Source organism: Chiroxiphia lanceolata, chromosome 13, assembly GCF_009829145.1.
Source record: "Chiroxiphia lanceolata isolate bChiLan1 chromosome 13, bChiLan1.pri, whole genome shotgun sequence".
NCBI lineage: Eukaryota > Metazoa > Chordata > Aves > Passeriformes > Pipridae > Chiroxiphia > Chiroxiphia lanceolata.
In genome coordinates this window covers 20,489,920-20,634,098 of record NC_045649.1, presented here as the reverse complement: position 1 = coordinate 20,634,098, position 144,179 = coordinate 20,489,920, and the positions used below count along the sequence as shown (strand labels likewise).

At 40.8% G+C, this 144,179-nt stretch overlaps 1 protein-coding gene and 1 long non-coding RNA gene across 4 annotated transcripts; both read right to left on the bottom strand.

The window, feature by feature from the left end:
- Nucleotides 1-30,632: 30,632 nt before the first annotated feature.
- LOC116793433 lies at nt 30,633-33,906 on the bottom strand. The gene is made up of 3 exons (XR_004359481.1): nt 33,563-33,906; nt 32,394-32,534; nt 30,633-30,840 (listed from the first exon to the last, which is right to left on the bottom strand). It is a non-coding gene; the product is annotated as an uncharacterized LOC116793433 (long non-coding RNA).
- A 924-nt stretch (nt 33,907-34,830) lies between these two features.
- On the bottom strand, nt 34,831-122,998 carry CDH11 (cadherin 11). 3 transcript variants are annotated; one of them, XM_032701194.1, is made up of 13 exons: nt 122,802-122,998; nt 78,132-78,260; nt 56,405-56,798; nt 54,215-54,509; nt 53,307-53,426; nt 52,808-52,975; nt 49,579-49,766; nt 47,913-48,166; nt 46,611-46,747; nt 46,294-46,415; nt 45,260-45,377; nt 39,087-39,338; nt 34,831-37,750 (listed from the first exon to the last, which is right to left on the bottom strand). In XM_032701194.1, exons 3-13 carry the CDS (start codon nt 56,630-56,632, stop codon nt 37,254-37,256), a joined length of 2,379 nt encoding a protein of 792 aa, XP_032557085.1. In that variant the 5' UTR covers nt 56,633-56,798; nt 78,132-78,260; nt 122,802-122,998; the 3' UTR covers nt 34,831-37,253. The 3 variants fall into 3 exon arrangements, with proteins under 3 accessions (XP_032557085.1, XP_032557088.1, XP_032557086.1); XM_032701197.1 differs by lacking the exon at nt 122,802-122,998 and adding an exon at nt 122,655-122,672; XM_032701195.1 differs by lacking the exon at nt 122,802-122,998 and adding an exon at nt 110,816-111,087.
- Nucleotides 122,999-144,179: the final 21,181 nt, after the last annotated feature.

Here is a 144,179-nt window from a genome sequence, read left to right as displayed (position 1 = left end):
ATGGTCTCTTATTCAGGCCAATTTTTTTTTGTGACAAAAATAGACTATATATGAACTAAAGGAGGCATTTTAATTCTGGAAGTTGAAGTAGTTACATCAAAAAAAGATTTATAAGTACAGTTCCATTTAATTTCATAATATAAAATGATGCTGAAATAAATATTGGCCTTGATCTCAGCTGCTGTCCAGCAACAAGAGAAACACATTCAGATTTCTCTTTTCTAAAATATGGCTTTTCAAAAATGATCACAAAAAAATGAAGAATGGAGAAACTGGGCAGACAATAAAGTGTAAGTGGGAAACAAATGTTAACATTCTACTTATCAAGCTCTTACAAGGAGAAGGAAGCTTGTAGAATGGTAATTAACACCCACTCATCACATTCTTCTGGAAGATTAAAGAACAGGTCCTAGCCCCAGTACTTACCTTTGCAAATATAATCTCATCAATTAATTTAATTCAGAAGAGAATGAGGTTTTTATTTTAGCTTACTTAGCAAGGTTTTTTCCTCATTAGGCTCTTTTTCTCTTTTACCACACAAGAATCCATATCTCACTTAGAGGTGAAAATTCTTTGAATTTCAACACACTCAGTTAAGTCTCAACAAAAATAGAGGAGATATGGCAGATGTAGGAATTATGAGAGCAGGGTTTGTGACGTGGGATAAAGCTGAATTTGGCTCCTGCAGAAATGTGTTAGTGGCATATAAAAAATCCAACCATGAAAGTAGCAGAGCTTTTCATTTCTGGCCCCAAATGCCACCTCTCTACATTGCTCACAGTGCTACTGTAGATCAAGAGCTGTTTGCATCCAGAGACCACAACTTCATCTTTCCCTTCTGATGGAAATAGCCTGCAAGTTTTTTTTATTCAGAACACTAAAATTATGGATTGAGTTAGTTTTTTTAAAATGCACAAGTTACCTAATAACGAGCGCTTGGCTGCCTGATTTACAGGAAATTACTTGCACCACCAGCTGATCAATATATAAGTGTTATCTGTGTGTGTATAAAAAAGATGATGTGTGTTTTAGACTTCAAGAATATAAAATTTTACCCAAAGCAAAGCTTTTTTTTTTTTCTTTTTAATTTTTGTTTTCCAAGCATATTCCTTTAAGAGACTTCAGGTTTGGTGATTTCTTCTCTGCTCTGGGACTTTACAACATAACCGGTTTTATTAGCAGGGGAATCACTTTCCTTCAATACACAGTTCACTTACATCTGGCAGCATCACTCCCTGCAAACAATGAGTATTTTCTTGGTGTTATGCAAATATTTTCATAAACTATCTTGCTAAGACTTTAGCAGATATTGTGGTTTCATTTTGAATATTTTATGAAATAGCCAAAATATACCTGTCTGATAGTGAAAGCACTTAGTAAATCTACTTTTCCCTGGAATTGCTGGTTCTTGGTCAGGAGGTATTAGTTGAACACCAGTAGAAGCAGATATAACAAAGCAATGAAGGTGATCATTAATGCTATTATATACCTTGGATGGAGCAAAAGTGAAACTCTCTATTTCCACACCATTATGAGCCTGGAGAAGTATAAAAATGCAGTTTGCAATCTTCCTTCAGAAAAATGATTGCTGCTCTCAAACTCTTGAACAGTTTTAACAAACGATCACTGGCTGGCTACCACTGTTGGACTGTGCCTTCTGAAAAACTGCACTATTTAAATACATAAACACAGACTCTTAATGAAACCATTTTCTATATCCCTTCCCTGTCCTGGTAGAAACATGTAGTTGAATATGACTGGAAAATTGAACTGGTACCAAGGTTCTCTAATCTCTCTCTTCTGCTGAATTTATAGATATGCTCCTGCTGATTTATTATTGAAATTTCTTTTCCTAAAAGCAGTGATATCAGGGTGCTGGAATGACACATGAAATGTAGTCCAAGGTAAATTAAACTCCTTAAGCACAGCAGTTATCATCTGATTATAACTAAGTACATTAGACAGCTCAGGATCCTTGCAAACACTCAATATACTAAGATGATCAGTCATCAACACAGTTCTCCTCGTCTTGCTGCTGATATGAATCACTTTTATAAGAAAATGAGCTCTTGATTCGTATCTAGGAAGGGAGATTCAAAGAAAAAAAGAACTAAGGGAATCATCAGTGCAGTTATAGCTAAACACCCATTTCTGGATTTCTCCTCTGACTGGGTGGTTGCTGCACTAACAGGCATTAATGAGGCATTAATGTGACCTTTGTGAATTTGAATGTGTGACACAGCTATTGTAAAACATAGTAGGGAAATATGGAGTCTGCAGGTTGGAAATTACATAACTGCAGCTGCACACACATACAAGTATTTTTTGTACTTGTCAGGAGGAATGAAAATCTTGTTCACAATCAAGTGGTAAAACAGCAGGATGTATCCTATCTTAAAAGAGTAAAAGCACATGGTTATGTCCATAGGCATTGGAACTCCATTCTAAGTGAGCATCTGGTGCCTAAAGACAGTAGAGAAACTCCCTAAAATCTTACCAGTTCCTGTCCCTTCCAATTTGTCCATTAATACAGCTATTTTGATTTTGTTTCCAAATACAAATCCCAGCAAAGAGAAAGCAAAAAAATATTCCAATAACAACACACATCTTCAGAAACTCCAGAAGCTGTAGTTTGAAGGGATCTAATGCCACTCAAATAGGTTTCATACTTATTGAATTTTCCAGAAGACAGGAGAGCAGACTGGGAATTTCTAGCTTGTTGTTGAAGTTTCAAGGTTTATACCATTTGTTACAATAAAGTTGTAGATACTCTGGAATATAAGAAAAGATTGAGTCATCAGAGTTACTCTCTTTGCTCCATGGCAAAACAGAGCAACCATCATCAATGTTTAAAATAATGTTTTGAGCTGGAAAATTTGGAATGGAGGAGGAGAGATCTGAAGGGCATAAAATCGAACTTGGAGTCTGAAAAAGGATACTTAACATTATGTAAAGACAGTATAAAATATAAGTATACTTAAGCATATACATATACATATGGTATAAAGTATTGTACTGCTGATACCTTGGCAGCAACAGAGAAAGGAAGAAATTGTCATTCAGTATATAAACATCCTTTTCAGATTTGTATTCTGGAATGACAATTCTAAGAAAGAAACAAGACTCCACCTCTCAGAAAATACCAGTTATAGGTGAAACACGTACAGAGAGGGGAGGACCAAAGGCCTGTTGGTATCAGTCTTGTTTGCATGGCCAGTGCCATATTGTTGTATTACTTGCCTGAAAATTCAAGGTTGTTGGAAGGCACTTACTGTATGTGCTGCAGGGACCTCTCTTAATCTTCTGTGTTTTCTTAGGGGTTAAGTACAGGCTGGGGGCACAGGACGAAAAAGATTTCCGTTCTTCCACAGCACATTTTTGCAGTCTCAGTAAATTTGTTTGGGCTCTATTCAAGGTTACTAAAGCAGCACAATTATCACAGCACATGAAGTGTGCCCGATGTGCCAAACTGACCCAGCACTTGCATTTTTGTTCAACATTAACCACACCAACAGCACCTTCCCTATTGATAAATAACCATTTTGAAGCAAAACCAAAACTAAACCACTCACAAATGAACATTAAGTTTGATGTTGGCTGTTTCTTGTCAGAGATCACAGAATCCCAGAATGGTTTGGGTTGGAAGGGACCTTAAAGATCATCCCATTCCGCCCCCTGCCATGGGCAGGGACACCTTCCACTAGCCCAGGTTGCTCCAAGCCCCGTCCAACCTGGTCTTGGACACTTCCAGGGATGGGGCAGCCACAGCTTCTCTGGACAACCTGGGCCAGGGCCTCACCACCCCCACAGGAAGGAATCTCTTGCTAATATCTAAATCTACATCTGCCTTCCTTCAGCTGTGATTAGTCACCTTGTGTTGGGCATTGAGGTGGTGTCCTGCCATAATTTGTCACGCAGCAAAAAACCACTCTCTCAGTGTGGTTGAATAATGTTTCTGTCCTGGGATGGATCTGTGTGGTAGATGGCTTTCTGAAAGGTACAAGGTGACGTTTTTAAATTAATTATTTGCACTGTGATTTGCGTCTGTTTAATTTTAAGCTCTAGGTTTGCTCTGGTTTTGCCGTTTAAAATGAAGTTCTACAGAAAGTGTATTCCTTTTATTGAGTTAATTATTGGCTTAGAGTATGGGCAGGAGTGTCGGCTGTGAAGCAGCAAAGTCTGTGCATTGTGTGTCAGGAACAGAATTCCAGTTTTACAAAAACTTTTCTTTCCTTACTGATAGTTCATCACAGATGAGCTGAACTGATATTACACTTTGATATTGCAAAAATATACATTACCTTCCTTCAGCTTCTGAGAAAAAAAGCTTCAGTTACAGACCCATCAGAAAACCTCAAAAAGTAAGTCAGGTTTGCATGACATAGGAGTATGTTTACAAGTCTGTTATCAATAACTTAAGCTTGACTTGTCAGAATAGAAGATGGATATATAAGCTGTTGTGCATTTTCCTTATATATTTGCTAATCCACTGCCAGGCTGCCAAACGGATTTAAAAGATATTTCCATTTCTGAAGTAAAGTTGCCTCAAACTTTCAAGGTCCAAGGATTTTGTGGATGTATCAGTGTTAACCTATGTTGAACAACGCACTGATAGGGAGACTAGAATGTTCGTTGTTTTTCCATGGCTGCAGTGGGTTCCATTGTTGTTTTCCTGCTGGCTGGAAGCACCTGGGAACAGACAAAAGTGAATCTGTAGCAGCCAGAGCTCTCTCCATACTGTTTAATCTGTCTGACACTGGAGACTGCTTCCAGAAAAAGTTATCTGCAGGCTGATTTGAATTCTGCATCTTTTTTGAGTGAATGACACCAAAATCACTTTGTTAAGGAAACTTCAAGGGTTGTGTCATAGCTGTTCTGTACATAGGAATTATGAACCAAGGGTAAATAAATGTCTGTCAAAGCCACGGGCAGAGCATATGGTGCTCAATCAGCTGTGCAGGTTGGATGGCGGTTAAAGGAATGGGGGGGGGGAATTTCAGGAGGCGTGTTTTCAGGTATTATTTTCAAGGAATAAAGAGTATGTGAATGAAATTCCAGCTCCCAAATGTGTATTGACATCTGATCCAAAGGGACTGCACAGTTGGAAACTGCCACAACTCTATTTGAATTTCTGCAGTGTCCACTACTATCCCCAGCAAACCTATTCCTGCTTTCAAGTCAATAAGAATTGATTTCAGCTCTTTTTTTTCACCTCTTACATTATTACAGGAGAGAGAAATCATTCCAAGCTCAGCAGATGCCACCCTCCTTGCTAGTGAGGACATGGGGGTGTGGTACATTTTCTGTATCTCCTCCTTACTCACATCTTCGATGCAGCATCACTGCCCTGGGAGGGTGGGGAGGCCCTGGCCCAGGTTGCCCAGACAAGCTGTGACTGCCCTATCCCTGGAAGTGTCCAAGGCCAGGCTGGACGGGGCTTGGAACAACCTGGGCTAGTGGGAGGTGCCCCTGCCCATGGCAGGGGGTGGCATTGGATGAGCTTTAATGTCCCTTCCAACCCAAACCATTCTGGGATTCTATGGTTGTATATTAATTAGGTAAGGAAGGGAAAAGCAGACAAAGGCCACCATCTGACTTATGCACTTGAGCCAGTAATGACTGAGCAGAGGGAGCTTAGAGAGACTCCTGAGCAGTAGCTACAAAGGCAATCTCAGCTTCTTTTGGTTTCTTACCCTCCAATAGTGCTCTGTGCATTTCCAGCCTATAGAAAACACTCTGGTTTACCATCAAACACACAAACAACACACACTGCAAGCTCTCTCTTTTTCTTTTTTTTTTTCTTTTTTTCTTTTTTCCTTTTTCTTTTTTAAATTCTTTTTCCCCAAAGTGACTATTCTGCTTTTACCTCACAAGGCTCCCAAGTAATCCATGATGGGATGAGCAGTTGTTCCTTACTGAAAAGCAGCTACCCTTTATACCAGTATCTCAGGGGCATAAGGATAAGAGAAGCAAGATGTGAAGGAGGCAGTGTAGTGCTGAGGGCAGAGCCAGGTGCACTCTCCTCCTCACAGCTGCTTTTCCCAGGGAGCAGCTCTGTGTCCGTGCCAGGCAGATCCCCGGTAACTTACAGATCTCTCCCAGGTTTGACCTTTCCTTGGAGTGGTTGCAAAGATGAACATTAATTGCCCAAATGACTTCAAGCTCAGACTATCAGATGAATTTAAGCAGCCAAACAGATTTTCATCAATATTCCCAGTCTTTAGAGTGCAACAGAGTAGATTTGCAATGTGACCCTGAACTTATTCTGGCAGAGACGAGCACACTCCCTTCGGAAGGGAGGACCCTTCAGCCACACTTTCTGTCCCAGGGTAAGGATGCACACGCTGATATAGCCTAACCTTGGTAAGGGTGTAAACAGCTCTCAGATATCATTCTCCATGGGACAGGGAAAGACCATAATGCTGTTTGCTTATCTTTTTGAATGGAGATAAAATTTCAAGCCAAAGGGTTTCCAGTCCAGGTGGGGGACTGTCACTTTGAAGGAAAGTCTTTTTCATGTCTGAATTTTCTTGAGGAGGATCACAAATCCAACTGGGAACGATTCAAGGCCTGGAGGGATGTTTATGGGGCCTGAAAAGACTATTATTCCATGGACTGACTTGTTATTCCCCAGTTTATTACCAGTTTTATACCATATTATAATGTACCCCCATGTTATTCCCTATGGTTTGTATTGTTCAGGGATTGTTCAGACTTGCCCTCAGTTATTTCCCCTCAAAAGTTGTTTTCTCCCCTGTTCTCCCCTGGTTTTCCTGCTCATCTCTCACTGACTGGCTGAGAGTTGCCGCAGTGCAGAGTGAGCTCCCATTGGTCCCTTCCCTTGGACACCCCTAAGTCACACCCATCTTTCCCCTGTCTCCCAATCCTGTTTCATCCTGAGTTGCCAATCCCATGCTCCGCCCCAGTTACGGAACCTCCCCTTGCTCATACCTTATATGAGTCCCTGTTTTCCCCCAGTAAAGTGACATTGCACCCTTGACCTTCAACCGAGTCCGAACCCTTTTGTGTGGTGCCGCATCCCTATCCCTTTTACCCTCGGGCCGTGGCATTTACTCAGTAAATCAATATGTAAAAGAGAAGCATAAAACTAAGATAAAAGCCTTACTATTGTATAATTAGAATTGGAATTATTGTAGAATTAGAATTATTATATAATTGGAATCATAGATTGGCATGGGTTGGAAGAGACATTTAAGGTCATCCCATTCCACCCTCAGCCATGGGCAGGGACACTTTCCACTAGCCTGGGTTGCTCCAAACCACGTCCAACCTGGCCTTGGACACTTCCAGGGATGGGGCAGTCACAGCTTGTCTGGGCAACCTGTACCAGGGCCTCCCCCTCCTCACAGGGAACAATTTCTTCCCAATATCCCATCTAACCCTCCTCTCTGTCAATGGGAACCCATTCCCCTCTGTCCTGTCACAGCGTGCTCTTGTAAAAAATCCCCTCTCCATCTTTCTTGTGTGCCTGCTTAACCCTTAGGCTATCAGAGGAGTCTACTTTCAAGAAGGTAATGATGAAGCAGGAGGTGTAAGAAGATACCAAATGGTTGGCTGACTATTGCAAATCAAATCACATGAACAAAAAAATGCACAGTCGGTCTCCTTGTACCTGCCACAGACCAACATACCTCAATAAATCTCTCCTGCTTAGCAAGGCACCAGAAAAAACATGCAGGGAAGCATGGTTGGTAGAAGGATTTTCTTTCTTTTGCCCCATATTTTTAAACATTTACATTTCCCTTGCATTTGAATTGCTTTATGTTTGTTTGGACTCTGCAAAGTTGACACCATTTCTATTGAGAATGAGGGAAGTTTTCCAGATTGTTTAATGTTCCTTAGGTGGATTTCTCCAAGATGTAACACAGTTATCAGTGCTCTCAAGTGAGCCTTCAGCAGATCTGAATCATTTAAGGGTTCACCCTCATCTACTTAAAAATCAGTGTTTGAATATCTATCAGTATGCAAAACATTCATTTGCTACTAGAGTTAGAGCTCCTTATTATACCAGGAAGAATTTAAGTTTTAATTAGCATTTCCTCTGGTGTACTAAACCCACTGAGACTACTACACTTACTAAAATTTAATTAACTTGACAAAAGATCCTAATTGTTTTCATGCCACTAGTCCTTAGTGGTACTAAAAATAATACTCTTCAAATTAAGTGTCTGCAACCCATCTTCCTTTTGGTTGTCCTATATACATAAAACTGGTTGGCCTACATAGCTGGTAGGAAGCCTTGCCCACCGTGGAATCCAGACTGTTTGCTCAAAGATAGAGATTTTTATGGCAACACATAACTTATTATTCAAAAGAGCTCAGCTACCGTTAATTCTTTCCACCATCTTATTAAGTTTTGCAAATGAGTTTATTGATTTATCTCAGTACACAGACTAACCAACGAGATGTAGTATTCATTTAAATCTATACAGTAACCTAATATTGGCAAGAAGAAAGAAAGATGAATGTATCAATAGTCTAACTACGATAAACAATATATTTCTATATCGAGGAGCCAAGGAGAAATTTGGAATTAAAATGAAAATACTTTCTGTTCAGGACTCTTCTCATACTGTTAGCTCTTGCACAAATAGAGCTGTCACATCATTCCAAGGCTTTCTTCACTTTGAGACACTCATCTGAAAAGAAAGGTGTGGAAAGTGTTAGAGCACAGACAGCCTAAAGAGTACTGGGGACAGCTTTGAAACAGAAGTTTATGTGCAGAACACAAGTTCTGGAGTCCAATGAATCCTTTGGCTCTGGGTGTCTCAAATGGAGAGTTTAAGGAGAAGGGCTCAAGGGAAAATACCCAAGCTCTTTTGCCAAGAGAAGGATTTCATCATCTTACATTACCGGGTTCAGATATGTTTGTCTAATTATTATCTTCAAAATTTAAAGAACTACTCATTTTATCATCTTAGGAAATCAAATCAATCACTTGTTATTCCTCTACTGAGCTTTGTTGGGACTGAATATCCCTAATGAGTTTAGAAATTTCTGCTCATACAGGTCGGTTTTGGCAACACAATCCTTTACGTGGATGTGGGGTTTTTTGAAGAAACTGTGGTTTTGGTAAGGCTTAAACTCCATCCCCTACTGAAATACCACAGTTCAGGCTGAGGCTTTACTGTCGAGAATGTAAGAGCATATTAACTGTATGCATTGTTACATTCTTACAGCCCTGGGAGGAAAAAACCTGTAAATCTCTGCTTACAGAACATTCAGCTCCTCTTTCTGTCCAAACATCTGGGTGCTTTATCACATTTGAATACTAAGAAGATTATCTTGGCTGTTAAACACCTCTTTTCTGCTTTCCTTGCCAAGTTCCTCCTTTGTTTTCTTCCCTCTCAATTTGAACCACAAGGTGCTCTCCAGGCCTCAGCCCCCATCAAGATTTATTGATGTGAGCTCAGGACACTGTTCTAGTTCAATTATTAGAATCTTCTGAATATACAGAAACAAGATATTTTAATGAACAGCTCTATAAAGTTCACATTCACAACTGTTGCCCTAATAAGTAGAACCTTTATGACAAGCCTTACACTCAAAATGACCGTATGTCTGTGTATGTTTATTGTACACAAATATTTAAAATTACACTCTCATTAACCTTTGTCTGCATGTATAAAATAGTGAACTCTGAAGAGCTGTGAAAGGTTGAAGTTTAGCACGTGAAAATCAGAAGTCAATATCATGAGATTACAGGAAAAGTAGGCCACAAAATATTCACTAGAAAAGACTTTATGTATTTGAGTGAAATTGCGTTCATGTTTGTAGAAAGATGTTCATCTTTGTCCCCATCAATAACATATTTAGAACACTAAAAATCTAAAGTAAACTTTCTTCCTCTTCCCATCTCTACCCTATATCTTATTTTTTTCATGTGGCTAATGAATCATTGGTAACATTAGATAAAACACAGGAGTTTTATCTCCTGGGTTTAACAACTGTGAGTAGCATCTGTTATGACCCATCCCAGGAAAAGGGGAGGGGGGTGTATCAATAATTCCCTTGGGGTGGATTACAGTGAAAAGACACTGAATAATCGGTGTCTGAAAACATATACTGGCAAGGTTTATTTTAACAATTCTGTATCAACAGCTATGCTAGCATTTTGGGTGTTGTCATATAACAATGTGACATAGAGATAACCTTTGGGGGGGGGGGAGAATGCATAAGAGAGAGAAAGGAAAGACAGGATAAGGCTAGGGGAGAGTAAGGGAAAGAAAAGCTGAGAGTGGACAGATGTATATAGTCACCGCCCACAGGGTCCAGTGATGAAACTTGGTAGTTGCAGCTTCCATGTCTGTCAGTTGAAGTGGTGGCCTTGATCTGCTGGGGGTGAAGGAGAAGGAAAAAAACCCAAAACCCCAGTCACTAGTCAGCTTATATACCCTCAGTATGCTTTTACACCTTCCCTGAGGCAGGGAGTTGTTTTCTTCTTGCCTTTTCAGGGCTTCACTCCTTCAGCACTGGAGGGAGGGAGGGACCCGATTGCTCATCAGAGGTATAATGCAAGTCAAAAGCCTGCAAGAGTCTCCTAGAATTCATAAATCATTAACCATTTCAGTCTCTGACAGCATCTTGGAATACTCTGGTGTTCTCATCACTTATCAGAATGCATTGACTTTTAAAAAGGCTGTTTTCAGCAGTTTTTCATGACCTGACCTACTTTTCACCTCAAGTATTTAAATACATTATATCTATAATGAAAGAGAAGGTATTTTATAAAACAATTAATTATGATACAGTTTTCTGATCCAGCATTTTCACACACCTTTGGAGTTTTACATTAGACCATAACTATTTATGCATTTAGAAAATTGAAGCATAATTGAAAATTATTATGTGTAAAAGCAGTTCTGATTAACCTAATATAGAGGAATGGTAAAGACTCAAGAAAGAAAATAAAGTATTTCAAGCCTCTGAAGTTATAAGTGTCTTTAAACCAAATATAAGCTATCAATAACACAGTGATTAGCGGGAGTGTTGAGAACATTTGCAAAATTGTGTCATTATATTTCATAAAGAAGACTGATAATTCCATCTGGATTTAGTCTTGCTCTAGTCTAAAGTCTTTCTTTTATTATGTAGCTACATATTTTTTCAATTGTGTATTTTTAATATTTTATTTTAAAATTACTTGTCAATTGTAAAGGAAAAATAGGACCTCAAAGCAACTAGTAGCAGATTCAGAATAGTAGTTTTGAAAGAAATCCTTTGAAAAGAGAATATATGCTCAGTTCTAAATGACTCTGAATGTTCTTAAGTACACTACAGTTTCTACTTTTCTGTAGCAAATTTAAGGCTTGACTCCGTCTGACTCAAGCAAGAGAATAGTTTAACATGGAGCAATTTATCAGCATTTCATTTCTTTTTGTCTGTCAATAGCTGATGGAAGGATATGTCTAGTACGGTTCCTGTAAATAAGTGGAGAAGAGTGATAAAAAATAGAAATCTGAGATTTGGGTTGGGATTGGATTTCAGAGAGGTAAAAATAAGTATTTTTGGGATGAAACTCTGATATTTGTCCCTGAAAAAAACAATATAAAATGCTTTTAACCAATTTTAAATGTCAGTATCGTGAATATTCAGCTCCTGTTGCTTACAACAAAAGCATTTTCAAAAAGAAAAAAACAAAACCTGAAGAAGGTAAAGCCTTAGCAAGTGTTAACATCTCTCTCTTGAAATCAGTTATGCTGATTTATATCTCTTAAGGCCTAAACCACAGAAATCATACATTTTTGGAAAGAAAACCAGTTTTTACTTTAATTATCAAATCCCTTTGCAATTCTACAGTGACAGATTTGTCTGGGAATGAACCAAAGCATCTGGCTAGAAGAACATCAGAGCCGTGAGGAAGGAATAGTTGTTTCATTAAGTTTTACCAGCCATAACCATTATATATAAGACTGAAAAAGAAGTTAATATTTTGGTAGGAAAAATCCCAAACTGATGGAAAAAACATCTGCTCCATTTAGAAACTAATGGAAAATATCAGAGCAATAAAAAGAAATAGTGCAATTAAAAGAAAGGGTATTAGGAAATGTAGTTTGTGGAACATGTTTATCAACTTTGAACATCTATTGAAGATTTTGGAGGCACTTCTCTCCAGTCAACAGAAATTCAAATAATGCTACAGTATATGCAAACTAACTGTGATTTTTAAAACAGATTTCAAGAAAGTTGACATTAATTCATAGCAAATATCACAGTGCTACAGTAACGGATCTGAGTGCTGCTCTCCGCTGGTTTTCCCGGGGGGATCCTGGTCTCGCAGTCCCCTTGAGCAGGGGATAGAAAAACCAAACCTCCCGGGATGTCCTATGGCAGAAAGAGGGTTTATTCTTCAAAACGCATGGTTTATATGGGTTCGGGGGGAGGGCAGGGAGGAGAGCTGTGACTGGGTCGAGGTACGGGGGGAGGGGAGTGGTTCTGGAGCCCACTGACCAATGGGAGATATGGGGTGATTGTGTCCAACAGCCGACGAGGATTTGGGGAAAGGCGGGTACAGCAAAATCTGCCGATCAGGGGAAGGGGAGTCAACATGACTGTGAGTGGGGGGGCCACGTGGACCAGGGAAAATACATAACTCAGAGGGAAACCGTTACAATAAAAACACAAGGAGTCGTTTTTTCTGCTTTGATCGATTCCAGGAAGCTGCCACTGTGGTGAGTCTGCTTCTAAAGCTGTTCCTTCCAGCTTTCATAATCCTGTCGTTCTCCCACACTACAGGACTTTTCTTCTTGGATTTTTCAGTCAGTAGAAGAGACAGACTTACTTATGAGGGAAAGTGCACATTGTTCTTTTTCAAGAAAATATCCTCATGCTCTCTGTACCTAAAAATAATTACTACTCATTTGGCTATATATAATAGCAACAACTATGAAGCCATGATATTTTCTGACTGTGTCGGCCAAAATCATAGGATTCTCTTCAAAAGTTTGCAGAATTCAGTAAGTTTTGTGTGCACACAAAGTCAGGTTGTAGTTAGAACATGATATAGGGTTGAAGACAACTCATTCCAGTCTTGATTGCATTACTCTCTATTCAAGTATAACTCCCTAGAGTTCATGTAGCAAAGGTTGCAGAGCTGTTATGCAAACACGAACTGAGGAAAATCCATTTAGAAACAGATCTGAGCGTTAACCCCAAGTCATCTATAGTTTGATTAGAAGGCAAACTAATAGCAGAGTTAAAGTTGGATTTCATCTCCCCTGTCTTCTTCTGGAGGTTGAAAGGCTTAAAACTGGGATCATTCAATGATCTAAGCCCAGCCTTGCTCTAAACTCCATCACAGGAGCACATCACTTGCCTCTCTGGACTGAATAATCCAGTTTCTGATTTAGGATGCAGAGTGAATATCACAACTCTGAACTAAAAGCTTCATATAGAGCTTGATGTTCTTTTTAAACATGTGGACCTAAATCCAGATCATCTTAATTCCCACTGGTTTAAGCCTACTTGACTTGATCCAAGTTGCTCACCAATGACAAGGCTGATGTTTCTGACTAAAATCCTGACACTGGCTGGTTTGAAGCAGGACTTGACAATCAGCTTCAGAGATTATTGAAATACTGTTAATCTAAGCTCTAATTGGGTTTTATAGGGAATCTAACCATGTAGAACCCCAGAATTTTCTATCAGACATACTTAAGGCACACGTCTGAATTTATGACTATTGTAATAAATATATAAGTATTTTTATAATAATAATAATATTGTATAAGAATATTTTAACCTGCAGGGAAAATTTTAGATGGATTTTTTCTAGAGTAATATGACATCAGATATCCTATTCAAACCTTTAATTGCACTAGATAAGCATATTTGTTACTTAGTTGGCAGCGTATTCTTTTATTTGTAAGACCTAGATTTCAGAATTGATGCCTGTCTTAGTTAGAACAGCTGGGACCGATTTATCACTGGATGGGTGTAGCCCAAAACTGTGTATTCTATAGCCTTCCATGCCATTTCCCAGAAACTGTTATCAGTAGAGGCCTGCGAAATAGGAAGATGTTCCTGTCCTCATACCCTTTTATGGAATTCCCTGCTCTGAGGGAAGGACTGAGCATCCTCATACCCTTTTATGGAATTCCCCGCTCTGAGGGAAGGACTGAGCATTCCTGCCTGACCTGGAGAACATATAAACTTGGAGTTTCGGAACCTTTTCACCACTCGTGGGATCCAGAGGTGGACTGCAGTCCATTGCTCTCAACCAGACTGCAGATCACTGCTCTCAGCCAGACTGCAGCTCACCGCTCTCGACTGGACTGCAACCACCACTTTTCAACCAGACTGCCATCACCACTCTTGACCAGACTGCAACAGCACTCTCACCAACAGGTTTTTCCCTCTCCTTTTACTTTGGACTCAGGGAGGCCCAAACACCACTCTGTTCATGCCCCAGGGTGCTGGGTTATATATTTGGGTTTTGTGGGTTAAAACCAATTGTTTGTCTGTATAATTGTACTTATTGTGTTATTTTATTAAATTGTTATTCTGACTTATAATCTCTCTTTTGAGTTGAGTTCATTTCCCCTGCTGGTTTACCTTTAAACCAGCACAATGCCTGATCATCCCAAATCAAAAAGTCTCGAACTAAAACTTTTGGCTTGATCTTTGTTTTGAAAATTGTTTGTAGTAGGAAATAGCAAAAAAAAAGAAAAACACCTATATATAGATCTATCTGCTTTAGCTAAATGCTGAGATCAGGAGGCCTTCACATGACTCGATTTCATAGATCAATAAGCATTATTGATCTATAAATGAATTTTTTAACAGAACTTATTTGCAGAGCTGGAGTAGCAGGATGGATGAGCCCAAATGTTGTGGCCTGACCTTGTCACCTGATATGTGATCTTTGGACCTCAGTATTCCTAAGTCAGTCAAAGTCCTGCATTCCCTCTTGACTCCATTTTGCTCTACTTTTACCCACTCTGAAAATCAACTCCTTTATTGATCTGACTGATCCCTCAACCCACGAGAGTTGTCCAGTTCCTGAAATTTGGCTTCCAGGGAGATGGTGGGTCAGAATTCTCTAGTTCCAGACCCAGGCCCATAAAACGGTTACACATGATGCTTAACTCAAATCCCAGTTTTAAATACTTTGCTGAAAGACTGAACATGGAACCTAACCATGTTCACGTGAAGATAAATCTGGGCCTGGTCTCCTCTTTGTAGCATTGTTAAGTTTATCACGCTGTCTATCTGCCTGTATCAAAACCAGACTTCCCTGGTGGAATGCTGATATTAAAAAATGAGCTCACCAAAGCCAGGAAGAACAGAGAGAATGCTCTGCTTTACTTGTCCCATTAAGCTGATCCTACTATTTGCCATTCTTTAAAAGACAGGGATCTCACAAAGAGCTGTCGTTGATGCCAGATGGGCAGATCCTTCTCTGCAGATAAGTGGGTGCTGGAAGCCTTCTACCAAAGCAATGTCTGAAATGCTGGAGAAGGAGAGCTCCACGTGGACTGGGAATTAGACACAGCAGGGCCATTGGAGCTAGAGAACTCACTTAGAACTGAGAAATTACTTGTGGGTTATGCAGAAAGCCTGTTCAAATTCCTTTTAGAAGAAGATCAAACATTGTGGAGGGAAACGCAATTTGAACAAAAATAGAAGGGACTGCGCTGTGCTCAAAGCAACAATGCTCCCAGCTGAGGGGGCCTTAGTTTATGACTAAGTTGTACATCATGTTTTCAGAAATCCCAGAGATCCCAGATACCAGCAGACCTCAGTTCAGGTGCTCATGTTTTGTTTCCTGGGTTCACTTTTTGAAGTTTAATCTCAGATCAAGAAAGGTGTGGATAAGAAAATTAATGGTACCTATGGAAACAATTAATTCATACACGATATTTCAGGTCTAAATTCATAATTGTAGGTGAAATCAGCCTTTCTGAACAGCTGCCAGGAACACTTATGTAGGGCACAGACTTTATGCTGACCTGCACAGAAGAAAATTCTTATATTCAATAGTGGTTTTTTGTTTGATTTATGTAGATCATGTAGCCAAATACTTTGTATTTTTAGCTGACATGAAAAGACTTTCTCAATACAATGTGGTTTAGAAAAATCCATTCAGTCAGGAAAAAAGGTTGTGATGACCCATTAAGGAAACATTCCTTAAACCCCAGCATTTTAATTTAAAAATGTCTTGTTTCTTCAGTTTTTTTATCCTAAACAAGCCGTGGACATTTTTGAACTATGCAACTAATCCTGAGAACACTCACTCATGCAAATTGTTGCTTTGAATGGGAATAAAAGATTATTCTGTCAGGTTTCATATCTAGGATATGTAAGACTTCACATTTTAGATTATAGAAATGTCACTAATCATCCAGGGGAATGAAACACACTTTAACCTTGCACAAGTACTTCTCTGCTGTCATTAAGGTAAATAGAATGAATAATAATAGCAGTGTTTGGCCTGTTTAGGATGAAAGGCCGTGTCTGTACCAAAATACAGTTCATGACACTGAAATCAGCCTACTTGGCTAAAAAGTGTATTAACATCCTCAATACTGTGAGGAAGTCATGGGATTTTTTAAAAAGGTATGAGGCTGAATCTTCCTCCAGTGTGTTTGACATTTCTGTGAGTATAGGATGCCTTTTGAAGGAAAGGAGCAGGATTGATTGGCTAATAGGGGTTTCTCCATTTCTTCTTCCTTTGTATCTATGGATCTTCCAGTCACAAGCTCTCAGACATGGTGGGTGCATACATTTATTGTGGGAAGAGGAGGAAAGCATGAGATCATAGCCCTGGATAATATGGTCTTAGTAAATTATTCATTGTTGTGAATATAAATAGAAATATATATAGGATCTGCCTTAAGTGGTACTTCTGCAGTGTGAAACACGATAGGCTGTTTCTTTGTTTCTAGTGGTTAAAGAGGCAAAAAACCTGAGACAGCTTCTGTCTTTCTGTGATTTTTGTCTTTCACATTTTTAACTTCACGACTGTGTGCTTTATATAAAATAATGAAGGAATAGGGAAGAAATGAAAAAAGAACGAACACAGCAGTTACAGCAGGACAGAGCCCCTTTGCCAACACACTGCCTAAAGCTTCTTACATGCTTTGACATTGCTCCTCTTGTATAGATTTAAAATATATATTTCAAAACTTTCCTGTGCTTCTAACCCATAAATATTTAATTCTCAGTATTATCATCAGTCAGATCAGATGATCTATGGAAGGTATGGGTAGTAAAACCTTCTTGTGCAGTTTGTCCAGCCCTCCAAAAGCACTCCAGTTTCACGGAGACTTTCTAAGGAGCTGATGGCAGAGTCTCCCTGGCACATTGATTAATGGCTCCCTGGGACACTCTGGCACCTCTGCCTGGATCCGAGATAAGAGCCAGTGGCAGTCTGCCCGAGAGCAGTGCTTTATTCGGGCAGACAGAGAGGAGCAGCAGGGAGGAATTCCTGCAGGAATGAGAGATAGGCAGCAGCTTTCTCTGGGGCAGGATAATGGGCTGCAAAGGGGAGGAACAGAGGGAAGGAGCATTTTGTAGTACTCAGGTAGAAACAAGAGACAAGACAGAAGATGTTAAAGGGTCAGAATAAAAGCAAGAATAAGAATCCACAGAGAAATGAAGCTTTAAGTGTGTCAGGTTTGGTTGTGTGTTGGTTGTGTTTTTGTTTTTTTTTTTTAGTATAGGTTTTATTTATCATCCATAACAGAGGGCTTTTGCCCTGAGGGTTTGCTTTATTCATTCTTTTATGCCACTGAAGTATATGAAACCTCTGCCAGTAGGTTGAGGGAGGGGGTTCTCCCCCTCTGCTCTGTTCTCCTGACACCCCACCTGGAGCACTGGGCTCAGTTCTGGTGCTCCAACATAAGAAGGACACGGAACTGTTGGAACAAGTCCAGAGGAGGCCACCAAGTTGATAAAGGGACTGGAGCACCTTCCCTATGGAGACAGGCTGGGAGAGCTGGGGCTGTTCAGCCTGGAGAGGAGAAGGTTGTGTGGAGACCTCACAGCACCTTCCAGAGTCTGAAGGGGCTGCAGGGAAGCTGGAGAGGGACTGTTCATCAGGGACAGGGAATGGCTTCAACTGGCAGAGGGGAAATTTAGGTGAGATATGCAGCAGAAATTATTCCCTGTGAGGGTGGGGAGGCCCTGGCCCAGGTTGCCCAGAGAAGCTGTAGCTGCCCCTGGATCCCTGGAAGTGTCCCAGGCCAGATTGAATGGGGCCTGGAGCAACCCGGGCTAGTGGAAGGTGTCCCTGCCCACGGCAGGGAGTGGAATGGGATGAACTTTAAAGTTCTTCCAACTCAAATCATTCTATGGTTCTGTAATTTTCCATGCTGAACCAAGTGCACTTCTCTATTCAGTAGTATCACCAATACATTTAACGGTCCAGTCCCTATTTAGTTAAAATAATGCTCACATTATAGTGGCATAAGGAAAATCCCGATAGATTAGTTAGAGTAGTTTGGTCTGCAAATGTGTGCTATTTGTGATAATTGGCACAAAGCATCTCTTGTAACAAGGCAGTTTCCATGAACCACGAACATTTCTTTCATGTAAAACAGTAAGGAACGCAGGAATTTCCAATGATCAGTATCCATTTATCCCAGCGCTGTGCCTTTGGAAGAGTCCAGAATCACGTTTCACAAAATTGCAAAATTGCATTTTAGGTTAAGTTGCTACTTCTCCCCAGCCTGTGCTGGCATTCGTGGGACAGAGCAAGTCGGTTTTTCACAGCCTGTTTCTACTTGAAGTCATTGGAATATTTTCTTGAGTAAAATGTCATCTCACAGGTTGCCTTCCTGACCAAGCAGAGCTTTGTTATTTACAGATCTAACTATTGGTAAATGTCGTGCATGGAAATAAAGAGGCTTTAAACTTTGCAAATGTCGCTTCAAAGAAAGGCACGAGACAGCCTTGGGAGAATTCCACAAACAGGGTTTGATTCAGAGAAACTGGGAATCATTGGAGGGAAAAAATAAATTGGCTTTAATGAACTTTGACTTAGTATTCAAAGTAGGAAATTTTGACACCTCTGGGAGTACTTCGCATTAGCTCAAATGAGCCAGGAGCACAAATCCTTGGAATGGGAATTATTTCAAAATGATCCCAGGCTAACATCACTGACTGGGTTTAACTGCATCCTTTTCAGTGGGAAAGGTAAGGTCCATCAGTGCATGACAATATGAACCTGTGCTTGGTGTGGAGCCTGAAAAGGGGGAACACCTACAGCACCTCCCAGATGTGGGAGGGCAAAGCCTAGAAACAGTGGTTGGAAGCTCCTAATCCCACAGGTGCTCTGTTACACAGGAATCTGTATTAACTGGTGGCCTTGGAGAGAGAGAGCTGCAGGAAAAAGGTGAAATGTCAGGTATAGCCTGCTTGGCATGGAGGAATGGAAATAAGTGAAAATCACCTTCAAGAACTCGAGAAAAAATGTTTCCTTGGGCCTGAAAGGAGGATTTAGAAAGCTCCTCAAGAAGCTTTTATTGGAAGAGTCATTTGGAGAGATGTTTTGAGACTACAAGGATACACCATTCACTTACATCAGCTGCATTACTCCTAAGAGATCCACAGTGCAGCACTCACTTCCAAAATGCATAGGAGAGCAGGAAAACTTAGAAAACAACCTGGTTTCATATGGAATTGGTCTTTCCACAACAGGTGAGGATAAGTTAATGTCTGATTAGAGACAAGAGACAAAGAGACAAATCTGTACTGCTGCAAATTAAAAACATTGCATCGAAAGAAAATTATTTTTAACATATTGGTGTTAAATTAAGGCCAAAGGGTACTGTGAACAATGGTCTTATTTGCTACTGGGCATGACTGCCAGCAACAACAATTTGTGCCGTGCTCACTCTGTTTTCTGCAATAGTTCTGAGATGCATCACCCTAATCCAAAAGCATGAGATTAAAAAAAAAAAGGCATTTAAAAAATATTTTTATTAGACAAATGGGCATCTAGTGGCATTTTGGTGCCTATAGCTATTTAAAAAAATTTCAACTAGATGGCCTACATTAATGAAGGAGCTTAAGAATTAAGGTTTGTAATTCCTTAAGGAAGGAAGGGCACCTTCTTCCCCAGGTCTGTGAGATGTTGGCCATGCCTTTCTCACAAACGTAGGTATTTAATGTCAAGGTTGCTACAACTGAAAAGCAAATCTGTGAGGGGAGTTTTACCAGTTTAAAAATCTTTAAAGTACCGTCTCACTAGGGAAGAGGTTTGGAAATAATGGGATAAGCTAATTATTTATAATTAGGTCAGACTGGGTAGGCTGACTGCCATAATTAACAATTCCTAATGACTAGCCTCAGGGATTTTACTTGAATATACCGGGTGAAATCTGGTCAAATGGATATCTATCCTGCTCTCCTGGAGTGAGAGCATTCCCAGCTCCCAGCTGAGGCAGACAGTGAGCAGGGGAGCATGGGGGGCTGAGAGCAGATGTAGGTTAGTGTGCTGGAAGGCTGAGCAGCCTGGGATAACAGGAGGGAAGTGTACGTGAGCTGGGGAAACACTCCCAGGAGCAGGGAGGGAGCTGGGTGAAGCTTGCAAGGGGTTAGAGATCTGTGCACCAAAGCAATTGGCAGAGTTGCTTAATTGAAAAGGAATCTCTAGGAAATAGAGTAGGAGGATTCCTGAGGCTCCCACAGCTCAGGGTAGGCTCACAGACTGAGGTAACTGGAGGTGCAGACTGAACACAGAAATATTTCACACAGTCAGGATGAGTCAGAAACGTTTCCCTTCCTACAGGTCCTTGCAGGGCGAGCTCAGCCGAGCTCCCATGGGATCCCACACTGAGCCTGTGCTTGTGCCTGTGTCTGGCTATGACATCCTCCTCCAGCACAGCACTGTCCTGCATGTCCTTCCTCACTTCAGGAACATTCCCTTCCTCCAGCCTGGCTGCTTCAATCTTCTCTGAGACACATATAAAACGATGAATAATAGTCAAGTGGATTCAAGAAATGATTAACAGCAAAGAGGATAGAAAAGAACCAGAGATTGAGCTACTTCAAGCCCACTTAAGAAGAGTGCCATACACACCTTGAAAGACAGTGTGAGCAAGAGTCCTGTCATGGCCCTTGTGCAGCTTTCCAAACTCAAAAATGATTCAGAATTTCAGGTATAGCCAAGCCTTGGCCTTCCCAAACAGGATCACAGCAGCAGACCTCACCTGTTCCACAGGGACACACTCCTTCACGTGCTTTGTTGACCAAATGTATTTGCCTGAGGAGGAGAGAGAAGACATTAAAATGACTGGCACAAATCATCTAATACATAATAGGAGACAAAACAATTGATTCATAATATCACCTATAGCTCAAAAAGTGCTTTTCCATCCCCACTGACCTCAGGCTCAGACGTTTTTAAAAAGATCTCCTGGTCTTTCACAGGTGAGGGCAAATAAATGCACCCAATTCCATTTCTCTGATTTAAGCAATGTTGTTGCCTCTCTGCTGCCTCTTTGGAAATGTGTCTGTGTGTGGGGTTTTTAATTCAGAGTTAAAGTGGCTGTCTGAGGAAACCAAATGGTTTAAGGATCTACAAGACCCACAGCTATCAAGGTGCACAACCAAAACACAGTTTACTAGAACTGTGTGACAAATGCAGACACGACACTGATGGGCATTTGCAAATCACATATTTCTTTCATTGAAATATTCATGCCCCCAAAAAAGACAAACACAATCCCTTACAAAAATCAAAACATTTAGTTTTGATAGATTTTAAACATATCTCCCTGTTGCCATTTGCATAAGTTTTCATTTGGAAGTTTATTTCAAATTCAGATAAACTTTCTCTCTGAACTAAACAAAAGTGTTCTTGAAATGCTGAAATCCAAAATGAAGTGCTCATTGTAGATCAAAGTAAATGCTTTCATCCTCCAGTAAGTTTCAAATACGTTCCTGTCCGTACACCAAACTTGAAAAACAATGTTCTGAAAAATTAACATTTTTTTCAATTAAAGAAAAGTGAAGAAAAACTTAATCTGGAGGTAGCAACGGCAGCCTCTGGATCAAACACAGCCAGACACTCATGGTGCCACAATTCTGTTTGAGCATCTATCGCTGGAATGACAGTGAAAAATGACCTTTGTATTGCACATTTTGGTAACTAACTGCAGTCAGGCACTTGGAGGGTTACCCTCCCCAGGTTACCATTACTGTCTCACCGCACATTTTTGCAAGTCTCAATTAGCCTCCCACCTGAGTTAAACATTCCTGTTCCTGCTGCCTTCTTGCAGGAGAGGACTACTGGGGGGCAGAGTTTTAATTGCAGCCCTGGAAAGGGCGTTACCCCAGACCCGGTGAACAATTACAGAACATTTTAAAGAGGAGCATTGAAAGCCTGCAATTCCCAGGTACTGCTGTCAGCCTGGAATTCCCACGCTGATGCCAAGGGGGGATGTAGCTGCCGCTGGAGGAACTGTGAACTAAATGAATGAATTATATTGAAACTGGTACTAAAAGAAAAGACTTGTAACCAACACAGGACTGTTCATTATAAAAAAAAAAAAAGAAAAAAGTAACAAAACCAAACCAAACCAAGCCAAAAAAAACCAAACCAAACCAAAACAAAAACCCGAAAAAACCTTCCTCCACATTTTAAACTAACGATGACTTTTAGGTATAGTGTAATTATAGCACCAGTGGGAACCCATCTGTCAGCCAACTTTCAAATGTAAAGGTTGTGCCTACAAAATGAAACCATATATTCCCATTAATTGAAGCAGTTGATTTCCAGTTTCACAATATTAGTTTTAATGGTGAGACTTTTAGAAAGTCTATGGATTTCTTTTTGCTATTGATCTGTGGGGGAAGGTGGCACATTTTAAACTGATCAGAGTTGGGAAGAGGGTGACATTGGTGCCAGCAAGGTTGTGGATATAAGTGACTCTCACAACTGCCCGGAAACTGGCATTAGAATAACCTTGGAGGAACGGTCTGTCAGCACAGCCTGCACAGCCAGAGCAGAAAGGATTAGCAAGAGAAATTTTGATGAGGATATTTACTACTAATGACTGCCTTCAAAATTGCCTTTTATCTACAGCTTTTCAAAGTGTTTGCCATTCATTAAGCCTTATAAAACCTTTGTAAAATTGGTAGAAGATATAGAAATGCAGATACCTTTGTGCCAAAACACACAGTAATAATTTGACAGAAAAGGGCAGCAGTACACACCAAACATTATTTAAAATAGGAATTGCACAATGTTGCAGTGATGCTATCTCTCTGTTAATTAGAGTTGGACCAGAACAGGGGAACAGTCCTGCTCTTAATAAAAATGGTGTGGAATAATCTGTAAATAGTACTCAGGGTTTCTGTTTTGTGTTGTAGCAGTAAGACAGATGTATGTTATGCAGTGATATTAAAAAAAATGTTAAGAATATGAATGGCACCTGTTCTTTTATTGTAATGAAATCTGCTTCCCAAACTGCTAACCCCCAAGAGATGAAAGAAGTGAGTCAGAGAGACCTACTAAACTGATGAGCTGAAAACCCTGAGATTTATAAAATAATAAATGTAGGGTCTTTTTTCTTCTTTCTTTTTTTTTTTTTTTTTAAGATCTTTTGAACCTTTACAGTCGTATTTCCATTCCTCTGTGGACTCAAGGAACAGGAAGGAAGGAAAGGAAGGAAAGGAAGGAAGGAAGGAAGGAAGGGAGGAAGGGAGGAAGGGAAGGAAGGAAGGAAGGGAAGGAAGGAAGGGAAGGAAGGGAGGGAGGGAGGGAGGAAGGGAGGGAGGGAGGGAGGAAGGAAGGGAGGGAGGGAGGGAGGAAGGAAGGAAGGAAGGGAGGAAGGGAGGAAGGAAGGGAGGAAGGGAGGAAGAAAGGAAGGAAGGAAAATTGGTATTTGGATGCTCTTTTATGACTGTCATGATAAACAAAGCTTTAGATGTGGGGTTTTTTGTAAGTCCTTCCTTCCCTCCTTCCTTCCTTTCCTCCCTATTCCCTCCCTCCCTCCCTCCCTTCCTCCCTTCCCTTTTCTTTCTCTGCATACTAATTCAAATAATGCATTAATTCTCAGTGTTGCTGTTTAAATTTCTGGTTCTTCGAAGCCCCCCAAAATTCAGCAGTTGCTATAGGAGCAATGTTTAAGGTATATCAATGCCATTAGTATGTCCTATAAAAACACAAGGAATTTAATAGCATTTAAGTGAAGGCTGCCAAAAGAACCAGTAATCTGTGGGAACTCTGAAGGTACCTGCATGTGTCAGTGTGAGTCAATGTACTTAAAAAAAAAAAAATAGGAGCACATTTCAATTTGGAAATGACTTGTGGGACAAGCTTCACTGTATCTGTGAAGATTTTTAAAGGGAAAAACATGAGAGATAATGCCCAGGATGACTTGGAGATCCAACCATGCCCTGCTCAAAGGGCTGCAGGGCTGTTTAGCATCAGTGAATGGTGGAAGCTCCTTGCAGGGATCAGGAGATGTGGTGAGAATGAAGGGTCGTTTTCACAGTGAGCAAAACATGTATCCACTTTGGGTGGCTGCCAGGAAATTTCGTTATTAAGCTTGTTTTCCTACTGCTTTATCATTTCAGCTCATTAGAGCAGCCAGAATTGAACTCAATTTATAAATAAATAAATATTTCTGCCAGTTCAGTGATGCAGAAGAAAGCTGGATGAGCACCAGAGATGGTACACTGAGAGTGTGGAGGAGGGTCAAAGAAGGCTCTCTGTGGCTCGCCCCATAACATTCCTAATGGTTTGGAGAGGGAATGTATGGAAATCCCCACTAAATTAGTGTAAAGGCCTGACCATGCCAATAATGGTTATAATACAGTTGTTGTAAAAATAAATGAAAGCTTTCTAGGTAAGTCAACTTGGAGAAGTCAGGTTTTTGATTTCTTAGGGCTGTAAAGCTGCAAAATTTTTGGGAACTTTGTTGGGAAATGGAATTGGGAGAAAATTGTTGGGGAAAAAAGGAATCACTTGTTGAGTGAGAAGCAGCACCCACATTCCTGAGTGGAGTTCAGTTTGCAGTCATGCTGATAAAAATATTCCCATTCTTGGTTAATCTACTCTTTAACATCCTGGCTCTGCCCATTGAAATTCACTTCAGGATTTTTTTTTCCACCCAGTTTGTTTCACTGTATTTTCAATTATTTACATAGAAACCAAACAAATGGGCAAACAAAAAATTGCTTAGTTTCACAAGAAAATGAAAACCTTCAAAAAGGTTCATGGAGCACAGATGCTTTTACAAGGAGAATGTTGGGAAACGCTTTGGTAAAAAAGGACACAAGATTTAGGGTTCTTTTGAAGCCTGCATGAGACACCAGCAGAGTTTTGAAGTCTTTTGAATGCTTCTTTTATATACCATTGGCACACAGCTCAGTTTAAAAACTCAGCTAATTTTTAATCAGATATATGAAAAAGCATAGAATAAGCATGTGGATTTCTTTTCAAAGGCTTGTTGGCTATCAGAGTACTGCTGGAAAAAGGCAGCTCCATTTCAGTACTTAATGTGCCTTAATAACTGCATGACCACAAACCATTAGGTTCTTCATCTGATAAGTGATTAATTTCTAGGGAACATATGTTAAGAGAATAAAATATTTCCCCAGACCTCCTCCCCAAAAGGTTCTCACAAAGCAATGTCAATGTTTCATATTTACTGACAGAAAAAGAAAAAACAGAGATGAAATGTCAGAAGGAGAAGGTTTTAAAAATTATTCCAGCAAAACTAGATCCAGTGTTTCAGTCAACACAGGGAAAACAAGTATTTTCCTAATTTCTGGAAAATTCTGTAAAGTAATACAGTGGTTATGAGGAAAAAATATTGCAACTAAGTCATTTGCGAGCATGAAATGCATCATTGCTGTTCCCTGACTTCTGAAGCTGAGTAATGCAGGTTCATAAAATGACTAAAGCTTGTTAAGAATAGAAAAAATTATTTAATCTCCTTTAAAATCAACAGAAATGTCATTATGTGGACCCCTCCCACATCCTGTTTTAACCATCTCTCCAGGCAGCTCAGCGCTCAAGCTCCTTGGTGGGGTGGGGGAGGAGGGGCTGATGCTGAGCCTGGGGAGGACAAGGACAGGATGGGAAGATTTTCTGCCCAGACTCTGTAGAGAATTTAGCTGCCAAGTAATAACAGGTCTTCGCTGCCCATCTGCAAACTGAGATTTATTCCCCTCCTCCTCCTCCTCAAGTCTTCGACATCTGCATTGGCATGGGTTTTCTTAGGGAGAGCTCAGTGATGACATGGTTACTTTTCCTCCTACCAGTTCCCACAGCCGAGCTCCACGTCTTAGCAATGCTGAAATTTCACAACAAAAGCAATTGTCAGGATTCTTTCAATCTTAGCTCGAACAATTTCACTGAAACTTCTCACTTACTTCATTCCTCCAAAAACTTGATACATTTTTTTTTCTAACTAAACCAGGAAAAAAAATTAGTCTAAATAGTTTATCTTGGACAATTTATGAATGTTTATGTGAGTGTCCATCCAGGGTGGATCTTCAACGTGAAGTTCCAGTGCTGTCTCTAGTTTTATTGTTTAAAGACAGTTCAACAGGGTTTTCAAGAGTGTCTTATGTCTATGCAAATGTTTGAAAAATTATGTACAACTAAATCTGTCTTTAAAACTCCCTCTTTATTGTGTAAGCTTTCGACTTAAATATCAGTCATCTGAAGCCATCTATTTCACCTGTCTCATTAGAGGATTATATGTAACAGCTATAAGAATATAAGGGTTATATAAAATTGTATCCACTATTTATGTATTATTGTATCCAACACATATGTCCTTTCCATATGGGATGTTCTCACTGTACAGAACATGTTCGGTTCCAAGTATAATTCAACAGAAGCATTCAACCTTTGATTTTAAAACTGTTATATCTCCACTTCAACAGCCCACGTTGAAAGGAAATTCCAGATTGTAGGGGGGAAATGGCTGCCAATCTGAATAAGGAGGAACATCGTCAGATGGCAGGGAAGTATTTGTACTAGTTGTATTAACAGAAGCAATGACCTTTACACACTCCAAAACAAGCCATATGGGCCCTCGATCACAGCAACCGTTTGTCAAGAAAAACTCTTGAATCATTTCAAGTGGTGTTCAAACACAGCCATGAGAAGCCTGAATACAAAAAGCTCCTCCAAAATACGTCTCTGAAAGAGGGAAGATGCACCAAATTTTCAGGTAACTGCTATTTCAACCTTCAAATACTAGAGTAAAAAATTTTTTTGCATAAATTTTGGCCTATCCATTGTTGGGGATGGAAAACAGATGGACTGCAGTTTAGCTTTGCAGCAAGACTCCAAATTCAATTCTCTGGCTTGTTCTTAGCAGAGTTAATGAAAGTTGAATAATATGCACTGGTAGCCCCTAAAACCCTCTGTGGTTTTCTTTCTCTTTTCCTTGGCAGAGTGAGACCATTCTGCATTAAATTTGCATATGGGCACCTTTCTCCCTAGAGTAACTCCAGTGATTCATCTGACCATATTTCTGGGGAATATGCGCCCTAAACTTTAGGAACTTTGCCTTCATGGGTAATCTCCATACTCCTTACAGCTTCTGCAAGTGAACCAGAAGGACCTGCAGAAGTGAGCAATGATTTAGTATTTACCTTATTTATTCATTAAACCGGTGAGAGTGATATTATGCTCCTCTGTGACAACGCTGATCTTTAACTGAAACAAATTAAACCCATACCATAAATTTTCCTAATGGAGAGTAATACACTGAGTTGTGGATGCTTGTGGCAAGGATATTAATGGAGTACTCAGGGTGACAAACAGAACATGTTTTAAATGGAATCTAAAAGAGATCAGGAAAGAAAATATCATCTTTCAGGGAGAACAACAACAAAAACCCCAGAGAAAAATCAAACCTGTAACCTTTTCTGGGTGTAGCATGGGTAGAGTAAAAAGAGCACACAATTCTGTTTGGAGAACCTCAAGGAGAGGAGGAGCTCTTGTGTCAGAAATCAGGGCTAATGAAGCCTGCAAACATTTCAGTCTTCTGAGTTTAAATGGTGAGGCGAATTCAACCTGAATTTCTGAGAGAGGGGAAACTCTTTGCCAGACAAATAGCTCTGAATTTGGCCTATTAAGAGCAAGAGTCTTTTACCTAGTGAACACTCTGCTTCCCGGTCATTCCACTGTGAGCAGGGAAGCTTCCACGATTTGGAGGATATATCATGTTTTATAGTAATGCTCTGACGTGACAGACTCACTGCTCAGACAGCACTGAGGTACTGAACCTACAGGGGAGCCCTGGAGCACAGCAGGGTTGGAAAAGAACCCATCAGAGAACAGATAAAGTTTTCTAGGAATCTGTCACTCTTCTTAAAGATGAATGGGCTCGTGGGAAAAAGGGGTTTTAGAGCTGCAAGATTAATATTTGAAGTCAGTGGGTGTCTAGATGCTTTCAAATGTTACACCCTCCACAGACCTGCAGGGCCTGTGAATGGAGCTGTTCCCACCTACCAGGACACAGAGCAGTCCTTTCTTCTACCATTGAAAAAGTCTTCTCCCCATATTGACCTGCCTGTCTTGGATGTGCTTTGGTGTTGGTCTCCACCATGGCAATGCAATCAGGGTGGTGGCTGAGGTGAGCACTGAGGGCTGAGTCCCTCTTACACCCTCTCACACACAGATTATCTTGTTTGTCTTGTAGGCTTCTATTTTTCTCCCTAAAGGACATTGTACCAATCAGATAAAAAGCAATTTACCTGAATCTTTTCTCCTCCTACTCTTCCCTGAAACAGTTTTCAAGACAAATAGTAGTCAGCTCAGGGAGATCAGGATGGTTGAAGGTGAGCTCCTCCCCTTCCCCTGCTGCCTGGCCTTATACAGAGGCACCCTTCCTAGAAATGCTTCTGTCCCACCATTTCCCGACTCCCCAAAATGAAAAATGTTTTCTGGACAGAGGGGTGGTGGGTTTTGGTGGTGTGGTCACAGCACACTGTTCTCCTGGCAGGTGCAGCTCTGCAGTTGGCACTGACGCTGCTCCCAGTGCAGCCCGGGGGTCCTGTCCGCCAGGCAGGGAGCCCTCAATCCCTCAGCCACCAGTGACTATTCTAGTTTGTGACTCCCAGGAATATCTCATAAATTTTGCAGCCAAAACAAACTGGGAGCAAAGAAGATAAAGTCTGTGGCTTACAGGAAATGTCCCAGCCTGGGCTCGTCAAGCCAGGTTATTACGGTGATCTCCACAGCTCCAAACAAACAGAGCATCTGCATGTTCCTGAACCTTGGCTCACCTCTGGTACGTGTGATGGGAAGGGGCTGTGTCTGCAGTGCATCACTGGCATATGGCTTCCTGCACTGCACTGGAAGGATTAGTTTGGGTTCTCAACTTTATAGGTGCAGAGGGAGTCTAGTGCTCTTTTATTAGCATGACCGCATACTGACCTCCGTGCTAAAAAAAGCAGGGACTTTCATTTCATCTCATAATCCACCAAGGGCAAATAAACAGTCAGAAATTCTAGTCTTTCTTTTTCCCCAACTCTCATTAAAACTGTGATCTCCGTTATTGTCATGCAGACACTTTGCACTAGTTTTTTATTGCAGTCAAGTACAGATGCCCTTTTTATTTTGAAGTAGAGTTAATAGCAAAGCTTTTTTGCTAAAGTTTCTGATTATCTACTATGGCTGAGAGCACTTTACCAGCAATAGTCTCCTCTGAATATTCAGGGTTATGCACAGCTTTTAATTCTTTAAAGAGTTTGGCGATAAATAGCTTGTGTGTCCCATGATCTCATTTGAAAAGCAGCCAACAGATCTCTGAATGTACTCGTCCACTTCTCCCACCACCAAGATGCTGGTGCAGCATCAGGAAGGTGAAGGTGGTAATGCAAAAGCCATGTCAGTATTAGGGGGCTTTATAATGCACCCCCAGGCACAGCACAAAGCCCGTGTGCACGTTCTCAGTGTTGCCCTGGCCGTGTGTTCTGTAGGGTTTCTGCTGAACTTGCTGCTCTGCATTTGGAGCAACTTCAGTCTTGCGGGCGGGATGGCACAGGGAGAAGGGGGTAGCAAGACAGAAAAACAAATTCTCTTTTTTGATCTACATACTGGAAGTGTTCAAGGTAGGTTGGATGGAGCTCTGAGCAATCCGGTCTAGTGGAAGGTGTCCCTGCTCATGGCAGAGTGTGGAACTGGATGATCTTTAACTGTCCCTTCCAACCCAAGTCATCTTATGATTCTATGATGTAGTGGCTGATGTTGCTGGTGATTCAGTGTCTCTTAATACAATGAATTTATGCTGTTTTCGTCTTTCTTTTTAAAATTATTGCAAAGCAAATCCTTTGTCTTTATTTATTTTTCTATTTTTTTTCATCCTTACTACAGTTGCACATTGTTACTTACGTGAATGGAACAGTCTGTTCTTTTTGAGTGGCCATGACAAGAAAATACGTCTTTTTAGCAATTCTAAGTGAGGCACTGAGGTGTTATTGGGGGAACTTTTCTCCATGAGAGGAATCATACCTGACACCATGCACTTCAGAGCACTCTGCAGTGCAGTGGCAGGGTGTGTAGGCACACAGAGTGTTCCTGTTCCTTCACTGAATGATGTTTAAACACAGTGTGACGTAGCAGCTTCCAGGAGCATGGGAGCACTTGGATTCCAGCAGTGTTACCTCATTAGACTCACTATTATGAGTGCTGCCATTTATTCACAGTAGTAAACATTGTGCTGAATAGTGTACACAGGATCTAGGCTTTAGAAAACAATACAATTATGAGAACTGAACAATCTTGAGAGATTGTGTTTAGTGAAAAGCGTTTGCTGAAGCTTTGCATGAAGCTGCAGAAATGGTCAGTTCATGGTGTTGTCAGAAACCTTCCCGAATCTTTTTTCCCGAGATAAAATTCTGAAAGAAATTAAATGTCTGAGATTACATATGATTCATTAGAGAACAAACTTGCAGAACTCAGGGCAGTCAGCCATTCTGTCTGACCTCCTCTGAGGCTGTTAGGAGGGTGATAGATGGCTGGGTGATGACAGCTTTTGAAGTGTAGATTTCTGCTGAATCAATGGACAAGGTATGTCAAATTTCTACTCATTTCCAAGAGCTTCTGTCAGCCCCCACAAACAGCTGCTCTTTCATTCACTATTGTACTATGCTGGAGCTACAGAACATGAGAGAAAATCTTGTTCTGTTAGTTTTTATAGTTTACCGCATCCAACTTTCCATTTTAGAAAGCAAAGAATGCAAACAACAGTCTTGCTTCAATGTCTGGGTAATGTACAGCAGCCCCATAATCAATAATAGAAAATGTTACTGAAAGACCCAATAGACCTCAAAGAGATAATGTGAATTGGCCATTAACAGTAAGTCATTATAGAACTTATTAAGTGAAGCCTTGGGACTGTCATAGAGCCTAAAGGTTGACATAAATTTTTCATACACATTGAACTTTGCTAAATGTGCTTGCATTTGATTAATGATGACTTTCTTCAGTGCTCTAATAAGAAGAAGGAAAATATGAGCTGGGGCTGCAGCAGGGAGAAAAGGCTCCTGGGAGGAAGGGCAGCGTTGGCAGCAGGGGAACAATGGGGTTTTCTAGAGATGCCCTGCCAAGCATGAGGGAGTTTTTCACTCCCTGAAAAATTGCTCCTTACCACTCAGGGAGAAGGCACTGAGCACAGCATGTGGACAGGGAAAGACAGTTTTGTAGTTGTGGAAGCGAAAACATCGTAGCTTCTAAACACCAACAGAAAATTCCGCCCCAGGTCCCCTTAAACCCTCCAAATATCACAAAGAACAACCAAAAAATCCACCCTCACCCCCCTTCAGCCTCCATGTATCAGAAAGAACAATACAGAAGCGCTTCGTACTTAACAAGGGACAGGAGTGGGGTGTCTGCAAGCCCTGCTGGGGATGGAGCTGGAGGAAATTTGCCTTGGCAGTCAACGCAGTGAGTCACAGACTCATGGAATGATTTAGGTTGGAAAAGAAGGCAACAACAGCAAAGCAAAACCTCCACTTGCAAAAGGCCTGAGGAGCAGCATATGGATTTGTTCAATTAAAATAAACATGTTTTTCCCTTGTTTGAAATAAAAAAAAAAAAAGGGAAAGCAATCAGTAACCTCAGTCCAAAGTCTAAGCCTCTTTCACTAACCACCAAAAATGCAAGGCATGTCTTTGAGTTAGCTAAGGGATAGCTTTAAAAAAACTACAGAGTAAGGGTTTTTTCCTCTTTCTAGTTTTTAAAGCTGCTGAAGTTCAAACTTTTAAGCTTTAGTTTTGATTTATTTTGAAAAAGCATCCCTGTAATCAAGAGTCTGACAAACAACTCCAGACAAGAGGACTCAAAATCTTCTCCTAGACTTAGATAGCTGAGTAATTAGGTATTGATCCTGATTTTACAAACATAGAAGGAAAAAGAAATGCGGGCAAGAGATGTGTCTATTCCTTCTCACCTCCTGGCAGGATGGGGTAGTAGACAATTATCCCCATCACCACTTATAAATTTGTCCCTCCAAAGCAGATTTCCCCCCCAGCCATGGATGGTGTTTCAACTGTTGATGTTCTTGATGCAGTTATGAGCTACTGCAAACGGACTAAACAAGCATGAAAAAGAAAAGAAAAAATCTGTCAGGTTTTGAGTTTGGCAGTTAGAGAACTCACAAGGACTTTGAAAATCTCAGATTCAATTCACTGCCTGGGTTAATATTTAATTATTTATAGAACACAAATTGGCTTCACCCGAAAGTCTGAAAGACTCTTGAGAAGGACCTTTCTCTGACCCAGAAAGAAGTCTGAGTGCCACACACAGTCCACGCAAATCTCTCCCCCTTTGTGTTCTGTGTTTTCTTTCCACGGCGAAACACGAAACACTCCATGTACTCTGCAGAAACCACCACGTGGAGAAGCAGTTGCCCCTGTCATGTAAAACCCTCCACCTCCAGGAGTTTGGAGGTCTGGCACCTCAGCAAAGTCCACTGCGGGTACACACACATGAAGTCACTGTGTCATACACAGCAAAGCTCTGCCTGGAGTGATGGCACAGCTTCTGCCCCTCCTCTGCTGTGCCGATTCTGGGGACCTAATTTTGGAAGTGGGGTTTGTAGTTAATTAAGGGAGGGAGTGAAAAACCACAGAGCTCAAGTTGGTGAGCAGGCAAGGCCCAGGACTTTGTGCAGAAACAATTTTTCAAATGACTATGAATCCATAAATTGGAGTTGGCTAAAATTGTTTGTGTGATTGTTTGTAGTGAGCCCAGCTCAGTTAGATTGGAAAGATGTAAATTTGAAATTATCAAATGCAGAGGTCAGTGATATTAAATAATGGAAACTTTGTGCACGAACATGCTGAACATGGGTCAAACTGGTTGAGCCCCAATCTCAGCCCAAATGAATAAAAACAATAGCAGAGGTCCAGAGACCTGCAGCTAATTCACTTTGAGAAGTTCACTTATTCCCTTTCCCAAGCCATTCCTTTTTCTTCTCTCTCTTTTTGCTTTAATTTTATTTTTAAATATAGAGTGTGACTCTGGTGCCAATTGTTCAACTTTACAGTAGCTCAGCATTTAGATCAGTGACCAATGGGGAAACCTACACAGGGCCTACGTAGATTTTTGTTTACTGACCCTTTCAATAAAATCATGTCATTCCGAGAATGCTGCTGGATGGGGAAGACATAAAAGAATTGCAGGTGTTTGGGTTCCAGAAAGCTAAGGCTGCCTCTTTGTGAGCCTTATTTAAATTCCTATCCTTCACATTCTCTCTGAATTTATCAGATGCAACATGGTAAAATTCAGCATTTTGTCTTGTCAGTCAGTCAACAATATGGAGCCAAGAAAACATGCAAGCTCTTTAGAAGCTTTCCTCAGCTCTGGTGTAGCAGCCTCTGTGGCAGGAGCTCACACAAGATCACATCAATGTTGGTGGAGAGCTTGCAGGCTTGTACCCCTTGACATGGTATCTAGGACTGCTTGACATCATGGCAAGAACAGGACAGAGGCCAATGCAAGAATTCCCAAACAAACCCTCCCCTTCCCTATCAGTGTAAGCTGGAGAGTTCCCTTAGCAACTGGCCCTGTATTTGCATTCCTAATCGATTCTTGCCAGTGTGGGCTGGTGCTCAAATGAGGGCTGGTGCTCAAACACGCTGCGGGTACTCGAGAGGCAGCAGCTCCTCAGCCCCGCTAGGGTGCTAGTCCTGGTGATACCCAGACAGGCAGGAAGCTGAGGATTTTTGCTCACACATGCACTCAGCTCACAAGAAAATCACTCCTGTTAACATCCCACTGACGGTATTTGGAGGGGTTTTTTTGTATCCCCCTAAATGATGCCTCAGGCAGCACTTCTAAGAGGGAAAAATGGCCAAAACACCACCTGCACTTGCTGCTGTCCCTTGCCTTACCTGGCTCAGCCGTGGTGATCCTCCTTTAATTAGGGTTTTCTTCAAGTTGTAATTAGTCTTCCAGTTCCTTCCATGGGTGTGAGGCTCAGTCCTTCCCTGAACTCAGTCGGGAAGACAAAGAGACTGCGCTAAAGCAACTTGTGTGATCAAAGTCCTTCCCAGGTGGCTCAGATCCTGGGAACGCTGCGACAAACTCCTCTTGTGTGTCGGGACCAACCCGGGACTGCTGGGCTGGGCTGAGTTTATGCTCTCAGATTATAAACCTGAGACTCCCCGACTGCTGGGGAGAAGTTTAACACAAATAAACGTCCTGTTCTTGTGCCAAAACACGCCGTGGGTTTGAGGTGCTGCAGATGACACACAATGAGGGTAATTCCCAGCATTTCAGAGGTGGTGTTGGCTGAGATTAGCAAGCCTAATTTAATAAAACACTTTGTAATTGCATGTTCACTGGGAAGGAGGAAAAATAATCAAATGAAAAAGGACAAAACCAGCAGGGAAAGAAAATTTATTTCCAAGCATCTACGAGAGCACTACAAACAGTAGAGACTAAAACTCAAAGCATTTAAAACTATTTAAAAAAATGTAGTTGACAATGTCCTTCTTAAAAATTAAACATAAAAATGTAAAAAATGCAGTTATTAATTCTAAAACTTGCTCAAAAGTGAAATAAACCCAGATAGCATCAATGAGGATGGAGTCCTACAAATTACTTATTTTTTACTTTATTTCAATTTATTAATTTGTAAATCGATACTAATTTTTTTTTTAATGCTTATTTAAATTTATAATGGAGAAATGTGCAAATCTAGCAAAATATTCTTTGGATTATAAACAGAGAAAAAACAACAACCAAAGAAATTTGAATCAAGTTAATAATAAACTATAGAATTATATAGAATGCATACACCTATAAAAAAGTGAAATATTACAATAAACATTGTAGAGCAAATCTGCTGATTTAGCAAACCCTGCCTTAGAAAACATGGGGATATAATGGGTCAAGTGAATATGTTATGGATATAGAGCTGAAACACCAGTCATAATTTCAAGGAGTTAAATTTTAATCTAACTACATAAATGGGGGTCTTCAGAAAAGTGATACACCAACAAATCAGATTTCCTCTCAGATCAAGCAGTTTGGTACCTGACTGCAAATGAAGGACAGGGTGTGTAATATGAAGAGTAGGAAAATGTATATAAGTTCTATTTATTGCCTCTTCCCATATTGCAGCTGCTGATCTCTGACCCTAAACAGCCAACTGTATTAAATTCAGCAAAAGCACAGCATTACACAGATGCAGAAAATGTTGATGCACAGAACATATTCCAATCCCTTGCTCCTTCTGAACTAATAAAAAAAAAAAGTTATAAATCACTTTTTCGATTAAAAACATCCATTACGAAGCTCAATTCCCAAAGCTCTCTGTGTTTCTGCACTTCTGTGGTCACAAGGTAAATGTGTTTCTATCCGCAGATGCTAGTGATAAAAAAAAAAAAAAAAAAAAAAGGAAAAAAATTAAAAGAAAAAAAGTAAGCGCTGGAATCTTAATTACTACTCAGGTAAGGTAATTGTCAGGTAGAACAGTCTTTAGGGAACTGACAGCTAAAGTGGGTCAAGTTTAAGTCTCTAGAACCCGCAGAAGCTTAGCACAGATAGGGGAGCTCACAGACCTGGAGTACACTGTAAGTACAGAGCACTCCTATCCACCTACAAAGTCACTTCTGAGACCTCTGGAATTCCTAAGATATAAGATAAAGGCATATTACATGGGGAATATTGAAAAGTATTACACTTAATTTAATCCAGAAAACACAGTAGTCTTCTATGACTATTCTTACTGTGTTCTGGGAGCAGCCACAAGCTGGAGATAGAGAGGGTACAAAATGTTCACCAGACATTACATTTTTTTAATCTAAAAAACATTTGTAAAATGTACTTGATTTTTAAATAATCACTTAACAAGGCAACAAACCAGCTACAAACACATAATAAATAAGGCTATTAAAAGGTCACAATTGTAGTAAATTAGTCAGAACTATAAATGGGACATTAGAAACACTATGTTTTTCCTTATATGCTTAATAACCAGAACAAGAATTAAAAAAGAATCAGTTTATTTCAAAGTCGGCTTCTTATATTGAAGCACATATTAAAGCAACAGTACAATGTTCATAAAATATAAGTGTGATGCCGTAACATTTCTTACATGTCAGAATACTGATATTTGTATGTATACTAAAATAAGAATTTTAAAATTGTACAAATAGATACATTAAAAATGACATAGAAATAGGGCTCCTCCCACTGCAACAAGACAAGAGTTTTTATATCTGGCACGTATTAGTTCAAGATGAAAGTATAAGCAAAAAGATTTACAAGAATCAGCAGTAACAAGTTTGATGCTCAAGAGACATAATAATTGTACATTGTACTGTACATACATCATATGGGTTTAAGCTGGCTGAATATTATATATTTCAAGTTTAAAAATGCACTACCATATAGAGTGTCCGTAGTTTAAGGCGAAATTACAGCTCAGAACTGTTATCTTTTCTAATCGTGGAAGCTTCTTTGATGTAAAAGATTTAGGTGTTCATAATACATAAAAGATTTCCCTTGTTTGTAGGTTCACTTTTAGCATTTTCCTTCATTTAAATATTTTGTATTTCTTAAGTGGGTTTTTTCCTTTAGTGAAGCTGGTAGCCAACTTCTAGATTTGCCTTTTGTAGGAAAAGGTACTTCACAGTATTTACCACTTTTATGTCCTTTTCTATCAAAGGAATCCTCTTTGTCAAACTTAAATGTTTAAATGAGATTTTTCTTGATTTTTAAAAAAATACCTGCTAACATTTCTTCTGGATTCTTCAGAACATCGGACACAGTTCTTAAGGCCAAATCTTAAACTTTATTGTTAAGAATCATCATCGAAAGTGTCTTTGGAGCCATATAAGTCTGCAAGTTTCTTAAATCGAGGTCCCCAGTTTTGTAGATAGTCGTAGTCCAAATCAGAATCTGTCGTCGCTGACTCTAAGGAGCTGAGTGACCCAGCCACTGAGCCTCTGCCCTCGTAGCCATAGATCTGGATGGAGTCATAGGGAGGAGCAGTGGGGTCGTTGTCAGCCTCCTGTATCCTCGTGTTGATGAAATCATCAACGTCCACGCTGTTGGGAGCCGGCCGGAGGCCCGGCCTGGGCATGTACTGGTACTCGGGTTTGATGTCCTTGCGAGGGATGAACCCATTGATGCCATCGGGGTTCTGCAGCGTGGCAATATCAAAGGCTTCCGTGTCCTCCTCACCTCCACCCTCATCATCATAGGTGATAATGTTCTCCCGCACGTCTTCTTCTTCAAAAACGATCAGAGGTTCTTTTTTCTGCCTTTTCAGTGTTACAAACAACACTACAATGACTAGAGAAAAAAAAGCAGGAAGTTAGCCAGGACTCTCAAACAGCAGCTCCTTTATCAATAGATTGTTGCCCTCACTGAATCCTCGGCTTTTGTTCATCATGGATGGTTGCCTACATCTGCATTTTTAGTATACCTTGCTAGGTAACAGCAGAGATGTTTATACACAGAATGAACATACTGATCTGAGGCTTCCTGTTTGGGCCGTGTGCCACTGCTCTTACTAATTGCTCATTACTGCAAGACTAATTCTAGGAAAGCATTTGTGGGCCCCTAGCGCTGCAGGAACACTGTGACACTGCCTTTGAGCAGCCCAATCACATGAATATCTGCGAGAAAGCAAGAATGAATCTTTATTTTCTCCTGCATGCCCAAATCTCAACTCCACAAGTCATTTCCATTAAAATGGAATTTTCTTAAGCAACACCTCCAAACACACATTGTTGTTCTCACTTCAAATTTCTATAAAATAACTTTAAAATATGTAAGAAAAGAAAGACTATAAATTACTATGGGCAAATTAAAAAAAATTATATAAATATTTTCAAATCATCAGGAAACACTTCACAGCACTAAAACACTTCACACACTAAAATCCAGTCTTCTGAGCCACTCATCTATCTTCAACACAAGAGGGTGTAAGGGGAATAGCTGGTAGGAGCCATTAATCCTGGTTGACCTCAATAAGGAACTTGTCATCTAGGGAAGATCACAAAACCTAAAACTCTATGTCATGACCTCCTTTAAACAGTGTCCCTGATTAACTGATATTAGGTCACAAAAGGACATTCTCCAAGCACACCAAGACAAATTCACTGGTGTTTGCTATTGCAGTTATTATAGAATCATAGACTGGGTTGTTGGAAGAAACTTGAAAGCTCATCTTGTTCCACCCCCCTGCCATGGGCAGGGACACCTTCCACTAGCCCAGGTTGCTCCAAGCCCCGTCCAAACTGGCCTTGGACACTGCTAGGGATGGGGCAGCCACAGCTTCTCTGGGTAACCTGTGCCAGGGCCTCCCCACCCTCACAGCCAAGAATTCCTTCCCAACATCAAATCTAAACTTGCTCTCTCTCAGTTTGAAGTCGTTCCCTCTTGTCCTGTCACTCCAGGCCCTTGTAAATAGTCTCTCTCCATCTTTCTTGCAGGCTCCCTTCAGGCTCTGGAATGCTGTGATTAGCTTGCCCCCTAAGCCTCCTCACAGGCAGGCAGATTGGTACCCCCTGTAAAAATAACAGCTAAGAAATTAAGATCCATTTAACCACCCTGGCACTGAAGGCAAGGTTAACTTTTTAACACAAACAGCAGGGCAGAGCCCTGAGGCCAGCCCTGGTTTTACCTAACAAGATGACGATGCAGGCCAGGATGGCGATGAGGGCGCCAGTGCTGAGCCCCGCGTTGAGCACGAAGGCCTCGGCGTTGCAGGAGAGGAGGGAGCCACTGCTGTCACAGCCACACACCCGGATGGTCAGCGTGTTGGTGCTGCTCAGGGGGGGCAGCCCCCCGTCGCTGATCACTATGGGGAGAAGGTATAAATCCTGCTTTTGGCGACTGAATCCCTCACGCCTGACGAGAACGCTCGCTGTGTTATCTGTTTAAAGAAGAGAGAGTCATCGTTACTTTTTCCACAAAGTCATCCTCTTAGTCAATATTAATAAAAATTATATCTTGCAACAGTGGCTCTCAATTTTCAAGTGCTTTAGTATTATTTCTACAATAAACCAATACAAAGTGTCATCTTCCTAGTGATCCAAGACTAATTACACTATTATGTTTAATTCACACAGTACCACACAGTTTTAATTCTTGTACAATGATGAGGGCAACACAAGGAACACAGATAATCTCTGTTAGCACCTCATGAGAGCACCCCACTAACTCTCTGATAAACTCTATATTTCTTCAACTATCAGAATGACTGGGCCTTCCTGTTGCTGTTTGAGCCAGTTTTAATATCTTTCCAGAATTAAAGCCTTCACTGGAGTGGAAAAAACCAAATGTCCCTGATGTGTTGTTCTTGGAGTCACACCTACAGGCATGGTCGACAGAAATCTGTACCCAAATGGACTGTGTTAATGAGACTCCCACAAAAGCAAAAGCCAGCATTTGCTGTGTATTGGGAGATTTGAGCCTCAGTGTTGACCTCTTTCATAAGCAGTATTTTATCAGAACCTGTTTATCACCCAAACTCCCCAAACCAGAAGTCAGATCATACATACTGTATGTCTGGGCACATTCCGAATTATGTGGAGATGAGGAAGAGTTAAATCACAGAATTGAAGAATATCCTGAGTTGGAAGGGACCCACCAGCATCACTGAGTCCAACTCCTGGCAGTATTTCTCTAATGCCATTCCTGCTCTTGCTGAGAGATGTCCTGTCATTAGTCTCCTGGTGCAGTGGACAGAAACCAAGCTACCATCTCAGCACGAGTCAAAGGTAAAAGCCTTTGAGAGGGAAGTATGTGAGATGACAGCCCGGGCTGAGGTAGCCAGTGCTTTCCACTCCCAGCCATGCTGGATAGAGCCTGGGAAACACAAAGGGGGCTTCTTTATTGTGCTCCTTGTTTCTCAACTCAGACTGAACCAAAGTTTATAACAATTGTAAACATCTTGAAGCAAATAAAACAACCATGGTTTTCAGACCTTCAAAAACTAGTTTAGGATGAGGATTTACTTCACACAAGGTTTTTGGGTTTGCCATGCTCTTCATTTTTTACTATACAAGGAAAAGAAAAAAAAAAAAGCCAGTCCTTTTATCTAGTAAGGGAGGGCTATTCACCTCTGATGGCACCCACTTTACTGCTGCCTCAGGGTACTGCAGAAGATTAATCGTTTTCCTGCTGAAGAGTCAGCATAAATTCCAGGATTTAATAATGCAAATCATAAAACCTCTCCTAATGATCTAATCACTGCTATTTCCATGGAAGCTTGTGAATAAATTATACTCAAAGAGAAGTATTCTTGTCTTACATTAACCAACCTTACAGGTAGTGCCCCTGAGGTAGGGCAAGGTCTGAAAATGTCCCCAAATTTGGTGGACACAGGTCAATTTTTGGGAGAGGGATGTTTGCACTGCTTATCTGACTCTCCCACTAGTAACTTCTGCAGATCACACCAGAAAGGATGAGTATTTTTAAGTAGGATCCGCTTGCTTCATACCAAATTAATTCATCCCCCATATCTACCCCTCTGTTGCCAGACCCACCACTCCTGATGCCCTGGGTGGGCACCTGAGCATGACACAATTGTGGTGGTTTTGGTGTTGAAGACTCACAAAAATAATACTGGGTAGAAAACAGCTTGTGAAGTTCTCTTTTACATGATGGTCACACTTGCTAAGGAAAGAGAAGCTGATAAAGATCTGATTGATTGTCACTTGTGGCTTTTGAAGGTGCCCTTTGTTTCCTCCAGAGGCCTTCTAATCTCCTAAATGTTTACATGCAACATGTAAACTTTGTAGCACAACTTTTTAAAGCACCTTAATTATATCAGGAGCCTTATGTTAGGACTCTAAATTTATGGTCCTGTAAGAATTATGTATAAATAGAAATATAACAGCTAATATCTATTAATCTATCAACTAATTTGAACTAATATATATTGATACAGAATAAAACTATTCTCCAGAGTCTTCTAAAATGCGATTACTAATTCATTTCCTCAGTATAAGAACCAAGATCTGTTCTATTAAATGAAAAATCACAATAGGACAGATTATTCTTGTGGCAAAAAATGTGAACATTAATAGTGGACTGAACTACAGCTGCCTTGAGGCTGCAAAGGCAAAGTGGAAAGAAACACAGGCAGTACCATATATTAGCATATCTAGTCTGTTGGTTACGCATTTTTTATTATATATTTCATTTTTTTCTTGCATTTTGGCAGCTTAAATAATATTCTCAGTTAGAAATAAGAAAAAGATGGCAAATTATTCAGTTACTGTACAGACTGGGTACATTACATTGCATAAAGATTAGACTGATTGCATCACACAAAAGCTGAATTTGATCTAATAGGTGCTTTATCTATTTAACGTGATTTCTAATTTAACATAAATTTTTAAAAAGAAAAATGCAATCAACAGTCCTAGCTAAAGTTTAAAAAGGACTACTGTACATGAAGCCTAAAAAGTAATTTTTTAATCTTTTTTTTTTTTACTGTTTATGTTCACTTCTCACATTTAGAAGTAGTTTTTTCCATAAGAGGAAAAAACCTTCTTTTACCTAGATAAAAGATAACATATAATCTTAGCTAATATTCTCATCCTCGCTTTTTGATTATTTTCAAGTCCCAGGAGTCTAACTATAATCCAGGTAAAATGGCATTTTTTAAGCCAATAGAAGTTAAACGTCAATTCCATCTTAAAACTATTACTTAGCACGTATGGGAGTGACTTGACTGACAGTCCTAATGAACACGGTGGGGGTCAGCACAAGGCAGAGGGAAGAAAACAGCCAGCTCATCACCATTCTCAGATGTACACAAGCTCTCATTTTCCCAGCTGTTATTGCCTGAAATATCCAGTATCCAAAGGTGCTGTAAGTGAAGATTACCTGTACTGTCTATAAAATCTTCACAATTAGAAGTTATAATTGAATTACTCCACGCTGATCTTTACACTTATCTCCTGACCTTTGGTTTTCGTCTTTTTCTCTGGTGACCTTATTGATGGTTTTCCAATTGTTCCTCTACATACAGGTAAATGTAGCTCAGCTCTGGGGGGTTTGTTAACATCTATATTGTGTAAGGAGGATTCTAGATGAATGGAGGTGGTTGCAGTGTGAACATTATTACCTGTATCAGAGTGTGAATGCTGATTCAGCAATAAAATAAACAATTTCAGAGGTCTGGCTGCCTAAAACCATTCCCAGGCAGCAGTAATTCCTGTGGATAATCCACAGCAAAATCCTATAAATATATTGTTCATGTGTTTCAAAATGTTTTGATTAAAAGAAATTGCAAGCCAGAGAATACATTCATATTTCAAAAGTGGATTTTATGTCCCTTATTTTAGTGGGCTCACAAATTTAATTCCAAGCTCTGTAAAGCCCTGTCTTGAGGTGGTCACAACCTCCCAGCAGTGCCAGCTGCCACACGAGGTGAGTGAGCCCAACCAAAGGGCAGCTCAGCTTAGGGCCCAGTAGGATTAAAAGCAGGAAATGAATTTCCTAAAAACCTGTGTCTGTGCTGGGAAGTGTCACGAGCCTTCACTGCTCTTTTGAAGCTCTGACTTCAATGGGAACAAAACTGAATGGAGCGAACACGGCGCTGTTTATTTGTGGGATATATGATGAGGAAACAGTGCAAAAGTAATTCAGTGTTTTATCCCAGCGTGTGCCGAGCCATTATCTCGTGTTTTCTATGGCAGACAGTCTCAGCTGAGGACTTGGGAACACAGTAGGCTGTTAATAGGATATAGAACGTGATTATGTTTTTTGGATTACTGCGATGTGTGATTACTTTCAGGAGCTGGTAAAAAGAAACTCTATTAAATGATAATTATAGGACTGTATTCACTATAAAGTTCAGTAATAGGCCCAAACACTGGAGTTTTCATTAACTGTTCTCCACAGTTAATAAAGCCATTCTTCTTTGAAACTACCAACTCCCTCTGAAAGCAGTGGCATGGTATATAGAATACTCAGATTTACAGCTGAAAAAAATCAACTTCGAATGATCACGTAAATTATTTGACTTGCAAATGGTAACACAATCTCCCTGAGAAGTTTTTTTTTTATGTGGAAGTACATAAAATTTTAACTTTTTTGCTCTTTACCATAACTTACTTACAAGAAACTCCACAGAAGTAGTAAAATTAACAACACCATTGCACTGAGGATTGTACAAAATAAAGGAAAGAAAGGATTGGAATGGATGAATTTCATTATACTATTCGTTTCCCAAAACCAAAATTATATGGGAAGATTCAGTCCTTAAATACCATCTTGGTTTGTCAGGTACAGACACTACATTAAACTGAAATGATAATTTCAACTACAAAACATTTATATCTGGGTTAATTTTGTCAGTAATGAATTTGCTGCATATGGAAATGAAGGATTAATGTAATTGGCTAGAGTCAGGAGCCATAATACCACTTGCCTGCGGCTATATCAGAGCACCTCTACTCTGATCTACACTTATAAAATCTAATCTATTTTCAGTTTGATGTGGTGACCATAAAATATATTTTAAAGCGAAACTTGACCTCAGGGTCTCAAGTAAAGAACATTCTTATTTACTTCTCTCTAAAAATACATCCATGAATTTTTCAGAACTTTTGCTTTACTGCTTTAAAGAGAATAAATATCCTTACCCTGGCTCCTTTATGAATTGCTTATGTATGTACGAGTGTCAAGCACCAGGCAACAGGATTGCTTTGATCAGTCAGGAATAACAGAAATGTTGTTTGGGAACTCTGATAATAATTACCCTCCCTTCAGATGTAGATAGAGATATAAACTGTGCCACAACATAAGAGTTTGTACTGAAATCATGTATGTGGATTGTGCTGCCTTTTGTACTTCTGGCACTCTTGGATTTGTTATTTAAACCAGCTCAACGGAGTTTTTCTTTTCAGAAAACACTTAAGTTTCCTTCAGACATTAAAGCTTGCTAATCAAAAACAATTCCTTAGAAGCTGAAACAATTTTTGCCCTGTGCAGGGAAATTAGAAATGAACATTGAATGAGAGTATCATATTGATTATCATTAAATAAATAGAATAAATATGTATAATGGCTGAACCTGTGTTTTTTTTTGTTTCCACCCGCCTCTGACTCCCTCAGCCTTGGCAAGGCAGGGTCAGTGATGCTTTATGTCAGATGATCAGTTAAGTTTTGACACTCACCTATGCCTGAAGTCTTTGCCTACAGATTTCTTCCATCTTGCAATCAATCTGAGTGCAAGGCTCTGCTCTACTTCATGAACAGCGAAATGGTCAGGGGGTCAGGACACCCATATCGTGAGATACACCCAATCCAGGTGTCTTCCACAACAGGAATCCCCACCTGGATTTCCTGCACAAGGCAGTGATTTGATTCCATTGGGAATCTAGTCCATGTCCCTTGGGATCCATGATTTACAAAAATTGGCAAGCAGAGTAAGGTGAACAAATACAGACCTAACAATTTCTACTGTCTCAGCTAATTTCAGTTTAGCAAGTCAGGTTTCTCTAAATGAAGGAGATCTGCCAATTACATTTAGAGAATGTTTAGCAGTGGTTTTTACCCTCTTCCCGGCAGATAAAATGGAAGCAGATTTTTCATGTAAGGTATTATTATGCAATTTAAAATATGCATTCAAGAAAAGAAAAATGAGTTAACAGGCATTATGCTGTTCCAAGAACATCCTTGCGTTTCAGCTGTGGTTTTTTGCCTTCCTCCCCTAAATCTCTGGGAAGCAGACACTGACAGAGTTAATAACAACGCTGTTGCATGACATTAGGTTGGCCATTGGTTTTGCTTTGTCATTTCTTTAGGCTCTAGTATAGAGGGGATCTTCACACAAACCTCTGTTGTCTCTGAGTGTAAAATTTGGATTATGAATAATTTCAGGTGGTAAACTGAAGATAAATCTTGGTCCATTGGCGGAGTCATCCTTGTCATCAGCACTAATTGTAATAAATTGCTGCAAAAGAAAAGCACTCTATAAACAAACAGCTTCTTCTCTGGGTACATCACATACCAACAGCATTCCAAGACAGCTCTTGAATATAAGGAACTGTGAAATAGCAGACCCCCCTCAGATACAAATGTACGTGATTATAAACAGAGAGCAGATGCCAAACTACAACAGGCAATCTTTATTTGCTACTAAATCTAACCAACACAGAACTATGGCTGTAAAAATATACACCTTCTGCATTCTTATATACAAATATGTGCTAATGATAACACAACAGACTAAATAAAATCCTGCAGAAAACTCAGCAGCTGAGAGTTCTTTTCAGACTGCCACAAGAACTGCAGGGGCACAGTCCATGTGTAGAGCCGTGTTCCTGTACAATACTAACCCCTCTTCCTCACAAATTGCCAGGAATAAATCTGTCAATTGAGTTCCACAAGCACTGCACTGGGATTCTCTGAATATTTCTGTAACATCCAAACCAGGCTCACAACTGGGAAAGCTGCAGCAAACCAGCTTTGCTGCTGCTGGTGGATTCTCACACCCAACACCAATCATAACTAATGCACAAAGCAGTGTGTGACTATTGAGAGCAGCTCACAAACAAAAACACAGGGCAGTGCCTTTCTGTGTGCTCCAGGCATTTTGGCCAAAATTTCAAAATGAGTGTTCATTTACTGCCACTCGTTGGAGCTGACAGAACAAAACTGGGCTGACACGCTGCAGAAAGAACCGTGTGGGCAGGGAGGGCAATGGGCAGAGAAAGGTGGTGGGTGGGGAAAGGGTGGGCAGAGGGAAGGAGGAGAGCAGCGGGAAGGAGATGGGTAGGGATGGATGTGGATAGGGATGGAGGTGGGTAGAGGGAAGAAGGGGGGCAGAGAAGGAGGAGAGCAGAGGGAAGGAGGAGAGCAGCCCATACCTGATTGCTCCGGGCATTCTCACACACAAAGGCCTCATAGGCTGCTGCAAATTTGGGGGCATTGTCATTGACATCAACCACCTTAATGGACACAGGGACTTTGGCTTCCTGGTGTTGCTTGTCTATGGGAGAAAGCAAAACCAAAATGAGAAGCAGGAAAACCCCTCAAAACAAACAAAATCCCACCTGCATCGAGGGAAAAATGCAATAGATGGAGGTATTTCTACTGGGATTTACTGCAGCTTATCAAACTGAGACACCTGGAAGGGTACAGAATTTATACCATTGATCATAAACTACCTCAGTGCAATACTTACGGACTTCAACTGCAAACACAGAGATATTATGCCAAGCAATTTCTTCCCTATCCAAAGCTTTTATTGTCTTGATATTGCCATCTTCTGCATTGATAACAAAATATCTTTCAAGATCAGTGTGACGATCAATTGAATATCTAAAGAAGATTGAAAATCAGCAATTAGAGAAAAGAAGGGCTTACCAGTTTTGCACGTCAAGATTTCTTCTACATAATTATTATTTCTGAATAACTGCAAGTAGTACACTTATTGTTGCCCTCAATATCATTGTCAAAGGGATGATACATGTTCTTTAAAAAGGAGCATCACCTGGTTGGTTTCTACATTTAGAAAAATAATACACCAGAATGTTTGTAATAAGTGAAAATTGCTGGATTTGAAGTCTCTGTATTAAAGCCCTAAAATATTCTTTATTTTTTTCTCTTACAAAACATGCTAAAAATATCTACTGAGATATTTGTGTTTTCTTCTGTTTCATATTAATCATGGCCATCTTTTAAGTCTTCTGATCTTTTCTTTACTCAGAATATTAATTGATCATACCAATTTATTAAATATTGTCCCCTATCTGCACATTCGTACAGCTTCAGACAGCTCTGACTTTCATATCTTCACATTGTAATTCTTTGAAATGTTAAGTATACCCACTGAAGAGAGCTTTATAATTTAATTTACACTGAGAACATGACAAATGAAAATAAACTAATAAAAACTGTTATAAGAATTCTTCCCTGTAAGGGTGGGGAGGCCCTGGCACAGGTTGCCCAGAGAAGCTGTGGCTGCTCCATCCCTGGAAGTGTCCAAGGCCAGGTTGGAGGGGGCTTGGAGCACCCTGGGCTAGCGGAAGGTGTCCCTGCCCATGGCAGGGGGTGGAACGAGATGAGCTTTAAGGTCCCTTCCAACCCAAACCATTCCATGATTCCAAGACAATCCAACATAACTGCAGAAAGTAGGTGTCTGTATGTGCTTGCCTTTAGCAATTAACAACACAACACAGTCTCTAATCTACTGCTCAGATTTCTATGTTTTCAGGAAAAAACACATTGCAATACCAGCACAGGGTATTTGTGGAAATTATAATTTAGAATAGAGTTAACAAAGATGCCTTAAAGTATAATTCAATTAGACACAGCTGTGGTACGATACAGGCTTTGAGAAACTGCAACAAGGCATAAATCCAATGCTGGAGAGTTAAAGTTATTAATATTCTGGGTGTACGTAGCTCTCTCGCACTGCCTTAATAACCTGCATAACAATTTGAAAAGCTAATGCTTGGCAGCAAACAGCAAGAATGCAGTGTACCTTATAGCACTGTTGGCAGCATCAGGGTCTTTGGCATGTACTTTTCCCACCACAGTACCAGATGCTGCATTTTCTTGTACTTCAAAAATGTAACCTGGCTTCATAAACACGGGGGGCTCGTCAGCATCTTCCACTGCTATTTTCACTGTCACAGTGTCCTTGAACGGCCCATTGCTGATGAACTTGGGGTCAATGTGGACGTTGGCTGCCTCCACCTTTAGGCTGTAGGACTTTTTGGTTTCATAATCTAAAATCTGCGAGAAACAAGAAGACAATGCATTCCATAATTAGGAAATCCAGAGTGTAAAAGCAGCAAGCAGTGCCCTTGTATTCAATACATAAAACTAATGTGAGCATCTGTCAACAAGCTTGGACTGAAATGTGTGTATTTAAAAACAGAAAGACTCAAACGGAAGGAGCTACATCCTATGTATGGAGCAGCATAGGAAGGCACTCAAAGTATCACAGCAGAGTCCTTGCCTTGCTCTTTGCTTGCTGTATCACCGAGGAAATCATCTGTACTGGGAAAATTAACCTGTTATTTGTGAAGCCTTTCAGGTGGCACAAAAGGGCAAGGGACAGGGAAGGGGCTCCCACAAGAGGCCAGGTTTCCTCTATCCCCAGCTGGCAGGATTCTATATGGGCGTGGTTTGAATTGCTACTGGGTGTCCCATGAGATAGGACACAGAGAAGTTAAACTATTTAAGTAGTGGGGAAAATATGGAGATAAGTCCTTTTGGGAGCCTGAGCAAAGTCACAGCACATCTGCACTTTCATTGGCATAAGAGTTGCAGTGCTGGTGGCCTCGAATTCATCCTGTAGGTGCCAACCACAATTCCCAAAGTCTGCTAACACCATAAACTGAGTGGTGCCCCACCATGCACAGCTTGTGTGTTTTGTATTTTAAAACACACAAAAAATCCACTTCCACCTCTAGAACAGATACAGGAATTGAACCAGGGCACCGTTTTGAGTAAAGGAGACCTCTGGGTGTCTTTCTGGGGGACTGCCTCAGTGGGCAGGGCAGGGCAGGGCTAACTATGAAGTTAAGTTGCCCCGGCCTTCTCCTCTAAGTTCTGACTATCTCCAAGAGAGATAAACAGCTTTGAAGATACAAAGGGCAAAATAATAATGCCTAAATAATGAATAAATTATGATTTATAATTTGGAATTCTAAATTAATTTAATAACACTTTCAAAGCTCACACTGATGGGTTGTACATGAAATCCCCTCTGCTGCTTTTTGCATAGCCTGTGACTCCTTCAGAACACTGTTGTGGACAATGCACAGCTGAAGAATCCAAACTATTGGGCATGAGGCTGTTCAGACTGAACATAAAGCAACAGTGAATGTCTGCTACTTATCAGCACTGGGCAAAACTTTATTAACAATGAAGCTGATGGCATCATATTTTACTGTGACTTTTTATTATGAATTCATTTAGTTTGTGCAATTAATCCACTGTACAGTATTTATGTAACTCTTCTTGGTTATTTTCTTCCATTCCAATTCAGCTAATAGGGAAATGTAATATTAAAAGTTAATCACACCTTTAGAAATTAAGTGAATTTTCATTTACTAATATTTTAGCTTAGGTGGTAATCCATTATTACCAAATATTCTGTCAGCAACAAAGAACACTGCTTATTAGTGGGTATTACCCACCTTCTTAAGCTTTACTACCCCTTCCTGAGTCTCATAGTCCGTTGTAATTTCAAACATGTCCATGCCATCTCCATCGATGATGCTGTAGGCTACCAAGCCATTTTCCCCAATGTCAGGATCTTTGGCCTTCACTCTTCCTACTTCCTCTCCTGGGATAGCTGCTTCTGACACTGACATCTGGTACACACCTGGGCGAGGGAAAACAGGCATTTCCTGAAGTGTGCACTCTGCTCTCCAGCTGTACTGAACTCATTGAACTTGTAAGTTCCAAATAAACACAGTAATTTTTTTACATTTTCAACCCCCCTGAAGGAACGTTTGTTTTATGTTATGTGTTGTTATGTTTATGTTATGTGTTGTTATGTTTATGTTATGTTATGTTTTTTATGTTTGTTATGTTATGTTTGTTATGTTATGTTTGTTATGTTATGTTCAAAAGAGCTCTGAGGAGCAAGTCATCTGTGAAATCTTAAAGCACACGGTTAATCTCCTCCCTGATGTTTTACACTCCATCTCTGTCCCTCTCTGTTCAGGGGGGGTTAAAAGGACATTCAGAATGCAGAAATTGTGACATCAAGGTTATCATTTATATCAGAAATGTTGTTAGAGAAATGGAAGGAGAACTCTCTTTCATATGCTCATGGTCTGACCTTCAACTCTGTTGAGTCCAGAAGCATTTCTGCCCATTCATCCAGGAGCCATAAATTATATTCAATGAGTTGGATAAGATCTCTCTGCTGTGCTGGCTAAAGAATAAATCTGCTGCTTTCTATGTCTTTACTTTGTAATGTGAATGTACAGTAACAATGATTATTAAAATTCAGCACCACAGAAAATATGTACCAAATTTGTATGGAGTTCCAAATCAAAACAAAAATGGCTTTCCTATGTCTCCAGTAGGAAAACCACTCCCAAACATCCCACAGATGTATTGCCTTACAGAGGTTTCCCTGGGTATTCAGAGACACCAGAGGAGAGCAACACTGTTCCTGGGTAAATCTCTCTCCAACAGTTGCCCTTTAAGCAGCATTTCCAGGACCTGGAAACCCCCTCCAGAGCTCAGATAACATGACCTGATCCTAAGTGTACAAATCTCTGTCAGCATTTTCAGCCACCTCATCAGCATTAATAACTTGGGGAGGGGAAAAAAAAAGAAAAATCATGAGAAAATAAAATAATCTAATTTATTCCCCTCCATAATTGCTCTTTTTTTTGCTACGTGAGCACCCTTGGAACATCAGGAGACTTATACCAGGCAGGGACTTGGCTCATTACCCGTAAAAAAAATTGGCACATGTCATTGAAATAGGTCATTAACTCCAGTCACAAAGAACCCAAAATTTAAGTACGTAACTCATTAATGGTTTGAGCAATGAGCATAAAAAAAAAAACAACCCCAGAAAAAGGGAAATAAGAATAAAAAAATCAATTGTTTGTTTGTACAGACAGGTAAAATCCTGGTTTTGTCTTAAAAAAACATTCCCAATTCAGGTTTTACTTTGGGGAAGAATGATTAAGTAGAATAACTATTATTTCTGATAATTTTAAATATTCTTCCAAAAGATTCAGTAAAGTGGCTTGAATTTGTAGAAAAAAATCCATAATTTGATGGAGTTAACAAAAGGCCATACACTGGGGTCCCAGATCCTGATCTGGAGTGAAAAGGCACATTGTAAGGTATATGAAACCTGACATTTTTAGGATTCAATACATTTCTTCGAGAATGGTAAATAATTCTGGCACAGGTTTTTCATTTAGGAACCAACTATATCACTTCAGCTCTTGTATGAAAGTCCAGGAAGCTGAAACATTGGAGGAAGAGAAGTTGCAGAGATGATCATGTCCAGAACATATCAGGGTCATAACTGTTGCTCAGAGGAGAATCAGTATGGGCTGGGATGGTGCTTACACTGCACTCCAAAAAAAACCTACAGCCATGCAGTGATAAAATGGAGAACAGATGTGTGAGTCCATTAATGTGCTTCCTCCCAGCTGTGAAGACTGAATCTGTTAATGTCAGCCCTGGTTAATTTTATGTGTGAAAAGTAAATAGCACAGGTATAAAAAAATTGCTTAATTTGACCACCAGAATTGAACTTCAACAATTTAAAAATGTAATAGTGGCAAATTTAGTTTGCTTTGCCATGGTAAATAGAAGTCTTGAGGAATAGCCAGTCTTTTATCCTTGAGGACATTCACTATTCACCAAGTGTTTATAGAAGTAAAGGATGATGCATCCATACTTAAAATGCAAAGCTATGTGAAATAAAAAAAATGCCACTCATTCACCTCCAGGCTTGTCAAAGACCTGAAAGGGCCCAACCAGGAGCTGTTAACAGATTGTGCAACATTGTCATCAAGGGGCAAGAAAGGCAAGATCCTCCAGGCCTGTGAAATACAGGGGCAAGAAGCTAAAGTGGATCTGCTTTCCTTTGCCCATCTTCATCAAATCCAAAGAGGATTCGTTTGCTGAAAATGACCCTCCAAACTCTGCTGGCAAAGAGTTGAGAACTTGGAGCGGTGAAAGGCACGACACGGGGCCACTGCAGACTCCTTTCAGACACTGTAAGTCTCAGAGGAGAGCTTTGTGCAAACACACAGGGTGACTGCTGCATCCTGCACCCCCAGACAGGAGAATCTGTTCCTGCACAACACCTGCAGGGGCTTTTGTTTTAACTTCCTCCTGTTTCTCTGCAATGATTCCCTGAAGTTCCTGTGGTCTGAACAGAGAAGTAAACACCACTTGCTTTTTAAAAATGTCTTTTACATCCATGCTGTAAATATGAAAATGGGAAAGGAAGTAAACCAGCTTATCCCAGCACTGCTGAGGGGCAGGTACATGTTCCAGTGTTTTGGATTGATTTGGTTTAATGCACAAGAGAGACCTCAAGAAACGGGGCTTCTTCCTTCATTAACAGAGAAGTCCACATTATGTCTCCCTGCTAATATAATAGTTATATGACATGGTCCAGTAGTTCAAAAAATTAAGTTTAGGGTTAGGAATTTTCATAATCTAATCCTGATCTTAAAAATGTCTCACTTTGCAACACAAAGCAAATAATGCAGACACTAAAGCTCCATGTTACTAGCAAAAAATGTGTAACTAATGCTTCTTTATTCATATGTGCTGCAATAACCCAGCAGTTACTGCTTTTTCAAGCTTTGTATATGTCTGATACTACACAAACGTGGGTACTATAGAAAATGGGAACAAGGATCTTGTTCTTACTTTGTGGGAACTTTGGTGGGTTGTCATTGACATCTGTAAGTGTAATTGTCACTTTGGTTGTCCCTGAGAGGCCTCCCATGTGTCCTCCCATGTCTTTCGCCTGTATTACAACATGATATTCTTCCTTGGCTTCTCTGTCCATATTGGGAAGGGCAGTTCGGATAATTCCTGGAAATACAGAGAAAGTGTGGCACATACAAAGTTTCACAGGTTCACATTATGAAAAACTGAATGCTGCATAAAACACAGTAATATTTGCAGTGATGGTGCACATTTTGTTTTCCCTACACTGTGTATTTTGCTGTGTAAGGAAAGTAGCCCAAATATTTGACACAGGACAACCCCAGAGAATAACAGTTCAGCACAGAAACAGGCATTTCTGTCACACCATATCATACCCCAAAGAAACAGTAAATATACCCAGCTGTACTGCCTCAGTCAATACATTTAGTTCATTTTGAGGCATTCTGGTTATGAGGTCCAATAAACTGCTCAATACCTGTTTGAGCTTCCACCGAGAAATACGGCTGACCTTCCAGAATGCTGTAAACCAGTTTGGCACTGTTCCCATAGGTAGGATCATCAGCATCTGAAGCTGTTACCTGAATAACTGATGTACCTAAAAAGGGAAAGCAAACACAGGAGGAATCCAGTCAGAAGCAAACCTGTCTGTAAGAACCGTGCAGAGATGCTTTCAGTCATTCAGCATAACTATAGCTGAACTTTTTTATTTCCACATTTGGGAAATGAAAAAGAAAATTTCTTGACAGTCTCTGTATGACAAAATAGACTCATACAATCCAGAAAGATTTGTCACCAGCTGTGATGTGGATTAGTGTTCTAAACGGTGAAGATATAAAAGTCAGCAGTCACTCTGTACAATTATGGTTTTTTTCTTCAGTGGTTTTAAGCCTTATATTGCTTTTGTCATTAGAGAGCCAAACAATAGAGTTTTCTTTTTTCATTTTTCTCAGTAAGTTTTCAGAGAAATCATTCCTGTGGAAATCTCTGAGACAAACACAAGCTCAAAGAGGAGATGAAAATGGAATAGAGAGTGTGGCAGTAACTCCTTAGCTTTATTACACAGCTCTGCCAGAGGAACGATCTTGATGTTTACCCCAGAGGATTCACACTCCATAAATTCCAGGGGGCTCTCATGCTCCTTCCTAGGAGGAGATAGTCCTGTTCTAGGAACCATCCAAAGACACTTCAAGTCTGACAGCTGGGAGCTGTGCAGGCTTTGATTTGGTCAGCAAATTAGAGACATTGACTGAGTCACTGGCTGAGTATGAAGTAAATTTTACTTCCCAAAATTCTTGACAATAAGAATTAAATAAAGTCAAGACATGCTGACAAAGCAACACCTTCTCTAAGGCCAGGAGCTGCAGTGCATTTCTGAGTACTCACCTACATTTGATCTCTCTGGCACATTGGCATGGTAGTTTTCATGAAGAAACTCAGGTGGGTTGTCATTTATATCTTGCACTTTGACAATGAATTCCGAGGGTGGTTCCAAAGGTCTGTTGGTGTTCCTGTCCACAGCCTGTGCCGTGAGGGTGTACTGAGCTCTCTCCTCCCGGTCCAGTGTCTTTGTTGCATGGATGTTCCCTGATTTGTCATCAATAACAAAAATGATTCCTGCTCCTTCACCTGAGAGAATGTATTTAATGTTTCCATCTCCAGAATCAATATCTGAATGAAGCTACAAAATGAGAAACAGACATACCTTAACAAGGTACCACATTTCATGGATGAGCTTATGAAACAAAAACGTTCAGGAAAATACTATAATTTCAGAGTTTTAAAAAACCTTGTCTTACACCAGGCAATAATCCACACTCGGGCACATGGTGTGACCTCATCTACCCTGCACTCAGGGCAGCTGCCAGCCCAGACCTGCATCCTGCCACACACAGGCTGCTGCTGAGACCCAAGCCTTCAGATTTAAGATTTAAAGAAGAGAATACACAAGAAGATAACTATGGCAGGTTCTTTATTCAAACCCAGTTGGAAGGAAGAGTCATTTTTGAAAACATTTTTGTGCACTTCATACAAATCGTATTCTACTGGGTTGCATGTAAAAAGCTGTTAAGTGATAAATGGGATGCAACCAGTGAGCTCAGCAGTGTGCCCAGGTGGGCAAAGGAATCCTGGCTTGTATCAAGAATAGTGTGACCAAGGAAGTGATTGTCCCCTGTGCTGGCACTGCTGAGGCCCCTCGAGTGCTGTGCCCAGTTCTGAGCCCTCACAGCAAGAGAGACATTGAGGGGCTGGAGCACGTCCAGGGAAGGGAACGGAGCTGGGAAGGGGCTGGAGCAGCAGGAGCAGCTGAGGGAGCTGGGGGGGCTCAACCTGGAGAAACAAAGGCTCAGGGGGGACCTTCTGGCTCTGCAACTCCCTGACAGGAGGGGGGAGCCAGGGGGGGGTCGGGCTCTGCTCCCAGGGAACAAGGGACAGGAGGAGAGGGAACGGCCTCCAGCTGTGCCAGGGGAGGGTCAGGTTGGACATGAGGAGGAATTTCTTGCTGGAAAGGGTGGTCAGGCACTGGCAGGGGCTGCCCAGGGAGGTTTGGAGTGCCCAGCCCTGGAGGTGTCCCAGGAAGGCCTGGCCGTGGCACTGAGTGCTCTGGGCTGGGGGACAAGGGGGGCATCGCGCACGAGGGAGATCCATGGGCTGGGAGGGCTTTTCCAACATTAATGATTCTCTGAGTCTATGATTGCCAACTGGAGTGATTGCCAACTAATTACACCCTCTTTAATACAAAAGAAGAAACAAATGCTTACTAAACACTCTAACTTCTGCAACCAATGCACACTTCACTTTGATGGATGAGGGAAACACTGAGCCAAATTACAGATTTATTGATTTTATATTGACATCCACAAATTACTAACACTAACCACCTCTTAAACCGGGCTGTCAGAATGGTATTTCCTGACATTGGTCCTGTTTCCCCACTCTTTTTGTGCTGGTGTTAAGTCAACAGAGTTCTGCTGACTGTTTAAAAACCAGCAAATATACCTGTTTATTTATCTATTTGTATTCTGCTAGTGTTAGACAGTAGCAGAATAAAAAACTAGTCCAGGATGTGTGTACATACACATGTACACACAGATATCTCTCACTCTATACACACCCCTTCATATATTTGATTTTACTGATAAATTGAAAACGAAATGGTGAGAAGATACCTATTGAGCAGGACACTTTTACTGAGCTGCTGGGTTGGACATTACATTTTTAGTTACTACTTTCAAAGTCCCAAGATTGATAACAGATATTCTTGGGACATATTGTTGCTCAAGTACTTCTGTGGTTTCTTGGTGGTTTGCCGAGTAACAGCTTTCACACCTTCGTGCAAGGACTGCTGAGGTCAATGGAAATATTTGTATTGCCTTAGGTGATATTTTGCTTAACATCTACACTGAGCTCCAAGAAAGTGATTCTAGGTGAATAAGTAGCTGTTGAAGAAGCAGTTAAAACAACACAAAGGTAAGAGCAAGAAGAAACAACGGCAAGAAAAAACTCAACAACACACAAAATAACAATATAAATTAATAATATTAATTGATGACAGAGAAGGAAATTCTTTCTTACCCTTCCCACTAGCACAGGATCTGGTCCTGTGTACTCTTCTATAACAAAGAACTGATTCCACACCCAGCCTCTCTTGGAGCGGTGCAGGACTTGTCCCTCCTTGCCTTTCTCGCGATGCCCGTGGAGCGATGGCCGGGACTGGTTCAGTGGCCCCGTGCTCAGGGCGTGGCTGTAGCACAACATGCCCAGGCAGAGCAGAGCAGCCTGTAAACAACTGTCCTCCTTCATTTTTGGTTATTTTGTAGGCACAGAAGTATCCAAGAATCTACCCCTTCCACCTTGGAACTCAAAAAGTTTGAGGCTGCTGAAGTTTCACACAGACTGTTGTGCACATAGGATACCACCACACATTAAACACATCACTTTAATGCTCTGCAGCTTCCCAACTTAATTCCTGAAAGAAAGCAAAATGGAGAAGATTGTCACTTCTTTATAGAAGTCTCTGAGGATGCAGTAATTTTTTTATTAAGTGAAATAAAACTAGGACTTCCTTGATAAATGTCAAGATAAGAAGACTAAAATAAATCAATAATTATGAAATACAGACTAATGAGCATATTTGGTGCTTTGTTACATGGAACTACCACCTTGTAGAATCTCCTGACTGGCTGGTTTGGACAGTCACTGGCTGGAAGTTGAAAGATAGGGAATTATATTCTTTCATTATCCTTTCAAATGGATTTAGCCCAAAATGCAAGGTAACTATAGAAATACCTAATTTATGTCTAATCCCCTTTTGGATCTTAGATATAAGCCTTAGATATAAGCTGCTAAGCCACAGGTCTGCATTTAAGGGAGAGACCAAGACTTATCAAGGATGCAATATTTCTACACGTTCAACACATTTCCACACTGAACACAACACCCATGTTTTTCTAGGCAGGAGGAGTGGCTGACAGAGCTCCAAGGACCTACAGTTTGGATTTAGACCCTTGAAACACCTCTGAGGTTTAAGTCATCAGAGAAGCAGCATTGATTGCTCAAATCAGTCTACTGGCTTTGGGCTGGTGAGAGTAAGTGCCACAAACCAATAAAAACTTGATCAGATATTTTTGATAATGTAACAATTGATTTAGTTATTTATTTCTAGTACTACATTGGTGTCTTCCTTTCTAATACTTCTTAAAACACTGGGTCAGAATTAATATTTGAAGGAGAAATTGCATAATACAGTGAAACCTGAACTAAACCTTCAGCAGCTCCCAATCCATCACAAAGGCCAATTTGACTTATCCCTGGGGTTTCCAATATATTCTTCTTGAATCTTTATAGAACAACCAATTTTACAAGCTCCCTATGATGTTTCTTTCAGCTTTCAGTGTAATTCACTTTGCTCTTCTGCAAAATACTAACAAAACATTTGATGTTATATTCATACAGGCTCATGTATAAACATGTGCTACCATCGGCTTTAAAAAAGAACGATTTTTTAATGAGAAATAAGATCTTACACTTGGTATTTGCAGCAGGGAAAATGTGAATAGAGGGAAAAGCTTGAACCTACACCCCAATCTATAACTCCAGCAACAGAAAAACACCTCACTGGTACCAAACCCACTCATGTGGGGGACGTCTGTCTCACCTCCTGAGCAGTCGTGCCCTCCTGTCCACATCCCTTTACACAGGTACATAAAAATACATTGGCAAAAAGGGGGTCAGAAGTAAAAGATTAAATATCTGAATTTATTTGCTCAAAAAAGATAAGTTTTTAATTTTATGTCATTGAAAACTGAAATAACCACAATTACAAGTCCACAGTGGCTCCAACATAATGAATTCGATGAAATTCACCCAGAGAGGTGTGAACACACTCAGGCTTTCATAAGCATATTTACTAAGTGTATTAGTTGTATCCATTTAATTTTTTATTATTGTTATATGATGGTGCATTACAGATTACTCATACCAGCATGGAAGACATGAAAAAGAAAACAACCTCTATTATTTTGCCCAGGAAAATGTTTTTATTTTCACATGATATATGTGTGTGAAATTTGGAGCATTAGGTCTGTGGGTTTTATTTTGTATCTCCATTTTGTTGAGAGGTAAAAACAATTTAAGACTTAAAGGGCCTGAGAAACTGAGATTTCACCTACTTTGGAGGTGGCTTAAAGATGAAGTCTTTCAACACTAGATTATAGTGGTTTTCAATGATAATGGTTAATTCTGAGAGGAAAGGACACTCCTTTTTCCACCCAGATTTGCACAGAAAAAATGAAATTGAAGCCCTAGGTATGCAGCATTTACTTACCAAGGTTCCCCAGCACTGAACTTTAGTAAACATAGTACATCTTTATAAACACAACCCATCAAATTCTCTGCTCACCCCACAGGTGTAGACTGAGTTACTCTGTCCAGTGCATGAACACCTCTTGTTTTACATCCTTGTGGAAATGTTATCTCCAGCACCTGAGGTAAACCTCCTTTGGCCTCTTCGTCTACAGGAATTTATTGATGTAACCAAATCCTGCACCTTAAGGGCAGGTCAGTCTGCTTCATAATTGCATCCAGCTAATCAGTGATGCTGCTGTTTCAAAGTTTGCTCTGGAGTGTCCTTCTAGTGAAACAGTCCTTAGGGTCAGGCCTAGTCCAGGTGATTACCCTGGACAGGGACACTGCTACAGGGATCTGTACTACAAGGATCACTCGTGCAGCAGATAGAGGGGCTTGGGCTCCTGGAATGCTAAAAGGAGGCTACATGCTCCAGACAGAACTGGAATAGGAACATATTCCTGGACAGCTGTGCATTTTTAAACCTGATATGAAAAACCCCTGTAAGTAAACTGCTTATGTTAATAGACTTTGGATGCATTTGAAAATTAAACTCACTGACAATCATTCACCATTAACATCATATAATGATCTCAACTGCAAAAAGAAGTAAACAAATATCCCCACTACTCCAAAAGTTCTCAATACTTTTATGTAAACCAGTAAACACTTTGTAAAGCTGCTTACCAATAATGGAAAAGTCAAGCTGATACATATGTGTTTAATATCAGCTATTCAAGTGCGAAGTGCTGGAAACAAACTGGTAATCCCAGATCCATGCCTAATTTATTAATAAGGATTAAAGCAAAAATTATTTGCTATCTTTTATTTTATCCTCTGCATGTACATGTATAGGAACATATCTTCAAGCTAAAGAAAACTGTTATCGCTCATCCACTACTTCACAGAATCACAGACTGGTTTGGGTTGGAAGTGACCTTAAAGCCCATCCAGTGCCACCCCCTGCCATGGGCAGGGACACCTTCCACCAGCCCAGGTTGCTCCAAGCCTCGTCCAACCTGGCCTTGGACACTTCCAGGGATCCAGGGGCAGCCACAGCTTCTCTGGGCAACCTGGGCCAGGGCCTCACCACCCCCAAAGGGAACAATTCCTTCCCAATATCCCATCTAACCCTGCCCTCTGTCAGTGGGAAGCCATTCCTCCTGTCCTGTCACTCCGGCCCTTGTCAATAGTCTCTCTCCATCTTTCTTGCAGGCCCCTTCAGGCCCTGCAAGGCCACAATCAGGTCACCCCAAAGCTTCTCTTCTCCAGGCTGAACAATCCCAACTCTCCCAGCCTTTCCTCCCAGCAGAGCTGCTCCATCCCTCTGCTCATCTTGATGCCTCCTCTGGACTCTCTGCAGCAGCTCCACGTCCTTGCTGTGCTGTTCCCCAGGGCTGGAGCAGCTCTGGGGAACAGAGCCCCCTGCCCTGCTGCCTATGCTGGGGGATCAGCCCAGGGCACGGGGGGTTCTGACTCCCAGCACACATGTCCAGGGCACGTCCAACTCGGGCTAAAAAAAACCCCTAAGCCTGTTTATAGTAATTGCTTCTGTTTTGAGTTATTAAGTCAAAGGACTCTATTCTAGTAGCAATGCCGAGCTGGTTCTTTAGCAAGTGACCTACAGGAAGTCAGGCTGCAATTCAAGCTGGAGCTGCAGGCAATAAGGTCTCCCTGGCCTCCTCATGCCCTTCCTGAAGGTCCTGCTCTGCTCACTCACACCGTGTTGCCCCAGCAGGGAGCCCTCTGAGAGCCCTCTGACTCCCACAGCAGAAAAGCTGAGAGAATAAATCCACAGGGTTCCACTGAAGTCTATGAAATTACTCAAATTCAAAACAGTTGCAGTTTGTCCTTTTATAAATTGCATTTTATTCTAAAAGTCAAGGTGCACAAGATACTCTCAGGTTAGAGCTAAAATTTATAAAGTGAGTCCTTTTCTCTTGTGGAAAAATACCTCGTAATCCTGCAAGCATGGAATAGAGATGTGAGGATGGCAATTGCTGCAGCTGCCTGGGCTGCTCCTTGAGTCAGTGTCCCAAAATTCTGTGTGCAGTACTTTTAATCAGGCACTGCACAGATAGTGACCTATCAGATTCATTTGCTGTGAATGTTTGTAATATTTTATTTAAAAAATCACAGCATTTATATGTCCTCAAAATTACTGTTATTTCTGCTCATAGATTATATTCCTCAGCTACAGCAAACAAATCTCAATGAACAGTTGACCCAACTACAACATTGTGCTGGTTTGGTCTGGGATAGAGTTAATTTTCTTCCTGGTAGCTGGTCCAGTGCTGTGTTTTGGATTTAGGAAGAGAATAATGTTGATAACACACTGATGTTTTAGTTGTTCCTGAGTAATGTTTATACTGAGTCAAGGACCTTTCAGCTTCTCATGTCCTCCCTCCAGGAGGCTGGAGGGGAGGCACAAGAAGCTGGGAGTGGACACAGCTGGACAACTGACCTAAACTGGCCAAAAGGACCTTCCAAATCATTACAACATCAGGTTCAGCACATAAACTGGGAACCACTGCTCAGGAACTGGCTGGGCACATGTCTGTGACTGGTGAAAAATTGCATTGTACATCAATTGTTTTGTACAGTCTAATTCTTTTGTCCTTATTATCATTCTTTTCTTCCTTTTCTGTCCCTATAAAGCGTCTTTATCTCAAGTGATGAGTTTTCTCACTTTTACTCTTCCCAGACTCTCCCCCATCCCAGGGGAGGAGCAGGGGAGTGAGTAAGTGCCTGTGTGGTGCTGAGTTGCTGGCTGGGGTTAATCCACAGAAGACATCCATTTGGAATCGCACAACATGTAATTTTGAAAATCCATGTTTTCCTAAGAAATCTGTAAAAAAGCTGCTTCCCATTTCCTTAAGCATAGTGGATGCCAGATTTCACAGAATCATAGAATAAGCTGAGTTGGATGGAACTCATTAGGACCATGGAGTCGAACTCCTGGCCCTGCACAGACACCCCAACAATCCCACTGTGTCCCTGAGGACGTTGTCCAAACCCTCCTGGAGCTCTGGCAGCCTTGGGGCTGTGCCCACTGCCCTGGGGAGCCTGGTCAGTGCCCAACCAGCCTCTGGGGGAAGAACCTTTTGCTGAGATCCAACCTGAGCCTGCCCTGACACAGCTCTGGCCATTCCCTGGCTGCTGTCCCTGGTCCCCCCAGAGCAGAGCTCAGTCCCTGCCCCTCCTCTACCCCTCATGAGAAGCTACAAACTATCCTTGCACTAAGATAGACTGTTGTCAAAAGGAAGAATTCCATTAACATATTTTGATTGCTTACAAACAAGTGTTGGCAGTTTTGGTATTGAATAATAGCTTTATTGAGGATAAAGAGAGAACAAGAGTTAACAGGATACAGTCACATCAGCAGGGCACAGGAGAGCAATGAAATTCCCAGATGCTGCCCATGTAAGTTGATCAATTGAGCTATGCAGGACTGAGAAATGTCCAAAAAAATCTAGTCCACACTCTGAAAAACAACATACACCATGGGGTGCATACAGAAATGCTTGCATGGAAATAAAATATGTCCCTAAATCCTTGGGAGAACATGCTGTCTGCACATTTCTAGATACATAAACAGTATGTCTATGCTGTGTACTTGCAGTTATTACTTAGTCCTAAAGTTTCAATTTTAACATAAGAAAAGTCTGTTCTTCTACTCTCAGAAAATAATATCCATCAATATTCCTACTGGAAATACACTATTCATGTAAGAATTCAATTAAGAACACATCTATCATAAACCTGAAAAATAATATATCCAAGTCCGCACGGAAAACATACTCTAAAAAGTCAGTCTGCTCTACACAGCTTCACACTAATGTGAATGACTGCTCAGAGATGACTAACAGCAAAAACTAAAGAGCCAGCAAAGATTATTTTAATGACAAGACCAGTGGTGGAAGTGAAGACTGGCCAATTTTAAATTCCTTTCATTATATTTATAGCAAAAATAATCCCAAACATTCCTGATGATTTCCTGCATGCTATTAAATGACGATATGCCAAGTTATAATAGACTAAACAATTTTTCTGATTCGTCTAGGCTGTAACTTCTGGATGATACATTAAAATAGCAATTGTTCTCAGGAATACACTTGGCAGAAAGCAACCAAGACCACAGTGTAGCAATATAATAATGGATGATTATGTTCTGAAATGTGTTGCACAAGTATCAAGTAAATATAGCAAACTCCCAGTCCAAATGTGATTTTAGCTGCAATTAGAATTAACTGAGAAGATGAATGATTAATTTTACAGTAATTTTATCATCAGACAAGGAAATGAATAGTTTTTTAATGACAGAATAAATATTGGATCGTATTAGTTCTGGAGTTGAGAGTGTCTGAGTTTGGGCAATCAGGGTCATGAAAACGAGCAGTTCCCATGGAAAGAAGGTAGGAATCAGATTTCCAGAACAAATAATCAGACGAGTCCCACTGAGCCCTTACTGGTAAATCTTTAGGGTATATCATGAATTTACCTGCTTTGGGAGTTTTTACTAAAACAGAATCGAGTTATGTGGAAGAGCTTTGTGCACAACAATTCCATCACTTGTGTGCACTGATGAATGTGTGAGCAGTTCAGCCTGGCATGTATCTTCATACTCTTGTACATTGCTGCATTCAAACACCTGATGCCTACCTATTGTCAAGAAATTTTGTGCACGTTAATACAAAAATATTTTTGAAGGATATTAGTTCTTGGTGCAGAAAGCTATTCAGCCCTAACCACCCAGTTTCACACATCTTGGTAACCCAACAGTTGGGTTTGATTTGATTTTTCTTTGTTTAACAAAACATTGTTCTTTTCCTTGACTCACTTCAAGAAAATTATGCATAAAAAAGTAAACAAATAGCCTGTTCCCTTTTGTTTGTGAAACAAAATAAAACACTAGGGATCAGTACCTTGCGCCTTTAATTTAATTCTCCTGGTTACTTTTTGATTTTAAAATGTTCTGCATTATCAGACCAATCTTTGAATAGTTTTTAGCTTAGACTTCACATGGAAATAAGGCCTCTCCTTTTATTTACATGAAATAATGTTATGCGACATATCAAGTCCTACATAGGTAGTTTGCATGACACATGTAGCAAAGTCCTGAAAAATGCCAAACTTTGAGATTCTAGGTACTCTAAAGACTCGAATTAGGATTATCTTGTTTTTCCACTGGAACTAGACTAAGACTGATTTGTCCTGGATAGAGCTACCCCTATGATATGCAGAATTACCAAAGGTGCAACACTGGTGTGTCATCATTTGCAAGGTCTACATTAAATGGAATGAGCTGAACTGGAGGGTGAGACAATATGAGCTTTTTAACTTTCAGTGACCCCAGAAGGAAAGGGCTTTAAACGTGTTTCCAGTCAGGAAATCAGCCTGTTAAGAGATGGATTTTTGCTTCCTCACATGAACCCTTTACCCCAGGACACGGAGTTTTGTTCATACACCAGCAGAGTTCCCTCTCCAAGTGCCAGGACATGGCCCTTACTCATCACATACAAAATAGGAAATTAAAAGCTGCAGGACTCCACATCCAGCACACTGACTTTAGGACTAATCCCAGAGACTGGTCGTGGATATGTGTCTGCTGGGAATCAAGCAGCAGGAGCACAGAGTGACGGGACAACTGACAGAGTAGCTTTAGATTGGATATGGGGAAGGTTGCCCAGAGAAGCTGTGGCTGCCCCATCTCTGGAAGTGTCCAAGGCCAGGTTGGACAGGGTTTGGAGCAACCTGGACTAGTGGAAGGTGTCCCTGCCCATGGCCAGGGTGCCACTGGATGGGCTTTAAGGTCCCTTCCCACCCAAATCATTCTGTTTTATGATTAAAGGTCAATTTGCATTAGTCTCATGCAAAATGTTTTGCTTAAATGACAATTTCTGACACAAGAAAAGATTTTCCTGCTGTATATATAACTGGTAAATCTCATTTTTCCCAATGTGTGATTCTAGAACAGACCACCAGCAACTAACTCCCTGTGGGCCCTTCTGTACCACTGAATTCCTCTTCTTGCTGAAACATATTCCAGGTCTCACTGGAGCCAACAGCAAATAACCCTCATCTGAATGCAAATTGATATGAAGCCTTCTGTGTCATTCACAAAATATAATTAGTCTTATGAGACAAAAGTATTTAGACCGGGAAAAGATATTTTTCATATTTAAAGATACTTGGGGAAAAAAATTCTCTTAGTTATTCCTCTGAAGAAGAAGAACCTCACACTCCTCCAGTTCATGTTTTCATGTTCTGCTGTTCTGCACAGGAGCATGATGCAATGGAAGGGATTAGAGCCTGAAGTTACAGTTCTGCAGAGTTAACTATATATATAACTTTATATAGAACTTTATATATGGTGTGCAAAAAACCAAGACTCCAGAGGTATCCTACTACAGAGGGATTCTAGGTCATGGCAAGATTTGTATGTACTAAATAGAGAAAAAAAATCTTTACAGAACTGCTGATTTCCATCTTTACAATAGAAGTTGCTTTAAAAATGCTAAGTAAGTTTTGTAGAATCCTATTCTGAGTCTGTAGAATCCTATGAAAGGAAATCTTAATCCTTTGCAATTTTAAATTATGTTTTATAGCACTGTATTGGATTACTGAGATGTTTAAAGCCAATAATCCCCAGCTGCTTCAAAGAACAGTTTTTGAAATGTAGCCATGTTTTCCTGGAGCAGCTCTGGGACTCAGTATTACGAAACCATAGACAAACCCAGAAAATGATGTCTCTTTGAAAACAGAAGTCATTGTGTGGGGAAGAGGAAGAAAAATAACCTCCTGAATGGTATGATGTGAAGTGTCTGTGAGTATCCAGCTCTGAATTCATCATGGAAGGAAAGCTCTTCCACCAAGCCTTGATTTACTTTGTACCAATTCAAGGAGAGTAAGGTTGCCACTGGTGTACCTCATGCAAAGCAGGAGGGAGCCGGAAGACGACTTAGTGTATCATGAAGTGAATGACACAGAAATAAGCCTGAAAGAGTGATATTAAATGGCTTGGGAAGTGAAAAATGGCTGTAAACAGAGTTTTACATTTATTTGCTGACCTAGGGAGATCCACTTAAGATAAATGTGACAGAGGCTGACTGGTTTTAAGCATAAACTCTACAGCAAAACAATCAGCGTAAGACACGTAGTCTTATTAAGCAACATGGTGATTGATAGAGTCATTTCAAGTAATGACTAAGCTCTTGGTAGAGTTTATTTTAAATAGTAATTGTGTTCTTGTGCATCTCAGACAAACTGGAATTCTCCGAATTTCCTGTGTGGTCCAAGGCCAATACAGCTCCAGCCTAGTCCATCCTTGTTTCAGTTCAGTTCCATGGAAGTAGCTATAAATGACCCCCTGAGAAGGAAATAAATGATAACTAAAGTGAACTTAATTCCAGCTACTAATGCTGTACATTAGCTGTACATGCTAAGCCAACCCTGAATATTTTTTTCCCTAAGAATGTATAAGTATGAATGTCTAAATAACACTTGTGCTGTGACTGATGGGCCTTTTGGTTTATGCCAGAAATGAGAAAGTCAAGATTAAAGAGTGAAAACCCGTCAAAAACTAACGACTGCAGGCAGGTCTATTCAGCTACCAAATCAAGTCAGAAAGAACTGCAACAAGCAATTCACTTCTGTAGTGATCTCTAATCTCTTGCTGAAGGGCTGACAGACTCCACACAATCAGAAATCCGAAGTCAGTCTGTGGTACTGCACTCACAGCCTCCTTTCTCGAGGCAGCTTCAGCACTGCTGCTGAAATGCCAGACTGTTAAAGCATCCTGTGAGGGCTTTCTATGACCAGCATGTTCCTCTATGAAACTTTCTACTTCGGATAAAATTCTCCAAGACTCCTCCATCCCCTGCTGCCCTTCAATTTGGTCTCCCTCAATTAGGAAAGTTCCTGATAAAAGGCTTCCCCTATGGAAGGACATGGAAACCACCCCAGCAGCACCTTAAGTCTAGCAACCATTTTGACTCTCTGTTTAGAGTCTCAAATTACATTCTCTGGAACATTTATCTTTATAAAACCTGATAAGTTAGTGAATTACTACAAGTCCCTCAAGTCCCTTTTACAAATACATTTGCTAAAGAGAGAAAGGTGAGAGCTAAATTGCTCATCAAAGAGCCTTCTCCTTTTCTCAGCTTTCTTGGAGCTGCAGAAGGAAGAGCTCAGATCTTTCAGTCGTGCACATGAAGGTTCTCTTTTTGCTAGTTTGCTAAACTATTCTACTTTAGTGCAAATTTCTTCCATAAAGCCACTTTGAGAATTCTGAATGAAAAAGTGAATCAATAATTAATTTTTGCCGAGGTAGAGATTGTAAAGAGACCTATTTTGGCTTGATAGCATGAGATAACAACACCAGGAATATTCTAACACATTCCTGAAACAGCCTCAATAGCACCAATAACAGAGACCATCACTGTTTAAATACCTATGGGGAGGCTCTACCTGAAAAGACTAAATGTGTGGATTTATATTATTATTTGCAAACCATTAAATCATAAGATTATCATTCAAACAATAATTGCATAAGTATCTTCTGAGATATCTTGTTGTAATTAGTCATCAGAGAATATTTCCATTTAATCTAAAAAACAAATACACAAATGCAAAGAAAACACCACCTCCATTCCCACAACTTTCCCTTCGGCTTTCTGACCTGCTCTGAGCACAAATCAGAGGAATTATCTGTATTTTCAGTGTTTGAAAGCTATAAGGACTAAGACATAATTCCCAACATTATGTTACAAAACTAAAAATGCAGCAAGAGGTGTTAAAGTGATACAATTAGATGCTAAGCATATAAATAGCACAAAGACAGGCTCGTGTCAGCTTGCAATTAAAATTTGTTTTTCATTCAAATGATACATTTTTAAAAAGGGCAAATTATTCAGGACATCTTTCATAGTTAGAACTTGCTTTGAGTTAAAGCTGTTCATCACATATTTCTAGCTGATCACACGAACACTAACACATCCCAGAGACTATAGCTTGGCACTATTTCTGACCTATAATCACAGGAGATTGCAACAAAACATTTCATTTCTATTCTTCTGACAGAGTCATTAACAACAACAGTTTTAAGGCAGTGCCTTGCTACAGTTGGAAGGTTGTTTGTTATCAGGTTATCATCCAGAAGAGGCAAAATTTAAATACCTTGAACAAGTTCTTACATAAAAATTTCAGAAACTGATGTTCCACAGTGAGCTGGCCATGGAAAATTGGCCAAAAATGGGCATTTTAAAATTAAATTAGTGTTATTTGTAGGTGAAGCTATGAATCAACTATAATCAGCTGAGTCTGGAGGATACAAATACCTTTTGCCACCATTTCTTTGACACCAAGGGCAAGTCTTGACCTTAAGAGTGCAATAATCAGGTCTTGTGAGATACATTTGCATCCAACCAGAGTTCACCAACCATAGATCACCAACCAGAGCTCTTCATTTCGGATCCCCAATGCCTTTTTTAGCCAACAGGGCAATTATGAAAGTACTCGAGTGTGAATGAATGTGTGTCCAGTCAGGTACAGCTTTAACTTCCAAACCAATAACAGTTTTCTCCCTAATGAAGACCAGAGAAGTGTTACTTGAAAATGAGTTTGTGAAAAAGAAAGAAGAAAACAACCCAACATTTGGTAGAAAGGCTGCACTGAGAACAGTTACATTTTTTTGATTGAATGACCTTAAAATGAGACAAGTAGAGGGGAAAGAATTTATATTCATAGCAGAAAAATAGATCCAAACCCCCATAATAACCCCCCATATATGTACATACACACACACACATATACATATATAAGACTGAAAGTGCCATTCAAAAGAACAGGATTAGGCATTTTTTCCCCACATTAAATATGCCCTTGCATTCATCATATTTTTCTACCAAAATGTTCTTTTCAAAATGTTGCCAGGGTGATATCACTATTTCAATCCAACCAATTTTCTTTGAAGTCTCCCATAACAGTAATTAAATAAATTGCTCTTGGAGTAATTATGTTTTTTTCTGGAAAAGGAACTATTAGGTTAAAGAGAGATGAGAGAGTCTGTCACCAAACATAATCTTTCTAAATACATTGGTACCTGTTACATTTATTGGAAGAAGGATGGAATACTTAAAAACTTTGGACCTTTTTAGCTTTTTAAAAGGAAATGTCAACTTCACAGCTGAAATAAGAAACAAACTGAAATGACTGCTGACAGTCTTGGGAGTGCATAGAGAAGGAAAATGGAGGCTGTGTCAATAAAAAGCTTTTAAAGACCATGTATTAAGCCCAAGAGAGCCGGTGTGAGCTAGAAGCCCAAATTACAGTGTTAGAAGCAAGTAGCTGGTGGACAAGAGGAAGGTGACTGAAAGCCCAAGACTAATGATCAAGTGTATTGTACAAAATGGAGCTCTCCATAAATACATCATGTTTGCAAGAGCACGAGACTGTGGAGACTGGGTTACTGGAGCTGAGAAGGGTCTGTGCATGGCAATGCATCAAATCAAATGCCTCCCATCTCTGGTCGTGCATTTTATCACCCCTGACAGAGGGAAACAAGGCTTTCACAGTTCCAAGTCATTTCCAAATCTGTAACTTTATGTTTCGTCTGTACTTTCCCTCTTGTTTCCAAGTCAGGATAAAATTGTTAGTTGCAGTGTGTTGAGTGTCCTATGAGTTTTGTTCAGGTTTTTTTCCCAGATTTTATTTTAACCTTGCTAAGGATTCCCCTGTTATTTGTGGAAATTTGACATACACCTGAGAAGCAAACTGCAGCACCCAATGGTTTAACCTTCAGAACAGGCTGAGCAGATCCTCTGCCCTGTTCTTTGGTGCAGCTTGCTATCTCAGACTTCCCAGGATTCAAGTACTGACATTTGTTCACATCACGAGGAATCTGGAGTTGTTCATTTAAAAGCATTTTCATTCAGCAGGCCTGTATCTTTGTGTATGATGCTGAACACTCCCATCCTCCTTTTCCTCTAAATCTCTTTAGTAAATACGAAAAGGCTGCATAAGGGTAACCCATACGGATTAGTATCTGAATTTCTTTATGGAGCCTTCACATCCAAGGGTAGTGATGTAGCTAACCCTCTCTTTTCTCACCACTTTGAAGACTGAAAGACAGGGGTTTCAACTGCAAAACTTGCAGGAGGACAATAAAAAACAGCTTCCTGGAATTCCAGTGGTCAGAGAGAATAAAGCACCAGACGAGCACCAGCTGGAGAAACTGGATCTGGGGATTCATCCAAGAACAGGGAACATCTTTCTGAACAGACAGACGTATTTCTTGTTCCAATGTAATGGTTGACAGGGTAAACATTGCTATAAAAAACTTAACATGATCTTTATTTTCTAAAGCTCTTTGTGCAAATTTTGTGAACCCCTTCTGGTTCAAGCTTCAGTAAGTGAGCTTAGAATCAGACCCAAGAAATGGTAAATATATATTATAAGCAGGAAGAATCATTATGAAGGACACACACAGCCACTTATAGTGTGTTTGGAAACATAGCTTTAACTGAACTCAACTATAATACGTGACAGAAATGATTATGTAAGAATAAGATTACTAAAATGAATGTTTACTAAATACCTATTTCATAATGGGGTTTAAATAAATAGTGTAAAAAATAATTTTCCATGTATTAACATGAACTTGTTAATATTTCAGAGCCTTGTAAGCCCAGGTGTTCCCATTGGCTGTGACATGCCAGGGGCCATGTGTGAGGCTGTCAGCACAGGCAGCAGGACCCATTTGGACCTTTAGACATCATCAGGACTTGTTTTGGCCTGCCTGGGCCTTGGTTTTGCTTAACTCATTTAGCTGTAACAGGTTCTCTAAGGACCAGGCAGCTTTTGGTTTAGCTCAGGATGAGTGTGTGCTGTCACACAGTTGGTTTGTGCACATGTTGGAAACGGACAGATAAAAACAACAACCCACTTTTCCTTGTAGAACAAACTATCCATGACCCCCAAATAAAATGCAGCAGAGACAGGCATGGGATAATATGAGGAGATTTGAAAGTCCAGGTACAAGATGATAGTGGAGGCCCCCAGGCTGTAAACTGCTCACCAGGGGTCAGCTGCTGGCCACGGAACAGATACAACCTTGGGAGTTGCACAGAGCCAGTCTTGGATAACACAGGGCATTATTCAATGTACAGAAAATAGACCTTTCACAGCAAACCAGGAAGTAATGTGGAGCTACAGAGCAAGCAAGGGTATGGAGCATGTTAGCAAACAAAAATCACTCTGGGTGGAGGAAGAAGGATCCATCCCTGTAGTGCTCTGGAACACAAGGACCTTCCATCCCCATCCCCACCTCAAGATATCTGCCTGAGAGGCAGCTGATGGTGAGTATGACACCAGAGAAAGGGAAGGTTGTGGGCATCACTGTTAACTGTACATAACTTGTATAAAAGCTCAACATAGTTGAACTAACAATTCTTTGATTAACTGTTAAGACTTCAGGTTAAAAGTACATTCTTAGCTTTTAACTTCTGTTCCTTCGGTCTAAATGATCTTGACAAGCTGTAGCATAATAAACTGATGGAGGATTCAAGAAATCTGGTCTGAAAGCTCAGTGTAACACAGGCAAAGCAGTTCAGCTGCACTAAAGATAATACGTCAGCCATGTGTGAGCTCTGTTTAAAGGACACAGATCTTGCTGAAAGGAGAGAACGGCACGTGGGGAGCAGAAGGATCCTGGATAATGACTGGGCCAACAGAGCACCAGCTTCTGCTTAGGAGAGTAGTTTTGACAATTATCAAAAAAGCCATTGCCATTCTCTTCTTTGCTGGGAAGTTTTCCCACTTAAAGAGTTAATTGATCTTTTTATTTGTTAAATATAAAGCAAATCAAATCTCTACAGACCTACAAGGAGAAAAGCAGCCATTCCATTTCTTGAATACACAGCCATTGTGTTATTCTGTTGATCCTGTGAGCAGCAGAGCAGCAGCAACCAGTGGGCCACTGGATTTCCTGTGAGACAGCACAACACGGTCTTTGTTGAGCTGTCCCTGGAGTGAGTCATTGTGACTCACTGAAAGGCTGTTCCCTGTGCTGAGGCTGTTCTCTCCTGGGCCTGAGACCCTGCAGAGAGGGAGAGAGGACACAAGTGGTACCTTTGGACCCGTAAGCACAACACAGCAGTGAAGTCTGCAGTCAGTCCCCAGCCTTGGAGTGAACAGCTCATTAGTGAGGGTTCAATGTTTGTGTGAGCATATTCCCTGGAAAAATGCAAAGAAATACCCTCCCTCCAACACGCTGCAGCTCACACATGTCGCCTGCAGTGTGAGCATGAAAACAGCTTGGGAGGTCAAGGAGAGTCTTTTGGTTGGTTGGTTATTTTTGCTTCAGTGCAGCCTCGGTTCACAAAATATAGTTCAGAGCATGAAACCAAGCCAAGAGAGCCAGGAGGCCTCTCTGAGTGGCCAGACTTTAGAGATTACATAATCTGCTTTCCTATTTTGGAGGGAGAAAAGGGAGAGTTGGAGGCCAAATGTCCAAGTTCTCTTGTAAAAGTAGGTATAAACCTGTAAAAGTACAGGGGATCAGACACCAGAACCAGGAATTTTCAGTATTTTAGGCTGCTGTTTCTGAAAGAAGATTGTGTTCATAAACAGAACCAGAAAATACCCTACAGGGTCAGTCCTGCATTTGATTCCAAAAGTTATATTGGCTCAGACTTCCCCTTTTCTGGCCTCTCCTGTTATCCCATTGAATTCATTAGAAGGTTGTGGCTACTGGCCAAAAGAAACAGTTAATGTGAGGCAGGAAATCTGCAGTATATGAGAAAACTGTGGTTTAAACATGTTTCAAAATGGCTTTTTGTAGTTTCTTTGCTAACTCATGCTTTCTTCTTCCCAACACCCCCCACGACAAGTGTTATCCCATGCAGGAATGTCCTGGGAAGATGTCCTAAGGTGTTCTCATTGGCCCCTTTTAACCCCTTCCTAGTGGCTGTTAACCCCTTCCTGCGACCTGTAATTGGTTACTCTGTGAATCCTCCTAAGCCTATAAATGTAACCCCCCCAACAATAAACACTCTCTTGCCTCCTCTCTGTGCCCTGTGTGCTCTCTCTGTGGCTGCCATGGGACTACGTGGGGAGGGGAGAGTACCTCTCCCCTCCAGGCTCAGGACCTGAAGAAACCCCCGGCGCTGGAGTTCCCCCCCATCCACGTCGGAAATGGTTCGTCAGATGGAAATGGAACTAGAACTGGGCCGCCCCATGCCATGGGGGGAAAGAGATCCAGATTAATGCACCCCAGAGCCCATATGCTTTGAAAGATCTTCTGAGACAGGAATTTATAGTATTGATATAATAAAATTCAGATTTTGACAGTAAAGTATAAGTCTGTGTGCTTGCCACACATACCAGAATTATACAGGAAATTTGAACCATGAAACCCTGAGGAAATTCAGAAAAATATGCAGCAACATCTAGAAAGATGCCATTAGGACTTGGTTACACCTTTAAGAACAGCCTTAAGCAAGAGATAAATCACAAATGGCGTTACACAGGTAGCAGAAGCAGACCTAAAAGAACTGCCATTGAATCACAAATACTTTGGCTTTGGCACACTCAGTATAGCAAACTTAGCCTGGTCTAGAGCAGTTCCTACCTTAGATAAGAAAAGATAGGATTTAGTCCTGACTCCATCCTCGCTTTGCCCCTCCATGCCTCTGCCCTGCCCTGAGAAGGTTAGTTTCTGCTTTGATGTAGCTGTTTAGTCATTCTATTCTATTCTATTCTATTCTATTCTATTCTATTCTATTCTATTCTATTCTATTCTATTCTATTTATTCAATGATTATCCAACATGTGCTTTATATCTCAAAGAGTACATATTAATCTTCTGCAGGAATTACAAGTATTGCTTTTATAGACAAGAAACTGCACAGCTTTTCTCCTGTAAAGGGACAGAGGTAGTGACTTCACTCAAAACCTTGAAACAAACCTTCATTTATGAGACAAGGGAACCATTTTTATTCCACTACATGAATTCATTGGGCTGCCACAGGCCAGTCATAATCTGTTATTGTTTCCCTACGACCTTGGACAATTAATTTTTCTTTTTAATGAACTGTCCAGTCTAGTTTAGCTATGTGAACTATGATGGAGCTGCAATAGAAATGGTTTATGTCATTCCTTTGTCAAAAGGCTTTCCCCTAGAGTGGTAGAATGTAATTGAAAAGCCATTTTAAAATACAGTAACTGAGCATTTGCAAATGCAGGTTGTCAGGAAGAGAGGGGAGAAAACCATTGCATTATATTAGATTTTAGCAATCACAACTTGTGTGACTTTATTAGTGTTTATACAGACGAGTAGAGTCTATAAATTGCATATGTAGCATGGTTATATCTCCAAGTATTCCTGAAAGACACTGAAGCAATTTGCAAGAAGTTTTTCTTCAGCTGTGACTAAGAGTGCACGAATTGGCTTGGTTAAATACCTCAAAAGAATTAAATACACTAAATTTTGATTTATTTAATAGCATACAGAATATGTTCATTTTTGAAACAGCAAACTAACAATTGAGTAGAATTCAAGACGGTTTTTGTTGCATATGAAACTTGAATGGCTGAGTACACAGCAATCAATTTTTGTATGTAATATAAATGTGCAAGACACATTATTTAGTTTCTCTTGCGTTTATTTTTTCTAGCCCTGGATGTGTGCATTTTTTTCTTGGAAACCCTATGGTGAATGTGTTAAACGTTCTATTATTACTATCATCATCATCATCATTATTGAAGCCCAAAGTGAGCAACTATACAGAGGATTTATAGTTTAGGTTGGCAAGTTTTCTTAATAATTTCTCATCAAAATTGTTTCTGGAAGACTTTGATTTAGCTTTTGGTTCACACTTCTCACCTTTAAAGTAATTATGGATATTTTGTTAGAAATTAATTTTATCGCAACACAGATCTCACAAGTATTTGAGGTTATTTTGACTCACAAGTGATTGGAGTTCTGGTGAGTTTTTTAGTCAATGTATCAACCTCTTAATGCTCCAGAGCAGAGTACACCCAGCCCAAACAGGGCTGGGATTTCCCAGAGAGCTGGGAAAATGCAGAGGTGAGTGTTTGATGACTCAGTGGTTTCAGCATTTGAGCTGGAACAAACCTTTTGCCACCAAGACCTGAATTTCAGTTCAGGTACAAGTTAATTACTTCCAAAAACAAATTACGCATTTCAACAAAGTCAAGACTCTTTCAAGGCAATAGTACTTCATGGAAATAATATTCTATTAAAAGCAGATAGGAAAATCTAAAATGTCCATGTTAGGAGGTATTGAGACCAGAAGAGACAGGATTGTGAACATATTTCCCACTTGATGTCTTTGAAGTCTTTGTAATTTCTAACAAAATAATCATTCTTTGGTATCTATTTGACCAGGATATCTGTTTTATAATTATTCTAACAATATTTCCAAAGGTTTTAGCTCAAGCAAGTCTTGAAGAGCACCAAAGAGCAAAAGTAATAAATTCAGACTGCATCTTGTTACACAGACTGTGTGAAATGAGACTGTCTTACTCTTAACAGTTCACTCTCAGGCCCTTTTTAAAGAACCACTTCAGGATTCGATTTACTTTGGAGTGTCATCTTACTAAAATCAAAGCTTTTGCCCTCATATATGAGCCTATTTCATTGAGATTACTAATATCCATCCTAAAAAACATGTAATAAGCTGATCCTGCAGGTACGTGAGGTGTCTGCTGTCTGCTCGGTGCTGTAGTTCTGCGAGTGGAAATCAACCTTCTTTCCACGTGGTATTTGTGCAGAAACAAAACTATACAGCAATTTCCTTCCAAGATCTGCACTGTATGCCAGGAATACCATGGTTTTCCTACCATAGTCTTTCTATTAAAAACAAATAATAAAAAGATGTTAGACAAGAAAGAGGTAAAGTATACATAAGACAACACTGATTTTTATGGCCGGTAAGTGAACTTCAGTTTTTCTTCCTATATGGTGAACTCATCACAGCCTTCCAGTACCTCAAGGGGCTACAGGGAAGCTGGAGAGGGACTGTTCATCAGGAATTGCAGTGACAGGACAAAGGGGAACAGCTTCACACTGACAGAGAGAAATTCAAGGGAGATATATGAAAGGAATTCCTCCCTGGGAGGGTGGGGAGGCCTTGGCCCGGGTTGCCCAGAGAAGCTGTGGCTGCCCCATCCCTGGAAGTGTCCAAGGCCAGGTTGGAGGGGGCTTGGAGTCACCTGGGCTAGTGGAAGGTGTCCCTGCCCATGGCAGGGGGTGGAATGAGTTGAGCTTAAGATCCCTTCCAACCCAAACCATTTCATGTTTCTATAAGACTGTTCTGTTTTGGGTCCTGCAGACCCTTCATTCATAAAGAATGCTTTCAGAATAACATAACTGAAGGGAAATGTATCTGGTGTTGCCTACTACCAGTCTCTCTTGAACTTCTGTATAAAAAATCCAAACAGTAGAGGAAGGAAACCTCTAGTCAGGATATTCCCACTTCTTGAGGCTACTGGCCTGTGTTCCAGCTCCCAGAGAGCTCAGCAGGGCCTTGTTGTCTGTCCTGCTGCTCCTTGTCCCAGAACAATAGCTAAACATGAATATTTTACCTTCTCAACTGTTTGATTATCCAGCTACTGTAACAGGAAATTTGCATTCCTGAACAGGCACAGCTGGGAGTAATTTAAGAAAGATCCTTCAAAAGAAGGGAAGAGAATTTAGGAAGCTGCACAGGTTTACATGATAACCAACAAAAGCAGCTCTTGTTCCTCCTCTTTTGCAGGGAGACACTTCACACCCCAAGCAGAGGGAACATCCCACAGTTACTCTGCAGGAAGCTTTCTTTCAGAAATTATTTACTTTAACCCTGATATGTAAAAAAGTCTATGAGAAAAGACACAATAGGTTTGCAGATAAGGCATGAAAAAAACTGGAGTAGGGACCCAGATTGTTGAATTCACTTATCTCATACGCTAGTGACAGGGACGGTCCTTCATGTTTTCCTTTAAGCTTATCTCTCACAGTTCTTTAATTTGTAAAAATTTAGTTTAGTTGGAAGTGTAGCTCCAAAGCAGAGCAGAAAGAGACCTGAACTAAACCATGAACTGAGACATTAGAAAATGCCAAAAGAGGGAAACTGAAACAGTGGTGAGAAAATGCATGTAACTGTGCATGGAGCAGAGACCAGAGAACTTGAATGCAGAACTCATTTCAGGTATTTTTGCTGTCTTCCTGATACCCATAAATGAATTTGAAACCTAGTCAGGAAGCCTTCAAACCACACCCTCTTTAGAATCTTTCTATTGAAAAGCTGTATCCAAACAAGAGCTGAGCACTGTTTGCAAAACGTGGCCTTTGCGTTCAGACAGGCTCAGAATCTCCCAAACTGAGCTCTTCCTCGGGAGCCCAGGGGCTGCATGAACCTGGCTGCTGTTGATGTCACTGTCACGTTCAGCCTCATTGCTGCTCTTTAACGAGTCAGAGGGTGCCGCAAACACAAACCTATAGAGCCGCTCACAGGGTGTTTAAGTGCACAGCCCGCTAGGCTGCTGGAAACAAGATTGTTGTCATTCAAGGGCATGTCCACAGAAATGCAGTGTCTGTCAAGCAGGACTTGAGTGTATTGAATCCAAAACCTGAGTTAGCTACAGAGAGACTTTTAACAACCTGGCTTTGCACTTCTTATCCTCGACAATTCAGAGGGGATCATGCCTTTGATTCTGTAAAAATAGTACTGTTTCTACATTTACTATCTATTTCACTTAATCTGTTTCTGTGTTAATTTAAAAAAAGAAAACCATGGGCACTTCTGTAAGTGGGCATTTCTCACCTCTGTGGAATCACAGTAATAGCAGGACTGAAAGTCACAGAGGATTTGAAAAATTAAAGGTATCAGAGCAGCAGATAGAACTATTGTTAAGTCTAGAGTTTCCTGTACTGCTCTATTTCCACACTTTCCACCTTCTCTGAAGCTTTCACCCACTACATTCTTTTCCTAACCCAAGTCTGAGCAGTTGTATTCAGGTCAGTGGTATTGCACAACATATCAGAGAAATAAACCAAATATGGAATTAATCTTGCTAGAATAAGAAAAGTATGAATCTTTTTGACTGATAAATTCTAGCTGTAAACCTAAATATTAGAAAAATTCTGACATTTCTGTTCTTCAGTGCTTTAAACAAGAAATTAAACCAACATGATCCCAAAAACGCACTTTCTCAAACTGTACTTTCCAGGCACAGCATGGTCAGTGTCCTGCAGCATCAGCTCTCCTGAGTGACACAGAGAGCACTGGAGAAACCCTCTGAGGTACGAGAAACCTGCCTGGTAGCACACCCTGAGCAAGGTTCAGCGTTCCCTCCCCTGTACAAATATTGCAGCCACCACAGGAATGAGACAGCCATGGATATCTGACCTCACTCAAAGATGGAGGACTTAAAAGATGGATGCAGGACTTACCTTCACCCACTGGAAACTTGTTGCCAGTTGATGTAGCATATTCCACACATTTGAAATCCACCCAATGAGACTGGGAGCCGCTGCAGGTGTCAGGTCTCTGCTGCCACGGACCCACTACTTCAGCTCTGGCTGCAGACAAGGAGAAAGTCCATTAGAAATCCAATGCAGTGGTGGTACCACAATAAAAGGAAACTAAAGTCTACTCTATAAACTATCATAGCAGCCTAAAAAGAGCCTAAAGACAAGCAACTAAATGCTTCTTATAATTTCAAGGAGAAAATTAGTAAATAGGCTTCACCTTAGAGTCACAGAATGGTTTGGGTTGAAAGGGACCTTAAAGCAAATCCTGCCCTGCCACGGTCAGGAACACCTTCTACTACAGGTTGCTTCAAGCCCTGTCCAACCTAGCCTTGGACATTTAACAAAATATTGCCAGAATATTCCCATAACTAAAATGCTTGAGGTCGTATCAAAATTCTTTCACATCTTTTTTGTTATCTCCTGAAAAAAAACCCCAAAAAACTGAGTTCTAGGGAAAAAGTTTGTTCTGGGAACATTATCCAACACAAGACACACTGTAGTGAAAAAAAGTAACAGCTGCAGATGCCATCAACCAACAAAATGTGCTTTGAACATTTCTAAGCGCTCTGAAGGCATATTAGAAAATTAATGTTTTTACCATTATGATGGAGAAGGGAGTCAATTATTGTAGGAAGTAGAACTGTACTACAGTAGGAAAAAAAACCCTAGGCTAAAGCATTTTAAGCAAGGAAACAAGCAAGAGATGGCTCTGCCTGTAAGAAGTTCATCTATATTTGTTTTGGTGGTTAAAATTCTTTCCTAAAAGGGTTAAGGATTTGAGCCAGGCTGTAAAAAGGGTGCAGAAACAAAAGGAAACCTGCTGAGTCATTTCTTAGGAGGTGAGGTAAGTCTTTTCTCATATTTAAAGAGTAAGTTAAGAATGCTCAGTTCACAGAGCAGTCTTTCATCACCCCATGTGTTTCTGAGAACATGTTCCTCTACAAGTAAAATATAAATAAAATATATTTAATGTGACTGAATGCCATGGAAATACTCAGTGTGATCTGTTGTTAAGTTCTGGTGTAGACACTGTATTTATGATACCCATTTGAGACCTTGATAGATTCTTAAACGGCACTAAATGAATTCTAGGACTAAGATTCATTCTCACCAAGGAAGCCAGGATGGATTTCCCAGTACTTTCAGATTTAATAACTGAAAATTTCTAGGACAAATTATTGAAAAATAGCCTCTGCAACTTGAGTTGATACACCCAAGTCAGTAATTTTCTTCAGTGTTTAACTGTTGTCTGGTCTATACCGATCCTCCATTTTATACCCACTTTTCACCCCTGTTAAAGCAATCAAGTTTTAATTGCAAAAAACCAGTTCAGCAGCACAGGCCAAATTTCAAAGTTCCCAGCAAAAGTGTAGAGAAACAAAATAGGCAGGCATTGGTTGAGTAGGTAATATTCAATATTGCAAAAACATATTTCACACTTATTCCACCAAGGAAAGAAATAAAATCACGTGGCTTCTCTGACCACTCGTGGCTGCAGATATGCTGGCTTACTGTTTTAAAAATTTGGGCTAATGTTCCATAAAAAACCACATTCCTAGAAAGTGAATTTTGCTCTATGAAATAATCATTTGTGTGATGGCTGAGTCACTTGGTTTATAAAAATACTCCACACATGCAATACATTATGCAATTTGCTATGAAGTACCTATGGCATTTTAAACTATGCTCATTTTGCAAGCAAGTTTGTTTGTTTTTTTCCAAAAAGAACCCTTTTTAGCTAATTCACAATTCAGATGAAGTAATGAAAAGAAAGACTAAAACTGAATAAACTCTCTCATTTTGATAATTTGTTCAGTGTCTTTATAGACAACAACATCTTTATGGATGGCTTTGCAGCTCAAGATTCCTTTATGCTCAAGGCATTTGAAGTTGCTTGGATAAGTATTTCTAAAATATCTCTTACATATCCCTATGGTCTAATTTTATGAGCTCTGGTTTTGCTCTTAAAAGCAGCAAATGGTTCATAAAAAATCCTGCCAGTCCTCAACCTGTCCTGCTACGCTGTGAAGCTTTTCCCTGTGCAAACACCTGACCACCAGTGAAGTGACCATGTAAATCACACAATGGGTTGGGTTGGAAGGGACCTTAAAGATCATCTTGTTCCAAGCCTCAAATAATAAATGATAATTTTACTCTCAAGTACAGGCTCCATTCTTCAGTTACACTGCATTTCAACAGATATCAGGGCTTACAAATCAATATTTTTTGTAGCACTAACCATTATTTGAAGTAGATAAATCTTCATATTAACATCAAGCAAGGAGAAACTCCTCCAGATATCAATTTTCATGAAAAACGTGGTTTAAGACTGCTGAATGATTACTATAGCAGGCAAAACAGTTTAGTTGATTATTTGATATATAGGTATCAGATACCTATTTATTTACTATCATTATTTTATTTATCAGATGCCTATTATTTACTGTATAATACATTTTTATTTTCTTATTTTCTGCTGCAGCTGAATATGCCTTCAATAATGTAGTTCTAATTACTCTATAACCTTTACAAAAGGGAGAAAAGCCAAAAAAAAAAAAAAGCCCCAAGTTCTGTATTTACAGAGGGCTGTTTCAAAGCTCAACTATAATTACAAGAAAACTCAAAACCCCCTCCATTAAACAGTTCCAATGCCCCAAATAGATTTGCCACAGTGGCACTTTAAATCAAACCAAGCCCAACAAGATTTTTTGGGGGGTAAAAGAAGCCCTGGCTGCAGAGCTGGTTTATGCAAAGTGACAACTCGAACAATTTGGAAATGTTGCTGGTTGGAGGGGAAAAGACCCCCCAGGCATTGTCACTATGGTAATTACTGCACAATGCCTGATGTGAAATGGGCAGTGCTGGGCCCAAGCAGCAGCTGAATCCTACATTGTGCTCGCATGATAAAAAGATTTGAAAGTCTGAAAAGCAGAGGAACGGAATCTCACAGCTTCTTAGAGTCCCCTCTGAAAGGGCCATTGTAACATCATCATAAATCCTGGGCTCCCCAGGCACTTGACAACTAAAGCAGTGGACAATAGAATTCTTGTGTTGAACAAAACACTCCTTGTCTGCCAAAGGGCTTATCTGCTTCATTTACAAATGTCTTTCTTTGTAGCAAAATAATTCCCTATTAGAAAAACTATTAGGAACAGCACTAAATAAATATTCACAGCTTTGCGGGCTGTTTGGCAAAGTGAATAAACTAATACAATCACAGAGCATGCAAAATATGAGATTTATATCAAGGAAACCCCAAACAACCCTGAACCTCTATTTATTTTCATTTTCCCTTTTCCTGATTGCAGGGAATTACATTGCTGACACATTCATCTCTATAAAAAAGACATTATCACTAAAAGAGATGAAAAATATTAGAAATCTGCAAAGATCTCAGATTGGAGCAAAATTGTATCCAATGTGCTCCTAAAATTAAGTATTTCCAGAAGAGCAATTACAGAAATAAACTTGGGAACATATGTGTGAGTTTAATGAAATAGAGACAAATTACTCACAGTCATCAAAGGATTTAAACTGTGGATTTATAACTATGTACATTGAGGTCCCAGTTACTGAGAGATACAAAAGCATCAGGGATCAGTTGTTGCAAAGAAAAAGTGCCAGATTATTGCAACTTTGTTCAAGCCCAATGAAAATTCTGGTAGCTATCACAGAAATGACCCTAAAATATCTTGTATATATGACACTTCCAAAAGCATTTCTAACATAGTCAGAATTCCATTGCCTCAAGTTTCCACACAAACTTATTCAATTATAATTTGCTAGAAAAGTGCTTATGGAAAGACAACTGACACCATGTATTACTGAAGGAAAATGTCATCGATCTAAATTATTGCTCAAGCAAAGGGTACTTGACCATATTCAAAGTTCCAGAGTCATTTGTACAGCTGAATTAAAACCTGAAGAGGTTCAAACTTATTCAAATCCAATATGGAAACAACATTTTTACACAGCCCAGGCAAATGGACTGAGTGGCTGAATGTTTTTTCTTTCCCAGACTACAAAAATACAGGTATTTATAACCTGCATATTAAACAGATACTCAAATATTCAGAATGTACACAATAAACAACAACAATACTGGTAAAATGCAAAAAGAAAGCACCTAACACAATTAAAAATACAAATAATACAGGTTTAAGCTCACAAGGCAGAATCCAAGATTTAGGAATATGTGAGCTTTCCATGGTTCTACCATGAATTTGCAGTCTGACCCTGCCACACACCACTTAACCTTGTAGCCATTTCTAAAAGTAAGCAAAGACCCACTGTGAAACATTCCACACATGAAAAATGTACTAATCAGTATAAAAATCAGAGGAAAGAGACCTGAATTCAGAGCTTCCATGATTCAGCTGAGGATCTCTACTGTTTGGGTGCAGAGCTTCCCCATTTTTTCTATCGCCTTCTCTCCTCAGTGAATAATTAACTGTTCTTAAGACGTAGGCACAAGTTCTGATTTAACATGAAGTTTAAACTTGACTTCCCATATGCCATTTTTGATGTTTGCTATTCTGTGCTGTGCAGTGCCCAAACTCCCCTCTCTCCTGAAGCTGTATCATCTGTATAAATATAATTTGCATGAAGTTATTCTGATCATTTTGGCAATTTGCAATTCAGGAACACAGCTTCAACAAAATCCGTTTCCTGCCAGCTCTCAGTTTTATTCTAGTTCCTACTACATGGCACACAAGCACACCATATTTTTATATAGTGGGTAGTCTCTGTTCAGGTATAAAAAAATGGGTCTGCACTGAAGTTTAAGTCTCTTAGTGCACAATGGACATTTAGTCCTGCTAGAGAACATGGATCTGGGGGCCTTGACCAGGAGAACGGTGTCCTTGGTGTATATAATTTGCTCCTGCAAGTTATTATCTTGGCATCTAAATAAGCTTCTGCTGGGAATCACCTTCCAGGAGAATCTTTTTCCACTTATAGAGGCAGCTAAACCAAGAAATGTGAATCCCACATGCAGCAACCAACACAGCAGCCTAGAATAATTTAGGTGGGAAGGGGCCTCTAGAGGTCGCCTGGTCCAACTCCACCACTGAAAGCAGCACCAAATTCAATGTTAATTTAGGTTATTAAGGTTGTCACTTCATTAATGTCCATAGCTGAAATTAGAGCATCACCAAGGTCTTTACAGACACTTTGAGGATGACCATGTAATGCTGAAAGATGGTGCAAAGGAGGAGAACAAAACAAAGGGCAAGAATTGCATCAGAAAGAAAAAAAAGGTAATCTTGTATAATCTGCCTTATAAATACCCATGCAATTACAGGCTCTTTTAGCAGGCTGGGGTAAATAACTCTGACTGACCACCCTTCAGAGCCTGGGGGGTGTTTGCACCGTGCCATGTTCTCTCTGGAGCACCTACAGCACCTGCAGCTGCCAAAGGTGTCCCTCATGCGGGGACAAGGCAAGAGTTCCTCTCTTTCTGCTTTTCACCACCTCAGTACTTGAATGCTTGACATTATTTTTATCCCCTCCTGGTTCTGAGGCAGGAAAGTGTTAATGTCTGTATCCCACAGCTCTGAATTCAGTCCTGGAGAATCGAAGTTTTCAACACGATTTACATAAGAAGCCTGACATAAAATGAGGCTTGAAAACAGGTTTTGAGTCAAAGAGTTGTACTATCTTGTCTCTTCCTCCAGAAGGAAAGGACCTTGCCACTCAGAAGGACGACTTGTGGAAGGCATGACACACAAGAAAAGGACAAAACACAAGAGCGGCAGAGAAGGTTTCACACAAACAAGGTTCTGTTCAAACAGGTTTTGAACAGCCTGCTTCTCTTTCTTATGGACTATTTGGATTTTATATTATACTCTCCCAAAACATTCCCCCTTGATATTCCCATCCCTTCTCCACACTGTTGAGTGCTGACTAACACTGAGCAGGTTGCAGAGCCACAAGAAGGGAGAGGAGGCACCGGCCAGTGCCAAACAAGTCATCGAGCATCCTTAACACTGAGAGCTGAAGGTCACAAATCATGGCAGAAATGAAACTGAAAACAGAGTAGCTGTGAGCTCTCATGAGAGATAAAAATACATCTTAATGCTTTGCAGAATGTTAACAGACTGCACACTAGAGCCCAAATCTCATCCATCCTAGGCCAAATTAAACATCAGTACAGAAAAGGTTTGTGTGGGCTCACAAGGAACAAATTAGCCCCTGCAAATCACATGAGCACCCAGATCCTGTGCTCCCCCAGTACAATACGACTTTATCAAATTTTTCTTGCTTTTGGGTCACAAGGACCTGGAGGCAAACACCAGGCTCTTGAGGATAAAATCTTTATTAATTAGCTTCATGCTGCTCCAGTCCCATCCTATCCAGGTACTAAGAATACAAGTGGATTGGGAGGCCTGGAGGCAGGTATGTTCTGTCATTTTAAATATCATTAATCAAGCCCTCTGTTTCAATGTTTCCAACTTCTCTGAGTTTCTTCTAAATTCTAAATTTAGAAGAAGAGGACCCACAGCAAGTAGCTACATATTTTTTGTACATATATGCCTATATAGATATATATGCACAAAAATTAATATATATACCATTTTTTCATGCATAAACAAATATTTCTGTGTATGTATGTACATACATGCTGTATGTAATTTGAATTCCTTACATGTGGGAAAAGTACTTAATTTGTACTCCAAAACCTGACTTTTCATATTTGTTGTCTAGCTGATAATCTCAAACGTGTTCTTGTACCACCACCAGTAAAAGCCACATACAAGTCCTCTCCTGGAAAAATGTTATGCATGCAAAGCAACCCAGATCAGTTAGTCCCTTTGCAAGAGGAAAACAGAATTGCTCCAAAGCCTTCTAAGTTGTGCTGGAACTCAGCTTCCACCAGCAGCAGATGTCAGACACTGTGGATTGGAGTTTGTCACCAGAGAAAGACTTTCATGGCAAATTTTCCTTACAGTTGCTTTTTTTCTTCTAGTTTGTTTCCTCCCCTTGCCATTTTCCTACTCTTTGGTGCTTTTCTTCCACTAAACTAAACGATCCCTGTGGGTCTCTTCCAACTCAGCATATTCTGTGATTCTGTAAACACGAGTGGCCAGATCCCTCCTCTGGAGCAGACTGTCTTCACTAGCATTTGGGGCTCTATTTATATTATCTTTCTCTGCTACCAATTTCAGTAGGTTGTTCTCTGTTTCTTTCCTCTGGCTTTCTTCTGCTCTCTTTTATCAATCTTTTCTAGTGACCTAAAAAGAAACGTAAAAATTGAGAGCCACTCAAGTATAAGCTGAATGCCCCCATTAGTAAAGCTGTAGGGGACACTCAGCACAGAAAATAAATTCAACTAACCTTTCGAAAAATCTTTATATAAATGTTCTAAAAAATCATCCTGCTGGTTCCAAGTCCACTGGAGACACCCAAGAAAGAACAATTCTGAGACATCAGAGATACCATAAAGAAAAATAGCTCAGAATCTGTCCAAGAGACTCAAGAGAGACAGAACTCTTTGGTCTCAGGGACATTTTTTCCCTAGCTCTTTCCTTTTATTAATAAATAAAGAAAAGAAGAGTTGTTCAAAGTCACCACAGAGATCTGACATTTCTGAATTTCCATGTGCCTCATTCAACTCTCTGAATATCCCTGTCATCCCAGGAAGATACGTGATTCATTCTGGGGAGCCTATTGCAAATGCAGCAATGACTCTTCAAACATTTGTAAAGCTTTTTAAAAAAGTTTTAATTCGGTTTTATTTCTGGACCAAATACATGTCTTTGCCTATTCCTACTCCCTTCTCCTCCCAGACTCGCAGAGGTCATGGCTTGTCTAGCTCTAGGGAGGGTGGAAGGAAGGGAAAATGGATAGTAAATTCATTTTAGGTCAACCAAAAGGCATCCTGTTTCTGTCTTTCCTAGTTGTCTTTTCCTCATTTTCTTTTGTGTTTCCTCAAAGGACATTACACTTGGCTTCTCAATCAAGGACAAGGCAATGCCAAACACATTAATTTGTCCATGAAACAGTCTCTAGGTGTTGACCAAAGAAAGCTTAAAAATGCAGAGAGACAAGCTAAACATTGATGATTCAAAAAAAAGTGGTACATTTCAGTTTTCGGGACTGAACAACACTGACCAACTGGTGTTTGGATACAATCCTCAAGAGTATGTAATTTTTAAGAAATGGTAATTAGAGATACGGCAGGTGAAAGGTGCACTGGGAGCCGCAGTCTCAACTCCGCATGCAGGCGGTTCAGGATATTGGTCATTTGAGACTGACCGGAGATGACAGTCTCTTGGGGCAGCACCCTGAACGACCAAGTAGCCTTTTCAAGGACAGCACTGCTTGCTCCACTCGGAGAGGGGCCTAGAAAAGGTGGCCTAAACAAAGCTCATCTCCGCTTTCACCCGGTTGGTTAACCGCAGACCAACGGGCATCTTCTCTCAATGCGGTCGCACAAAGAGCAAAAGACAAAGGCATGCACCTGCCTCCAAAGGTGTTCCTAAATTAACTCTAGCATGTTGGAACATCAGAACCATGCTCGATTCTGCGGATAGTGGACGTCCTGAGCGGCGTTCTGCCCTAATTGCCCATGAGCTGGCTCGTCTCAACATCGACATAGCTGCCCTCAGTGAAGTTCGCCTTCACGAGGAAGGAAGCCTCAGAGAACATGGTGCTGGTTACACACTCTTCTGGTCAGGTAAGCCCAGAACCGAAAAACATCTCTCAGGTGTCGGCTTCATGATCAAAAACTCTATTCTTCCCAAACTCGAAAATCTGCCAACAGGTCACTCTGACCGCATTATCTCCCTACGCCTTCCACTCCACAACAACCAACACGTCGTCCTCTTTAGTATATATGCCTCAACTCTCCAAGCTGACTCTGCCGAAAAGAACAAATTTTATGCTGACCTGCGCCACCTTACCCAAAAAGTGCCCGCAGATGATAAGATCATTATCCTTGGTGATTTCAACGCCAGAGTAGGTAAGAATTTTGATGCCTGGAAAGGAATATTAGGCAAACATGGTGTTGGTAACTGCAACGATAATGGTCGACTCCTGCTAGAATTCTGTGCAGAGCAACAGCTCACCATCACTAATACTATCTTTCAGCAGAAAGATAGTCTGAAGACAACCTGGATGCACCCCAGATCTAAGCATTGGCATCTCATCGATTATGTCCTGGTGCGACGGAGAGATGTTCGCGATGTCCTCCATACCTGCGTGATGCCCAGTGCAGAATGCCAGACAGACCATCGGCTTGTGCGCTGCAAACTCAGCTTCAATCTTAAATTCAAACCCAAAATGGGCAACATCACAAGGAGAAAACTCCAAGTTAACAATCTCCAATCAGCCACAGTAAGAGAGAGATTCCAGGCAAACCTTCAAACTAGGCTTGAAAACTGTTCCACAGTTTCTGCAGATTCCTCTCCTGAAACTACCTGGCAGCATATTAAAAACAGCATTCTGCAATCCTCCGAAGAATCCTTAGGGTTCTCCCTCAAGAAGAACAAGGACTGGTTTGACGAAAACAACCAAGAAATCCAGGACTTGTTGAGGAAGAAGAGAACCGCCCACCAAGCACACCTTGCACTGCCATCCTGTCACGCAAGAAAAACAGCCTTTCGTCTCGCATGCAGCAAGCTCCAACAGAAACTCCGTGACATCCAGAACAAGTGGTGGATCGATCTAGCTGTAAAAACTCAATTATGCGCAGATATGGGTGATCACAAAGGTTTCTATGAAGCCTTGAAGACAGCATACGGGCCCACATACCAGGTACAAAGCCCTCTACTCAGTGCTGATGGCCAAACACTTCTAACAGATAAAACCTCCATTCTGAATCGATGGTCTGAACACTTTCAAACTCTTTTCAGTACCAACCGTGTGGTCCAAGACTCAGCAATTCAGTCCCTCACACAACAACCAGTAAAGTATGAATTGGATACAGCCCCCACTTTAGGAGAAACCCTCAAGGCCATACAGCAGGTAAAAATCGGCAAGGCAGCTGGGGTTGATGGAATTCCACCTGAAGTCTGGAAACATGGGGGCCTTGCCCTCCACACCAAATTTCACGAGTTTGTGGTGCGCTGCTGGGAGCTTGGTGAACTACCATCAGACCTTCGTGATGCTGTCATCATCACTTTGTACAAGAAGAAAGGTATTAAATCAGATTGCTCAAACTACCGTGGTATTAGTCTGCTCTCCATTGCTGGCAAAATCCTGGCAAGAATACTCTTGAACAGACTAATACCCACTATAGCAGAAGGGATCCTACCTGAAAGTCAGTGTGGTTTCAGAGCCAACAGAAGCACCACAGACATGGTATTTGTTCTCAGACAACTGCAAGAGAAATGTAGGGAACAGAACAAAGGTCTTTATGTAACCTTTGTTGACCTCACCAAGGCTTTTGATACTGTGAGCAGAAAAGGTCTGTGGCAGATTTTGGAACGTTTAGGTTGTCCCCCCAAGTTCCTTAAAATGATCATCTCACTTCATGAGGATCAGCACGGCCAAGTCAGGTATGGCAACACACTTTCTGAGCCCTTTTTAATTAAGAATGGTGTGAAACAAGGCTGCGTTCTCGCTCCTACCTTATTCACAATCTTTTTTAGCATGATGCTCCAAAGGGCCACAGCAGACCTCGATGATCAGGACGGTATCTACATTCGATATCGTACTGATGGAAGTCTATTCAATCTAAGGCGACTGAAGGCCCACACCAAGACCCTAAACCATCTTGTCCGGGAGCTGCTCTATGCTGATGACGCCGCCCTTGTTGCCCACACAGAAGCAGCTCTGCAACGTTTAACATCCTGCTTTGCAGATGCTGCTGAGCTCTTTGGGCTGGAAGTCAGCCTAAAGAAGACAGAAGTTCTCCATCAACCTGCACCTCAGGAAGTCTTCCATCATCCCCATATCACCATTGGCCAATCAGAGCTCAAATCAGTCCAGCAGTTTAATTACCTAGGTAGCCTCATCTCCTCGGATGGTAAGATTGACGGGGAGATAGACAACAGGTTGGCAAAGGCATACAGTGCTTTCGGAAAACTCCACAAAAGAGTATGGCGTAATAAACACTTGAAGAAAAGCACAAAGATCAGTGTTTACAAAGCCATAGTGTTGTCTGCTCTCTTGTATGGTTCCGAATCATGGGTCATCTACCGCCACCACCTGCGTCTCCTAGAACGCTTCCATCAGCGCTGCCTCCGTACAATCTTAAATATCCACTGGTCAGATTTTGTGACCAATACATCTGTTCTTGAGCAAGCAGCAGTCACAAGTGTAGAGGCCATGCTGATGAGAACACAGCTGCGATGGGCAGGGCACGTCTCCAGGATGAAGGACCACCGCCTCCCTAAGATCTTGCTCTATGGTGAACTTGCCACTGGCTGCCGCAAGAGAGGAGCCCCAAAGAAAAGATTCAAGGACTCCCTGAAACAACATCTCAGCCTTGGCCTTATTGATCACCATAATTGGTCCACTCTGGCCTCAAATCGGGAGGCCTGGAGACACAGCATCCATAACGCTGCGGAAGCCTTTGAGAACACACGCAGGATCACTCTCGAGGAGAAAAGGCAACGCAGGAAGAACCGTGTCTTGCGGAATACACCATCTAAGGAGTCTTTCGGTTGTGCCTTTTGCAACTGGATATGTCTGTCACGTATTGGCCTCATAAGTCACCAATGTGCCTGTAACAAATGTGGATAAAGCCTTCCCAAATCTTCGTTCGCGAAGCTCAGCCATGATGATGATGATGATGAATTAGAGATACATCTAAATATCATGGAGTAAGCAAAGGACTTGGAAAGACCAGGAGCATCTCATGATACCTGGTGTGCATTTTCTACTCACAACCCATACAGATTTCCAGAATTTCAGCAATATTTTTAGCAAGAATGATATGATTTTCCACTACCTGCATTTCAGGGTATTCCACTTCAGAAATAACAATTTATTTCTATTTTTTATGGAGTTATTTGTTTTTGGTAACAAACCTCCCAATTTGTTCTTGAGAACTGAAACATAAACACAAATATATATTTCAGCTGCATCAGGTAATGAAGTGCTTGTAACACTGAACTTCACAGTCCAAATTAACCAGAATAGTCAATGATATTGATATTTAACATGTTTATGCTCTTCATTATGCCTCCCAAATACCACCAAAGCTTTAATTTTCTGTAGTGTAATTATTATGGGCTATGAGCGAGTGCATTATGAGGTTTCTTCAAAACAATGATTGTGAAGTAGAAATGCACATAACCAAATAATAACAGAGCAAATGCTCTGCATTCTGGAAAAACTGCATAATTAGGAAAAGATTACTATATTGATGGGTTTTGCCTGATGGAGACAGTTCTAGGTGCTATACAGTGGCTTTAAATAACAGACAGTGAGCTCCAGAATACCACTAACAATCATCTAGCAAACTCATATTCAACCAACAAAAAGGCTATATTTACAAAAATATGAGGATGATATAAAAGTAAAAAAAACCTCACCCCAAATAAACAAACAAGTCCACATTGGCTGAAAGCTGAGAACCTCTCTCCACTATTTAAAATGATTTCAAAAATGCAGCTACTCTCTAAGTTTCAGTGTTTTTCTTTTGTGACTCAGCCAGGAATGCCCAGTGTTTACATATCCAGTCAAAAAGGGAGATTGCATATGGCAATAACCTAAATGGGAGCTGGAGGGGCTCGGCCTGGAGAAAAGGAGGCTCAGGGGGTACCTTCTGGCTCTGCAACTCCCTGACAGGAGGGGGGAGCTGGGGGGGGGGGGTGTCGGGCTCTGCTCCCAGGGAACAAGGGACAGGAGGAGAGGGAACGGCCACAAGCTGTGCCAGGGGAGGGTCAGGCTGGACATGAGGAGGAATTTCTTGCTGGAAAGGGTGGTCAGGCACTGGCAGGGGCTGCCCAGGGAGATTTGGAGCGCCCAGCCCTGGAGGTGTCCAGGGAAGGCCTGGCTGTGGCACTGAGTGCTCTGGGCTGGGGGACAAGGTGGCACAGGCACAGGGGGTATCCATGGGCTGGGAGGGCTTTTCCATCATTAATGCTTCTATGATTCCATGATTCTAATGCCTAGTAAAAATCAAAGATAACTTTATAATCATGAAAGGAGCCATGATTGTGCAGAACTGTGGCTCTCCACAGAAGCATGGAAAAGTCTGTTTGCCAAGAGCTTATCTAAAAAATATAAAGGGGATAATTTTCATACAGCAGTAACATTTTTCCTTTTCAACTGAATTGGACAGGGATGGAAGAATATTCTAGGCCATAACTTAAGCCTCCTGGGTGGCCTTGGGCAGATTTGCTGGGAATATCTACACAGTGTATTGCTGGCAGATGTGAGTTTTTTCTGCCCAAGTTCCAAGCTGAGTTGAAGCTGAATAAATGTGGTTAGAAGAGCACACTGTGCCCAACCCACCACGTCCTCCTGTGAGCAGAGGCATAGGAGCTTGTGATCAGAGCTGCTAATTCAGATTTGGCACAATGATAAACATGTTTGCGTAGCTCCGGTGGGTTGAGATTCCATCTGCCAACAACAGGCTTTGTGGACGTGCCCTCTGCCCCTCAGCTCCACCACTGAGCTGGAGAGAATAATTAACTCCTGCATCTGAAAATGGCACTGGGAAGGTAGGTAATTTACTCTCACAATCACAGAATCACCGAATCTCCTGAGCTGGAAGGGACCCACAAGGACCATGCAGTCCAACTCCTGGCCCTGCACAGGCCCATCCCCAAGAGTCATCCCCTGTGCCCCAGAGGATCAGCCAAACCATCCTGGAGCTCTGGCAGCCTTGGGGCTGTGCCCACTGCCCTGGGCAGCCTGGGCAGTGCCCAACCAGCCTCTGGGGAAAGAACCTTTTGCTGAGATCCAACCTGAGCCTGCCCTGACACAGCTCCAGCCATTCCCTGGCTGCTGTCCCTGGTCCCCCCAGAGCAGAGCTCAGTCCCTGCCCCTCCTCTGCCTCTGCCCAGGAACTGGAACTGCAGTGAGGTCTCCCCTCAGTCTCCTCTGCTCCAGCTGAACACACCAAGTACCCTCAGTGTCCTCACACGGCTTCAAATCAAGGCCCTTCCCCATCTCCATGTCCCTCCTTTGGACGCCCGAAAACTGGACGGATGTAGCCATAGAGTTATTACTTCAGGGAAACAGCCTTTTTCCATATGTATGCCATGGAAATGAGCCACAATAAGGCTGTTACACATTTAATGTGCAGTTGCTGAGTTCTCTATTTGTACAACAAAAATAGATACTTATGTCTTTGGATTCATATTCAAGTTCACGAGACTTGTGAGCACTTGACAACTTGACATACCTGAACAAACCTGTTATTTTGTTTTCAGAAAGTGTCAGGCTGAGTTCTATGGAAACAAGCCACCTAATGAGTTTACCTGAGAGTGTGGACAACTTGGCTTCAACACCTTGCTGATTCTCCAGTCAGTATTCACAACAATGGTAATTATAATGCAGCCCTTTCTAACAGACAGCATTCTACATGCTAAATTATGGCTGAACACTTCAGAAAATTCATTTGAGACATTTCAAATGGCAATAATAAGCTTTCCCACTCCCTTTTAAAAAAAGAAATCTAATTATTCATTCTGTCAATCTCATGCAAAATGTTCATTGTTTTTACATTATTGTTTTCCTTCTACTGTAACTACAGTGCCCAGAGAAAGAGCATGAGGAATAAACCACAGAAACCACACTAAATGTTGGATTCTTCCTTTTATATTTTGTATTTTATTCAAGTCCTGGTTTTATGCTTTTATTTTTCAGGGCACAGGAACTTCCCCAGTCACATATGAGAAAATAAACTTCAACAATCCCCCACATCAAGACAGCATAATTTTATGAGCAGTTACATAAATTATCTTCCAAATACTTTGTGGAGAAATATCTTGTGATATTGAGAAATACACATGGTTGTAACTCAAGAAGGCAAGATTTTGTGCTTTAAAGCACTGTACAATGGACTGAAACAAAAATGAGCAAAAGTCACAAGTTTAAGAGCAAGGTCTGGAGCTGCATCAAAGGAATAAATGTAGATGGGAGCAGAGAAGCCCAGACATCTGCGCAGCACCAGGGCAAACCAGGCACTGTAGGATGTCTTTCAATCGTGAGCACTGAGTAACTGAGTCAATTAAAAATAATAATGGAAGGAAAGGACACTTACAGAGAGGATGAAAAATAATCCAAAACATCAAAGGTATTTGGGAGCATAAATTCTATCAGAATTCTGAAGTTTTTGTGATTAAATCACATTGACTTTGAAAAAACTTGTCATCCTGTGCATTTGAAGACCTTCCCCCATACCAGCAAACTCAAACCTCATAGTTAAATGTAATAAATCCACATCTGCAATGAAACTTAAGTGCAAGTGCTTGGTTCGTTTCAGCAAATGTAATTTATTGCAATTTTGAAAAATAGAGCCGGCATTAGAGTTGTGCTATACAGAAAACTTTCCTAGGAACTATGCAGGCAGGGAGGAGGCTGCTCTCCAGGCTCCTGTGTGTCCGGGGTGAAAGGCTGTCTGCACACCCCCCAGGGACGTGCCCAGGTCGGGTGAGTGACAGTCTAAAGATGCTGGAGGGACATCCCGACTCAGGAGCAGTCCCAGGGGCCACCCCATCCCACTGTACCTGGATTTCCTCCCTGCCACCTTTAGGAACCCTGTGCCACCTCTCCCATGGCCCAGAGGGGGCCCTGTGGGACCCCAGGCTTCCTAACTCAGCTCTGAGTAGAACAGAGCAACTTGTGAAACAGAAATACAACTTTAGCTGTCTTGAGGAAAAAAAAAAAAGAAAAGGAGCCTTAAGAATGAAGCCAGGAAGCTTTGAAGAGCCAGCAGGCTCCCATGTTAGCCATATGCCTTCATATGTCTGTTCTGTGGGAGTGTTACAGCTCCTGCTGTTCCATTCTTCACTTTTTAAAGAAAATGTTACAAGGCCACAAGGACTCACAAACATTTGTTGACATTTCTTCTGGGTCAGCCTTAGGAGGCCCGCAAGAATTTAAGCATATGGCTGTATTTAGTTGCATGAGGGAATGGGTTGTTTCAGAGAAAAGTGGTATTTAGTTGCAAAACAGTTTAATCCACCATAAAGGTTTTAAATTTTTTGGCCCAAGTCCAAACTCTTCTCATTATAGTTTTCACATTATATTTTTAAAGCAACAGAGGCTTATCCACTGAGCTGACTGTGGGAAATACTTCACAATGTTTTCTACCGTCCTCCACACAAATAATATCCTGATCTGGGATTGCAGATCCAACAGATTTGATGTGTGTTTAGATGTGAAAAGGGGACAACAAAGAGATCATTTGAGTAATGAAATGAAGGTTATTTCTCAAACTTGCTAAAGGACACAGACCCTTTGGCATTTTGAACCACGAGATTAAATTAACTGGGTTCTCACATGTTTCGATAGCAGTACATGTGCATTTGCAAAGCAGAAAAATGAGATTTCCAAGGCTTTGCCTTGTTATTCAGCTAACACTGTTCTAGTCAGCTCCCAACAAAGGCACAATACCTCACTTACTGGCACTCTTTATGTCTCACTGTTAGAAAAAAATACATTGCACACTGAGAGCTGAGCTGAGGTTTGTCTCAAGCCATGAACAAAGGGCAGTACAATGTTCAACTTCCCCGAAACCTCTCTGGGAACACCCCTGATCCAGTTGGACTGAGCTGCAGGAGGGATGGAGGTAAGGCCTGTGCAGCCCTTTTTTCTTCACTGCTTGTTTCCTCCAGTGTCAACTGAAGGACAGCAGGTTTAGGTGGGGTATAAGGAAGAAATCTTTCCCTGTGAGGGTGGGGAGGCCCTGGCCCAGGTTGCCCAGAGAGGCTGTGGCTGCCCCATCCCTGGAAGTGTCCAAGGCCAGGTTGGATGGGGCTTGGAGCAGCCTGGGGCTAGTGGAAGGTGTCCCTGGCCATGGCAGGAGGTGGAACTGGATGGGCTTTAAGATCCCTTCCAACCCAAACCATTTTGGGATTCTGTGATTACAGACAAACAAAGGAGCTCCTGCTCCTCTTTCCCCTTCCATGCTATTAAATACATCACAATCTTGTCTATTAGTTGTATAGCAGAGTATTTAAAATGAGTAAGTTAAGCAGCTGAAATGGAAAATCTTGCACAAAAAACAAAGATACAAGAGCCATTCTTCGTTAAAAATATTTTTTCCCCAAAATATAGAACAGACATGTTTTTAAAAGGAAGACCTAATCCAGAAATTACACCGTTCCTACAACATTCTGTTAACTAATATCTAATCTAACACATGAACCAATATGAACTAGGAGTGGTCAGACAAGCTGCCCCTCTGCTTTTGAACAACATTGTGAAGCCTCAGAAGGAACCCAAGATTATTTTGCTAAAAATATTTGTATGAAATTAATGTATGAATGATTGAGATGGATAGAGAAATTTTATAGAAATTCTGAGGGAAAACCGAAGACATCTAAATTTAACAAGTGTATTGCACAAGTAAACACAACATCTGGATGAAGAAGTTTAAAAGAGGCAGCACACTTCAACATGCACCTCCTTAGGGATTCATCAGCTGGCAGCAGACAAGGTTAGGTCATTGCCTGTGCCCTCAACCAGATGAATAAAAGTTGTTTATATGTCTTATTTGAACCCAGTTATAGACTGGAAAAGTATCTAATATTCTGAAATTTAAAAAGAACCAGAGGACAAACTTTTGTCATTACAAATTTTGTGGACACATAAAAGATGTGAATAAAAGTTCAAGGTCAAGTTACTTTTATCCAACTTTCATACTCTGAATCAAAATGACATCCAAATTTGGTTAGAGGTCACTGCCCAAAATGTTGCAAACTGTGTAGCCCTTAAGAAACAGAGCACGTTCCATCCTACAAAGTTTTGCAAAAAAAGTTTCTATAATTTTGCTGAAATTAAGTTGACATTTCCTGAAAGTTACCCACTTATGTTTAACCTTTATCCAAAATTACCTTTTATTCTAAACTCTTTGATAATAAAATGCATGAGACATTCAGGGAAGGTAAAATCTGAATTTCAGAATCCAATTCTCAGCAATGATCACAACCAGGCAAACACAGATCGCTATGAGAAAGTACCAGCGACTTCAGAGAAAACCTAGTCAAAAAACACACTGACTTTCAGCTTCCACATAATAAATCTTAGCACTTAGGAATGGGAAGATTTGTGCTTAAAAGCTGAATTAGACAATGATGAAAGGTCCTGATTATAGAAGACACATTGCACAGTATAAAGAATTTTTCATCCTTGATGGAAATAGCTGCAAAGATATTGGTCAGATGCTCATATGATGCAGTAAATAAAAATTAGAAGCTGAAAACAAACAGTCTAATGTAGTAGTGCCCAACTTTGAAGCTGAATTCCAAGTTTAAAAATATGTGAGCCGGGTGGATCAAAAGATATATCAGCAGTGCAGGAAAAATAACAAAACAATGAATAAAAGGGACTGTGTGACTCATCCAGATGTCAGTAAGGAAATGCAATTAGAGAGCTGAAGCCATCAGCTTGTAACAATAACTAAAAGGCTAAAAATAAGTTCTATGTATTCAAAGAGCGTCAGGAAGACTCAGCTGCAAACTTTCTGGTGCCTTCAATGGCAAGGGTGGACAGGGATTAAAGCTGGGAACTGTAAAGAAATTTTATAATGAAATTCATATTCTTGATAGAGGGAAAGACACACAAGTCCATTTTTATCTTTGAGTAGGGCACACAGTGCAAATATTTCAAGTACCCCAGTGTGAATAAAAAAAGTCTGTTCAAATCTTGAGTCTACAAATCAATTTCTCAAGTAGAACAAAGAAATGATGAATTCAGTTCTGGATCTGGAGAGTATAAACAAGTGAAAAGATAGCAGTAGGAGTATGGAACAGTGAGGCTCTATTTGTGGGGGAATCCTACAATTCCCTGTGGGATCTGAGGGTTTTCTGAAAGGTCTCAGCTCAGAGCAGTGTGCCAGGTGGGAAACTGGGGAACATGATGGTGGTGCTGGGGGGAGGGTTGGACTGGATTGTCTCAGAGATCTTTTCCACCCCTAAAGACCCTGTGATTGTGCTGCAGAATAGAGGATTTCACTGCTGCCTGTCTGACAAGAGATGAGCAGCTGTGCCTTGGACTCTGGGATGCAACTCCAGCAATTGGTTGCACGAGGGGAACTTAACTCCAATCCTCTGAAAGAACAGGAGTTTGTTTTTGCATTTATCTACTTCCTCCTGACTAATTCATTCCTCTTTCACATGACAAGATATTGAAGATAGACATACACCCGCGAGCAATTATAAAAGCTATGCAAATATTGCCAATGTATCTTTAAATATTCATTTCATATTAAAACATTTTGATCACATTCATGCACTTTTCAGATGCTATATCTACAAATATTTCCTTGAATTCAGATTATCTTGTGCCTTTGCTGAAACAGCATATTTTGTGTAACTATTCACAGTAGACTTTCAACTCATCATTGCTAATATTCCTGTCAGAAAGCTCCTCAAAGAATTGCACATCCATTTAGAAAACGGAAGGTTATCACATTACTTGTACATCACATCAACACAACTCAAAATACATTGAATGGCTCCCAGAAAAACTCAGAATAAACACAATTGCACTAACAATGCAAGTTAGTGACCTTGTGCAAGCTACTGAGGTGAGGAAAGCTGATGACATACACAGGTGTTTGATGAGTATTTTGGCAAAATTAACTAATTTTCAATTAATATATTAGTGTTTAACTGTCACACAAACATCTGCAAATGCAAAATCAGGATGACCCTCAATCCTTGTAAAAAAGTTAACTAATTCTATTAAAAAATACCTTAAAAATCGAGTATATATATATACAAAATTACTTTTATATTAAACATATCCATAGTGTGTCATTAAAAGATACAATTCTAGAATAAATTACTGGAAATTAAGTTGATGTGGTTTAATACAGACCTGATGTACCTCCAGCTGAAGTCAATGCAAGAGTGTTGAATAAATTCCATTGGCAGCTACTGGTTTGTGACTTAACATATTAGCGATTCTTTCGATGAAATCAATATTTAGTAAAGATTTTGTTCACTTTTAAAACATTGTAGCTGTTTCTGAAAGTCATAAAATGTATATTGTCTTCTACACAAACACAGAGGCAGAAAATATTGACTGTAAATTCTTAATTGCAACAAATCAACATGTTTTCATAGAATCACAAAATGGTTTGAGTTGGAAAGGACCTTAAAGATCATCTTCCACCATCCCAGGTTGCTCCAAGCCCTGTCCAACCTGGCCTTGGACACTTCCAGGGATCCAGGGGCAGCCACAGCTTCTCTGGGAAACCTGGGCCAGGGCCTCAACACCCTCACAGCCAAGAATTCCTTCCCAATATCCCATCCAACCCTGCCCTCTGTCCGTGGGAAGCCATTCCCCCGTCCTGTCACTCCAGCCCTTGTCAATAGTCTCTCTCCATCTTTCTTGCAGGCCCCTTCAGGCCCTGCAAGGCCACAATCAGGTCACCCCAAAGCTTCTCTTCTCCAGGCTGAACAATCCCAACTCTCCCAGCCTTTCCTCCCAGCAGAGCTGCTCCATCCCTCTGCTCATCTTGGTGCCTCCTCTGGACTCTCTCCAGCAGCTCCATGTCCTTGCTGTGCTGTTCCCAGGGCTGGAGCAGCTCTGCAAGGCAGTCTCTCCTGAGGGGCAGAGGGGCAGAATCCCCCCCTGCCCTGCTGCCTACACTGGGGGATCAGCCCAGGGCATGGGGGTTCTGGGTTGGTTCATGTTCAGCCTCTCCCCCACCAGCCCCTCAGGTCCTTCTCCCAGGGCTGCTCCATTTGCTCATCCCCAGCCTGGATTGATCCTGGGGGCTGCCCTGACCCAGATGCAGCACAAGCACTTGGCCCTGTTAAACCTCAGGAGATTACACAGACCTGGCTGGTGTGAGACTTTGTAAAGCCTCCTTAGCTGACTGGTTTCATTTCAACTATTTGTAACAAACATCCCAAGAGTTTTTTTAAGGCAGACTCTTGGTGGCACAATATGTTCTCACTTGTTTCAACCTTTCATTCCTTGGCTGGTACATGCTCAGAGCCAGACACTGAGCAGATATGCAGCTACTGAGAAATGCCATAATCAAAAAAAACCCCAAAACATACAGTTCCATTGCATGTGAGGTCAAATGTTACATCTATTTTTTTAATTTTAACATAAATTCTGAGGAAAGGAGAATACAAGACCATGACTTTATGGCAAGCACCTGTTCAGATAAGCCCTCATAATCACAGTTATAGAATTTCTCATTAGTTACGTCCAGTGAATGCCCGACACTTCTACTGTCAAATCCAAACAAACTGCAGCCCAATTTTCAGCAATAATTAGCTACAATTACCAAACTTGATGGCTCCCTCAATCAAAAACATCACAGTGAGGTTTTGTAATTCCCACCATTTGGGCTGAAATACAGATTTGGTCAGGATAATTTCCATTGATAGGAAGCCTAATAAAATACATCAGTTCAAGTAACTACTATTTTTATTACCAATGATATAAATGACTTTGCTGCACTGACAACAAACATCATGAGTGAATCAGGTGACATCTGATTTATACTCAGTTTGTAATTCCACAGATTAGAAAAAAAATAGATAAGCCGAGCACGAGTTCAGCTGACTAGTAGAGTTTTTAAGAGATAAGCCATCCTGGTGTATTATTACTCCATAACCCTGGTAAGATCTGAGCAGAAGCAAAGAACATTTGGAGCATCTCTGCTGTATTTAGTAGACACTTTGTCCTCTTTCATCACCCTTTGGTACCACCCTAAATAAACTGCTACAGTTCAAGAATAAATTCTTCCTGTTCTTGGGAAGGAAGAACTCCAATTCAATAAACCCATATTAACCTTTTCACTATCTTGCATTAAATACTCACATGTTTTCAGTAACAGTTTCAGGTCAGATTTTTCTCAGGTAGTTTTTAGCTGGAGATAAAACGTCTTGTAAGTGCTGTCTGTTTAACAAAGGCTAAGGATTCACCAGCTGCAGCCGGAAGGAAGGCAGGATGAAGCTGATGGTGTCTTTAGGAACAGCACAGCTTTTTCTGGACAGCCAAAATATCATTGTCACAGTTGCTGGACTGTAGAGATCCTAGCAATGTGTCACCTGCCTTTCACCCCAAGCAGAGCAAGTTATATATGCCTTAAAATTTACATGTTCTTTTAATTTGTCATTTTAACAACCTGAAGTATCTTTCTGGCATCGACATAGGTAACTCTTTTCCTTTTTTGGCCTAACTCCCCTTCTTGTTCCTGAATGTCTAAAGTAAAGAACATATTTTTTCCCAATTCAGATGATTTTTGTATGTAGAAATAATGAAAACACTAACAAAATGCAAAACAGTCTATGAAATATAGAGCAGTAAATAACTGTGGAGCACAAAACATTGTCAGAAACTTTCTCATTTGATAGTTCTCTCTCTCTTCTTTCTCACAAAGAAGAAACCAAAACTGCATGCCATTTTCAATAGATCTAATTTTTAGAGAAAGAAAAACAGACAAACAAACAGAACAGAGAATCATGGTACAGGACAATACTACCAAAAAAGTATATGTTTATTAAGCACTTTTTTCAACCTACCAACAACATAAAGATCCCGTGTCAGCTCATTCTCAGTCTGTATTTGTACTAAATCCCCACAGAATAGACTGACAGAAGCATTGCACAGAAACCAATAATGCTGAGGAGGAAATAGCCCCAGAAAGGCTTCCATGGAAAGGAATTCTCCTGCCATGTGTGTCTTCCATCAGTTGCATCTTCTCTCTCGTTGAACATGTCCCTCAGTGTCCCAGCTCTGCTCAGCAGCTCAGCCCATCTCAGCCCATGACACCCATCCCAGCCCTGCCCTGAGGACACCCCAGGCAGCTGATTCAGACAGAACAAGAACTTGGCACTGGCAGTTTCTCAGTTATCAGCAATAATGAAGTGCTTCTTACACAGCTGGAAAAAGCTGGAGGGCCCCGTGTGCTGCACTAATATTTCTGGGTGGGCAAGAAGCAAAAGAGCTGTGGTTTTATCCCCCTGTAACTGCTCTTGGCATATCCAAGGACTGATGTGTGACAGGCATTTGAGAGTTTTTTTAATTTATTTTTTGTCCTATCTCTCCTTAAACAGTCCTACCTTCAGACACAGAAAACACTCCAGGATGGAATAAATACATTTGCATTTACAAGTTTATACAGAGACCAATGGAAATGGTGCTTTGCACTAAGGATTTTATCGTGCTGCCTATGGATGACACACTGTTCCGCCACTGATCTGCCAGTGACATTTCCAAGCTAAGAAGTGCTTCATTTTGCTAATTTAATGTTGATGTACATAGAAAACTGTAACTCCCGCGGGTTCTGAACTAAAGGTCACTGTTGGTGCCTGTTACATCCATGGGTGTTTAGTTTCCTGCACAAGGTTTTTATATAAGAAAAGTCCTCATCCATTTTAGATCACTTACATTGGAAACTATTCCTGGTTTGACAGTAGGACCTATTTTCCTACAGGTTTCTGATTTATAAAACCACGTGCAAACATATTATAAGAGATGGGCACAGTCATCTGGGACGGTGTAAAGAGATGAATGACCTGGTTAAGGTCATAAAACAAGTCATTAAAAAAATCCGAAATGGCAGGAGAACTCACCTTTTTTACTAAGATCTCTCTAGATTAGAAAATGTGACATTAACCCACAAACTCTATCAATCATTTCTGTCAATTTTTGCAAGACCTTAAATCCCTTTTCACTGACACATTTTCTATTGGTGGTATCAGTGTTCCTTTAAAATTGTGACTCTAGAAATTATTTTTAAAAGAATAGCAGAAACTTCAGAGTTGTCTAAATTAGCAATCTCTCACTTTCTCTGGCTCCCTGAAAATATGGGTCCAGCCCACATCAGAGATGTTTCAGCCCCTCCTCACTGAAAACAGAGTAAGACAAAAACATGACAAGTTTTTCAGCTGGCAAAAAACAAGTCATTTCTGCTATATGGGTTTTATCCACGAACTGATAAAAGCATTCCTTTGCCAACACATACTGTGCTTAAAATAAGGATCCTTGCTGATACAGATATCCTGGCATAACTATATTAGCAACACTTCCTACTGCAGAACAAGACCAAAACCATCTCCTTCATGCTACTTTTTTTTTTTTTTTTTTTAAATTTTGAGCCACAGAAGAAACTCTTCAAACTTGGAGCAGAAGGTTTGGAGAGAACACATTCCTTCAAGAAGTAATATCTACTTTGAAGCAAATTTTGTATTCTGCTACTATCCTACCTTAAAACTAATCACAAATGTGAATAAAGTAATACAAAACAAGGAGTAATTTCAGCCCCCTTCCCTGGAAAGGCTCCCTCTATATCCTGTAGTCTCATCTACGTGTCTCATCTAGTGGATCTTCCCTGTTCCCATCGTGCTGAACAGAAACAGCTACTACTGATGCTGCACAAAGTGAAAGCCTCCCACCAACTGTACCTACATTCCCATGTTCCCATATGACTTCCAAAACATCCGTATATTCTGTCCCGTAGGGAAAGAAGAGACAGACAAAGAAATAAATCTGGAAAGCAGAGTCAGTTGAGTCCAAGTGCCACGATGTGGGCGTGAGCAGTTCCTCCTCAGTTCAGTCTTACATTTCACCCGTAGAAAGATTTGCTAGTGAGTGAAAACTGTTCCATGAGTCATTTCCTAAGAATACTAAGGGATGGGATTAATTTTCTTCTGAATTAAAAATTCAAGATTTTTTTCTTCCAGGAACTAAGTATCTAAAATTACAGCAAGTCTGTCACTTTATGATTTTTGCCTATTTTAGCAACTGACAAACCATGACTTCAAGGTAGAAAATGATCTTTCTTTTTTACATAAAGAATTGCAACAATTTGATTTAGAAGTGAAATGGATACTTGGCAACATTATTCTAAAAGAAGCTGGAGAAAATAATAACAGTTCAAGAATAAGAAAAAAAAATTGAAATTCTAAACAATAGTATCTGGAGAAAATACTTGAAAGAAATTACTACCCTGTATTAATTTAATATTTTTTCTTTTGAAAACCTTAACAGTTCCTTGGAGTATTATTACAGCCAGTTTTATCTGAATTTTGTCTAACTCTGATGTGCTCTCATATCTCCTCAAGGAATAGTTTACTGCTGAAATAAAATATTTACATTTCCTCAATTTTAAACCTAAGGAAACAAATAATTGGAACTGAAATAGTCATACTGAACTGGTTGGAAAAGAGTACATGAGATACACTGGATATCTTGTGATCTGATACACTTTAGGAAATTTTCACAAAATTTATTTTCCAATAGTAAAGATAAAAGTATGGATTTCAGTAGAGGCCCATTAATCCAATATGCACCCCTTGGTTTTCTCAGGCCCTGTGGGAATACAACAGACACATAATATTTAATTTGAAAGATCATGAGAGATATTTTATAGAGAAAACCTACTGAAAATAGAGTTTGTCTTCTCTGAGCTGAAAGATGGCAAATAAATCTGAAAAAGGTAATTGTAACAAATTCCACTCTTTACTTTCTTATTATCAGAATCTTTTAAGAGAAGTGTTGGTATTCCCTTGCTCAAAAATCCCTATTCCAACAGTGTTTCTTCCAACTGCCTTTGGAAGTAACTATTCACCCCAGGATGTTCTTTGGGGTGAGGTATTTCAGGACTGCAGTTCACGAGAGCCAGACCAAGTCAGAGGGGTTAGTCCAGGTTTAGGTAATTAAAGCTGGTGCAGCTAAAGAGCTGGAAGGGCTGCAGCAGCTTTATCTTGATCATTCAACAGGACAAACTCTTCTGACAGCCATTTAGGCTCAGTGCCACATGAATATTGTGGCAGAAGTAATCCAATCCTCTTCACTCAGCTGCCTTGCAGCAATCTATGGCCTCTTCAAAAGCCTTCCAACACTATTTGCCTCTGAGGATGAGAAGATGCATATTAGCTGCCTGGTCTAGTGTTTTATACAACATTTAGTACTCTCAAAATTTTCAAGTATGTAATTATGCTTGAAATAATTATAATTACAGTTTAAAAAAAAAACAAGGAAAAAAAAGGAAAAAGGAAAACAAACCCAAAACTAAAAACAAAAGGTGAGAAAAAGGGGGATCCTGTAGATTCCTGTAGTAAGTGTCTGGAAAACTTGAACTGAGTTTGGGAATCCACTTTATGTGGCATTCTGAGCCCTTACACCTGACCCATTAAAGCTCAGCAGTAAAATCTCATGGAGTTGAAGGAGATCAAGAATGTGGAAAAGTAATCTGTGGTATTAATACATTTAAAACTAGGCAACAGAGGTATAGGTTAAAAGAGGGATCCAGGCACTAAAAAGATGAAAGGCTAAGCAATATTAGGGTGACAATTCCTGAATAAGAATTAATTTTATATTTTTCTTCTTTAACATAAGAGGAATAAGAAGAAATTTTATTCCATTGAGTGCATATGGAGTAAAGAAGATCTGTGTTCTTTCCACCTCTGGCACTGCTTATTCTATCTTTTATTTCAGCTCTCCTGATGGAGCCCACAAACAGCTTCCTGCAGCATAAAACTTAACATGAAACAAGGATTATAAATCCAGCACCTCCACGATTTTTCCCGTTGCATTGAAGCACATTAACCCAACCCCAAAAGCTTTGATGCCTTCCACACTGCTGTGTACCCGGATTCCTTTGCTATCCAAGAATATATGACGTTGCTGATCATCCCCAATCACAAGGCTCTAACCTACCCAGAATTCACTGCAAGCAAACCAGAAAAGAGAAAGAAGAACCTGGTGTTGGTGAGTCCACTGCAGGAATCAGATTTGGACTCAAGGTTACTTTTCCCAAAACAACTTAGAAATCCTAGTTTCACTGGTGGATTCCTGGGAAATTTCTCGAAGGAGCAGTGATGCACATCCTGTACTCAGAGCCACAGAGCAGAGCTGGGAGATAATTATCCTGTGAGCACCAAGTCAGTGCAGTGGAAAAAAGGTGCCAAAAATCCCAGCGCTGTTGTTAACTGCTGCTCGTCATCCCGAGCAAGGATGGGCAGATGAGAACATACCTGAACATGGCAGGGGATTTATAAAATCTAATCATGCAGGGAAAAAACCTACAGCCATTGCCTCACAAAGAATTGTAGCACTTCTTTCAGTTACATGACATTTCATTTTTCCTCTAGAGCCAGCAATGTCATATTGCTGATCTTTCCCTGATTTAAAATGAAGTTTTCAAAAAAACTATTAAATAGGTTTTAATAGGTCTAAATCTACAGAATTTTTGTGTAGTCCTTGAACTGAAACAGGATTAAGGAAGGAAAGAACCACTAAATTAGTGTACTATTTTGTCTATTTGCAGCAGATCTATTTCCTTTGGAAGCTGTCAACATTTTTAACACTTTTAAAGCACCTTGTAAATATTAGCGTTTCAAACAAGGGATCTCTGCTCTCACTTCTGTATTGTCATGTAAATTATCAAAAAAATTGCCTCTATGCACATGGTGTTGTACAGCTAAATAAATGAGGAATACCAACTTTTATGCTCCAATTCCAGGACCTCAGACAGGAAAAGTAGAGGCACATTAGAAAGGTCCAGCCACTAAAGCACCATCACATGGGTGCAGCATCTAAGGTTGAGTGCACACTATAGGAGACTTCAGACATGCAATACAAGACAAAAAACCTAAAGGTATAAGATGCAGTAAGAAGAGAGCTTGAGAAATCCAGCCAGGTCCTGGAAGAGGAACAGGTTTGAAGTAGAAAAGCCCCAGATGATACTAGGAAAAATAAATCACATTCCATATTACAGAAGTAAAACTGAAAAACAATCCCAGTGAGTGACCCAAGCCAGTCCAAGTCACAACATCTGAGACAAAGACGAACCATTGCCTTATTCTCCTGCCTGGATGCCAAACTACTCCTCTGGAGGCTGGAAAGGAGGTGGGGTTGGTCTTTTAATTGCTGTAATCTTAGACAGTTCTCTAATTGGATTAGCTCTAGCCTTTCACAGGAATAAAAATGTTCCTGTTTAATTGTACATAATAGCATTTACCATAAATATCTGCTATTTCAATTGATTAATGCACATTTCATTTTTCCTGACTGCCCAAGTTTCTGTAGCCATTTCAAGAGACAACTTTCTAAACTTGTAAAACATTCTAACTTCATCTGATTTCTCTTTCATCTCTCACATTGAGCTGTAAGCCACATTCTTCTTATTCATGGAGAGTGCCACAAACACAGATTTGGGCTGAAGCCTGATCTACATGACAGCTGCTGAATCCAGGGACATGAAATGTGTATCTCAGATTGCACAAAGTGGGATATGAGCGATGGCACCTGCAGCAGTCAGTGCACTGCTCAGCGACTCTGGTCAAGATATATTGCCCTGCCTATTGGATTTTATTCTCATGGCAATAGCAGATTGAGTGGACTCAGATACCAGCAGGTTTTACTCCTCTCAAAAGCTCAGAGCAGCAGGACAAAGCCACTTGGAGGTGCTGCTGCAGAAAGAGAGATTTCCCAAACTTAACTCACTGGTTTAATTCACCCGTGTTAGAAGAAAATGCAGAGCTTTTTGTGGTTCACCCAACCTCCAGGTATAATTCCCCAGAGAGGGTACAACCTCAGACGGTACAAGCTGGCGCTGCACCTGATATAGCTTCATATATTTTCACCTTTCCCTGTTTCTTCTGGGGTTTTTTCGCAGCCAGGCTGGCTCCCTGCAGACGGCCAGGAGGAGCTCTACAAAGAGCTGTGAGGACATTTCCAACTGGCATTTGTTCAGCTGATGTTTAATCAACAGCAAGATGTGCTGATGCTTGATCAGAATCCAAACGCAGGTGTGGTTCAAGTGAGATTTCAATGTACCAAGAATATCCTGCAAAGCTCACAAGGCCATTTCAGGGTTCATACAGCTCTGTATAGAAGGGAAGTAATTAAAAACTGGAGCCCATTCCCTCACCCCCTACTCCACAGCTCCTACAACTGGAATGGCACCACTATAAGAACATGGATAGCGAGCACACACGTTGTTTATCTCTGAGAACACGGCTGGGCAAACAGCCAGCCGTGAGTGATTACGTGACCTGCCCTTGCTACGTGTCCCTTCTCTCTGCAAACCTTGGTAGTTCCTTGCAGATTTTCAAACAAGATTTAATGGATGTGGAGAAATGATAGAAAAATAGGTAAGGAAGAAAAAAGAGGGAAGGCAGGCAGGAGAGTTCTTGCCAGGGGAGCTGGAGAGCAGAACGAGGTGGCATTTCCAAGGACTGTGCAGCTCATACAGTAACTGCTCTGAAAAGCTGGGGACAAAAGTGGTCAGTGTGAGCACCTCATTAGCACTTTAATAGGCCCTTTTAGTTCTGGGCTCAAATGAGTCTCCCCTTTCCTGGGATTTTCTCTCTCTCAAAGGTTAAGTGGTTTTACATTTGTCTTTTGCACTTCTAAACCAACTGAGCATCCTTTTCCCTAGGTATTAATCTTAAAACTTTGGCAGTGTGAACTCAATCATAGTGTTCACTCTCATTTTTGAGATGCAGTTGTTGTATCAACATGGACATAACACTGTTTACAAGCCTTTTGGTACACGTTGGATGTCAACAGTTACTGTATAAACCGAGGTTTCATTTCAGTTCTATACAGAGACTGAAATGTTCACAAATGTCAGATTTGTGTCTGCTCTTGTACTTATATAACTTGAAAACAGAAGTCATCATGCCTGTAATGCACCCACACCCCCTTCTCTTGACATGGGCTAAAAGACAATTTAAATACAATATACTTTGACAGTTTTAAACTCTTAAAATCAGATTAGAGATTTAAGTATGTATTAATAAATTTATTTGTATGAATGTTTCTGTAGAGGACTGAAACATCTGTCCACATAATCTCTTACAAAAAGCGTTGCTGTCAACAGCTAAATATATTCAGTATTTCTGTCATGAGCTTTTCTCTGATCAAAGGTAAGTAAATCTTGCACTAGCCAAATTTCTGTACATGCCAGTACATGGAATACCGTTGTTTATACAGTTGGATTACAAGATAGCTTGATTCAACAAATATAAATGTACATTCCTATATTTTGGTCTGAATATCCTTACTTGGGCAGCAAACGGGAGAGGGAAACTGTCTGTTGTGTGCCATATCTGAAATTCAGCAATCAAAGATCTAAATGATAAATCTGATGTTCTGAGATGCTCCATATGACTTATGTATCTAAACCAATGGATGTTTTACATTCCTCACTTAGATAAAATTTTATCTCCTATGAATGTTATCAAAATTCTCATTTTTTTTCTCCATTTACTAAAATATAATAATCTTCTATAAAAAAAGAATCATGTTAAGTATTTTATTTTCATAAAGAAAGGCTGGCCTTGGCAGACAACAGTGAATGATGGAGGTTTACATTTACTGCATCTCAACTGCTTAATGGCTTTTCAGTCCCTAACTTAGTTCTGAAATTTTTAATAGAATAGACTCTATATATTAATTGCCACTAAACAAACATAAGGCACCTTTTCATCCAATCTCTCACTATACATCAACAGCACACACCTCAGTGGGTTTACATCAGTTCTCTCCTGAAATCAGGAAACACAGTCCAGTTATCAATGTTTTCCCTCAGCCCTTCTCCTCTTTCCATATGAGATTTTATCCACTTTTTAATTTTTATAAGGATAGTTCTCCTAATAAGTGTTCAGTGGAACCCAAAGACTTTTGTAATTGAATTAACAGGTTTATAGAAAATCAGTTATAGCCAAAATTGCAAAGGTGGGCGTGGGGAAAGAAGGAATATTTCAGCAAGATGCAGCCCATTATGTAAATTTGTCACCACATGCCATACATAATGAATAAACCTTGTGCTCTTAACACTTTGATTATAGACTATACAGACAATGCAAATTAAAATTCCTGCTGCTTTATAAACGAAATGAGAGGAAATTATGTAAATTTTAACACATTAGATTGATTTGGTTGAAACAAAACCTGTTCCACTTGATGTTTTAGGGGAAGAGCCACAATTACAATGATTGAAAAAGTGCAGTGTTAATGAAGTGTGTTATTGCTAATCAATGCCTCCTCCTCTGGTAATGGCCCGGGCACTGTCACTGCATCACCCCCTACCCATGGAACGAGCACAGCCACAGAGCCGGGATGGCTCCAGGTAAGGCTTCCAGAAACTCCTGTTCACATCAGAGAACTCAAAGGAAAACTGGGACACACCTTCAGGAAGGAAGGATTCATATGGAATCATAGCTCATATAAAATCGTAGAATGACAGAATGGGTTGGGTAGGAAGGATTTAAAAGCTCACCCCGTGCCACGCCCTGCCATGGGTAGGGACACCTTCCACTAGCCCAGGTTGCTCCAAGCCCCCTCCAACCTGGCCTTGGACACTTCCAGGGATCCAGCGGCAGCCACAGCTTCTCTGGGTAGCCTGGGCCAGGACCTCCCCACCCTCACAGGGAGGAATTTCTTCCACATATCTAATCTCTCTCTATATATGCACACAGACAACCTGTGTGTCATTATGTATATATATATATATATATATATATATATATATATAAACACACACACATCTAGAAAACTTTTTGACAATACTACCTGTCTGCCTTGAATGCTGCTGTAAATACCAAGAAACTTCCCTTTGAGTTAAATAATCCCCTTTGTGCTGGCTGACTTCTTGGAAAACCCAGAATGAGTCTATCATGTGGTTATGAACTGACCATGTTTAGTTCATTGATATTAAAAGCAAGGTCTCTCAAGCTTAAAAGTTTCATGTCCAAATTAAAGAAACTGAAAAATCAGACCCAGCGGTTTCAAAAGTTTCACATGAACAATGTGTTCTTCCAGTAACAGTTACCTGGCTTTCATGGCAGGAATATGGAATGTCTTTAAAACTGAGTCTGGTTGATTTAATTCTGTAACCTTACTGTAAGCAACTTCAGTGCACAGAGCTGATAGAATTCTACAGTCAGTTAATATATGAACATTATACCTTCTTTACACAAAGCAGAGGAACATGTTTCGCCAAGCATCCTACCACCATTTGAAACACAATGCACTCACCAGTGAGTTGAAAAATACCACACTCTTAACTATTCACTGTTATATAAAATAATTTTTTGTCCCAATTTTGCATTTTGCGGCCCATTTATTCTCTAAGAATTTCCATCCCATTTTTAAAGAAAAATTTTCATTTGCAAAAGGATCTGCAGCATTAGAAATTTGTGACACTTATTTCCCAGGCAAATCTGAGCAGGTGGGATGAGCCAACCTGCTTTATTTTCTTTTTATTTACATAATTTTTATATCATTCTCGGAAACATTTGTCGTCACATGTAGTGATTGCATTTGTTTCCTGTCTCTCCTGACTTGTCTCCCACTAATTTATTTTAGTTCCTGCTAAGATATGAGGAAGCACTCGGCACAGAGACATCTCACTGCCTTCAGTAGCAGCTGCACACCCAGGACTGGTGCAGGTTGTGAACACAACACACAAAATCGGGCAGCGCAGGCAATGAGAGCTTTCATGCAGAAATGACGTCGCAGATAAACGTACAACACACATCGAGACTGGCACTTACCACAAGAAATTTTAGTATACTATGTTTGATCCATGAACAAGGAAAAAAGAAGGGTCAGACCCCAGTTGTGAGAGAAAATTTGACAACCTGAAAAAAGAAAATGTTAGAATAAAAATAAATGGGAAAGATGTAAAGGAATTCATCTTTCCTAGAAGTAAAGGAACATGTACTTTTGCAGGCTGAGGATCCATTCTGGCATCAGCGCACTCTCCTCTGCTGTGGTTTTAAAAATGCCAATCCATTTTTGGGTCGTTAATTCTGAACTAACGGGGTTGCTGCCGATGGCACAGAGTGGGACTGACCACGGACTGCCTGGGTTTATCCCGGCTCTTGGCTGGGGCTGCTGGAGGAATGAGCGCTGGGCTCCCTCCCCCGCAAAGAGGGCACAGCCTAATTGTACCACGCTAATTAGAATCTCAAAGCATGACGTGGTCAAAGAGCCACTTAGGGCTTGGCAAACAGAGATTTGCAAACCAAAATAGAAAACATCACCTAAAACCGAGAAACAGGAAAACCAATGTTAACTAAGAGAACGAAAAAGAGTAGGAGTTAAGCATTTCAGTTTGCAGGATTTGGTACAGATGTTTTCTTACATAAAACAGACATAAAGAATCACAGTGGTAAATATCTCACCCCACAGGAGTCAGCTTAATTTCCAGCTCGCAAAACTCCTAGAAAACTGAATCTCTCCACACCACCTTTTGCTTGAATTCTTTGGCTTCAGACTGCTTTGTTTATAGGAAAAGGCTCTCTTTGATGTTGGAATAGTTGAAGGAGTGAAACAATGAATTTCCCATATTCTAATACCCAGGCATCCCGAGTTTGTTCAAGGACTCCTTGATTCACGAAGGCAAATAATTAAATTACCTGAGCTTTGATCAAGGAGTCGCTGCAGTCCCTTTTTGATGTAGAATGTGGCTGTTTGAAGCTCCAGACAGAAAAGTAGCCCATATGGGTTTTAACCCTTTTGTCACTAGTAGCAGACTTCATGCCATGTTCTGGCATTCCAAAGGGAGCAGTTCTGGCATTCCAAAGGGAACACCACAGCAATCCTTTGGGAATGTTGCTCCAATAGGAGCACAGTAGGCATAGTAGATCCAATAGGATCCCTATACCATAGACTTGATGGGATGTTTATTGAAAGGCTGAAACTCTCCCTCCCAAACAAACTGAAATTATTTTCCAGTCAACTTAATTTGTTTTAAAACCATGCTTTGGAAGCTGCTCTTTAGATGACATGACACTGAGATGTGTTAAAATACTTCTGAGAAGCAAAGGTGTTTGTCCTCACAATACAAGAATTTCCATCACATCTGTGCTTTCCAACTATTTTCCCCCAAAGAGATGTAAGTGGGCACATTCTCCTCTAGTCATCTGAAAGAACACTCTTAAAATAGGAAGAACAAATAGATTAAAGCCTTCCCTCTCCCATCAAATGCAAGCACCTGGTGAAGTCATCCTTACCTGACCAGCCAAAGCCTGCGGGACGGCACACAAACTAGGAAACACTCTACTCTGAGCTGATTTACCATTCTGAACATTATTACTGAAAGAATTCCTCTCCATAAATGAGGAATTATGCTCCTCTTCATTCATACTAGGATTCTTTTTGAACATGAGGAGGTTACTAAAAGGACATAATTAGAACACATAATTAATATATAGCAATCTCTTTCTCGGCTCCCTACACAGCTCCAACAACACAGCCCTATAGGTACACCTAATTTTAGCAGTTCCATGGATTATGGAAATGACCTCACCAGACTACTGAGAAGTGGGAAAAGCAGTTTTGCAACAGGACTTTTTCTGGCATCATTTACGGCAGAAAGGCATCTGTCCTTCAAGGCGCAGCTGTGCAAAGGATTCCTGTCATGCACTGACATCTCAATTCACAAGGATACAGGCTTGAAAAAGCATAATGAATATGCTTGGATTCCCCTAGATAACAGAGAAATTATTTTGGGGCATGAGGATGCACAGAGAAATTCATGTATTTACATTTAAAATGCTTGATATGTTATTAAAAAGTTGGTTTGTTTCTGATCCATTGGAAAATAAAACTTGGTGCCTCTTATGAAGCCCAAGGGGGAAATGTGTATAATGAATCAGTAAGAATGAGAAATGAAGTTAATGTGTATACAATTTTATGCTTTTTCCATTAAGTCACAGGAGTTGCACATACAATTAACATGTGAAACAAGAAACCTTCACATTTGAGTAAACACGCCTTGTAACATTCCTGAAAGGTGTTAAAGGAGGAACTGCTGATCTCAAATTCAAGAAGCAATTAGCATTCATTAACTCAAAGCAACAAACTGCCCAAGGCATTTATGGGTTAAACATAGTCTACTTTAAAGCACACAGAAACACTTAAAACACAAGCTTTTCTGCAGTCATTTTGAATGATTTCATTTCTAGTAAAAATGGATGTAATTTCCAGATGGGATACACCTCTAGGCAAAAGAAACTTCTCTCCTCCAGTGGGCAAAATGATTTAATACCAATGGAAAAGTCTTTTGTACACATTGTTAATTTAATTTACATTATTTTCTTAATAAAGTATCAGTGACCTTCTGTAACTTTTTTACAAATGAAAAGTAAATAGAAGTTGAAAGTGCCGTGTTTGGTAGCTCTCACATTGTGTATGACTTTCAAGAGATAACTTGCTGGTCCTTTGTTTTTGAAGGGAAATATCATAAAGGAAGGAGCAGGATTTTACAGCTACGTGACCAAAATACAGAATTGCACCCAGTCTGTCAGTAATCTGACACATGTGGAAAATCTGGTCCGAGTCTGCAGCAGAGGATGGCCCTCAGAACCTCATGAAGGCAGCAATTACAGGAGCTCACTCCCTGACCTCCAGCTCATCAGAAAAAATCAAGGTCACAACAACGAGCAACTATCAAATGGTGGTAAGATCAGAGCTGGCACTTTCTCTCTAGACTTCATTATTTCAGCCCAGCTCATTTCTTTTTCAATTTGACCGGATAATTAAACAAATGTTAGTGCAATTTTGTACATATGATGGTGCATTGAGAGCATTCCTGACTCTAGTAGGACCAAAACCTGGCTGAGCCCTGGAATACACAGCTCCAGCTAAACTCCAGCTGCACATGTGCATTGGTGGAATCACCAACACTGCTTGGAATGCCCACATCAAGGAGGCTGACCAAAAATCCCAATGTCAGTGAACAACCCCCTGGACTCCAATACAGTTTCTCTGTTTTATATCGGGTTCACTAGTCTGAATTTTACCCAGTAAAGAGCAAACATCAGAGAAGCTGTTTAAACTCGCCTGCTCATAGAACTCATTAAAAAAGACTGCTAATGACAATAATAAAGTTCTGAGCTTATTTTAAATAAAGTGGAGATTGCCCTGGCCTTCCCAAAGTACACACTGAAGGGCACAATAAAGTGAAATTCAATGTCAAGTCCCTGCCATGCAAAACGAATTAACAATTTGACTTTTGACTTTTGATTTTCCTCGTGTTCTGACTGCTCCTTTAAAGCCCAAACCAGCAACCACTTACTAATCTGTGATGCTCTAGAATGACAGCACATCACTGCGGCCCAGGGTGAGTCCTTGTGCTACCTTTTTCTATGGAGTTCATCACGTCCTAGTTCTATATGACATCAGCATATTGTGTATAAATAGTCTAGTGAGGTTGTAAGGCTGGTTTCCATTTCTCCTGTCATGAGAGTGCTCAAGTATTTCTCAGATCACACCACTGCTGCCTTATATAAATGTGGAGTTTTCTTTGTTATGAGGAATTATTGAAGTCATTGAACATACTGAGAATTAATTTTATCATATTTAACTGCTCCCAGCACCTTGACAAGTACTGAGACAAATACACAGAAAATAAAGCTCTTGCTAATCCAGAAAACTAATTAATGTGTGTAGAAGGTCACTGGACATCAGCTACAAGCTTTTAGTGAGGGGTATGATTATACTGCAGGCTGGGAATGGGAAACTCTTGTTTAAATCAGGCCAAAGGAGAAGGCAAGTTTTGGATGAGATTGACCCAATGAATCCCAGAAGAATGCCTCCACATTTGAGGTAAGTGGTGATGGCTGAGTAAAGCAGAAATATGAAAACAAAAAGGAAGGCCACAAGATCCACTGTACCTGATAAAGGTGAGGTTCTGGGAGGACAGGGCAAAGTTTACATGGAAAAGTGGAAGACTTTGAAGGTGAAACATTCACTAAATATCAGATTTTGTACTGTAGAGGGAGAGGAGGATCCAACAAACTGAGGGGCAGGAAAGATCATCACACACAGGCAAGTGTGAACTCCAGATGATGATGTAGCAGCCTGAAAGGCCAAGGACCAAGTCTAGGGCACAGGAAAGGCTCCAAGGGCACAGAGGCAGCAGCCTTAACTATTGTACCTGGGTTATTCTAACCTGGATCCTGCAGATTCTCCAATTAGCTCTGAAGTTTTCAAATCAACTTTGTTTTTGCAGGGTAGTGGGCTGTGAACTGCAGGGCAGGATTGGGAATCACTGAGGAAGGGATCATCTCAAACTAGTTTCACTTACAGGGGTATAAGCAGAGCACCACAGAAAACCACTTACTGGAGATCTCTTAGAGGATTTGTAAACTTGGTACTTGAAACATGAGCATAATTAATCTATGAACAGATTTTTTTTTATATAAATATTGGAAAATTCACAATTTTAAGGACAGAAAGAACTATTATGACCTCCCTGTCTGACCCACAGTCACATATGTTGGTACCTAATCAGTCCTTTTACACGTAAATGGTAAATTGTTTGCATTCAAATGCTGCTGCCTGCTATGTTTTCTTCTTGCTGTAGAAAAAAGAAATGTTATGGAAATTGCCACCATGCTAAAAGAATTGAAATACATACTAATCAGCCATATTCTCCCAGCTATACCAGCTATAATTGGAACAGTAACAAATAAAAAGGCAACAATCAGCACTGGACAAAATTTTCTATTTGAATCAGAACCCCAAGTAAAATTATTATTCAATTGCTTTTCCAAATTTTGGAGCCCCCTATGTCTGGAGAAATTGGATTTGAAACTGTGAATGACCAATGGCTTTCACTAATGTGAAATATTGAAGATCTTCACTGGAATTTCAATTGCAAGAAAAATATACTGAAAGAGCACAGGAAGGGGATGTTAAAATGAAAAATAGCTTTGCAGTGTGTGCACGGGATAAATGTTGGAGTGATCTCAGTCCCACCAGCCTGGTGATCTCTGTGGATCATGCAAAGTGGAATGAGGGGGTTGGTCACTGCTCTGTACAGATTGGATGAACCTGGCAGCATTGGACTGCTTTAATATTGCTCAGGCCTGGGAAGAGCTCACAGTCACCTCTGCCCTGGACACAAAGTACCCTGAGAGGAAGAAAGGCACTAAAACCTGTGCTGATGATCAGCATGTCCTGAAGATCAACATGAAGTGAGTGATGCTCAGAAGTCCCAACATCAGTGTGTGGCCAAGTCTGCTGCAGGGAGGATGGACTGTCGGGGTCCCTACTCTGAAAAGGACAATGTTGGATCCTAAAACTGGATCCTAAAACTTTAGATGTGTTTTCTAGTTCCAATGAGACCAGTCTTTTGTTTTGTAAATGCTATTCAAATCCTGTATTTACGTCAGGATATCTCTCAGATAAAAGTAAATTATTCCCAAAAATTGGGGATAAATTTTTGAATGCCTTTTTTTCCCAACAGTTTAAAGGTTACAATGTTGCTTTAATTAAAATTTTCCCATAATATGAATGAAAATATACATAAATGTTCACAAAGTCCACAAAAGTTGTAGGCAGGTATGCAACGTTATTTCTAAAAATGTCTGAGAATCCTCATCTAGAAGCTGGTATAGTTACAGGTATTTTTGAAAACACATTTATTTTTGGTTCAAATGCCAGTCAACTCTGCACAGACTCTATTTCTTTTGTTTGCTTTACAATGTCTACGTACAAAAAAAAAAACAACAAAACTTAGTTAGTAAAAGACTAAAGCAGTAACACAGTCATTCACTCAGCAGCCAAGATCTTTGAGACGATTACTTTAAATCAAGAAGGGACAGACTATTTAAATTTATGACTTAATGCCGACACATGCATGTATTAATAAAACAGTTAGCATTAATGGAAATAGGGTTTAGTCTCCTGACTCAAATAGAGCCATCATTTCTGCTTTATACTGAACTAATGACTTATCCTTGGCAGAATGATATGTATGCATGTATTTAACTATTTAACTTAACCACTGAGACCAATTAATATGTTTCTGAAGTTTTATTTTATTTAAAAATATATATCAGCAGCCTCGCTGGGATAAAAATTATGTTGAACCAGAGTTTATATGGCAGCAGTTTAACTTTAAATGTAACTCTTTCACTTGGACTATCTCATGATTACACTGTATAAAATGAAGAGCACTAAAATGTGGGACAGAAGAAGCAGCTTTTGTGGGAATGGCATCAAGTTAAGGCATTTTTTAGCTTCCCAAGCTGGCACAGACTATGTGTGATTAGGAGCTCATGTGAAAAGAGATGGTGGGTGCAAGAGGGCGCACCAGAAATTTAATGTCTAGTGCACCATGCAAAGGTAAGAAGCTAAATGTGTAGCTCACAAACTCAGAGATTGTGTGCATTGTGTTTTAAAGGGTTATTGAATATAATTCTTAAAGGGTTATGGAATATAATTCCTTCTGCTCATCACTCCAGCTTTCACCTGTGGGGGCTCACTGGAGCAGTGTCAGACTGTACCAACACCATCAAATGAAACCTTAATTGTAATTACTGCCTAGATGGGCATTTCCTACAGCTGGCAGTCATGTACCAAAGCTCTGTTCAGTTTTGTCTGCTTTAGAAAACTCCAGGACCCACAACTGCATTTGATGTCAGTGTATCTGTAATGTGGCTACAGTCTACCTGTTGACGAAGTATTAAATAGCCATTATAATAATGAATTATATTTGGAAACCTATTGCTGCACAGTTCACCAATCACTTCAGAAAATCCTGGCTCCTCTTTTACATTCAGTTACTTGGTCTTTTTCTTTTAATCCATTTACATTGATTTTTACTACTCCAACTCTGCCTGCCATTGCATCACAATTAAGAATTCTGATGAACTCTTGCTGATTCAGAAGGGAGAGGGCTCTTACTCATTGCCAGATTTTGGAGGAAAAAAAAGCCACACAAAACCCACTTAGAATTTGCTTAAGGCAACACTTTAAAATTGAGGAGCTAAATTATGGCTCACGGAGCCAGCAGATCCAGTGGGACTAGGATCCTTGAGAGCCACCACAGCACCCCAGCAGTTATGGATGGAGCCTTTGTCAGGCAAAATGAGCCATGACATCACCTTCCCCAGGGCACTGCTCAGCAGCAGCACTCGCTGCTCCACAGATTTGTCTCTGGATTCCTGGTGGCTTGCAAGGCACTGCTGATGTCCCAGCCATGAGGGATGTTCTCTGGAGAGCTCTGAACAGCGCTGGTAACTCTAACTCTACACCCACCTTGAGCACATGGGATGGCTGAACGCACATTCCCTGCCTTGCAGCAGAGGATGGGCAGTTATTGGGTCTCTTTGCAACACAGTGCTGAGCCCCTTTCCCTGTGCAGTAGCTACTAACTCTCATCAGGAGTTGTTACTCTGAGATAATTCTTAATTAATATCTTATATCAGACAGCTGTACAGCTATTGTGGCACCGTCTTGCCTGGTTTGGGCATCAAAGCTGTAGGCAAGGATTTTGACTAGATGCATTGGTGTATCTGGCTCATAATAATGCAATTTATAAAGTTCTGCACTCGTTACTCATGGCATAGAGTTCTTATACACAGGAGTTTGGTTGGTCTGTGAGTCAAATCAAAGATCTATGTAGCCCAAAATTCTGCCTTTAGCAACACTCAAAGTGATGTCAAGGGAAGAACATCAGAAGAGTGCAGGTGGAATGAACCTCCTTCCATGCCTGCAACCTCTCAAAACCTTTATTATCATGTATGTCCTTGTTCATCAGGATCCAGGCCAGGTTGGACGGGGTTTGGAGCAACCTAGTCTAGTGAAAGAAGACCAGACAGAAGTTGGAACCTTCCAACCCAAATAATTCTGTGAGTCTATGATTTGCAATCGTGAGTTGTAACAACACGTTTTATATCCCAAGGTGCTGTAGGATATGCAGAAATTATTTGGCCCAGTCTCCTTTTCTCAGTTCTTCAGCTGTAAGCTCCACTGACCTGGTTGTGTACAGATAAAATTAGACCAATATGACCTAATTTATAATTTTTTCTTTCCTTTCAAGGATGTCTTTATAAGATCTCTCAAACATGATAACCTCTTTGAAAGAGATATATTTTGTTTCACCGTATCATTTCTTTTCGGCTTTAAACCCTTGGCGTTGCAGAAAACACGACATTGCCTTTGAAAAGGGAAGAAAGGGAGAGTCAACCCCTTAAAGAGCTGCTATTTTACACCCACGCTCCGGCTGTGGAGTCAGCTTGTCTCCAGACAAGGGTCCCAAAACTTCGCAAGGCGGTAACGCGATCCAGCGGCTCGAGAGCTGCTAATCCCGGCCGAGTGCCGGAGCATCGGCCCGGAACGCGGCGGGGCTGGTCCCACATCCCCCGGGATGCTCCGCCGGGAACAACCCGGCGTTCCTGGGGCCGGCGGCGCGGAGCAGCGCTGCCCTCTAGTGCCCGCCCGCTGCCCCGCAGCCCCGCACGGCCCCGCAGCCCCGCACGGTCAGCAGCGCTCCGCACCGCCCCGGGCCCGCACCGCCACAGTTCCTCATGTCTCCAGGTCCCGCACCGCCCCGGGTCCGCATCGCTCCGGTTCCACATGCTCTCGGCCCCGCACCGCCCCGGGTCCGCCCCGCCCCCGCCCCGCAGAGCCCTGCGGGCAGATCCGCTCCCCTCCCGCAGGAACGAAATGGCCCAAAGTCCCTCCTCCCCCAAATGAAGGGGTTTGATTGTTCGGCGCGTGCACTCCGAGGGATCGATAATTTCCCAGTCTAAGAGCCCTCAGCGTCAAAACCCAAACACAGCTCTGCTGCATTTTCTCCCAAAATACTGTAAGAGTTTTAGTCTATGTCTAGTATTTACCGAAGCATATGACTACAACGTTCTTTAACTGATATATATGACAAAAATATATATGACAAAAAATATATATGGCATAAAATGACGACAGTGAAGTGTAAAGTCCTCCTAACTCACACAGACAAAGCACCCGATCCAATCTCCGTTTAAATCAATGGCCATCTTGTCATTTCTTTCCCTAAGCTTTAGGTTGGCCCCAACAAAGAAACAATGAAAACTGAAGTGCCATTAAAAAATAAAAATGGGTATGGCATAGGAAATTATACACAGATTTTTAGCTTAAAATGCTACTAGGAAAACTCAGACACGCACAAAAAAAGAAGTCTAGGAAGAATGTTGCTAAACTGTTCCACATTAATTGATTCCAGATGAGACCTCTGTTCCTCACACACTGAAGATATTTGACTAAACGTCCAGCTCACAAAATGGATTCAGGATTGGCTTAAGGAGTTCACCAAAAAGAAGAGACGCTGGTTTTAAGTTTGAAATTACTTTTAAATTTCTATGATGTCTGAGCTAGAAATAGCTTCTATTGTGGAATTCCAGCAATAAAACATTCGTTTCTCAAGTTATGCTTTGTTGGGTTACAGCATTTGCAGAAAACAAAATTGTTAGTCTACTGTAACTCTGAACTTCACATATGTTTCTTACACTAAATTAAATATGTCAGATGTTGTCAGAATAGCTTATTAATTGAAGCTGAAATCACATTGTATACTTTAAAGCATTTTATCTGACAAATCACTGAAATCATTCCAATCTTTGTAGTTTTCCCATATTGTTATGCAAAAGAAAAATTAATTTAGCTGTTCTATCTCTCAATCAACCATTTCCATACATATTTTCTTCTGAAACTGCTGCTGCTAAATCGCAGTGACTTATCTCCTGATATGTCCTATTGCAGGAGTGTTTCTGGTAATGAAGTAATCTAGTTCCTGCTGATTTTTTTTGGACAGGCAACACTTACAATTGTAGCAAAGTTAAAGCTGATGTAGAGAAGCCTATAAATAGCATTCTCTGTCCATGCTCATTTTCTGATGCTCTAGTGCAGGGCTGAGGTGGAAAAAAATTTAAAAATTAAATATTCTATTACAGGGCCCAAGAACAGCAAAAGAAAGACATTCTTTAGGTAAAATTTTCCTAAAGAATTGCTAATTCTTTTATTGAAGCTCTTGTTCTTAGTTCTGTAACTTTATTTTGTTCTCCTCCAAGAGGAAGGAGAACTGCCTTTGAAGTACAGAGAGAAACTTCTGTTTCTAGAGCATAGTAGACTGAGAAATGTGCTGAAAGAATGCCTTGTGTGTTAAGGTATGAAGCTCAAACCAGACCTTCTGCTCCCACTTTGCCCCCTGTTCTTGCTGTCCATCTCCCAGACACGAACTGAGCTGCTCTGCCATGAAACTACTCTTCACGAGCAAACATCTGCAATTCCACTTCCACAGACTTGTAATATGTCTCCTTATAAAATCATCCAAAGGACTGAGCACAGGCATCGATTTGTGCTCCAAATCTCAGCAGACAGACCTGGCTGAGGCATGTGTCAGATTAATTATTGCAGAACTTCTGCACTGAAAGCCTATTTATTTATGGGCATCCTTTAGCCAATGCAGAAAAAGAGAACAAAGTATTTACCTGGAGAATCACCCAGACTTTGGAAACATTGAAGCAGATGGAAAAGCAAGGGAGGGGGAAAAGGGATAGACATTCAGCAATGCCTGCGTTCGTGCTTCCCTGATAGAGCTTCCATTCAACAGTTCCATTATTAAATAATTAAAAACATTTAATTCCTTAATAGAGAGCATGGGGTCTGTGAAAATCTTATCATATCACAAATCAACAGGAAAAAAGTCTTTCCCAGGGAGTTCCTAGTAACTGGAACATGAAAAAGAAATGAACATTCTCCTTATAAAGGGCCAATTTCTGAATTAGTGACCTCATTTGCTAAAGAGGTTCCTTTGTCACAGATATCTTGGTAGGTAAATACTGTGTTACACAGCCACTCTGTAGCAACGGTACAAAGAAGGTCTCCCAGCATATACTGGTTCTCTCCTCACCAAATGAATATTTAAAAGAGTAGACAATAAAGGGGGTTTCTATAGGAGGTAAAGGCATTTGTATCATGATGTCAGACTGCTATATGTGCTCCCACAGGGCTGCACAGGAAGCACTTTTAGAATAAAAGTTAATGGTATTTATGGGGACCCACAGCCTGATCTATTTTACCTGTCTTGGGTATGTGCTTCTGCATGCATCACCCAGGAGCATAATGCTTGTTGGACTAACCCGTATTAGAGACAGATACCATTTTGGTACCTTGTGAATAGTAATGCATTTGAAAGCCAGTAAAAATACATTTTAAAAAAAAAAAAAGGAGGAAAGGAAGGATGTAAATCAAAACCTTCCCCTTTTTCATTCTGGATAGAGTATCCTTCATCTCATGCACTCCCAATTTCTGCATATCCATTTCGTGCCTGGGAGCTACAGAGCAAGTAAAAGATTTTCCGTTCGGGGCTTTCGGCATCTGCTTCTCCGGAGGAACATTTCAAATCGGCCAAACGCTCGCCCTCCCCCTCCCCGCCCCCGGGCAAGAACCGAGGGGAAAAAAATAAAAACTACCGTCTGCCACAGCGTTTTCTTTCTCCCTTTGGAGAGATGATCGCGCCCTCGGGGACCCGCGGCCGCCGCCGCAGAGCCCGCACCGCGCGGCCCCGCATCCCGCTCCCCGCATCCCACTCCCCGCATCCCGCACTCCTCACACCTGCCTGGCTCCGCAGCTGGCAAGTTTCGGGTGTCCCCGCTCGCATCCCCCCCTCGCATTCTCCCTTGCCGAGCCGCCGGAGCCGCTCATCCCCCGCTCCTTCCCTTCCCCGCTCCTCTGCCCGCGCCCGCAGCGCTCCTCACTCACCCAGAGCGGTCCGGCCGCGGCTCCCCCCGGGCTCCCCCCGCTCGCCTGCGGGTCCAGCGGGGCTGGCGGCGTCCCTTGGCCCCTCGGAGCAGGGAGAGGAGCGGGTCCCATTCACAACTCGCCGCGGAGCGGGCACGGCGGCATCTTCAGCCTATTACGCTCCAGCGGCAGCGGCGGCTGAATGAGGCTCCGAGCTAGTGGCAGGAATTAGAAAGAGGGAGGGAGGGGAAAGGGGAGAGGGAGGGAGAGGGAGCAAGGGGAGTGAAGCGAGATTAGAGGAAAGGAAAAGCTAGAGGCTGTTGCTTCGTCTCGATTTTCGTTTCCCTTCCCCCCAGCCCGCGGGGAGCGCAGCCCCCTGCCCCTGCCCTCCCACCGGGCCCCGCTCCTGGGGCTCCTCTGGTGCCCGCGGGAACAAGTTGGGCTTGAAGGGGCAAAGTGAGGGGTGGAAGGAGCCCAGGGCACCCTCTCCCTATGCCCAGTCAGGGGCAGGGTGTCCCCTCCCCAGGGGTCGGTTCTGCCCCCTCTCAGACACCCAGACACCCACGGGCACGGCTGCGGGGGGGTGGGGACCCCCATCCTGTGCCGGCGGGTTCCGGGAGGGATGCGCTGTCCCTGCCCTGTCCCTGCCCCGTCGCCTCTCTGTAGATGCCCAGGACCACCCCAGGGCGGCGGGGACGCCGCAGGTAGAGCCCCGTGGAAATACCTGCGCGGGGGCTACCCCCGCCTCATGGCACCCAGAGAGGAGTAGCCTGGGCTGGACAGACAGCAGAAGCATTTTATGCGGAATCCGGTCGTGTTTCCTGTCAGGATCAGACATTTGTCCAGGAATAAAAAAAAGGGGGGGGGGGGAAGGGAAAAAAACCCAAAAAGACAAAGTTCCCCGAGCATTTCTGACGGTGGATGAATCTCGGTCTGTTACAGCTCACAGCTAGAGGTGAGGTCAGGCCTCTGCCCTCCCACTGGAGACGGAGGGGAGCACTTTCCTGACCCAGGGTCTGCCCCCTTACCCTTTCTGTTTTTCTTACCTACAGCGAAACCCCCAGGCACGATTCCCAGGTGGAGCTGAGCTCTGTGAGCCCCGGGGGAAGCACCCTGAGCTGATGCACCCATTCAAACCCAGAGGCAGCACGCAGTCCCTCCTGCCATCCCGGACAGACACAGGCGAGCCTGCAAATTCCCTCTCACCCATCAGCTTCCCCCACAGTGCCCAGGACCTGTGTGCTCCCGGAGGGCTGTGAGCGCGCCCAGTGCCATCTGTGCGGCTGTGGAGCAGCACAGAGCAGGGCAAGGAAGGATAGAACACGTGGCCCCTCCAGAATAAGGATCGTATCCGCTGTTGGAAACACCCTGGTACCTCTTTGTGAAGATAATCTACCCATCCCCGGGCAAACTCAGCCCCCCAAGGCTGCACTCACACTGCTCTGACCACACCACTCAGCCCCAGAGAATGAGGCTTTTATATTCTGTGCTTAATTAGCTCTGCCAATAACTCCAGGCAAAGGAAAAAAATGGCACAAAAGCTGTCACTGTACAAACAAAGACTTTGAAAGGAAGAAAGCTGATAAACAATGCATCCTAAGGAGGCTGAGGGACTTTGAACATAGCACAATGGAGCAGCAAGCCATGGAATTGTTTAGTTTGGAAAAGTCCTCTGAGATCATCCAGTCCTACCATTTCTCTGGCACTGCCAAATCCACCACTAGCTCATGTCTCCAAGTGCCACATCCACATGTCTTTAAGTGATTGAGTCACCACTTCCCTGGACAAGCCCTTGACAACCCTTTAAGTGAAGAAATTTTCCCACATATCCAGTGTAAACCTCCCCTAGTGCAACCTGAGGCCATTTTCCTTTGTCCTATCACTTGTTACTTGGGAGAAGACACTGACCCTGTCCTGGCTACAGCTTCCTTCCAGGTAACTGTAAAGAACAATTTGCTGCCCCTGAGCCTCCTTTTCTCCAGGCTAAACAACCCTGATCCTGCTCTATGTCAGCCCCGGGGAAAGAGCAGGAGCCTCCTGGCTGCAGAGCTGGGGCTTGGAGAACTGAGGATAAAAATGGCTTCAGAGAGCTGTTGAGAGTTCCCGTTTCAGTTCAGAAGCACAACAGGACCAGCCCTGTGTGTGCCAGGAGGGAGGGTTTGAGGCTGCCTGAGCACAGACACAGCACCCAGGGCCACACTTGGGCACCCAGGGGACTGAACATGGTGCTGGTGACAAACAAGGGGAGCAACTGTGGGACAGACAGGGGAACAAACCCAGAAACACGCTGGGGGCTGAGCTGCAAGCATGAGGCAACAAGACAACTAACTGATTGATATTTAAGTACTAGGGGTTGTATTTTCATAAGAATAGGGCTGTGGTGCTAAGGTGTGGTTTTTGATAGGGAATTCAAGGAATGATAAAGGTCATCAAAAAAATCAAACATGCAAAGGATCACTTGAAAATGTTTTTTGGGGAGACAAAGATGAGGAAGGAGAGTGATGCATGCTAATTTGGAACACTTTCGTCAAGCTATGAGGTTTTGGCAGAAAATAAGAAAGGCAAATATGCCTCAAAATAGTTCACATAGACCCAGACCTATTGCCCTTAATGGACACCTGCCAATCTCCTGTGACAATAGTAAAAGATTTACCATTTTTCTTTGTTCTGGATACACTGCAGTGACTACTAGTGCAGCTCTACCGAAACTACCACCGAGCTGAGACCCAGAGCTGGGCAGTGGCTGAGGATTTGTTCCTTTTTTTCCTTCTCTTGCTGACTGTAGCAGCACAGTGGAGAGCAGGACTTTAGTAATTCCCTTTCTTAAACTGCTGAGATCAGATTTTTTTGAATATAAAGGAAATGCGAAAGCAATTTCAATCTAATTAGGTATATACAATAGGTACCCATAATATTCTCTAGTCAAAGAGCATATTGATCTATAATGAAAGGTTTCATTAATTCCATTGAAGGACGCACATTAACAAATGGGTGCAGTAACATCTGATCTGGTGAGTGTCTTGTTTCCTCCCTTCCTTCTGCATTGAAATCTCTGTGTAAACTAATCAGATTCTGTTATTCTTTTTTCTCCCATAGAATCTACAGATAGATGGCCCTTATCTAAAAACAAAATTGAAGCAAAACTGCTGGAATCTATGTGTTTGCACCTCTGGCTGAGTCTCAAGTCTGATTACCTTAATAACCACCATAGAATTAATTTCACCTACCTTAAGCCATTTTAAAATTGATTATCTAACAGGCTGTCTATAGTAAAACTGTATTTAATGTCAATAAAAACGTCACTCTAAATGGGACAGGCCACTAGCTGGAAATGTCTCTCTATATCCCAAAGATAACTTGCTCACAGTAGAAACCTACTACAACCATCTGCAAGTCAGATGAGATGAGACAAGACCTATTTTTTTATGTTAGATATAGGAAAAAAGAAGTGGTCAAACCAACCCCAGGGTGTGATGCTGATAACTGGTGACATTTGCTACATTCCCTTTAGCCATTACAGTTCACATTCCAGCAGTTCCAAACCATCCTCCATCATTTCAGGAGAGCTTTTGCACAGTCCTGGCACAGGAAATGGCAGTGGGTCATGTAGAAGAGATGTGGGTAGGGAGGAGGGTCCCCTGGAGTGGCTGCAGAACTGCTCCACTGACTCAGCCAGTGCTCGGGGTGTTCACAGCACAACAGAGGGACATTTGCACAGCTTGCCCACATCACACCTGGCTATTCCCACCACACACAAAGACAAGGAAAAGAGGAAATGCTACTGCAAATTTCTGCCTTTCTCTACTGGCTGGTGACTCTTCCCCTCTGAAGCCTTGATCTGGTGGTAACTTTATGAATGGTTGAAGCTGATGTAAATTCAATGGGAATAGTGTCAGATTCACTAGTGGGAAATCTTTCTAAATACAGTTGCCAGATCTCTCGACACAGTGTTAGATGCACACCAAAAAACCAGGTCCTCATTATTCTGTTGCCAAGAAGAGCAGCAGGGGAGGACATTGAGCCCTGGATTTAGCATTTACAGCTGCTTGAAACCTGGACTCAGAATGAAATCAGTGTCAGACATAAATAAAGGAAGTTTATACATATTTTGTATTTGTTTTTGCATACCCATATATTTAGGCTAAGAACATCTGTGATAACAAATCTGTGAAACCTAAAAAAAGGTTTGTTTTCTACTGCGGGCTTAACAGAATCTGAAGGTTTTAAAAATTCTGCTCATTACTGAGTAAGTTAACCCATTTGTCATTTGAAAATCAGCTGGCTGATTTGTTTTCTAAGCATCTGAAGGGGTACATACACTTAATTGAATCCTTGTTCTAGGAAACATTGCAGCTGAGTTAATGAAATAAGGGTAAGAAAGTATATTACAAGTTGAAGTTGAACTTTTATTGCAAGGTGCATGAAAAACCTTGACCTGAGAACTTCAGAAACTGAACTCCAAAAAGTCTTTAGGAATTCAAAAGAATTTATCAATATCCCATTTACTCAGTAGCTTGGGAACATCTACACAATAAGTATGAAAGAAGAAACTCCTTTCCATCTTTTGACCGTGTTTTCTGCAGGCCCCACCAGCCCTTTTCACACGTGGCTTCCAACAGACACCTTCCCTCTCAGATACTGCAGACCTGCAATTTCCTGCACTTTTCTTCTCACCTGGAAAACATTAGAGATTTAAAAGGCACACGAATAGCATATTGCTGTCTGCAGGAGCTGGGAGTTCAGGAAGAAACAAAAAGTGAAAGAGAAGCAGAGATTTGTGGTAAAGGATATTCCACATAGTCAGAACAAAGTTTTCTGTCCAAAACACCCTTCAATTCCAGTGTCATTTTGCTGATGAATCAAAGCAAAATTTGATTCCTGTGTAAAAACATGAAGGGTGAGCAGGATTGAAGGAGAGTAAAAACGTTTTTCTTAATGACTTAAAAAAAAAAGTAAGAAAACTAATTAAAGCCACAATGCCAGCACAGTGAGGAAACAAGTGTGTCAGAAGAGTATAACTAACAAAAATGTTTATCTTGTGGCAAGGAAGTAAGGCTTTTGCACAATAAAGAATGAACAGCTCAAAGCGGCTGGTAGCTAAACCATTTTTTCAAATAACAAATGTCTTCCTTGTAGAAATACAAGAACATAACAACCTGTGTTTACTTGAGAAAGGTTAAGACAAAGGCAAAACCACAAAGGTAAGAAAAATATACAAAAAACAATTGATACAGAAGCTATCTCCACAAAGGTAACAACAATGCAAAAATTTTCCTGGAGTTATACATTGAAAACTGGAGAGAAAAGGAAATTTTGAAGTGGGAAGAGGATTTACAGTAAAAACCAAACTGAACTGTGGAAGTACTACAATCATAAACAGGGTTTGGGGGTGGTTATTCTTTGGGGGTTGGGTTTTAAGTTTCAGATGTGCATATGGAACTTTTTGTAAGGAGAGTAACTACACTGATAAATCATCAACTTGAATCACCTCTTCTAGGTGGTCCCCAGGATGGTACTTTCAAGTTCAGGGCTGATATGCCTGATGTATCAAGGAGGAACACATATTTTTGGCTTGGTTATGTCTTTTTCCTGTTCACTACAAAAAAAAGGTCTCATTCCTATCCCAGAGTGTAACAAAACTCTTCTCATTCACCTGCTGAGGGACCTCGGCCACAAGGACATTTCATATTTTACCTCGATTTCATGATGAAGATGAAAATCCTCATCTTCAGTCAAACCCAGGTATCCAGACTCAGGCCACAGAACAAACACCTCCCTACCCATAAAACACAGCTGAATGTAGTCCAGTTTAATTTAGGCTACAGTAGAAGAGAAGCCTATTTTTCTCCAGTTTTCAGAGATCTTTTAAAGTTTGTTTCATTCAGAGTTTGATGAGGGAGCTTCCCTCATCACCTTGTGTTACAAAATCTGAGGAGGTTTGGCATGTATTGACATTTAGGCATTTCTGTCACTGAGCTTTGAGGCCATCTTACCCTTCTACAGTTCTCAGAATATTTTGGGTCTATTTTATTCAGTTTTAAAAACTGTTGTAATGCAGCAGCATTCTGGTCATCATCCCATTTCAACAGCTTAACTGTGATGCACTGAAGACCAGGCAGGACTGGACTAGGCAGATTTTATGTCCTGAAGGGTTCTCTCAAGCCTGGGAATTCTCCAGAAGCACTGAGACAGACTTTTAGTTGCCTCGAGTTACACACTTGGCCCAATCAAGGATCAAGCCCCAGCTGAGAGGTTTTTAGAACACTGAAGTAGATTATCACAGAGAACATTATTCATAAGGACATTGATTGAAAAATACCGTATACGTAGGGTCTGCTGACCAATGTAGATTCACAACCATAGACTTCTCTATTTATAGCTTCAACCTAGTATCCAAAAATTACAGCATGAAGGATTCAGGGAAAAAAAAAGCCTAAATGGGTGAGTTAGAGAGACCTCATAAACTTTATAATGTATCAATGTCTTTTACTAATGGGTTTTTTAGAAATGCAGATCAGAAAATTAAATTTCTCATCTAGACAAGGTATTATTTAGTTTGGAACTTGAGGCTCATTTATTTCTGCCACTGTGCATTAAAAGAAGGAAATGCATGTTTGTATATATGTATATGGCCATGTAGCAATGGGTAGAGTGGGAGTGGGGGGCTGGAGAGCAGTACCATGGAGAGGGCCCCAGGGGTCCAGGTCAGTGGCCAGGGAGGGGATTGTCCCACCCTGCTCTGCCCTGGGGAGGCCTCACCTCAACATTGGGGCAGTCTGGGGGGACACAATGTAGGGAAGGGATTGAGCCATTAGAGAGTGTCCAAAGGAGGGACATGGAGATGGGGAAGGGCCTTGATTTGAAGCCGTGTGAGGACACTGAGGGCACTTGGTGTGTTCAGCTGGAGCAGAGGAGACTGAGGGGAGACCTCACTGCAGTTCCAACTGCCTGGGCAGGGGCAGAGGAGGGGCAAGGACTGAGCTCTGCTCTGGGGGGACCAGGGACAGCAGCCAGGGAACGGCTGGAGCTGTGTCAGGGCAGGCTCAGGTTGGATCTCAGCAAAAGGTTCTTTCCCCAGAGGCTGGTTGGGCACTGCCCAGGCTGCCCAGGGCAGTGGGCATAACCCCAAGGTTGCCAGAGCTCAGGGAGGGTTTGGACAACACTCTCAGGGACAGGGTGGGATTGTTGAGGTGTCTGTGCAGGGCCAGGAGTTGGACTGGTTGGTCCTTGTGTGTCTCTTCCAACGGAGGATATTCTGTGATTCTGTGGTCTAACTGCGTAGGGCACTGTCTGCATAGGCTGCCAAGCAGGTTGACACTTCCAAATATATTCCTCTAATGTATTCAACTGATAGCTTATTAATTTATTTGATTAGAAAACAAGATCAAAAAGAATCACAGCATCTTACTAAAGATCATGCACAGCTTGTGCACATTATTTGACAGTAAGATATAGCAGAGCTAAAGAGCTGGTAATAATTACGTCTTTAATTCCATTTCTGAATGTCAGTTATTTTGTGCAGGATGTGCTATACAATTAATGTTTATACTTCCAAATCTAAGAAATACTGCATTGTCTTAACAATTTTTCATTTTTGATTCCATTTTCTCATGTTTTGTTTAAAGAAATAACATTTGATTTGTTAAACTGTACTTCTGTAGGAATATTCTTGATGTGTATATTGGGTACATCTCCCATCAGTCTGTGAATAGCTCTGACTGTGCCCAAGAAGATTCAAAGGAGAATGATGTTCCTGTAATCTCAGCTGCTAACCCTCTTGCGCTGATGAACACCAGGCAGTTATGCTTATCTAGCACAAAGATCTTTCTTCATTTAATGCCCACAGCTTGAGATAGTCAATCTTGCCCAGCATGTGCCTCAAGTATTTCAGATTGTTATTTGTGATTTTAGTGTATGTCCCTGTACTATTCCAGGTACTGGGAGTTGGTAGCTACTTATCTATCCATACAAGGCCGTAATCAAAGGCATTTTTACATCAGGACGTGAAGAGCCATGTCACACACATCCAGGACATCAACCACTATCACGATTCCACAAGTTTGCTAAACAGTTATAAATTGATCTGTTGTAGATAGACTAGCAAAATAACGATCAAATTATACATCTTTAGGCATAAATTACATAACACTGAATCAAGTGATATTATATTGCTGCATTCACATCTATCTGCTACTGAAAAAAACACTAAGTGACTCTAATGAGCTGAAGTAAAAAAGTTATGAAAAGAAATATGTTCACTATTTAAAGTCCACAAGATTATAATTCCGTTGCTTTTATCAGAAGATAAAAATGTAATAGACTTTAGAGTTTGTCAGATGAGTCACAACAAAAACCATTAGATGATTCACACAATAATCAATCACAAAGCACGAAAACAATCTCAGTTATTAAACTTGTTGAAAAAAATGAAATGGTACCTTTTCACTATAAATCTGCCACAGGGTTTAAAATGTCAGTGGTCACTATGTACAATTTTTTTAAAATCCTATGTATAATATTGTATCATTTTGGTTTAGTCCAGATAATTATTTAAAGAATCTGATGATATTTTTCTCTGTATATGAGAATTTTTCGTATTGACATACAAGCAGGTTGAGGGTTATAAATCCCACTCAGAGAAGTGATGCCTGAAAATGAAAGGCTTTACCTCAGGAAGATCAGGTGTATATTTATCTTTAATTTGCTTCTAGTTAAATAATCTAACAAGCTAAAAACACCACCACTGTTACAAGCATAATGTCACAGCAACAATCATGGAAACTAATGTAAACAATTCTTATTTGACTTATATTTTGGATGCCTGTTTAATTTTTTATATTTCCTTTTTTAAAAAACACAATTTCTGTCCCCAGTGTATTGTATGACACTGGTGAGAAACACAGCTTTTCAAAATTCATTTCTGTTCCTTGGTCATTTGATACTTTTGGTTATTTGTTCTTATATTTGGTTATGTCTTTTAGTTTTTGAGACAAAAACCCTCCACAAATCTTGTGTCGATTCCACAGAGGAGATGTGTTACTGTTTGCCCTCCATTTCTCAAAATCAAGGGGTAGATTACCACAGATGCTTAATGCATCAAACCACGTCAGGTTTTTTCCGAGTGAAATATTGTGGGTTCTAAAAAATCATGAAAAACATGCTCAAATTGTGCAGCCACACTGTCAGATACAACTGAGAGGAAAACATATTCCATCTGCAAGTCCAATTGCACTATTCCCCTTAATTCAATCAACAAAGGAAGAAAACGCACATATTTAAAAAAGAATGGAATGCGGGTTTCCATGTGGACTAGGCCTCCTCAGCCTCTGCTCAGGTTATACAACACAAAGCAGTGCTTCACAGTGGCATTTCATACAATTTAACACAGCTGAATGGCTCTTTCCTGGGAGCATTGAAGAAAATTACATATGTTCTGGATCTGCAGAGCCCTTAATCCATGGAAAATGCTTTCATTTCCATAAGACCTACTCAGAGAAAGCCTCATCTTTCTACATTTTCCACTGCTGCAGTGTAGGAATGTGCAAGGAGACCTCACTAAACTGTTTAGCATCTAGATGAACTCATTTCCATGGAAAGCAGTACCTGCAATGCTCTCCTGTGTAGTAACCTCTGAGAGGTTCTCTGTAGTTGCTTTCTGCTTTAAGGGATGTATTTATTACTCTGACTCTCCTTAGCTTTTCTAAGCATCTTCTTGGAAAGGGGTTACCTTCTGCAGGATTTCAGAGTAAAGTGGATACTCCCTTCCACCTCTTGCTGCTCTGTTTTCCACACCAGGCACTGAGACCTGACCTGAATGGACCAAAGTACTGATCTCAATTCCAAGAGCACACCCACAGCATGTTACAGTGAGCCAGCTCATCATTTCCTCAGATTGTAAAAGTCAGTTATTTCAATGAAGTCTCACCTAGATCTCTGCAAATACAGTCATGGATCTGGCAATGTGCCCTGGGCAGATCTCCCAGTGTGGGCAGCAGGAGGGGGGATTCTGCCCCTCTGCCCCTCAGGTGAGACCCCCCTGCAGAGCTGCTCCAGCCCTGGGGAACAGCACAGCACGGACATTGGGCTGCTGGAGAGAGTCCAGAGGGGGCATCAAGATGAGCAGAGGGATGGAGTAGCTCTGCTGGGAGGAAAGGCTGGGAGAGTTGGGATTGTTCAGCCTGGAGAAGAGAAGCTTTGGGGTTACCTGACTGTGGCCTTGCAGGGCCTGAGGGGGTTACAGGAAAGATGGAGAGAGACTATTGACAAGGGCCGGAGTGACAGGACAGGGGGAATGGCTTCCCACTAACAGAGGGCAGGGTTAGATGGCATATGGGGAAGGAATTGTTCCCTGTGAGTGTGTGTGGAGGCCCTGGCACAGGTTTCCCAGAGAAGCTGTGGCTGCCCCTGGATCCCTGGAAGTGTCCAAGGCCAGGTTGGACAGGGCTTGGAGCAACCTGGGCTGGTGGAAGGTGTCCCTGCCCATGGCAGAGTGTTTGAACAGGATGATCTGTAAGGTCCCTTCCAGTCCCTTGGAACCCAAATCATTTTGTGACTGCATCTTTTTTATGGTGCCCTATATAATAAAGTACAAGGTACTCTATTATAGGTCTAGATGTTTTCTTGGTTTGGATTGATAATGCAGCTTGGCATTGTTTTGAAATTTTAGTTTGTTTGTGGTAGATTATGGTATTTGAAGACTTTGATTCAAGAATATCAGAGAGAATTTAATAACAATATTTTTAAATAATCGCCTTGTGTCCTCAAGAGTTACATATGCCTATACATATAAAGACTGGATACAAGGACCTTTTAGACTTTTAATTGTAATATTAAAATTAATAGTAGTGATGATCACAAGAGTCCAACAAAACCAAGATTAAAAAATATGCCCAAATGTTTGAAGCTCCTGATCACACAGAGAAATGAGAGGGATTTTTCATTCATTGTAGGGTTTCAGGCAATTAAATTAATACTGTTCCTGTACCATGTCAGTACCTGTTCTGTTGAAAAGTTAACTGACAAAGGCTCTATAGGAGAATTGCAAAATGAAGAGGCAAATAAAGGAGGAAAAGAAGTTACAGAACATAATTAATTAATTATTAATGTCGTGAGTCTTCAGATCAAGCTCAAATAAAGCAAACAAACCTTTTGGCTAGTAAGGAAGAAGCAGAAAGAGTCCATGATTCAGAAACTGTCACACTCGCTATTTCAATGAGCTAAAACATGAGGATGCCATGCCAGATTCTGTTCTCATGCCATAAATCCAAAATAACACCATTGGCTTACTTAGATTTTACATTAAGTTCGGGAGAGTTACTTTGAATTTACATCACTGTAGGATCAGGATCAAACTGCTGAGAGGATATTAAAAGGAGATTAAACATGATCTTAAACAGCAATTTCTCAGGAGATCCAGGGATTTTCAATTTGAAAGATTTTACAACTGTCTACGAGTTGGATAAATTTCAAATGCAGTGGCTGATAAGAGCATTTGCAGCTGCCAAAAGAACCTGTTTTAAGGACCTGGAAGTTGGCAGTGAAAGGGAACATCATGGAAGAGTGTCACAGAACAGGCAAGGCAGTGAGCAACTGGCAGGAGCTCTGAGAGCATTTCTGGGAGCACAGGGGCATTACTGGACTCATTTCAGATATTGGGTGGGTTTCTGATACTCCGGTCACTCATTCAGTAAAACTTTCAGTCTGGGCTTAAAGTACAGATATGTGTATTTTGATATCAAGATCCACATTTGGCTACCAAACTGCAGTTCATGGTAGGCTCACGCTCAGATCAACTCAGAAGTCTTTTTAATATGTTGGTCTGATTTATTTTGCTTTTTCCCAGACGCAAGACTAATATTCAGCATTTCCACGTCTGAGTATTGATTCCAATGTGGATGCCTCAACTCACTTTTTTTCATTCATTAAACAGTATTTCTACTGAATTTAATGGAAAAACTTGGCTTTATCAAGAGGCCTGTGCTCTTGTATCTCTGCAAGTGCTGTTTGTAGGATGCTCTCAGAGCATCAGCGAGGTGAGTGTAGCAATGTGACCTGTAATTCTTGAAACACGGGATGACTTTCATTTCATTCAAATTAATTTCTCATCTGGCATAAGAGGACACAATATGCATCTTCTGATACTCTGAAAGTCATAGGCTCAGTTGATAAATTTTCCTGAATAAATGAGGATTCCAAAGAACTGATAAACAAATAGTGAATTCTGGTTTGGTGCTGATCTATGGGTAAGAGGTATTGAGAAGAGATTAATGCTACAAACCACTTGTGTAATTTTGAGTATTGTGTCCTTTTAATTTGCTTATTCACAGAGGTCCAAACTGACTAGCCCTGAAGCTGGGCAGATCTACAGCTGTTTTTTGAGCACAACTAAAATTCTTCTGTACACCAAAGAATTGAACAAAACACACACAAAGCAGACATACAATTTTTTTTATACCTTTAACCCTGAAAATCAAGCAGTGTAAATCAGCCTCTTCAGGGATGTGCTGTAGTAACTAAAGTATGCAGATTTTAAAGATATCAAGAGAATAATTTCAAATAATCTAAACTACATCCAGACTTCATACATTAAACATGAAACATTATATAATAGGCTAATTTGAAGAAGGCTCCAGATGCCCTTAAATGTGGCTGAGGAAAATCCTGAAGGAAATCACTTCTCTAATTCAAAGTGATTCTTTTATTGTCTGGGTGATATGATGGAACAATGATCTAGTTCACATTTTATACAATTATGTAGCACTATTTTGAAATGAAATGGAACCAAAATGCACATACAAGTAAAACAGTTGAATTTTATTGCCCAGAGCAATTATATCCTGAAATCAGACAAAAAGGCTGCAGAGCTTGTTATAGAAGACTTAAGAAAATATTCAAATATCAATACAGCTTCTTTCTCTAGAAACAAATCTGCCATAGGAAATACAAACTGGTATTTTTTAATAATAATAATAATAGAAATCCCGTCAAGTGTATACCAGGTACTGAAACATGTCCCACATGATACTCCTGACTAGTTCATTAAATAAGATAATTTCTGCATTACTTGTAGTTCCATCCCTGGCCTCCAAGCATTTCACCTCCCTGTCCTAAATCAAAGAGCCCTCATGGCACTCAATTCCTCACCTTTCAAAGCATTTGGCACTTCAGCTTTTCCAATTAAAACTCCAATTAACAACAAGAATATTTCTTTTCAGCACAAAATATTCAGTGCCTTGTGTAATTTGGGCCTGAATTTGCATGTCTTTTTATCAGCGACTGTTTATAATGTTCATCTCCATAATAGATTTGCTTGAAGTTTTATTTGTTACTAGTCAAAATATTAAACTGAAGTTTTAACAGCAAACTATTGGTAAATTGACATTAAATCCAGAGTGCAGATTTGACTGAGAGGAATAGAGATGGGAAACACTGTAGAAATGTTGTAGAAACAATACATTGTTTTCATGTATTTTAAACAAAACATGTGAAAATATAAAAGTAAACCAAAATGCAATGTAAGTAAAATTAATTTTTTCAAATCTAAACTCTTGGGCAGAATACAGTATTTATTCCATTGTAGATATATTCTGGGAATTTAATTTCAAGCAGAAAAGGTGTTTAAATTGTTTCATTCAGCTAACAAAATGGAAACAATCAATTCTCAGTTTAAATAAGGTTTATGAGAACACCTATGAGTGTTTGTATCGAGTAATATGATAAGGACACGCACAGAAACATTCTGCTGAACTTTCAAAGTATGAAGTTCACTGGGTTGATAAGAAAGTACTGCAATGACCTTGTTCCCTGGGATCTGATGGTTCTCATAGCGATGCATCCAGTATAAATATGTTTTTATAATTTACACATTCTCAGGAAAAAAAAACGACCTATTTTTACCAATCTCCATACATATTAGATAAGTAAAAGGCAATGAAATGTGAAAAGGCAGCAGTAAAAATGTGTAATAACAAACATTTATAGTGATATAGTCTAGTTGGAGCACAAATGTCAACCCCCTCATGGTGCAGTTTCATGACATCTCGTGATTGATGAAGACAGTGACGTTCTATTAAAAGCAGTGCCATGTTCAAGATAACAAGGTTATCACACCATTAGGCACTTTTTGGATGAAATTAACAGCAAAGCCCCATTGATGGTCAAAATATTGTATTGCACTCAAAGGCTTTAAAAGTACATATTTGAGAACCTGTGTATACAATTGGCAGAGAGAGGGTTAGATAATCCATTATTATTAACTGCTATATAACAAGAAAATTATAGAAATGTATACAAATAAGAGGAAAATTTATGTATTAAATGTTCATAGCTATATAATATAGTTCTTGCAAGGAAAACAAAAGCATTTTGTAATATGAAGTTTGTAATATTGATGAGGTGTATTCAGAAAAAAAAGCAAATATTTGATCCAAATGTCAAAAATAGGCCTTTGCCCTGACAACATTTTCCTGGGAAAAACCCAGGAAAGCCATTGAATAAACTGATGAGCAGTGCTGGCTGATGGTGGCTGAGATCTGGGAAGACACTTCATCCCAGGGCATGGAAGAGAAACTGAAAGAGGGAAAATTTAGGTGAGATATGCAGAAAAAATCCTTCCCTGTGAGAGTGGGGAGGCCCTGGCCCAGGTTGCCCAGAGAAGCTGTGGCTGCCCCTGGATCCCTGGAAGTGTCCAAGGCCAGGTTGGAGGGGGCTTGGAGCAACCTGGGCTAGTGGAAGGTGTCCCTGACCATGGCAGGGGGTTAGAAGAAGTTGAGCTTTAAGGTCCCTTCCAACCCAAACCATTCTGTGATTTGAAGAATCACACGTGCCTTTTTGCCAAAGATGAAGACCTTTTGTCTGAAGAAAGATGTGTTTCCCAAGCATTTTCTGAAATATTTTGAAATATTAGCAATGGCAAGTGGAAAGAAATCTTGCAAATCTAATCAGATTCCCAACCATGTTAATCCACAGAAAGATGAACCACATCAAGGAGATTTTCCAACATATTAAAAATCTATGCATTGTCTCCTCAACAACAAAATACCATAACTCCCATAAACATAAATGCTAAAAATCTGCCTCCATAACAAGGCAATTATAATGAGACCTGTCACTCATGCCCTTCACCAGGGTGTCTGAGGAATGACTCATTACATTTGCAAAGAGCTTTGAAATCCTGAGATGAAAGATGGCAAAGACATGCAAAGTATTACCATCACGACACAAGGTGGTGTTATCATTGTCATCAAACACAGTGCCTTAGGAAAGGGCACTTCTGCTCAGGAATTCATTTGTGATTTTAATAGCTCACTTATTCCAACGTGAAGCTTCTGTTATTATCAGAGCCAAACCTGGACCCAAGGAGTGAGACTATCAGGATTTATAACTATATTCTTGCCCTTCCAGCCCCAAGATGTCATTGCCATACAGAGAACTGCAGCTGAACTGCAGCTGAGGATGGAGCAGGCCCACAGAGCCCATGGCTGCCAGTTCAGCATCCCCTCCACGAGTAGCAGCTGCAGCTCCAGAGCTTCTCTTTGCCAGGACTCAGGGTAGATTGTCTCTTTTGAGCTCCTACAACTGCTCCTCTAAAGAATATTACACAGGGAGTGCCAAACCAAAAATATATGTGGATGTACATAACAAAGGGAAAAATAGAGTTTTTAGAAATTAGTCTTTTACTCTGTATGTTAACATCCCCCCAAATATGGCAAGTAGTTCAACTTCCCAGATACACTGAATACTTCCAAAATTTCAACAGTATCATCTGAAAATTGAGAAGTTTTTTGCCATTCTAGGCAGCAACACGGAGTTTGAGCACTTTGTCATTAAAACAACGGGGCTGTGTCATTATTGAAGGAGAGATTCTAATTCCAAATGTCAACACCAACTCATCCACCATGATACAGCAGCAGAATTGCTACAATCAGCCTCTACCTATGCAGAGGAATTTTGTGGGAGGCCTTGAAATTGCCCCCAGCAGCCCCAGAGCTCTGACAAACTCCTTGGGCCACAAAACTTGTGCCTTTTGTTTCCTACTAAGTATCAATGATTCTGTACAAAGCTCAGCTATACCATGCTGCTGATCTGTCACTTTTACTTATCTATCCATCAGTAAATAAATGGTATTAATGTTTAAAAGGTTACATTTTTTATTGTTCTTAAACCATGATCTGACAGGGGTTACTTGCTTTCCGTAGGTGCTGTTTTTACCAACACACCTCAGCTGAATAGCACTGAAAGTAAATTCCTGCTTTGGTTCATTAGAATATTCAGTGAGTGAATACATTTATAAATCATAATTAACTACCCCTTTCTGTTTAGTTTCTCCTTTGAATTGTTTTGCATTTTTTTGTTACAGTTCTGGAGCAGAGAGAAGTAGGTCTATTAAAGATTTTGGACATCTTCTCCTGGGAAAAAGTAATTTTTATTAATTGCACCTGACGAAATTTTTTCCTGCTTGGGGAGGATCAAGCTCTTGCTGTCTTTCTCCAGTTAAACCTACACCAGTCTGAATTTCAACAGTGCTGACCAGTCACATGCTGGGCCTGTCCCAACTTACACCTGCAGCTCTTAAATTCTGGTATTAATTCACAAAACTCTTTTGAAGTCAATGGAGCTCTGCCAGTTTTCATGTACAGAGCATCCTGCCCATTATTTCTAACATCATACAATTACAGAACAGCTCTACCAGACTCCTTGTTTTTATCAAGAAACAGTTTATTTAAATCAAGTGTATTGTATTGTGCAACACTTTAGAAAAGCCAAGGGAGTATAAAGAGTAGATTACTGTACTACTTACAGTATGGGGGTGGAATAGCTTTATTTTTATGTAAATTCCTCTAAGGAATGATGGGTTCATTTTGCCTTGATAATGTTCAAGGTGGCAGTAATTCCTTGTGGAAGCACCATGTCAGATATACAGAGAAGGTTTCGATTAAAGTACACTGGGAACTAACATGTTTGCCGCTTTTAATAGAGTAATAGATTAGTTTAGGAGCAGTTTCTTTTACTTTTGCTTTTTCCTGTTGGCTTGGAAAATAATTATCGGAGTTTTGAGCTGTTAGCACAAAACGCTTTGGGGTAATTAAAGGACACATAAGCTCTGCACAAAGGGTGACAGCAGATGACAACTGCTGTTCATCCTGACCCTGCCCAGCCACCAGAGCAAACTGGACAGAGATGCTCCTGGTTCAGAGGAATGATTAGCATGGTGCTAATCCTGTCTGCTAAGTGGTGATCACAGTGCTAAATCCTGCAGACTGAGGAAATCAAGGATTTGTTCCCGGGATCGTCCAGTATCACATCTCCACCCCACAGACGTGCATCTGCCTGTCTGCCACAGCCTGGCCTCCACCTGTTTGCCTCCTGATGTACAGAAAAGCATCAGATTAATGCTTTCTAAAATGTGATTTCCAAAGACAACTCACAAATTTAAAAACTTGTCAAATCAATTTATGCTCTGCCTTCCTCAAATCAGGACAAATAAGAGAACAGACAAATCCTCCCACGCTGCAGCCACACAAACTCTACTGCCCATCCACAAGAGCAGTGCACAACACTGGGACATACTCAACAGCTCAGGAGCCAGAGGAGACCAAAATACCACTTTTGGGAAGCTCTGACTGAGGTGCCAACTCGACAACTGCTTGTAGTTCTCATCCCTTTGGGAGGGATCCACTGAGTCCTCTGGCTCCTGGCTTACAGACCAGCAGGTCTGTGTGGAAAGGCCACAGAGGACACAGGGAAAATAATGTTGCTAAAGCACCATTTGCTCTCCCTGACTACTTATTTGGATCATTCCTCTGATTCAGAACACAATTTCTCTTCTCGTGCTTCAAGTCACCACTCAACTCATTTACATTTTTTGCCACTGGCAAAGAGTAATATTCTGTTTCTTTACATGTTGATCCTTGTCCCTCTCCAGTTCACAACATGATTATAAAAGGTTAAGTGTTGACCCTCCAATAAAACTTAGACACATCTGAAACTCTGTTCAGGAAGCCCAAGAAAACGATATAAAGTGAAGGGAAAGGTATAAAAGGAAACTGCAGTTTCTGTTCAAAGCACAGACGGCCTAAAAGAATCCAGTGTTAATATAACATTGAAGTGACCCACAGAAATCATAAACACTTGATGTTTTGAATCATAAGACAGAGAAAAAACTAGGTAAGACATCAAATAGAGTAGAAAACAGTAGAGGATAATAGCTACAAGGCAATGCACAAAGGTGAAAGAAGAGAGATATTACAAAAATCCTAAAATAAAAAGGTGCTAATTGCCATTCATCTTAAAAGTAGGCAATTTTCCAAGGCACTGTAACCAGCCATAGTCTTCCTGTTAGTATGGAAGAATAATATTTCAGGTAAAGAACACTTCAAATACAAAGGGAAAAAAGCTCCCCACACTTCAAGTAGGAAAATAATCACCCCAGAATATTCAAAGTAAATTGCACTAAAACTCATTGGATTTGTAAAAGCAAACCACAAGAACTTTGTTCAGTCTTTAATCATGACTTAGCGAGTAGGTTAATGTGACTATTTATATCATTAGCACAACCTTTTGGAGGTACACAAAATATTCCTTTAGGAGTCCTTGGGCCTGTTCTATCATAATGCCTGTCATGATTCAGCTTAAACTCTCACTTCAAAACAGAAAAGTTTGCTTTTTATCTACTTTTTGTATTTGCTGTTAAGTGAACACATAAGAATGCACTTTCTTCTTGATTTTTGGATATCATTCTTACTTAACAGGAGGTTGCAGGAGAATATACTGTCAGCTGTACAGGTTCCAACCATGGAAATATGGAGCATAGGGAAGTCTTAGAGCTCTTTCTGCACCCCTCAAGCCCTAACTGACTGGCTGAAATTGCTTCTTAGTTTCAGAAAACACTGGCTAGAGCTCTTTCTTGGTGGCTCCTTGGGGAAGTTTTTGGGAGACACTCAGACTCTACATGGGGGAGGGCCTTCAGCCCACCACACTCTTCAGGGTGTTCACACACTCCATGTCTTCTGCCAGGAGACCTGTCTCTGTGTTCCACCACTTTGACTGTGGCAACATATCCATTAAGGTAATGTTTAAAGGAAAACATTCCAATAGGTCAAGGTCAGTAGAATTAGTGATCTTCGCTAGTAAATCACAGAAGCATGTCTGTGCTTTTTTTCCTCTATGAAGAGAATAAAAATAATGTAGTATGCAGAAATACATAATACACAAAATAATGTGGAATGCAGAAATAAACAGCATCACCTTCTATCATATTTTCTTGGTCAGTGTTTCACAGGATTTTGGAATAAATTCTTACAGAGCCATCACTCCTCCTGTTTCCAACCTTCATTTTCCAACCTTCACTGTGCTCTCTGTTGCAAAAAAATGGGGGGGGGGAAACCTGGCTCTGTCTTGCTTTCATGACCTACATGATTTCATGATATACATGAAATCTTCCTGTTTAGGGATACTGAAGGAACTTGTCTTCACCTCAAAATCTCAGTCCATGTCACCTGAAATATTTATTTCAGCTTTAGTCACTTACCCAGGGTTACTGAACTGCATTTTCCCTCAATCCTTCTGGCACAGGCCATACCAGGGCCTGAGTTTTACTCAGCCTGTGGAACTAGAAAAATTGTACCATGGTCAATTTTTTCCTCTGAATTCTCTTGTATAAAATCACTCATTTGTTAATATGAGAATAAACAGCCCCACATGCCCCACAAGTCATGATTAAAACCTTCTATATCATCTTGAGGGTTGGTAGTCATAAAAATCTTAGCACTTACAGATTCCCTAGAAGAAGCCAAGGAACTCAAACTTTGGCAGCACTAAGGGATTTATATGGACAAAAATATCCACTAGAACATACTAAAATATCCAGTGAAGAAATGTTTGGTTTAGAAAATCTCCTGATAGTCTGAACTCCATCTGTGACCTGTTGATATTGACTTGCTCACTACAATATATAAGTATTCACTAACCCAACCCAAACCCACCTATACGTTACCCACCTTGCACACTGCTGGACTAGCGGTGCTTCCACCCGGGAAAACTCACTGGGGGAAACAGCGAGGGAAATACTATCAAAAAATATCACACTTCCTCTGTTTGAAAAACATTTCTTTATGCCTTGAATGAAGAATACAACATAGAAATAAATTGGATTCTACATTGTAGATGCAGAACTGCCTGGCTGTGAGAAGAGAGAAAAAGCTCTTGCAGTAGCAGGAGATAATTATGGACAATGACAGGACATCACATAAAGTCTCCTGGGAAAAAAATAATTGATCCATGCCATCAATAATTCCACTCTATCTTTTTGTCTCTCCCTCTACTTCTTTTTCTTCTTTCTTTCTACTGTACTACTACTCTTATTTGACCTTCAGCCAACCATTAAAGTAACCATTGAGCAGCAGTAATAATTTTATAGTGTGGTCTATAATCTTGCTTTTTGCATTGATGCCAGGAGGTTTTCTTCTTTTTAATATCACTCTCTTTAATGTCTCCAGTATTATAAGAATGTATTTTCTGCTGCTTGCAGTGCTTTCAATTGTTACTGCAACTGTACTTATTATTTTCCAAAATTTGAAAAAGGCTTCATTGCCAGACACTAAGACCCTCAGCTTAATCCCATCTTCCTGCCAATGACTTATTTTGGATTTATGCAGAACACTGGACCTGGTTTCATGACAGCAGCTCTTCAGTCCATTGTATCCTTCAACATATAAATAAGAATTGCTTAAAATTCCCTGGACTTCTCACAGATAAGGCGACAGGAAGGTTCTGGTGCTGATGCAGCCCTGACAACGAGGGGGACAAGTACAAGCTTAAATTAAAAAGTAACACAGCTATTTTCAATTTTGTTGTACCTCTGGATATCCTATTATATTACCTATTACCAGGGACAGTTCTGCAGAGTATAAACATCATCTTAAAAGAATTAATAAGTATTATGGCTGCTAAGAAAGTACTTGCAAAAATGCTGTAAAACACTAAAGATATTAACGTTAGCATTTAAAACAAGCTGCATATAAATGAAACTGTGAAATTAAATAAGAATCTTTCTGCTGGCTCTTCATTTTAAGGAAATACATAAATTTTTCTCACAGAAATGCTATTAGGAAATTAATTTCAGCTAACTGTGCATTCTGAAAATGGTGTGTGCTCCAGAAGAGGGGACAGTACAAGGAGGTGACTTAGGAAACTTTATTTTCACCACATCGAAGATAGAGAAACACAGAAGCAAGACCAGAATTTAAGGACTTGATTTGTACCTTGAACTGCACCAACAAACTGTTACTTTGTGTCAGTAATGTCACAGTGACAATGGGAACTTCCAGGGACAAATGGGGGATGTGCCAGACCCAAAGCTACTTTTTACAGGAGAAGACTATTAAATTCTCTGATGAATTA

What these genes read in the sequence shown, in the direction of transcription:
- CDH11 (XM_032701194.1), bottom strand. Translation starts at nt 56,632, where the DNA reads ATGAAGGAGGACAGTTGTTTACAGGCTGCTCTGCTCTGCCTGGGCATG. An exon ending in GCCAGAGAGATCAAATGTAG is followed by an intron (nt 53,427 to 54,214) that starts GTGAGTACTCAG and finishes TTCCCTTTTTAG; the next exon opens with GTACATCAGTTATTCAGGTA. An exon ending in CCCACCAAAGTTCCCACAAA is followed by an intron (nt 49,767 to 52,807) that starts GTAAGAACAAGA and finishes TCCCTCGCCCAG; the next exon opens with GTGTGTACCAGATGTCAGTG.